A 120,050-nucleotide genomic window follows, 5' to 3' on the forward strand; every position below is an offset into this window, starting at 1 on the left:
TAAGACAATTGATGTATGGATGATTCATAGTAAAGGCTGGGTTCGTGCAGATAACCAACGATTTACGACGTTCGGAATGAGACTAATGTGGGGCGGTAGCGTAGCCTAGTGGTTAGAGAGTTGGACTAGTAACTGAATGGTTGCAAGATCGAATCCCTGAGCTGACAAGGTACAAATCTGTTGTTCTGCCCCTGAACAAGGAACCCACTATTCCTAGGCCGTCATTGAAAATAATAATTTGTTCTTAACTGACTTGCCTAGTTAAATAAAGGAAAAATAAAAATGTGAGGTAAAGAATAATTAATTAGAAAACTAATTGATCAGATATTAAAATATCTGAAGAGTTATATTAAGAAAATTATAACTTTGTAATATGAAGATTTACCTTGGTGCCCCAACTTCCTAGTTATTTACATGATTAGTTTAATCACGTAATAATAATTACAGAGAATTGATTTGATAAAATAACAGTCTTCAATTTAATGATGCCAAAGACACGACACAGCTGTAACGCATATAATTCACTGGCTTGTATGCGAAGCTGTAATTATTTCAAAACATCTCCTGCCATGTCACTGATGCGTCGTGAAACAGTGTTTGATGAAAACATTGACTGTATAGTTTTTTTGGACTTTTCCCCGAGCATTGTCCCAGCCATATCCACGGCAGCAGGAAGAATTAAGTCCTCTACAATAGTATGGGGCTTGCCTGTCCTTGCCACTCGGTAGCTCACCATATAATACGCCTCTAGCCCCTTCTTATTATTGGTATCTGTTGATTTTATACGTCTTACTACTTGAAAGTTGTCTTTATTCCCACTCAAAAAACTCCTGTAGCTTATTTTTTCAAATTGTCATGTATCCTTTCTAAATGTCTGCGCAAGCGTGAAGGTTTCCCACGAGAGAGTAACGGTTAATGTGATTGGATTTTAATTATTTGACTAGGCTACCTGTATTTGACATTGTGTTGTTATTTCGCTAAACACTAGATGGTTTAATTTTATTTTTGGCAGTGAAACGAGGCTACTCAGGTGATAAAAAACCTCACCCAAATGTATAGCCCCAGTGGAAAATATAAATGTACTGTTTGAAAATGTGAAGAAATAAGGAAATGTGATAAGGAAATCAGTCAATTTAAATAAATAAATTAGGCCCTAAACTAGGGATTTCACATGACTCGGCAAGGGCGCAGACACCCACCAGCAAATCAGAATGAGTTTTTCCCACACAAAACGGCTTTATTACAGACAGAAATACTCCTCAGCACCCCCTCAGACAATCCTGCAGGTGTAGAAGCCGGATGTGGAGGTCCTGAGCTGGTGTGGTTACACGTGGTCTGCGGTTGTGAGGCCGGTTGGACGTACTGCCAAATTCTCTAAAACAACGTTGGAGGCGGCTTATGGTAGAGAAAGGAACATTCAATTCTCTGGCAACAGCTCTGGTGGACACACCTGCAGTCAGCATGCCAATTGCACACTCTCTCAAAACTTGAGACATATGTGGTATTGTGTTGTGTGACAAAACATTTGAGTGACCTTTTATTGTGCCCCGCACAAGGTGCACCTGTGTAATGATTTAATCAAGAAGCTGTTTAATCAGCTTCTTGATATGCTACACCTGTCAGGTGGATAGATTATCTGGGCAAAGGAGAAACAGGGATGTAAATAGGGATGTAAAGAAATGTAAAGATGTAAAGAAATTTGTTCACAAAATTTGAGAGAAAGAAAAAAAAAACGTAAGGAATATTTCTGAGATATTTTGTTTTAGCTTATCAAACATGGGACCAACACTTCACATGTGAAGTTCATATTTTTGTTCAGTATAGTTTTAGAGATGTTCAGGACCAGTTTTTTACTGGTCACCCATTCCAAAACTGCCTGCAACTCCTTAAGGGTTTCAGTGACTTCCTTAGCTGAGGTTGCTGACACGTATATGGCAGGTCATTGGTAAAAATAGAAAAGAGTAGAGGGCCTAAAGAGCTGCTCTGTGGTACACCACACCCTACATGTTTGACAGAGAGGCTTCCAATAAAGAAAACCCTCTGAGTTCTAGTAGATAGATAGCTCAGAATCCACAATAGGGCAGAGGTTGAAAAGCAATAAAACATACGTTTTCTCAACAGGTTATGGTCAATAATATCAAAGGCTGCACTGAAATCTAACAGTACAGCTCTCACAATCTTATTATTATCATTCAACTAATCATCAGTAATTTGTGTCAGTGCAGTACATGTTGAGTGCCCTTCTCTATAAGCATGATGAAAGTCTGTTGTCAATTTGTTTACAGAGAAATAGCTAACTTTTTTCAAAACAGTTTGCTAAGCGCTGGCGGCAAGCTGATAGGTCTACTGTTAGAACCAGTAAAGGCCGCTTTACCACTCTTGGGTAGCGGAATGACTTTGGCTTCCCTCCAGGCCTGAGGACAAAGATATAACAGATAGGAGTGTCTATAGAGTCAGCTACCATCCTCAGTAGCTTTCCATCTAAGTTGTCAATGCCAGGAGGTTTGCCATTATGGATCAATAAAAATAATTTGACCTCTCCCACAATAACGTTACAAAATTCAAACTAACAATGCTTTTATTTAATTATTCATAATTTTTTTATGCATGAATACGATCGCTCACTGTTTGTTGTTGACATTTCCTGCCTACGTTTGCCCACTTTGCCAATGAAGTAATCATTAAAATAATTGCCAACATCAAATGGTTTGCTGATGAATAAGCCATCTGATTCAATGGAATCACTGTTCCTAGGCCATCATTGTAAATAAGAATTTGTTTATAACTGACTTGCCTAGTTAAATAAAGGTTAAATAAAAATAAAAGGAAAGATGGAGTTGAATTAGCCACTCCTTTTGCCCCATCTCTTTCAACCATACAGATTTTCAATACCTCATTTGTCCATGGAGTCCTAACCATTCTAACTGTCTGTTTCTTAAGAGGTATATGTTTGTCAATAATTGGAAGAAGCAATTTCATAAATTCATCAAGTGCAGCATCTGGATACTCCTTATTAATCACATCAGACAAATAAATATATTTACCATCATCCACATGAGTCACAGCAAAGTATTTTGTATGATCTCTTATACACCATTTCAGGCACAGCTTTTGGAACTTCGGCTTTCCTGGATATAGCCACAATATTGTGATCACTGCATCCAATGGGTACGGGTACAGCTTTAGAACAAAGCTCTACAGTATTAATAAAAATGTGATCAATACATGTGGATGATCTTGTTCCTGTAGTGTTTGTAAACACCCTGGTAGGTTGATTAATAACCTGAACCAGATTACAGGCACTGGTTACAGTAAGAAGCTTCCTCTTGAGCGGACAGCTTGACGAAAACTAGTCAATATTCCCCCAAAAAAGCAGACCTCTCTGTTTACATTACATACACTATCAAGCATTTCACACACATTATTTAGATACTGACTGATAGCACTTGGTGGCCTATAGCAAGACCACAAATAATAGGCTTTAGATGAGGCAGGTGAACCTGCAACCACAGCACTTCAATAACACTTTACATGAGATCTCTAAGCATCACAGGGATATGGCTCTGAATATACATAGCAACTCCTCCCCCATAAGCATTCCTGTCTCTTCTATAGATGTTATATCCTTGTATTGCTACAGCTGTATCATCAGAGGAGTTATCTAAGCGAGTCTCAGAAATGGCTAATATATTAACGTTATCTGATATTAGCAAGTTATTGATTTCATGAATCTTATTTCCAATATGAGCTATTTTCAGCCTTTTCCTGGGAAGCTTCTCAGAGATAGACATATGGAAAAGAACAAACAAAGCAAGAGAAAAAAACTAAAACATTCAGCGGTCCATTAATCAGCTGGTGTGTGTAACTGTGTGTGCTGCAGGGTTGAAACTACAAACCCATAGGCTTGGCACTCTCATCCCTTCCAGGCTTTTGGGAGGAAGGGTGGACAATGAGCCTGTCATAGCGGATGTAAGCAATGCCTGGGCTGGTGGTGGGTTTTCCAGTCCTCTGGGTGCGCCACCTCAATCTTCCTGTGGTCCATCTTCAGTTCCATCCACAACAATGTTGTCCCTCCTGATAATCTGATTTATCCATCATTGTTATCATGGATTCACATACAGAACTGATGACCTCTCTCAATGACTTACAGTTTGCTGTCATCTTGGCGTTTTCTTGTTTAAACTCATCGAACTGATCCTGGGAGAAGAGCAAACTGTTCTTCAGGTCCTGGACCTCTCTGGTCAGGTTGTCCATTCTTTTATTAGTTGACTTCGGACACAACAGTACTTGGACACAACACTTGAAGCTATTTTCATGTTGTTGTAACAACTGCTTGTAGAACTATTTTTGTTAGTTTAAATGATCATTCACCTGTGAAAGAGAGACAGCACTGTCCTCAATGGTACTCCCACCAGCTTTGGTCTTTGTCATGGTAGCAACGCAGGTTATGCTGTTACTCCTGACAGTTCCAGACAGTTCAGGTCACAGGGAAGATGGAAACAGCAACAAACAGCAGGGATCTAGTCAGTTACAAGCCCGGAACAATCGGCGGTCCCAGCCACAATGACTAACCCCTTCGCGGGCTGCGTTCAAGCCCTCAAGGAAACCCCACTAGCTTGATAGGCAGCTAACAGTGGCAGCTAGGCTAGCTGCTATGCCAAGCAGCTCATCAGACCCCTTGGTTAGCAGGATCCCTGGACCGATAGCAGCGGTCCCAGCAACTGATGCCAACTGCAACGCGGGATCCAAACTCAAAAAGTTAGCGAGCTAGTAAGAGCTGTAGTGTTTTAAACTAACTGTGAATCGACTGATTACTGACAGACAGGTAGGTATAGAAAGAGTTACAGTAATCCAGGCAGGAGGAAATAAAAGCATGGATATGTTTCTCCAGATCAGTGACTGAGATAAGACTAGACTTTGGCTTTATTTCTTAGATTATAAAATCAGGACTGGACAACCATTTCTTGTACATGCAGCTCAAGGTTTAGGTCAGGGTCAAAGACGACAGCAAGGTTTCTGCCTGTAGGCTTTACATTTGTGGACAAATGACCAAGTTTATCTATCATCTGAGTTCACGGTGGTGGTCAAATACAACTACAACAACCTCAGATGTTTTATCATTGAGGTAGAGAAAATTGTCAGACATCCAACATTTGATGTCAGTAAGACATATTTGGAGAGAACGGTTCAGAAATAGGGATCAATGAAAGAAAGCCATGTATTGTAAATACACCCATATTAGTCTCCTTTTCAGCACCAATTGGTAGATTTATTGGTACTCCGATCTTCACATTATTTAGGGTTAGGAAAGTATTTATGAATAATAATGCAAAAACACAGGTTTGGATAAAGATTGGTGAATCAAAAATACAGTGGTTTGATTAATCCAGAAAGTTGCCATATCCATTGGTTCAATCCATGAAATATTGGAAGGCGAGAAAAGCGTACGATATGGGTTGAACACTAGTCCTATAAATCTACACTAATAACAAACAGCTGGCGTGTTTACAGACATATTCAATCTATCCCTATCCAAGTCTGCTGTCCCCACATGCTTCAAGATGACCATTGTTCCTGTACCCAAGAAGGCAAAGGTAACTGAACTAAATTACTATCGCACCGTAGCACTCACTTCTGTCACCATGAAGTGCTTTGAGAGACTAGTCAAGGATCATATCGCCTCCACCTTACCTGTCACCCTAGACCCACATCAATTTGCTTAACGCCCCAATAGGTCGGACATCTGGACAAGAGGAATACCTGCAGTTGAAGTCGGAAGTTTACATACACTTTAGCCAAATACATTTAAACTCAGTTTCTCACAATTCCTGACATTTAATCCTAGTAAAAATTCCCTGTCTTAGGTCAGTTAGAATCACCACCTTATTTTAAGAACGTGAAAAGTCAGAATAATAGTAGAGAAAATGATTTATTTCACCTTTTATTTATTTCATCACATTCCCAGTGGGTTAGAGGTTTACATACATTAAATTAGTATTTGGTACCACTGCCTTTAAATTGTTTAATTTGGGTCAAACGTTTCAGGAAGTCTTCCACAAGCTTCCCACAATAAGTTGGGTGAATTTTGGCCCATTCCTCCTGACAGAGCTGGTGTAACAGAGTCAGGTTTGTAGGCCTCCTTGCTCTTACACGCTTTTTCAGTTCTGCCCACAAATGTTATATAGGATTGAGGTCAGGGCTTTGTGATGGCCACTACAATATCTTGACTTTGTTGTCCTTAAGCCATTTTGCCACAACTTTGGAAGTATGCTTGGGGTCATTGTCTATTTGGAAGACCCATTTGAGACCAAGCTTTAAGCTTTAACTTCCTGACTGATGTCTTGAGATGTTGCTTCAATATATCCACATCATTTTCCTTCCTCATGTGCCATCTATTTTGTGAAGTGCACCGTCCTGCCTGCAGCAAAGCACCCCCACAACATGATGCTGCCACCCCCGTGCTTCACGGTTGGGATGGTGTTCTTCGGCTTGCAAGCGCCCCCCTTTTTCCTCCAAACATAACAATGGCCATTATGGCCAAACAGTTCTATTTTTGTTTCATCAGACCAGAGGACATTTCTCCAAAAAGTACGATCTTTGTCCCCATGTGCAGTTGCAAACCGTAGTCTGGCTTTTTTATGGCAGTTTTGGAGCAGTGGCTTCTTCCTTGCTGGTCGGCCTTTCAGGTTATGTCGATATAGGACTCGTTTTACTGTGGATATAGATACTTTTGTACCTGTTTCCTCCAGCATCTTCACAAGGTCCTTTGCTGTTGTTCTGGGATTGATATGCACTTTTCTCACCAAAGTACATTCATCTCTAGGAGACAGAACGCGTCGCCTTCCTGAGCTGTATGACAGCAGCATGGTCCCATGGTGTTCATACTTGCGTACTATTGTTTGTACAGATGAACGTGGCACCTTCAGGCGTTTGGAAATTGCTCCCAAGGATGAACCAGACTTGTTGAGGTCAACAATTTATTTTCTGAGGTCTTGGCTGATTTCTTTTGATTTTCCCATGATGTCAAGCAAAGAGGCACTGAGTTTGAAGGTAGGCCTTCAAATACATCCACAGGTACACCCCCAATTGACTCAAATTATGTCAATTATCCAATCAGAAGCTTCTAAAGCCATGACATAATTTTCTGGAATTTTCTACGTTGTTTAAAGGCACAGTCAACTTAGTGTATGTAAACTTCTGACCCACTGGAATTGTGATACAGTGAATTATAAGTGAAATAATCTGTCTGTAAACTATTGTTGGACAAATTACTTGTGTCATGCACAAAGTAGATGTCCTAACCGACTTGCCAAAACTATAGTTTAACAAGAAATTTGTGGAGTGGTTGAAAAACGAGTTTATGACTCCAACCTAAGTGAATGTAAAATTACGACTTCAACTGTATGTAAGAATGCAGTTAATTGACTATAGCTCAGTATTCAACACCCTAGTACCCTCCAAGCTCATCATTAAGCTTGAGGCCCTGGGTCTCAACCCCGCCCTGTGCAATTGGGTCCTGGACATCCTGACGGGCGCCCCTAGCTGGTGAAGGTAGGAAACAACATCTCCACTCCGCTGATCCTCAACACTGGGGCCCCACAAGGGTGTGTGTGCTTAGCCCCCTCCTGTTCACCCATGACTGCGTGGCCATGCACGCCGCCAACTCAATCATCAAGTTTGCAGACGACACAACAGTAGTAGGCTTGATTACCAAAAACGACGAACCAGCCTACAGGGATGAAGTGAGGGCACTCGGAGTGTGGTGTTAGGAAAACAATCTCTCACTCAACGTCAACAAAGGAGATGATCGTGGACTTCAGGAAACAGCAGAGGGAGCACCCCCTATCCACATCGAAGGGACAGCAGTGGAGAATGTAGAAGGTTTTAAGTTCCTCTGCGTACACATCACAGACAAACTGAAATGGTCCACCCACACAGACAGTGTGGTGAAGAAGGCGCAACAGCGCCTCTTCAACCTCAGGAGGCTGAAGAAACCCTCACAAACTTTTACAGATGCACAATTGAGAGCATTCTGTCCGGCTGTATCCCCGCCTGGTACAGCAACTGCACCGCCCACAACCGCAAGACCCTCCAGAGGGTGATGCGGTCTGCACAACGCGTCACCGGAGGTAAACTACCTGCCCTCCAGGACACCTACAACACCCAATGTCACAGGAAGGCCAAACAGACCATCAAGGACAACAACCACCCGAGCCACCGCCTGTTCAACCCGCTACCATCCAGAAGGCGAGGTCAGTACAGGTGCATCAAAGCTGGGACCTAGAGACTGAAAAACAGCTTCTACCTCAAGGCCATCAGACTGTTAAACAGCCATCACTAACACAGAGGCTGCTGCCTACATACAGACTTGAAATCATTGGCCACTTTAATAAATGGATCACTAGTCACTTTAATAATGTTTACATATCTTGCATTACTCATCTCATATGTATATACTTTATTTTATACATCTATCGCATCTTGCCTATGCTGCTCTGTCATTGCTCATCCATATATGTATTCTTATTCCATTCCTTTACTTAGATTTGTGTATTAGGTAGTTGTGTGGAATTGTTAGACTACATGTTAGATATTGCTGCACTGTCGGAACTAGAAGCACAAGCATTTCGCTGCACTCGCAATAACATCTGCTAACCATGTGCATGTGACCAATAACATTTGATTTGAACTGTGATGACAACTGTCCAGTCGTCAGTGAACCGTGCACCAGGCTCCAGACTTAACCTGCTATGTATGGTCTGTGTTTCATAATGATTTATATAGGTTACATGTTCCATATTATTGCACAACATGTAATACGTTAGCCTCATATGATCCACTATGGCAAGCGATCCTCAGGAACAACCAGTACGTGACAGACGAAAGAAAGGTAAACTAATAATGGAATGGAATGATGCATAATGTAAAGAAACTAACACTAAAGTGACAGTTATACATGTATGTGGGTATAATAACTGACAGTGGCTATCGATAGTACAGTGTTCATTTTGGAACTTTTTTTATTTTTAAATTTAGTCTAGTCTTAGTTGTTTTGACTAAAATATCATTAAGGCTTAGTCACATTTTTGTCAGTTGAATAATGATTTAGTCTAAACTCAGCAAAAAAAGAAACGTCCTCTCACTGTCAACTGCGTTTATTTTCAGCAAACTTAACATGTACGTATTTGTATGAACATAACAAGATTCAACAACAGACAAAGTGAACAAGTTCCACAGACATGTGACGAACAGAATAGGAATAATGTGTCCCTGAACAAAGGGGGGTCAAAATCACAAGTAACAGTCAGTATCTGGGGTAGCCACCAGCTGCATTAAGTACTGCAGTGCATCTCCTCCTCATGGACTGCACCAGATTTGCCAGTTTTTGCTGTGAGATGTTACCCCACTCTTCCACCAAGGCACTTGCAAGTTCCTGGACATTTCTGTGGGGAATGGCCCTAGCCCTCACCCTCCGATTCAACAGGTCCCAGACGTGCTCAATGGGATTGAGTTCCGGGCTCTTTGCTGTCCATGGCAGAACACTGACATTCCTGTCTTGCAGGAAATCACTCACAGAACGAGCAGTATGGCTGGTGGCATTGTCATGCTGGAGGGTCATGTCAGGATGAGCCTGCAGGAAGGGTACCACATGAGGGAGGAGGATGTCTTCCCTGTAATGCACAGCGTTGAGATTGCCTGCAATGACAAGCTCAGTCCGATGATGCTGTGACACACCGCCCCAGACCATGACAGACCCTCCACCTCCAAATCGATCCCGCTCCAGAGTACAGGCTTCGGTGTAATGCTCATTCCTTCGACAATAAATGTGAATCCGACCATCACCCCTGCTGAGACAAAACTGCGACTCGTCAGTGAAGATAACTTTTTGCCAGTCCTGTCTGGTCCAGCGACAGTGGGTTTGTGCCCATAGGTGACGTTGTTGCCGGTGATGTCTGGTGAGGACCTGCCTTACAACAGGCCTACAAGCCCTCAGTCCAGCCTCTCTCAGCCTATTGCGGACAGTCTGAGCACTGATGGAGGTATTGTGCGTTCCTGGTGTAACTCGGGCTGTTGTTGTTGCCATCCTGTACCTGTCCCACAGGTGTGATGTTCAGATGTACCGATCCTGTGCAGGTGTTGTTACACGTGGGCTGCCACTGCGAGGACGATAAGCTGTCCATCCTGTCTCCCTGTAGCGCGGTCTTAGGCGTCTCAAAGTACGGACATTGCAATGTATTGCCCTGGCCACATCTGCAGTCCTCATGCAGCATGCCTAATGCACGTTCACACAGATGAGCAGGGACCCTGGGCATCTTTCTTTTGTTTTTCAGAGTCAATAGAAAGGCCTCTTTAGCATCCTAAGTTTTCATAACTGTGACCTTAATTGCCTACCATCTGTAAGCTGTTAGTGTCTTAATGAACATGCACCTGTGGAACGGTCGTTAATTGTTTATGGTTCATTGAACAAGCATGGGAAACAGTGTTTAAACCCTTTACAATGAAGATCTGTGAAGTTATTTGGATTTTTTCGAATGATCTTTGAAAGACAGGGTCCTGAAAAAGGGGCATTTCTTTTTTTGCTGAGTTTAGGTATTGTGAAAATGATAAAAACAGTGGGCTATTTTAGTCAACTAAATGCCCTTTAAGTTGTGTCACATCACATTTGTATTGCCTCATTAACCTACAGTGCATTCAGACCCTTTGACTTTTTCCACATTTTGTTATGTTTCAACCTTATTCTAAAATTGATTAAAATTGTTTTTTCTCCCGCAATCTACACACAATATCCCACCATAATGACAAAGCAAAAACAGGTTTTTACAAATTTGAGAAAATGTATAAAAAAATACCTGAAATATCACATTTACACAAGTATTGAGACCCTCTACTCAGTTCTTTGTTGAAGCACCTTTGGCAGTGATTACAGCCTTGAATCTTCTTGGGTATGACAATACAAGCTTGGATGGGTAGTGTTGCTGCACAGCTATTTTCAGGTCTTCCCAGAGATGTTCGATCGGGCTCTGGTTGGGCCACTCAAGGACATTCAGAGACTTGTCCCGAAGCCACTCCTGCATTGTCTTGGCTGTGTGCTTAGGGTCATTGTCCTGTTGGAAGGTGAACCTTCACCCCAGTCTGAGGTCCTGAGCGCTCTGAAGCAGGTTTTCATCAAGGATCTCTCTGTACTTTGCTCCGTTCATCTTTCCCTCAATCCTGACTCGTCTCCCAGCCCCTGCCGCTGAAAAACATCCCCACAGCATGATGCTGCCACCACGCTTCACCGTAGGGATGGTGCCAGGTTTCCTTCAGATGTGACGCTTGGCACGGTGGTGAGTTTAATCTTGGTTTCATCAGACCAGATAATCTTGTTTCTCATTGTCTGAGAGTCCTTTAGGTGTCTTTTACTGAGGAGTTGCTTCTGTCCTGCCACTACCATAAAGGTCTGATTGGTGGAGTTCTGCAGTGATGGTTGTCCTTTTGGAAGGTTCTCCCATCTCCTCAGAGGAACTCTGTCAGAGTGACCATCGGGTTCTTGGTCACCTCCCTGACCAAGACCCTTCTCCCCCGATTGCTCAGTTTGGACAGGTAGCCAGCTCTAGGAAGAGTCTCTGTGGTTCAACACTTCTTCCATTTAAGAATGATGGAGGCCAGTGTGTTCTTGGGGACCATCAATGCTGCAGACATTTTTTGGTAACCTTCCCCAGATCTGTGCCTCGCCATAATCTTGTCTCGGAGCTCTACAGACAATTCCTTTGACCTCATAGCTTGGTTTTTGGTCTGACATGCACTGTCAACTGCGGGATTTTATATAGACAGCGGTGTGCTTTTCCAAATGATGTCCAATCAATTGAATTTACCACAGGTGGACTCTAATCAAGTTGTAGGAATAGCTCACAGATACACCTGAACTCAATTTTGATTCTCATAGCAAAGGGTTTGAATGCTTATGTAACTAAGGAATGTTTTTTAGTTTTAATACATTTGCTAAAATTTCAAAAACCTGTTTTCGCTTTGTCATTATGGGGTATTGTGTATCATTGTTTAAATCGATTTTAGAATAAGGCTGTAATGTAACAAAATGTGGAAAAAGGAAGGGGTCTGAATACTTTCTGAATGCACTGTATATTAAGTAGTTCTAAAATTCCAGAAGCAAAAATGAATGGGGGAAAAAAACTATTGTAACCATTATCGGCTTTTATGGGTATTATGATGCGTCCACGGTAGGTGCTATTTGTGCTGGGAATGATACTGAACCACCCATGCTCACTGAGAAACATCTGCCACAAAGATAGGACCTGAACCAGTTGAGGACCACGCCAGATTCCCACCCACATTTCCAGATGGTCAACAAGGATGTTCTTATCAAGGGTCAAATGCAGCATTGAGATCCAAAATAACTAGATAGAGCATTCAACGGCAGCCAACAGAGAGTCATTACTAGCTAGGTTTCCATCCAACTGCTGACAGCAGATTTAAATGCAAATAGCGTATTGTAAAATATGCATACGAGCATTTTCCCACCAGTGGCGTTTTCACCAAATGGACTTGTTGTAGATAAAAATCAGTGCGTGATGAGGTAGTGCACACAACAATTACTTTTTCGCTCAAGTTTAAAAATGTACCGAATAAAACTGTAAAAGTTAGACGTGTTCACATCGCATTTTCAACTCTACCGATAGTTGTCACAAAAACGGTTAAATAGCAAATGCGCCTACTCCGGTTTTGGGAAGTGAGCTCAAGCCAACAACAGCTCGCAGATAGTGCGGTTACGATGCGCAGACAGGCTAGTCTACATGTGATAATTATAAGAGCGAGAATATTTTTATTTGTCAAACGGCAGTCAAGCATCGACCATCATGTCACCAGAACGACCCTCGATATTAATAGGAAAGGATCATCAAGCTCATCACCGTCGCCATGCACATTCACCACCCTGTGAAATCCATCAATTTATTTCATCTGTAGCCTAATAAACTGCATGGTTTCCCGAGTGATAGAGGGAGGCCCACAAACACACACAATTTCGTCACGTGACTCAAAAAGTTGACTTCGATGTTTATTATAGCAACATTTGCGCATAGACATTCCCACCAACATTTCTCGCATAACTACATTTTACTAACACAAAAAGATCCCACGCCATACGAACAAATTATCTATCGACATTTATAAAATTGTAACGAAACTACTTGTTTCCATCACAGCCGTCGTGATTTTTGTTTATACAGTATGATGACTTAAGGCTACATGCATACAAACTGAGAATGGGAACGTGGTTACTGACTTCCAATAAAGCAGTTTCAGTGCTGTGAAGTGAGCGAAAGCCCGACTTGAATTATTAAGTAGTGCAAACTCAAATTCGTCCCCAATTGCTTGAAAAACGCTGTTTCTAAAATCATGAAAAAATAATAATAATTTAAAAAAAAAGTTAAGAGTAACCCCTCATCTGCAATTGATCTCACATGCAGTTTCTGTTCAATAAAACAAAAACACAGGATTTTCGTTCTTCAGCCATTTGACAGGTATTTCCGTATTTAGGTTCCAAAAAGACAAATGTGTTCCAGTTCAAGAAACCAAACAATATTTTAATTTGTTCATGTCATATTATATAAGTACAAAAAATGAATTAAAAAAAGACAGACATTCAACATAAATTCCCACTGCATTCTGGGACAATACAAAATAAACACTCAGACACAACAAAGGAAAGCATGAACACTCAAAAACATCTAATCACCTTTCTAGTGCCTTTCCTCAGCCAGCCCTTTCCCACTCAGTAACACACACACCTCAAACCTGGGCAGTAAGAAATGTGCAGTGTACACACACACACACCTCAACCCTGGGCAGTAAGAGAAATGTGCAGTGTACACACACACACACACACACACACACACACACACACACACACACACACACCTCAAACCTGGGCAGTAACAAATGTGCAGTGTATACACACACAACACAGAAATCGATATAGACACAAGACCATATCAGGATGAGTCTCGAGCTGTATATACAAACACCCTTTCAAGGGCACAAGAGGTTTTACACATATTTTCCACACTGTCTGCCTGTTCAACCCTATTAAAGCCATGTGATTTTAGGCACACGATGGAACATTAGGAAGATGTGTAGCTGTGGGTTTAGCGTCAGGCATCCTATAGCTGACATAGGAAGATTAACAGCGTTAACCACTCAGCTCTCCACTCAGGCATTTAGAACATATTTCCTTATTAGTCAATGCACATTAGTATACTTTGAGACATCTTACACATCTCCCTTTCAAGGGATAAGGGATAGAAAATGTTTACAGAGTCGGTTGGGTCCCCACTTTTTTCAATGAACGGTCTGTCAGTGTTCATTGTTCTCCATGGTGCAAAAAGCAACTACAGCTTCTATTATGATGTCCATGGGGACGCTAGTGTGGTCTTTAGATTCATTTTAAGGGTTGAAAGCAATAAAATGGTCCACAGTCACAGAGCAAAGCTAAACTTTAAGGCAGAAATGGCACCCTCTGAATTCAAAAGGTAAATGGGTCCAATTACACGCTTTCAAGAAAAATATTCACATCATTGTTGGGGAGTTTTTGTACAAAACAAACACTTATTTACACACGTGTCAGTCAAATTAATTTAATAATATTAACTCAGTCAAATCAATCTAAACCCAAGAAGATGGAATGTAACATTTGAATCCATTTAAGACCATGTTTGAATAGGGAAAGGAATCCACTGAGTTGCATCTGCTTCATAGAAGTCAAAACCGGTGAATTTGTTTGGACCCATTTTTCAAAGTCAAGCAGAACAGCTGAACTGGGAGGAGTTGCTCACACAGCACAAGGAAAGAGTGAAGATGGAAATTACAGGGTGGACACAAATGCCATCAGGGAAGAAAACTCAAAACACCTACACATGTGCCTATGTTACAGAGCTCATCTTGACAAGAGCTGCAGAAAACACTTCTTCATGAAAGAAAGGACCCTGTATGTACGAATAATGTATGTCAGCTTTGATGTGCAATGAAGAGACAAGGTCAAAGAGCACTTGAAGCCCAGACCGTCAATCAAGAATTGTTAATAATCAATTCAGTCAGAATCCACTCAATACTGTGAGCAAGAGTCATGCCTATTTCCCTACTAAGAATTCACTCAATACTAAATCAAAATGTAGCAATCTTTTACACAGGCCAGAGGACGTACCATTGATCCACTCTTCAATGTCTGTCTACACAGCAGCAAAACTGGTTCTTGTTCTGAACAATTTACCGGGGGGGAAAGCAACTCCAATCTAACGGGAGAAGTTGATGAAATACAGTAGTTTACATTGACAAGATTTACACAGAGGGGACTTTGGGCAAATTTTCCTCATGTTTCAGCCCCGCCTTTCCTTCAGTTAACGTAAAGGGTTCCTAACACGTTTTAAGCGATGTTGATACAGGAATTAAGGTTGTAAATGTGTCCACTTCATTTCAAGGCATTTGTTTAGACTGTTAACCAGAATTGAATGTTCATCACAGCACTGTGTGATACCTGCCTGACTGTGCTCCTCCACACAAATACATCAATAGCACCTCATTGAATCAGAAAGGCAGAGAGCTTCTGATGTTCTCTTTCTGTTGTGAAGCAGGTGCCCCGTGCTTCTTTCTAAAAATTCACCTTAGCTCATAATGCCCAGACCAAAGCCCAATCTGAGTATGTAGACATTGCAAACGTTAACCATGACCTCATTAGTTAGATATTATAACTCCATATTTTCGTTCACACCAACAGCCTAAGAAATATATGTCTCTCGCAAATATATTGTTCATCGCCCCATACTCATATTTCATAAAATTTACATTTAAATGAAAAGATTAATGAATGTGACCAAATATATTGTGACACATTTTGCAGTTAGTCGTCATCATCAAGGTGCTTATTTAATGAGTTGTAGCATTCTCGTAGCATTTGGGGTTGTCAGTGACTAGAATGAGAGCATGCAAGTGTCTACACAAATGCTCATGTGCATTAAAGTTATATACACTACGATCCAGTTCCCACACAGCAATTGCCACTGTTTAGACCGGCTGTGGTGTCCAAATTGGAGGGGAATCACCTCTCTCCTGTGGTGAAGCTTAGGTCAGAGATCAACTGGTCCCCTGGGAGGAAAGAAGAACAGAAGCATTTAATCATAGCAATTATTTCCTTCCATGGAACTGGCAAGTTGATTTGAGGCTAAATGTGTGTGGACAATGTGCAGAAATGAAACCCCACACTAGGGTATGCATGTTTTTGTGTGAGAGGGTTACAGCAGGTAACAATATTGACCTGCGCAGGGCAGTGCCGGGGTGTCGTAGCGACAATCTCCAGCCTCCAGGGCCACCACCTCGTCCTCGTTCTCCGTGTCACAGTCGATCTCACTATCACTACTCATACCTGGCAGCAGTACCACCGTCCGCTTCTGGACAACATGACCTGACAGACAGAAAGAGGGACACACATGATAAGGGAAAACAGAATGACAGGGAGAGACAGGCAAACAGAAAAGGGAGAGAACAGCACATAGGTAAACAGAAGGGGGGGAAACAGCAGAAAGATGTAAAGGGAGAAAAAGGTCCAGAAACAGGGTGGGGAGACAGAAAGAACCTTATAGTGGAGTCTCACAGGTAAGGGAAACACCACCAGTGCCAAGTAGACACCCACTCGCTCTCCCTACAGACACGGACTCATCCCAGAGTTCATTAGGAGTAATGCTGCAAGAGAAACACATTTTAAAATACCCTTCTCAAAGAAGCTGGTAACTCTACCTGCAGTATGGTATTAGATTACAGTACATTCTATCCACTTAAGATGAAAAGTGGAGCTCAAGCCTTAGTGCCATCACAATCCACCGTAGAGGAGGGTGGAGCGAGAGGTGGAGTAAGAGAGGGGTGTTAGAGCAGTGAGGGCTCACCTTCGTTGGGGCATGAAGAGGGTTCCTCTGCCAGGGAGAGCAGTGACTGGTGGATCTCAGCCGGCTCGGAGTCCCAGTCCAGAGAGCTGTCCGTCAGCAGGCCGGCCCTGAGGGAGGGGAGAAGGAAGAGAGAGGAGGAGGGTGTCAGTTTACACAATTCCCTTCTCACAAAGCCTCCTGCACGACATCCCCTCAGATAATCCCTGTGGCCACCGCCAAGACCTGTTCACTCTGCTCCAAGAGTGGTCCATCAATTAATAAAAATGGCCATCCACACAAATGATGGACAGGAGGAAAGTAGATTTGTCACTCTTGTTTTAAGCACAAGTGAAATTGTATGATTTGAATAGACATTTTTCTTACGATTTGTATTCGTATCACCATTAGCTGTTAAAGAAGCAGCAGCTTTTCTTCCTGGGGTCCACACAAAACATACAGAACACTGATGGATAGGAACAGCAACAGTTCCACCACTCTAGTAGCTGGTTTATTCCAAAGCTAAACAGTTATTTTAGAGAAAGCTGGCTCTCAGGCCTTCGTGGTCCACTGGGAGGGTCAATTTCAATACCAAATAGGGTGCCACAGAAATACCACAGAGTCTACTTAGCTACAGCAGCACATACTTTTCACTTATCCGGCATTCTCTTAAAACCCAGCCAAGGCTGGCACAGTGAAGTAATAAAGAAACAGTAGCACAAAACAAATATGATGCCAAAAAAACCTCATTGTTAAATTGGAGGCTTTGGCAGGGGCTAAACACTTGATAAAGGAATAACCAAAGCGTTGGTTTAAAACGATCCATTAAAAGATTGTGGAGCAAACAGAAATGTTGCGTGAGGAAGTTTATCTTCTCAACTGTCAAGTACACTTTTCAATTATCAAGCTCCATTCTCCAAGCACCTGGACTGTATGAAAAAATATGACATTTTTAAGTAGGAAAAATAAACAATAGAATTTCAATCCAATCGCTTTGGATCTCCACAAATGCATAGGGGCTAGGGTTGGATTTGGGACAGGGTGTTAGTTTTACCCCATGGGCTTGGTCCTGGGTCGTGTCATGGTGGCGGTGGAGATGCCGCTGAGGACCTCCAGAGCGTACAGGTCGGACCCGTAGAGCTGCTCCTGGTCGTGTTTGGAGCTGCAGGGTTTGTTTTCGGAGCAGGATGACGAGCTGCCCAGATAGGGAGGGGAGCTGTGGGCGCTGCGTGGCTTCAGGGCTCCTACAGTATGACACCGCACAGGGAAACACTGGTTAGTCAGAAGTCATCAGCTGACAATCATTCATTTTGGAACATAGGTGGATCCAGGGTGGTCTAAACGCTGATAACCCCACCTCTACCTGGCTTTACTACTGACCCTCTGATACGTTGGAGGTGCCCCTGGGAAAGAGGCTTTGGTCGCTGGACGACTCTCCACCGCTCTGGCCTCTCAGCTCCTTCTCAACTACGTCTGCAGCCCTCCTTAGGCCCAGCCTGCTCCCATCCTGCTTGGGAGATGAGGCCTTCTTCCCTCCTGCCACACAAACCACAGCTAGATAAATATCTGACTGAGCAGCTGATAGCTCCCCATCTAGTCTACAAAGCGTTTGACAGTAGAACGTGATGTAAAATGCTATCCGATTCCACAGATTGTAGTCTGTGTGTATTATGTAGTGTGTGTGTATTATGTGTGTGTGTGTGTGTGTGTGTGCGTGTGTGTGTGTGTGGGTGTCACAACACTTACCAGAGCGACAGTGTCTGGAGACCCCGGGTCCTTTCCCCATCAGATCTAGCTCTATGGACTTCCTGCTGGGCCCTAGCTCTGAGTGGTAAGAGGGCCCCTGCTCCACCCCTGTGGCCCCGCTGGAGGGCCCTGCCTTGGTCTCTCCCCGTGCCTCCAGCTGACACTTGACATCCGACATCTTACTGCGCACCTCGGCCATCTGTGCCTTGAGCCGAATCAGGACCCCAGAGTCTGGGGCTCCCCGCCGCACTGTCTGAGGCCTGCGCTCACCCCGCTCCTTCCTGGAGTGGACTTGGACTGGAGCGAGAGAGAGAAAAGGGAAGAGTGAAAAAAGGAGATGAAGAGATTAATTGGCTATTAGCGCTTATCCTAATGTTTGCCAGAGAGAGAGTGACTGTGCCCTAGCTTGGCTACCCAGTACAGAGTAGGAGGCTGTGAAAGACAGACCCTACCTTGGCTGTGCAGCAGGGAGGCAGGGGGTCTGGGTTGAAGGCCCCACAGGGACTCCACACTGCTGCGCTCCTTCAGATCCAGTAGCTGGATGAGGATGACAGGGTCGATTTCTAGCAAACTGTTGTTGCTGCCAGTGGAGGAGAGACCTCCACCACGCCTCAGACACCTGGCCCCGGGGTTAGAGCTTCCTGGGAGAGGGGTAGAGTGAGAAAAGGTATGTTCAGAGGTACAATGGTGAGGAAACCGTTGCAAAAGGGAAGGGGAGACCAAATGTGAGCTACACTGGATATGCTTCTATCTATCGACTGTTGGAGGAGCAGCAAGGGGAGTCAACTGACACTTTGAATGAGTTTGGAACAGGGCATATTGAATACTTGTGCAAAAGGAAATCTTTACCTAGGTTTAACACAGAGCGGAGCTCAATGGGGCGGCAGCGTCGCCAAGTGGTTAGAGTGTTGGACTAGTAACCGAAAGGTTGCAAGTTCAAATCGCCGAGCTGACAAGGTACAAATCTGTCGTTCTGCACCTGAACAAGGCAGTTAACCCACTGTTCCTAGTCCGTCATTGAAAATAAGAATTTGTTCTTAACTGACTTGCCTAGTTAAATAAAAGGTCAAATAAAAAATGGCTACTAAACAGCCCATGCTGCATCTCCATTTTACGTTCCAGACAAGATAACTCCTGCACCAAGATTCAGTTCAACTCCCCAGCCATTTCACTGCAGTACTGAATGAGTCAGCCTGAGCACAGCTACGAGAGCAGCATAAAAATCATTAAGGGCTACATACAATGAGCATTTCAAAAGGCGAGAGATTAGATTGGAAAAAAACACTACTCCGTCTGAGGCAGTGAGAGTAATGGATGCGGGGACGATAATCCACTTTGCAGCCAATGTTTAATGAATACATTTGAATTTGAATAGCCTCCCTGGCTAACCCACTATTAGACATTGGGGCATGTAACAATGGATATTTTCCTTTCAGAGGAGAGAGTCCGATATGAAGTAAAAGGGACTACCAACATGTCCAGGTTTAAGGGTGGCCCGCACTGAGTTGCTAAAGTTTAAATCAATTAGCAAAGTACCCAAGAGTAACAGGACAAGACTTAGATCTGCCAAAGAAAGGTGCATCTTAAACACTACGTAAATTAAAGTAAACTGACACATGGATTACATTCCTTCACTTCATGCATGTAAATTTAAGCATTGTTATGCAGCCTTTCACACTCCCCTTTGGCTTAACACACAGTTTAAACATCCCACATCAGCACCCATGACATCCTCTTTAAGCCCCATTACACACACGAGAGATCCGATGATATAGATCAAAAAGAGGAGTGAAAAAAGGCGACGGAAAGCGAGATACAGACAGAAAGTGTGAGAGGGAGAACGAGGCTGAGAGAGAACGGGATGGAGAGAAAACAGGGGAGGGAGATGGAAAAACAGATGAGGGAGTAGAGAGAGAAAGAAAAATGGAGACAAAGGGGAGGAAGAGGTTACCTGCTGCTCCTGCCACGTCAACAGGCAGTTCTCCCTCCTCCATCTCCAGGTTCCTACTGAACTCCACATCATTCTCCCCAGACCTGAGAACCACAGACCATCAACTTCAGGACTGGGAACAACATTGCTACAATGTCACGGTCAAACAAACACTAACACTTTAGCTGACAGCCAACACTAAAGCTGACTGAATGCCGAAACCATGCCAAGATCAGGAAAACAAGTCTACCTATCATTCCAAATAGCCTCGCTGGCATTTCAATTTGGTCAACTGAGTTTATCAATTGGTTTTATTGTCCGATTTATTGTTACAAGACAGCGAGATGTGACCATTTGGGGGACATGGAAATGTCGTTCCCTCCATGGACCTCTTTGGGTATAGAAACTGTGCATGTTCAAATCAACCCCACTTAAGGAAAATTGAGTTCCTTGGCCAATACTAAAGGCTGGGAGACGGCATTATGAGACAACTAATAAATCAGCATCCGCAAGACCTTGGCTGGACCAGCAACTCTTCAATGAGAAAGTGTGTGCATGTCCAGGACTCCCTAAATCACCGAGCAGTGTTCCCTTACCAAAAAGCTTTTTAGGGTGATTAGACAGAAAGTGCTCCGTTGTAACAGACCAGCTAGTAGCTCTACTGATGAAATGGATGGACACTGCAATGTTCTCTCTGGAATGGTACAGCTTAATGATAAGTCGTGCTATTCTTTTAGCAGGGGCCAAACGGCCCCATGGGGATGTGCGTGCCCATTTGAGAGTGTGCAAGTAAGTGACTGACTTGTGTGCCTGTACATTGTGTGTTCGTATACATCAGTTTGTAAGCCTGCCCTGTACGCATGCCTTTAGGTATGCCCCGGGAGAGAATGGGAAACACAGCAGCCCTTGCCATTGTATCAGCCCATAGCACAACATGAGTCAGAGATATCCAGCAGAGCCTTTCTCACTCGCCGCCACTCAGCGTATTTATAGACGTGGGAACGACAGAGCAACGCATCCCAGAGCATCTTGGAGGAGAAAAAGCCCTACCAGCATTACAGCTTTTGCGAGCGCGAGAGAGAAGTGCCTTGTGGGAGGAGAGGGGGATGGCACTTGACTGTAGTTTCCCCCCACAGGGCCTGAGAGGATCCTTGTTAAAAGCAAACATGGAGCACTAACATGGATTTAAGTGTTTCAGGAAAGGCATGGAGATTGGACAATGTGTGTTCTCTATGTAATGTGTGCATGCATGCGCGTACAGGTCTGTATGAAGACATGGGAAGCCCTTCTGTGAGAGTGTTTTTGCATACGGTACGTGTGATAATGTCTATGTAAGTGTGCGCTTGTGTGTGGAAGGAGCTGGTGAGCCTAATGTTGGTGTTTTACACTCAGCCAGCCAGGCAGTATGAGGAGCAATGATGACTCATGGACGGCTCATCTGGAGAGCTCACAATGAGGGGGTGGATGGGGGAGAGAGAACATGCGAGGCTGATGATCCAGCGCTGCACTCCACTCTCAGCCTCTCTGGTCGCAGGGGTTTGAAAACACGTCGATGAGGTACGCATACACTAGCCAAATAAAACACTTTCTAAGTAGCACAACCCGGATGGTGGGGAAGGGCAGAGGGAGTCTAACTTAATTGTGCTGATAGGATGTGGAAAATATCATTTCCTTTCTGCATCCGTCCCCCATAAAACGAGCAAGTTTCGGTGGGTCACTCACATGGTCTCCTCGTCGATGTCGTTCTCCTCGGTGTTGCTGGTTGCCGTGGAGCTGCCAGAGGTGCTGCTGCCATCCAGAGGGTTCACCTCCTCATCCCCCGTCAGACAGTCCACCTCCAAATCCCCGTCAGACAGCTCCTGACCACACCACAACGATGGCGCAACATTTACATAAGAGCCTCTAGTGCTGCTCTGTCAGGTTTTATCATCCGATACACCAATGCTCAATAGTCCATGCTCAAGGTCCCCGTCAGACTGCTCATGATCACACTTCAACATTAATGCAACATTAGCACAACGTTCAGACAACACGCAGCTTGGAGCTCAGCTCCCCTCTACTGTGTCCCATCTCCATCTTAAGACAACTTATAATACTGCACACTGAGGTCAGCGCTTAGGTAAGACTAGAGACATTAAGTGGAAGAAAAGGTGAATGATTTATAAGTGTTTTTATTTTAGTCCAGTAATATATAGACTAATGATGCGGCGTTTTTTAAAATAACATACATTTTCATCTGAAACAAATATTAACCAAAATTAAACATTTTGTGAAGTTCTGTGAAGGGAGTAGTACACAGCGTTGTACGAGATCTTCAATTTCTTGGCAATTTCTCGCATGGAATAGCCTTAATTTCTCAGAACGAGAATAACTGACGAGTTTCAGAAGAAAGTCTTTGTTTTTAGACATTTTGAGCCTGTAATCAAACCCACAAATGCTGATGCTCCAGATACTCAACTAGTCTAAAGGCCAGATTTATTGCATCTTTAATCATAACAGTTTTCAGCTGTGCTAACATAATTGCAAAAGGGTTTTGATCAATTAGCCTTTTAAAATGATAATCTTTAATTAGCGAACACAACGTGCCATTGGAACACAAAAGTGATGGTTGCTGATAATGGGCCTCTGTACGCCTATGTAGGTATTCCATAAAATATCTGCCGTTTCCAGCTACAATAGTAAATTTACAACATTAACAATGTCTACACTGTATTTCTGATCAATTTGATGTTATTTTAAAAATGAAAAATAAAAAATAGAAAAAAAAAAAGTGCTTTTCGTTCAAAAACAAGGACATTTCTAAGTGTCCCCAAACTTTTGAACGGTAGTGTAGGGCGCTGGGCCACCATGAGCCAGAACAGCTTCAATGTGCCTTGGCATAGATTCTATAAGGATCTGGAACTCTATTGGAGAGATACGACGCCATTCCACAATAAATTAATTTGGTGTTTTGTTGATGGTCATAGAAAACGCCGTCTCAGGCGCCTCGCCAGACTCCCATTGGGGCTGGACATGATGGCCAAAATATATCCCGGTATTTTATGTTTTTAATAATGAAAGTGTTAAATATGCTTTATAAGTAGTGCGTAACCCAAGGGTGGCAACACATACAGTTAAAGTCGGAAGTTTACATACACCTTAGCCAAATACATTTAAACTCAGTTTCACAATTCCTGACATTTAATCCTAGTAAAGATTCCCTGTCTTAGGTCAGTTAGGATCACCACTTTTTATTTTAAGAATGTGAAATGTCTGAATAATAGTAGAGAATTATTTATTTCAGCTTTTATTTCTTTCATCACATTCCCAGTGGGTCAGAAGTTTACATACACTCAATTAGACCTTGGTAGCATTGCCTTTCAATTGTTTAACTTGGGTCAAACGTTTCAGGTAGCCTTCAAGCTTCCCACAATAAGTTGGGTGAATTTTGGCACATTCCTCCTGACAGAGCTGGTGTAACAGTCAGGTTTCTAGGCCTCTTTGCTCACACACGATTTTTCAGTTCTGCCCACAAATTTTCTATGGGATTGAGGTCAGGGCTTTGTGATGGCCACTCCAATACCTTGACTTTGCTGTCCTTTAGCCATTTTGCCACAACTTTGGAAGTATGCTTGGGGTCATTGTCCATTTGGAAGACCCATTTGCGACCAAGCTTTAACTTCCTGACTGATGTCTTGAGATGTTGCTTCAATATATCCACATCATTTTCCTTCTTCATGAGGCCATCTATTTTGCTTAGCTCACCAGTCCCGCCTGCAGCAATGCACCCCCACAACATGATGCTGCCACCCCCGTGCTTTATGGTTGGGATGGTGTTCTTCGGCTTGCAAGACTCCCCCTTTTTCCTCCAAACATATTGATGGTCATTATGGCCAAACAGTTCTATTTTTGTTTCATCAGACCAGAGGACATTTCTCCAAAAAGTACGATCTTTGTCCCCATGTGCAGTTGCAAACCGTAGTCTGGCTTTTTTATGGCGGTTTTGGAGCAGTGGCTTCTTCCTTGCTGAGCGGCCTTTCAGGTTATGTCCATATAGGACTCGTTTTACTGTGGATATAGATACTTTTGTACCTGTTTCCTCCAGCATCTTCACAAGGTCCTTTGCTGTTGTTCTGGGATTGATTTGCACTTTTCGCACCAAAGTACGTTCATCTCTAGGACACAGAACATGTCTCCTTCCTGAGCGGTATGACGGCTGCGTGGTCCCATGGTGTTTATACTTGCGTACTATTGTTTGTACATATGAACGTGGTACCGTCAGGCGTTTGGAAATTGCTCCCAAGGATGAACCAGATTTGTGGAAGTCTATAATTTTTTTCTGAGGTCTTAGTTGATTTCTTTTGATTTTCCAATGATGTCAAGCAAAGTTTGAAGGTAGGCCTTGAAATACATCCACAGGTACACCTCCAATTGACTCAAATGATGTCAATTAGCCTATCAAAAGCTTGTCAAGCCATGACATCATTTTCTGGAATTTACCAAACTGTTTAAAGGCACAGTCAACTTAATGTATGTTAACTTCTGACCCATTGGAATTGTGATACGGTGAATTATAAGTGAAATAATATGTCTGTAAACAATTATTATATTCTAAGTGATTTCAATGGGTCTCTCTCTATTCTGATTATTTTATGATGTTCAATTAAACTTCAGCCCCAAAATTTTGTCAACATTTATCAATTTCTGCATTTACTGCACTAATTTGACAATTTCCACACTGCCACGTAGGGTTGCTCAATATGGGCAAACAACCTAGGCCTACTTTTTTACAAAATGTTGCAATTGCGATTTGACTTGCGATTTAGAGCAAAACACTTGGACTCACTGTTGGAATTATGGAAACAGAATGTTTATTCTAATTCTATACTACTGGGCACTTTGAATACAATGTTGTTTGACATGACAATGAATGAAAATGCCAGAAAGGAGTTGTGACAGGGTAGGAACCAAAGTGTTGACAAGTGTTTCCAAGGTGACCCTATTATCTCTTAGCTACTTCATTTAGATAACATATTTATGCTTTGCGCATTCCTCTTTTTTTAGAAGATACTGTTTCAAACAATATTTAAGTCTACAGCCTGATAATACCAGTGATGGTGTATAGCAAATTACATTTGCTCTGGCTTAGTGCATTTATTAGCTAGCTAGCATTAAATCAGTATAATCATATGGTAGTGTGTGCACCATCTTGAACCAAAAACATGAACCAATACAGTGATCCTCTGTGGTCTTCATTAATATGATTATAAAGTGCCAATGTCTGAGTTACTCACATTGGAGTCATCATGTTGAGTCTTCTCTTCCTCCTCCTCTTTGGTCTCAGTGGTCTGGCAGCTGTCCTCAGCCACGGGGCCTTTCCCTGAGTGGGAGTCTCTCTCCGAGGTCGAGGGGCCCAGACGCCGGTTAGGAGGGGACGAGCTGCGAGACTGCTGCCTACAGATCAGCTCAATGGCCAGCCTCTGAAAACGGGTGGACATAATATGCAATGACAAGAAAAACATTTAAGCTAAGATTAATTTGTGATCTAAGCCAGGGTTTCCCAAACTCTGTCCTGGGGTTCCCCCTGGGTGCACGTTTTGTTTTTTGGACCTAGCACTGCAAAGCGGATTCAAATAATCAAAGATGGATGAGTTTGTTATTTGAATCAGTTGTGTAGTGATGGGGAAAAAATCCAAAAAGTGCACCCAGGAACGAGTTTGGTAAACACTAATCTAAGCCCCCACCTCTTTGAGATTGTTGATCTGCTGGATGTAGCTGGACTGGGCTGACTCCAGCTGGCTGATGTACCAGTATTGGTCTCTGCACTTCTGGAAGAAGGTGGGCGAACGCACCTGGTACCTGTTGAGGATAGAGACGGAGTCAACTCAGCAGTCAAACAAGACATCATTGAACCCGGAATCAGAGCTGATAAAGACATGGCATTTAACAAGAGAAATCAAGTCAAGAACTATGTGGGAGGCTGGGCTGAAGCAGAAACTTGGAAATTAACTACAATGACCATAATCCATTGCGTCTGTTCTTTCCAGCACGGACAGAGATGGATACACTTTCACGCCTGCTACGTTAGGTTAGATACACGGACTGCGTGAGAGGAATGTACACAATGACGAGAGAGAGGGATAAGGCACACATTCAACGACAGTTTGTGAATCTGTGTCTTTTCTACCTTGAAGAACTAGTAAAATGATTGTCAGACAGCTCTGCAGCATGTTTAGGCAGGCTAGCCTAGCTAAATATGATGAGTAAAGACAATATGGGGAGCACAGATAACGTTGTCTGATTGACTGCTGCCTGAGAAGAGATGACGACTAAGGAATGAAAAATAGTCATCAAATAAACGTAATATACACAACTGAAATATTTTATTTCATAGTATTTTCCTATTTTCTATTGATGTCTATCCAATGTGGAATTGACAGAGAATGGAATATTTTCAATGTTTTGGCAATTGAATGTTCACAATTTTTGGCTTTGGCATTTCCATTAAAAAGCTCTCAAATAATTTTAATGTCATTATTTTATAATACTTTTAACTCGAAATGGAAAATATTTATAAAAAAGTTTAAAATAATAAAAAAAAAAAATAGTCAAACCGACCTCAAAAAGCACTAGTCGCTCAGCAATACTCACCTGAGGACTAGAGTGTCAGTCTGCATGTTGAGGTAGCCCTCACTGGCCAGCAGGTCCAGTCTGAAGAAGCGGTTGTATCCCCAGCACTCCCCCACCTCAAAGTCTGATGCAAACTCCCTGATGATGTTCTTAGTGGGGTCGCTGGAGGCCTGGTGGACCATCTCCACGCGGTACTCGTACCAACACACACAAACACACACGTTAAAGGTGATTTAACTAAAAGTGAAAACTTGATTGAAAGAGATGACAATAATTTGACAAAAACATACTTCGACGTTTCAGGGAGTCCTGCAGACAGTTCCAAGAAAACTGACAGGTAATTGCCCCGCACCACACCGTTGCCATCCTGAAGGAGAAACGCACATAATGATGAACATGACCAGTTTTTCACAGATCGTCAATACTGAAAACTTAGTTGTGACAGAGGTGACATATCAAATCTAGTAGTTAGAGTAAGATAGGATGAACATAAGAGCTAATTGTCTAGTGTCAATTACTACAAGAGAACAAGGTGTCTGTCTACTCCAATGGAGGCTACAGAGGGGAGGATGACTCATAATAAAGGCTGGAACGGAGCGAATGGAATGGCATCAAACAAATGGAAACGTGTTTGATGTATTTGATACCATTCATTCCGCTCCAGCCGTTACCACGAGCCTGTCCTCCCCAATTAAGGTGCCACCAACCGCCTGTGGTCTACTCACTGGGTAAACCTTGAGTCTCCAGCAAAGGCCAGATATCTGGAGTGGTGGGCTGTAGACTGGATCTGCCCTTTGTCTCAGGGTGCTGCAAGACCAACGGAATACACCGACAGAATAATAAGTCAGATAGGATGAACCCATTCATTAAACAAGCCAATTTCTACTGCGTCTTGGTAAGTGTCACAACGAGAGAGAAATTGCTCATCATCATGGGCCGACATGTCCTTGGTTGCTTTAACGGAGCAAATCCCCCAACCGACTGATGCGAATACATGATCAGTCACACGCTAATTAGCAGCTAGAGCATAAACACTTAATCAGAGGCTTGGACCTGGCAACCCAAGCAACCTTAAATGGGTGACTTAGTATTCTTTTCCAAGACACGGAAGGTAAAATATATTTTGTTTGTTGTTCAAAAAGACTTGATTTCTATTCAAATCAAACTTTGTCACATGCGCCGAATACAACAAGTGTAGACCTTAACGTGAAATGCTTACTTACAAGCCCTTAACAGTGCAGTGCAAGAAGAAAATATTTAACAAATAAACTAAAGTATAAAAAGTAACACAATAACGAGGCTATATACAGGGGGTACCGGTACCAAGTCAGTGTGTGGGGGTACAGGTTAGAGGTAATTTGCACATGTAGGTAGGAGTGAAGTGACTATGCATAGATAATAAACAGTGAGTAGCAGCAGTGTACAAAACAAAATGGAGGAGAGGGGGTGGGCAATATAACAGTCCAGTGGCCATTTGATTAATTGTTCAGGAGTCTTATGGCTTGGGGGTAGAAGCTGTTAAGGAGCCTTTTGGTCCTAGACTTGGAGCTCCGGTACCGCTTGCAGTGCGGTAGCGGAGAAAACAGTCTATGACTGGGGTGACTGGAGTATGACAATTTTATGGGCTTTCCTCTGACACCGCCTATTATATAGGTCCTGGATTCCAGGAAGCTTGGCCACAGTACTGGGCCGTACGCACTACCCTCTGTAGCGCCTTACAGTCAGATGCAGAGCAAGTGCAATACCAGGTGGTGATGCAACCGGGCAGAATGCTTGCGATGGTGCAGCTGTAGTAACTTTGAGGATCTGGGGACCCATGCCAAATCTTTTCAGTCTCCTGAGGGGAAAAAGGTTTTGTCGTGCCCTCTTCAAGACTGTCTTGGTGTGTTTGGACCATGATAGATCGTTGGTTACGTGGGCACCAAGGAACTTGAAACTCTCGACCTGCTCCACTACAGCCCCGTTGATGTTAATGGGGGCCTGTTCGGCACACCTTTTCCTGTAGTCCACGATCAGCTCCTTTGTCTTGCTCACATGGAGGGAAAGGTTTTAGTCCTGCCACCACACTGCCAGTTCTCTGACCTCCTCCCTATAGGCTGTCTCATCGTTGATCAGGCCTACCACTGTTGTGTCGTCAGCAAACTTGATGGTGTTGAAGTCGTGTTTGGCCACGCAGTCGTGGATGAACAGGGAGTACAGGAGGGAACTAAGTACACACCCCTGAGGGGCCCCAGTGTTGAGGATCAGCGTGGCAGACATGTTTCCTACCCTTACCACCTGGCGGCGGGCCATCAGGAAGTCCAGGATCCAGTTGCAGAGGGAGGTGTTTAGTCCCAGGGTCCTTAGCTTAGTGATGAGCTTTGTGGGCACTATGGTGTTGAACGCTGAGCTGTAGTCAATGAACAGCATTCACACATAGGTGTTCCTTTTCTCCAGGTGGGAAAGGGCAGTGTGGAGTGCGATGGAGATTGCATCATCTGTGGTTCTGTTGAGGCGGTATGCAAATTGGAGTGGGTCTAGGGTATCCGGGAGGATGCTGTTGATGTGAGCCATGAACAGCATTTCAAAGCACTTCATGGTTACCGACGTGAGTGCTACAGGGTGGTAATCATTTAGGCAGGTTAACTTCGCTTCCTTGGGCACAGGGACTATGGTGGTCTGCTTGAAACATGTATGCATTACAGACTGGATCAGGGAGAGGTTGAAAATGTCAGTGAAGACACTTGTCAGTTGGTACGCACACGCTTTGAGTACACATCCTGGTAATCCATCTGGCCCCGGGTCTTGCTCACATCAGCTACCGAGAGTGTTATCACAGTCATCCAGAACAGCTGGTGCTCTCGTGCATGCTTCAGTGTTGCTTGCCTCGAAGCGAGCATAAAAAGGCATTTAGCTCGTCTGCTAGACTCGCGTCACTGGGCAGCTCACGGCTGGGTTTCCCTTTGTAGTCCATAATAGTTTTCAAACCCTGCCACATCCAACGAGCGTCAGAGCTGGTGTAGTAGGATTTAATCTTAATCCTGTATTGACGCTTTGCCTGTTTGATTGTTCGTCTGAGGGCATAGGGGGATTTCTTATAGGCATCCGGATTAGTGTCCCGCTCCTTGAAGGCGGCAGCTCTAGCCTTTAGCTTTATGCGGATGTTGCCTGTAACCCATGGCTTCTGGTTGGGATATACGGTCACTGTGGGGACGACATCGCGATGCACTTATTGATGAAGCCGGTGACTGAGGTGGTATATTGCTCAATGGCATTGGATGAATCCCGGAACATATTCCAGTCTGTGCTAGCAAAACAGTCCTGTAGCGTAGCATCCACGTCATCTGACCACTTCCATATTGAGTGAGTCACTGGTACTTCCCGCTTTAGTTTTTGCACATGCTGGTAAAAATTGTCAAATTGATTTAAGTTTGCCTGCATTAAAGTCCCTGGCCACTAGGAGCACCGCTTCTGGGTGAGCATTTTCTTGTTTGCTTATGGCCTGAGAGTTGGTCGAGTGTGCTCTTTGTGCCAGCGTCGGTCTGTGGTGGTAAATAGACGGCTACAAATAATATAGATGAGAACTTTCTTGGTATATAGTGTGGTCTACAGCTTATCATAAGGTACTCTACCTCAGGCGAGCAATACCTCGAGACTTCTTTAAAATTAGACATTGCACACCAGCTGTTACTGGCAAAAAGACCCCGCCCCCCTTGTCTTACCAGACGTAGCTTCTCTGTTCTGCCGGGGGCATTGAAAATCCCTCCAGCTCTATATTATTCGTGTTGTCGTTCAGCCACGACTCGTTGAAACATAAGATATTACAGTTCTTAATATCCCGTTGGTAGGAAAATCGTAAGCCATCAATTTTATTTTCCAATGACTGCATGTTAGCAAGTAGAATTGATGGCAGTGGGAGTTTACCCGCTCGCCTACAGATTCTCAAAAAGGCAACCAATCTGGGTCCTATTTTCCTCTGTCTTTTCTTCACACAAATGACAGGGATTTGGGCCTGCTCCCGGGAGAGCAGTGTATCTTTCTCGTTAAAGGAAAAAGTTTCTTCCAGTTTGTGGTGAGTAATCCCAGTTCTGATGTCAGATGCTATTTATTTTCAGTCATAAGAGACAGTAGCAGCAGCAACATTATGTACAAAATAAGTAAAAAAATAAGTTAAACAAGGCAACAAAAAAATAATACATTTGCACAACTGGTTACGGGCATGTAAAACGTCAGCCATCCTCTTCGGCTTCATTTTAACATCTTAGCATACACAAGCTGAATATCAGAACATTTTCAAGACTAGATGAGGAAGAGCGATGACTATTTTTTTTTACCTGAAGTTTTCCAGAACGAAAGTGCTTGAGTCATAGGCAGGAACCAGCTCACTGTATGTGTGTGTGGGGGGAGATGTTTCGTAATTACAGCTCAATTTCATCAAATATCCATTAAAAGCATAAAAATATCTTGCTGCATTATGAATCATCCAAATGGAAATCTATATCTGAAAATACAAAATTAAACTGAACATCCTTTCTCTGACGACAATTTGAAAACACAGCTACAACAAAGTCTAAAAAGAGGGTGTAGGGCATTTTTGTATTCTCAAGTTCTCTAGTCGCATCATCTGTGGTTAAGTTCAGTACCTAGGGAGTGCAGGTAGAATGCGTTTAGTACAGTAGGATTTAGTATGTTACCTGGTGAAGTCTGGGGGGACTGGGGTGGTAACAAACGACTGCATGGGCTTGCGGTGAACCTGCTGGAACATGAGCAGGATCTCTGGGCTCTTGGAGATCAACTCGCTCTTACTGCAGGAGCGCAGCTGAAGGACAGAACAACACACACAATTCTAGAGCGCCGCAGAGCAACACCTGACCCCCCCCCCACACACCCTTAACGCTTAAAGTCATCTCATTTCACTGGCGGCATGACATATCAAGGTAGAGTTCCACAGGCCATGGAAATTCCAAGGTTGGAATGTATAAGAAAACATCTAGGTGAAGGATGGAAAACAGCTTGATCTTTTTCTTCAATTGACTATGTATGAATAACGCATTACGAACCTAAGAAACATCCTGAAAGATTCACATGGCTGAATTTGGTTGCGTGAATTTGGTCGCAAGCCCCCCATTCTCTCAGGGGGCTTGCGACCTTCATTGAATTTAGGCTCAGTTTTGAAATATAGGAATCTCTGGACTGAAAAAGTCAGGATTATCAAGCCCTTGTCAATCAATGACTCATCTAACACCATAAAAGCTTAGTTTCTCACATGAGTTTCAAATCAGGGCGAACAACCTGGTATCTTGAAGTTTCACATGAGTTCTCTCAGAAAACTAACAGTAAATCTCAATAGTCTGAAAAATGTAATGGAGTTTAAGCTTTTGGGGGTTTTTATACTACTGAAGCTGGCTGGTAAATGCAGCCAGGAGATGGCGAGGTCTCAAAAACGCCTAGCTTTTGCGTCAATATCTAACAGGAAAAGCTAAATTAATTATTCTTACATGTACTAAAATTATACTGAACAAAAATAAACAACTTCAAAAACTTTACTGAGTAACATTTCATAGGGAAATCAGTCAATCGAAATAAATTCATTAGGCGCTGATCTATGGATTTCACATGACTGGGAATAGAGATATGCATCTGTTGGTCACCGATACCTTAAAAAAAGGTAGGGGCGTGGATTAGAAAACCAGTCAGTATCTGGTGTGACCACCATTTGCCTCATGCAGCGCAACACATCTCCTTCACATAGAGTTGATCAGGCTGTTGATTGTGGCCTGTGGAATGTTGTCCCACTCTCCAATGGCTGTGCAAAGTTTCTGGATATTGACGGGAACTGGAACACGCTGTCAATCCAGAGCATCCCAAACATGCTCAATGTGTGACATGTCTGGTGAGTATGCAGGCCATGGAAGAACTGGGACATTTTCAGCTTCCAGGAATTGTGTACAGAGCCTTGCGACATGGGGCCGTGCATGATCATGCTGAAACATGATGGCGGCGGATGAGAGGCACAACAATGGGCCTCAGGATCTTGCCACGGTATCTCTGTGCATTCAAATTGCCACCAATAAAATGTAATTGTGTTCGTTGTTCGTAGCTTATGCCTGCCCATACCATAACCCTACCACCACCAAGGGGCACTCTGTTCACAACGTTGACATCAGCTAACCGCTTGCCCACACAACGCCATACCCTTAGTCTGTGGTTGTGAGGCCGGTTGGAAGTACTGCCAAATTCTCTAAAATGACGTAAGCGGCTTATGGTAGAGAAATTAACATTCAATTATCAGGCAACATCTCTAGTGGACATTCCTGCAGTCAGCATGTCAATTGCACACACTCCTTAAAACTTGACAGCTGTGACATTGTCTTGTGTGACAAAACTGCACATTTTAGAGTGGCCTTTTATTGTCCCCAGGACAATGTGCGCCTGTGTAATGACCATGCTGTTTAATCAACTTCTTGATATGCCACACTTGTCAGGTGGATGGAAATCCATGGCACAGGAGAAACGCTCACTAACAAGGATGTAAACAAACTTGTGCACAAAATGTGAGAGAAATAAGCTTTTGTGAGTATAGAACATTTCTGGGATCTTTTATTTCAGCTCATGAAACATGGAACCAACACTTTACATGTTATGTTTATTTTTGTTCATTGTAGAAAACATTGGATTGGTGTAAACACAGGTTTTCCTCCATCATATCTTTTGCCCCAGTCCCAGCACTATTCCTTTTAAATCCAAGTCTCTAAGATTTACTTTATAATTTAAACCTAAGCATAGCGCTCGAGAACAAGTAATTTAGAAGACCCTCTTAGAGCGAATTATAGGAGCACCCCCCCTTCTTTCATTAACACTAAAATTCAATATTTTCATACAACTTAAACTAAATAAAAACGACAAATCAGGTCTGAAAACTAACAAAATAAACCTAATAGAAATAAAAATGAATCTAAAAACACCAAACTATAATAACCTTGGTGCAGATGCAGAGTAAGAGGATATGAAACGAGAGAAAGCCTCTAGACCATTGGTGGCTCAGTGCCTTTTCTCCCCCAGCTTCCTGCTACCCTGAGTGCTGTGCGGTGCCAGACTGCCACTGGAAACACTTCACACTCTCCTCCTAAACACCTGCCTCCACAAACCACAGGACCACACACCCTCAAGCAGGTACACCATGTCCAATCCACTTGTAGTGCCACCTATGCTGTTATTATTACCTTTTGGTTTACTGGTGTTAAATGTATTAAATGGTACGCTGTATAGTGGTATGGTACAAGTTCACACACCTGATGTTCCACCTCTTGTAGGAGAGACTCCAGTAGCTCCGTCTCCTGGGTGAGGGAGGTCTTCTGACCTGTTGTGAGAGGACATTTTCATGTAAAAATAATATTTCAGTGACATAGAAGGGCATTACAGTGACTAGAGTGAACCCGGAATGGTGTCACCAAATGAGCGTACCCATGAGGGTGAGGAGTTTGTTCTTGAGCTGGTTGTCCAGACGGGCGATCATCATCTCTACTGCATTACGGATCTCTCGCACTCGCTCGTCCTTGGCCCCTCGCACTGCTTCCACATTCCTCTCCTGAGAGAACCAGAAAACCATGTTGAATGAAGGCAGAGATTGGTACAACGGTAACTTCATCTATCATCATAGATGGATAGTGTGTAGAGGATAATTAGCTACAGAGGATAATTAGCTGTAGTGTCCTTGTGCCACCTAGCGGTTAAATTCAGCACTGTGCATTAGTGATACTTCTTTCTCATGTGCACTTCTAACCAAGCTAAAAAAAAAACGATCCCATGATATGTCATAATATACAGACACAGTGCCCCTCACCACTTCCTGCACCAGGCTGATAAGTTCCATGAGGCGTCGGCGGAGCTTGGCCACCTCCTCGTTCACCTTGGTCACGTGCTGCTCGTAGATCTCAGCCAGAGGCTTGAAGGTGTGGCCTCCATGCTTGGGAAAGGGGTAAATGGGGTGATCATAAAAATGGAGGGACGGACTGACAGAGCACTTGTTGTCTTATCCCAAACTGATGTGGGCTTGATTGAGAATACTCCTCTGTGGGTCACTTACCATGCCTCCCCACAGAGCACACTGGTGGCAGATGCACTTCTTACAGGTCCAGCAGAACACACTGAGCTTCTCATGGTGGTTCTCACACCTGTAGACGAACCACACAACTGATAAGACTGACACCCTCTGGAATCTCTTTCCAACACATTTTCTATAATTACCCATGTTTCGATCCACAGTTTCTTTGCAAGTAAAGTCAAACCATATAAAAATGAATAATCATGAAAGCTGTGATGGAAACAGGAAGTGTCTGTAAAATGTTATAAATGCAGACATAACTTGTGAGAAATGGAGATGGAAACTACTTTATGTACAAATATTGATATAATAACCATCATATCAAAGTAAACTTGGGAGTCACGTGATGATATGGTGTGGTCCTCCCACTACGACTCGGAAAACCATGCAGTTTATTAGGCTACAGATTAAATAAGTTATGAACTTCACAGGGTGGTGAAAGTGCACGGTGATGAGCTTGACGCTCCTATCCATTAAATATCGAGGGTTTTATTCTGGTGACATGATGATCGATGCTTGACTGCCGTCTGACAGTTGAAAATGTGATGGAAACTTTGATCTTTAGGTTTTTATTCAAATCATGAAAACGTAAGTGAAAAAGTAAATTTTATATATGTGCACCATGTCATCATGCACTGACTTCTATCCCCAACAAGGGTGGGAAAATGCGCATATTTTCTTTAAGCATATTTTTCCTTATTCGCATGAAAATCTAATGCAATTGGGTGGAAAACAAGCTACTGTCAGCAAAACAACTCCCAAACAACCAGCCATTTATAAACTCAGCCCACATTAGAATGTGCTGGGCATTTCAAATTTCCTAGCTGAAAGGACATCATTTTAGGTTGCTTTTGCCTCATACTGCAGGTACGAGCTACATTTTGTTTAATGGGGGTTCAGGTTGTTTTAGAGGTCTTCAGAAAGGGGTAGAAAGGGCAGAGAGACAGAAGGATAAAAAAAGCAGTGGTAATGATGATGAATGAGGCAGCGGGTCACAGGGGAGCGATGGAGAGGGATGCTGGGGCTCACTTGTCCTTGTCGTTCTCCTCGTGTTTGGAGAGGTTGCAGAGCTGCAGGGTGTCCAGCTGCTGGGTAACTTCCTCAACCCAACGGCAGTTCACCAGCTCCCGCAGCTGCAGTGGTGCCCTGGACACACACACACACACACACACACACACACGATCAGGCTTGACATATAATGCCTGCTAAATGGTGGCTACAGCCTAGGTCAGGGATGTCAAACTCATTCCATGGAGGGCCAAGTGTCTGCAGGTTTTTGGTTTTTCCTTTCAATGAAGACCTAGACAACCAGGTGAGGGGAGTTCTTTACTAATTAGTGACGTTACTTCATTAATCAAGTACAAGGGAGGAGCGAAAACCTGCAAACAGTCTGCCCTCCTGGGAATGAGTTTGACAAGTGGCCTAGGTCTATCCAAAAACATCTAATCAAACAATATAGCCAAAGGAAGTTACATACAGATCTCCAAGTTTAGTATACCTTCAAGAACTTTTCAAGCAAGACTTCTTTAAAAACGTGTTTCTTTTACCAGCATGAATTGATACTGGCACTAGAATTTTTCCGGGGTCGCAACCCCTACTTTGAATACTAGTACAGTAGTAGGAGGAGGGCTTACCGACAGTGTGGGCATTGGGCTCTCTGCTCGGTCAACCAGCGCTGTCAATAGGAGAGGTTACATTACAGCATTGCAGATGAGGTTGTATAGATTTCTACAAGATTCCTAACACCCATGACCACATTCATTTACTATATTTCTAGCCTGACAGTTCAATGTAAACACTAATGAGTATGTTTCTATACTGTGGAATTTTGGATTTCTCTGGTAAACAAGAAGTTTCATAAAGTTTCTGCTTAATTCACCAATGCTGTGAGTTAAGCATGATAGTCCGAACAGAGACTTTTTAAATGTGCACTGTTGTAGATTTCTCCCTCACAAGCCAGCTGTGCAGAGTTACGCTAATGAGCTGGCCTCATTGCCCGTGGCGACATGTCATGAGACTCACCCTTATGCAGCTGAAACAGCAGAGTTTGGAGCAGTGGGGGCAGAGCCGAGCGTCCCGCAGCTTCTCCATACAGATGAAACAACGAAACACCTCCGCAATACTCTACGTGCAGATAGAAGGCTTTTAAATGATCAAAGCAAGACTGGAACCATTAGAAATTGACAGGAATCAGTAGGCTCTTGAAATGTGGTGTACGATACATTCAATTAATACAGGCCTAACTGGAAATGTGATATAGGGTATATATTTTGTAAATTGACTTTCTAAATATACAGAAAATATCAATCTATCAAACAGTGATTAAAAACTACCAGCACAATGAACACAGGGGGGGCTTAGTCATGGACAAGCAAGCAGGAATCAATTCTTATTTGGTACAGTTGAGGCACAAACCAATGTAAATGACTGTCTGGTGGGGTGAGCTATATCACAATCTAATGCAATCGGCATAAGGCCAACGATGGCTGAGAGGAAAAGCTCCAGTCTAGTGATACATCCTGAGCTCAGGAGTGCTTCCATCCATCCGCCTGTCAGCTGAGGACATTTTATAGTTAGAGCAGTGTGTCTAGCTGTTCACACAAGCAAGTCAGAGATGGGTCTTTATCTAAAGCTACAGTGGGGTAACCAGTGACATACATAATGACAAAGTGAAAACAAGTTTTTTGAAATGTTTACAAATGTATTAAAAATAAAAAACAAATACCTTATTCACATACAGTACCAGTCAAAAGTTTGGACACACCTTCTCATTCCAGGGTTTTATATTGTAGAATTATAGTGAAGACATCAAAACTATGAAATACCACATATGGAATCATGTAGTAACCAAAAAAAGTTAAACAAATCCAAATTTATTTGAGATTCTTCAAAGCAACCACCCTTTGTCTTGATGACAGCTTTGCACACTCTTGGCATTCTCTCAACCAGCTAAAATAGTTATATTTGATAAAAGACCAAGTCCATATTATGGCAAGAACAACTCAAATAAGCAAAGAGAAACGACAGTCCATCATTACTTTAAGACATGAAGGTCAATCAAAGTGCAGTCGCAAAAACCATCAAGCGCTATGATGAAACTGGCTCTCATGAGGACCGCCACAGGAAAGGAAGACCCAGAGTAACCTCTGCTGCAGAGGACAAGTTCATTAGAGTTACCAGCCCAAATAAATGCTTCACAGAGTTCAACTAACAGACACATCTCAACATCAACTGTTCAGGAGACTGCATGAAACCAGGCCTTCATGGTAGAATTACTGCAAATTAATCACTACTAAAAGGACACCAATACGAAGAAGAGACTTGCTTGGGCCAAGACACACAAGCAATGGACATCAGACCTGTGGAAATCTGTCCTTTGGTCTGATGAGTCCAAATTTGAGATTTTTGGTTCCAACCGCTGTCTTTGTGAGACGCAGAGAAGGTTAACGGATGATCTCCACATGTGTGGTTCCCACAGTGAAACATGGAGGTGTGATGATGTGGGGTGTTTTGCTGGTGACACAGTCAGTGATTTATTTAGAATTCCAGGCACACTTAACCAGCATGGCAACCACAGCATTCTGCAGCAATACACCATCCCATCTGGTTTGCGCTTAGTAGGAGTATCATTTGCTTTTCAACAGGACAATGACCCAACACACCTCCAGGCTGTGTAAGGACTATTTGACCAAGAAGGAGAGTGATGGAGTGCTGCATCAGATGAGCTGGCCTCCACAATCACCTGACCTCAACACAATTGAGATGGTTTGGGATGAGTTTGACCGCAGAGTGAAGGAAAGCAGCCAACTCCTTCAAGACTGTTGGAAAAGCATCCCTCATGAAGCTGGTTGAGGGAATGCTAAGAGTGCACAAAGCTGTCATCAAGGCAAAGGGTGGCTACTTTGAAGAATCTAAACTCTATTTTGATTTGTTTGACACTTATTTGTTACTATGATTCCATGTGTTATTTCAGTGTTGATGTCTTCACTATTATTCTACACTGTAGAAAATAGTGCAAATAAAGAAAAACCCTTGAATGAGTATGTGTCCAAACTGTTGACAGGTACTGATGTGCAAAATGGACCACACCTCAACACTTTGTTCATCCATCTCAGCCAGTTCAGTTTTCTTCAAGTGGAGGAAATTGGGTGAAATCTCAATGCAATACCTATTGTCATTGTGAGAAAGAAAACAGGGGTGTAATCATTAGTCCAAACAGTTGCACTTCGCAACAAAAACGAGTTTCTATTTGCCAAATTCCGGTTGGCTCCATCCCCGTTTCGTTCTGATTGTTTATGTTTAAGAAATGGTTTGCAACATAATCAACGTAATGAATACGTCGCAGGGTTGCAAAACATTCCCTTTTGCAACGAAAACTAACCCAGCAAACAGGGCGGGAATTAAATTAATCTGTCCAATACAAATATTAGTTTTCGATGTTTCCCCAACTGTTTGGAGTGTAATCGTTACGCCGATTCTGTTGCAAAACATTTTGCATAAACGAAAACGCCAAATCGAAATGCAAACATTCAGGTAGGTCCCTCCCCGTTTCGATTGGTTCTTAAACGGTAGACTTTCTGTAATGAACACACCCCAGTTGTGTCAAACTAATGCAGATAAAGGTCAAGTCATTTCCAGCGCATGAATGAACGAGTTCATGATTACGGTCTTTCAAACGAATATTGGTGTTCAATAACATCAAGCTGAAAAAAAGAGAATGGCTCTGTGACTGGTTAACTAACGTTAAGCAGGTGGTGACTTTGCTAATTAATACTGGTTTCCAAAACTGTTGATTATATCCATCTATACACACACCATTCAAATAATTGTAGTTTGACATGGGGTTGAACAACAAAGCTAGCTAACTAGTAAACATTAAAAAAGATAACAATGCACAACTTCATTGGCTATGAGGGCTGATGGCAAATTCTAAGTCATAGCTAGCGAGTTAGCTAACTGACTATGCTAGTTATCTTACCTTCTCATATGCTTGCTAGATAGCTAACTGGCTTAGCTATTTCTTCTTTCTTCAAAAAGGCATTGATAACCGCGCTGAAGATACACGCCGAAGTTCCACTATTATTTTGGATGGGCGGGATTGGTTAACTAGCATGCTAGTTAGCGTCAGCTAGCCTGATTCCTAACATCCACTGGCTAATAAACGAATTAGCATCGAGCTTACTTGACCTAGCTAGCAGCTAAATTGCCTCAGCTGTAAATATCGAATTCATACAGTAAATGCAGGCTTCATTCAATGATACATTTGAACGCAAGACTAGACATCGTTTTTGCAATCCGTGACTACATTCATTTTTCTTCCATGATGCAGGCTATATCATCTGCTGCAGCTACATATCACCATTGGAGACCGTTCCCCTGTTTATCGCGAGCTCTTCGGATATTGCTTAAACCAATGTAAAAGCGGTGGAAGGTGGGACGTTTGTAAATTATCCAATGGGCAATGGCCCATATAGCTGAGAAGGTAAGGCAACACACCCATTTTCTTATCGTATATTCCGCACACCACTGACTTTGAAAAACTATTTGAGGTTCCAAAAAAAAAAAAAGATCTGTGACAATGGTAACTTCCAGTGATGTAATTACATATGTTATAATAATATCTCCATAAGAAATTGGGGAGACAAACAGTAACACAAAATGTGAAATTGAAAACCTAGCTAGCTAACGTTACATCCTTTTATTATTCTCCCCATGCATTGCAAGTGCAGAATCAAAGTTACTTATCAACTATGCCATGCTTCAAACTGTACTGAAATGTGGACTTTCCACTGAAAATGCCTTATTCTGAAGCATCATTTGGACCCGAGAGAGAATTGACCCACATACTAAGTACAGAACGCCCGGAGAGAGTTGCCTTCTGTGGATGTGGGGCTAAATTAATGAGCAATTTTTTATGTCCCCAGTGAACCTGAGTAAATGTAAGTCTTTCATTCAGGCTAGCCCCATCGAGACACATCCCATTTTCAGCAGGATCCTCTGGTATCAAGCCTGGCTGCTTAGCTAACCACTGTGAACCTTGATGAATATAGGCATCCATAGACACACATAACAAAAATACATCTTCATTTTCATCTATTGTCTCCTTTCCTCCACCTGTTGTGATCTGAAAACATGTGATAGGTAAAAGCAATATGGTGGACGCCTGCAGGTAATCTACATACACACGTGACCCGTCCAATTCTATTAGATCAATGCAGAATAGGACAAGAGACTTGGAGAAAGAGGCACATACGACTACAATATGTATTAATCATGTCCTCTCTACTCACTTTCATATAGAATATATAGAGCTCCAGAGTAGCCACTATTAAATAGTCATTGCTAGAAACAAAGAAGACATCTTAAGTTCTACCTAAGACAACAATTTCATAATGCTAGGTCATCTACAAGACCCTGCTAGGTAAAGTCCCCCCTTATCTCCGCTCACTGGTCACCATAGCAGCACCCACTCGTAGCACGCGCTCCAGCAGGTATATCTCTCTGGTCACCCCCAAAGCCAATTCCTCCTTTGACCATCTCTCCTTCCAGTTCTCTGCCGCCAATGACTGGAACGAACTACAAAAATCTCTGAAACTGGAAACACTTATCTCCCTCACTAGCTTTAAGCACCAGCTGTCAGAGCAGATCACTGCACCTGTACATAGCCCATCTATAATTTAGCCCATACAACTACCTCTTCCCCTACTGTATTTCTCCTTTGCACCCCATTATTTCGATTTCTACTTTCTTCCACTGCAAATTTACCATTCCAGTGTTTTACTTGCTATATTGTATTTACTTTGCCACCATGGCCTTTTTTGCCTTTACCTCCCTTATCGCACCTCATTTGCTCACATTGTATATAGACTTATTTTTCTACTGTATTATTGACTGCATGTTTGTTTTACTCCCATGTGTAACTCTGTGTTGTTGTATGAGTCGAACTGCTTTGCTTTATCTTGGCCAGGTCGCAATTGTAAATGAGAACTTGTTCTCAACTTGCCTACCTGGTTAAATAAAGGTGAAATAAATAAAACAATTTAAGAAATGTCCTGTGAGCTTTTCTACTGTTACAGTACAGCTTTTCTTAGAAATTTGGTGTCAATGAATTTCCAGCACAAATTCAGAGTCTGAATGTAGCTTAAATCCAACATTTTCTGCAGAGGATTCTCAGAATTGGGAAATGGTTCCAAACTAACCCTGACTGCTGTGCAGTGCCCCATCCTATCTGCTTTAGCACAACTCTGGTCAACATTTCCACCACAAGATGTCAGTAGCAAGTCATTTGCAGCAGGCAATGCAGACTACTCTACCTGATTTAGGCTAGATTTAAGTGCATTCACTGTTAACGAGCAACAGTTCCAGTAAATTCAATTTGAACAAACATCACCATTATGGGTGGAAATGGTGTGAGGGAGAAAAAAGTAACAGCTGATGGATTCAAAATCCAGGGGTTTATTCATTGAATGGCAATCAATACACTGGCAATAGACACTGTAAAACAAGGCTATTCTTATAAGTTACATGTCCATAATAAAAAGTGATGTGCCATTCAGTTTAAAAGTTTAAAAGACATAAATATACACATACTTGTTTAGAAATCTCTTAAGAGACCTCTTAGCAGTCAGTCACAGTTGATTACAGTGTTAAAGTAGAGTACCTGTTATGTCTATGTGTAACAGCGGAATGAGTAATAACACTTTACAACCAGGGGCTTATTCAGGTGATTAAAACATTCAATGGATTGCTGATAGAAAACTCATGTAATAGAGTAAACACCATGCGGTAATCAGATCGAACCGTTAAGAAGTGTCCCTCCTGCATTGTTCTGTTTCGCCCTACTGAACATTCCCCAGGTATCATCCATATTTCACGATTACATAATGATATACAACATGCCACCTCCATATATCAGCAGATCACTGGCATTTTGTACATAACACAGTAACCTGCGTCTTGGTCAACTTCAGGTTTCACAGATTGTACCACTATCTGAAGAATAAATGTTAGGATGGTGTTCCCAGATCTGTTGCAAAATGGAAAAGAAGCATATTAACTGAAAGTCCTCTATTAATCCTTTGTTTCACTAGACTGGCATCCTCTTAAATATTTTACAACCGTTTGAATGTGATTATAATGAAATTAAAGGGCCACATATTTTAGCAAGCTTATTGATACGTTCTCACGTTTAGCTTAAGTAGTACCATTGCCTTCTTTTTTTTCTTTTTTTACAGCCAGATAATTTTGCACCATCAAAATCACAAAACAAATTAGAAATATAGCAGGTCGATTCTAGCCCAGCGGAAGATCGTTCTGGCAATTCTCACATAGGAACTTCATTGGGAGAAAGGACGTTTGACAAGCTTTTTACATTTGTATCACTAAACATTTTTTAGAAAATCATGATGAAAGTGGCCATTTTAGGCCCTTTTTATACCTATTCATGCCTCCTGTAAGACCCTATGATCTGTGAACAGTACATGATACAGACAACATCTTGGTGTCATTATACTCCTTATAGTGTGATCCAGTATATGGAGTATATCTAGATTCTGAAATACACATTTTCACATCAATTTATTAAACATGAAAAAATATATCTCAAAACTCCCCTTTTGATTTGTCTTATTTATAAACATATTGTTTGTAACAATACACTCTTCAAACACATCACATTTCCAGTGACTCTCTGCTACTGTTAAAATTATACATTTTATACATAGAAATTGACATTATAGGTCATTAACCAATCACATCCCTCCTTTAGGCTTGCACATTTAGCAAATCACCAAAAGATGGAGTTCCCTTTAAATCCATTTTTCCTCATTCACTATGTTGGTGGTGCTCATAAAATGTATTATTACTTCAGAATTAGCAGAGCGCCCACTCTAGAAATATAATGTACTTGTAGAGTATATTGTTCCAAACAATATGTCTTCAAATGAACACAATCAAAAAGGGTAGTTTTGAGATATTTATAATAGTATTTGTAATGTTGAATAAATTCATGTGAACATTTGTATTTCAGAATCTAGACATACTCCATATGTTAGAGCATGCTATAAGGAGTATAATGACACCAAGATGTTGTCTGTATCATGTACTGTTCACAGATCATAGGGTCTTACAGGAGGCATGTATAGGTATAAAGAGGGCCTAAAATGGCCACTTTCACCATGATAAAAAAATGGTTTGTGATACAGATGTAAAAAGCTTGTTAAACATCCTTCCTATCAATGAAGTTACTATGTGAAAATTGCCAGAACAACCACATTAACAATATTTTCTGCTTCAGCTGACTTGGAATCGCCCAGCAGCAGTGCACCAAGGAAACAATTAAAAAGTATTTGTTCAAGTTACAAATTAATTGAGGAGTGTTATGTGCTCTGCCTCCCATAATACCATAGGTAGTAATCGTTTATCCAACATTAACGTGTTAAAAAGATAACTTCTTACACTGCTCCCCAATAATATTGTTATCCCCAACTAATACATTATGTACCTGGGAGAAGAAATTCCCTTTTAATACATTGTTCATTTAGGAACATACAGGATAATTTCCCTATTGTAGTACACAGCATCAGCGCCATGGTTCAACTATCAAAAAAAAAGAAAGTCTATAACAAGAAGCATGCTTCTGCATTACTATGCCTCATGGGCATCCTACATGAGTAGTAACAGGAGTTTTCCTGGTCAGATCACATCATCAGGAAAAAGGTCCTTTAATACATACAGTAAGGGCTCTTGGCCATACTGACACATAGTTGAGATATAAAATTAACGAGAGAAGTTAAAGTACCTTACCTACCTAATTCATACTTTTCTGATTAAGCGCTCTATATTACCATTACAAATATTAGTTGAGACCACACATTGGGGCATAATCACATAAGAACCAGCTTAAGACCTTTGGTTTTGGATGAAACACATCCCTTTTTCCCCCCATTGCGCACAATTAGCCTACACCCTGGTCCCTTGCTGGAGACTCAAGAAGGCTAGGAGCAAAGCACATGCAGGCAGAGTATACAATTCTGCAGAGTGCATACTGCAAGATGCAGAAGTCAGCGTTTCCCAAATTCATCCGCAGCTGCTATCTAAAAATACATACCCCTTTCCTCGGCATTACAAGCTGGAGAAGTAATCTTACAGTATCAAGATGTGCCATCTGGGTCTGTGCAGCGGGGGTGTAGAGGAGTACAGACTAGGGCCGAATGCCAACTCCGCCATACATAGTGTGAGGCCATCTGATCTGAAGAGGTCTGGTCTAAAAGGAGTGTGTATGCAGGAGCATTGTTTTGGCTTGGCTCCATTTCAGTTCCTAAACTCTTTTCCTCAAACTTAGTCCATCCTTTTGATCTATTAATGCTTAATTTAACCAGGCTGAGATAGTAAGATCTGTGAATGCTATCAGGAAAGGGTCTAGGGGTCATAATGGACCAAAGCCTACTTGGCTTACAGTATGTGAGAATGTTTAAAAGCGTAGCAGTGGAGACAGGAGGGGGCTGTCACTTCCTGAACCTCACCAAAGTGAAGAGCCAATGACGCTTCAAGACATTAGAGAGGCGCAGTCATTTGTTCAAGAAGCCCTTTGTTGCCTCCGATTCTGCAGAGACATTACCCAGCAAACACCTGGGGCGTCAGTGGTGGCGGCAGCCGGTCGTTTTCCACGTTGTCTGAGTCAATGGCGGAGGGGGCGGGCAGGCGGATCTCCAGCGGGTACTTCTCCAGGATCTCCTGCACCTCTCGCTCCACACTCTCCTGCCAGGTGATCAGGTCTCTCTGCAGGCTCTGTACCCCCTCCAGAACCCTGTCTTGTCGGCTCCCCATGCCAGACAGGAGGTCCAGGTTCTGGTAGACTTGAGTCAGGGCGGGACTGGAGGCGGCAGAGCCAGTAGGAGGGTCCACCTGGGGCCAGCCGCCGTCTGCCTCAGGCCTGCGAGGAGAGGTCTGGCCCGACATGTAGCGCTCAAAGTCCTCGGGGTCCAAGTTGAGAGACTGGGCGTCCAGTTTCTCGATGAAGGCAACTGCACAGCACTAAACAGAGAGAGGACACGAGGTGAGCTATGAACAAAAAGTGTGGGTGCTTGGTTCTCATCAACTTGGTGTGGGCATGAGGGAGTGTTGTGCGGTGGCACAGAGACAGGTACCAGGTTAGTGAAGTAGTATCCGTCCTCTCCAGTCATGAGCCTGCTGGGGTTGCAGAAGCGGGTGATGTACTGGATGTTGGACTGCAGGCGTGGAGGGTTGGCCTTCAGCACGATGTAGATCAGGGTGGGCAGGAAGTCGTCGGCCGAGGCTGGCTCGCTCTTTGTGATCTTGATGGCGCTGAAGATGTGCTTGCTGCAGCGCGTGATGCACGCTAGCTTGTCCCGGGGTACCCGCTTGGAGTCCATCTCGATGACATCTGTGACGCGACACACAAATCACAATCCTGTCCACACTAACAAGATTTCATTAACCAAGTTTATGAATGTTTGTACAACCGACTTATAGCAAACTAAAGGCAACACACTGCAGTGTCCTCGAACCACACTACCCATGTTTTGGTTGAGTCCTAATGGTGTCCAGTGTAACACCATCCATAACTCACCTGTTATGGCTTTGACCACGTTGTCTGAAACCTCTGGGATCTCCTCATCCACTGGCACACAAAGCATCTGAATGTCCACCCAGTGTAACGCCCTGTACAACACAGAGCCGTGGGTGAGAGAGACACCTACAGTGACTAACACCCACCGTGCCACCAACACCCACAGAGACAGACACGCAAAAGGGGCATTACCACCCACAGTGATATAGTCACATAATTGCATGCATCTCTCTGTCCACAGTGGCAAATATCCCAACACACAAACACAGATTAAACTGCCTGTCCTCAGACAGGATATGGTAGTCCTTACCGTATCCGGTTCTGAGTGGCCAGGTCTTTCTCCTCATCATCTGTGGTCTCGGGGCAGAAGACACTCTTATACAGGCGTGTCATAATGTACTTCTCCACCTCATCCATCACTCGCTCCACACGCTCTGAAGAGCCTGGAAGGAAAAGACACCCCATGAGGCTTTACTTTAGTCTTCATTACATCTAGCTTACATATAAACATTTTACGGTTGATACTATGGTAAAGTATATTAGCTTTATGCCCATGTAGCACACAGAGTGAGGAACAGATGAGTCATGCAAACATTCTACACATCAAATAATCTATTGTGTCTAAAGGCCTGACATCTCACAAAAACGTTTCCCAAATCAGTCAATGAGGACCAAGATATAGGACTTTAGCCTTTGATATGAGAGAAAGGATTTACGAGTCAACAGGCTTATCAGTCATTCCTTTTGTCCTCACTGGCCTCTTGGTGAAGTGCTTAGACATCACTTGTATTAGTGTCAGAGGCATAGGCAGACATTGCTATGTGGCTGGGCCAACATTTTCTAGCAAAAATACCCAGACATCAGTGGTGTAGTCATGGTGTATGGAGAAGTAGGCATATTCAAATTTTGCCAAGAACTTCCCAAACAGTCTGCCTGGCAAATGAAAAGTGCCCTGTGTGAAAAATTCTATGAGAAACAGATGTAGGCTACTCAGTGACCTAAAAGCATGGCAATGTGAAACACATCAACCATCATATCCAGAATTAAATAATAGGCCTAGCCCTTATGGCTGATATGTTAAGCAAAGGGACCAGATAAGGATGGAGGTTTCTGTGGTGGTGCGTTACATGAGAACGGGATGAGGAGTTCCTACACTTCACAGTAGCTGAAGGCTTGGATACTAGTCGCTGCTGATTAATCTCTGTATTCTGCATTTTGCTAGAGGAGATTTATGTGTTACAAAAAAAGGGTTAGGCTACATTCAATTCCACACACCATGGTTTCCACATACAGTGCATTTGGAAAGTATTCAGACCACTTCCCTTTTTCCGCATTTTGTTACGTTACAGCTTTATTCTAAAATGGATTTAAAAAAAGTTACAATTCCCCATGACAAAAAAACCAGAAATACCTTATTTACATAACTATTCAGACCCTTTGCTATGAGACTCAATTTAGCTCCAGTGCATCCTGTTTCCATTGATCATCCTTGAGATGTTTCTACAACTTGGAGTCCAACTTTGGTAAATTCAATTGATTGGACATGATTTGGAAAGGCACACACCTGTCTATATAAAGTCCCACAGTTGACAGTGCATGTCTGAGCAAAAACCAAGCCATGAGGTTGAAGGAATTGTCCGTAGAGCTCCAAGACAGGATTGTGTCGAGGCACAGATCTGGGGAAGGGTACCAAAACATTTCTACAGCATTAAAAAGGTCCCCAAGAATACAGTGGCCTTCATCATTAAAATGGAAGAAGTTTGGAACCACCAAGACTCTTCCTAGAGCTGGCCACCCAGCCAAACTGAGCAATTGGGGGAGAAGGGCCTTGGTCAGGGAGGTGACAAAGAACCCGGTGGTCACTCTGACAGAGCTCCAGAGTTCCTCTGTGGAGATGGGAGAACCTTCCAGAAGGACAACCATCTCTGCAGCACTCCACGAATCAGGCCTTTATGGTAGAGTGGCCCGACGGAAGCCACTCCTCAGTAAAAAAGGCACAACAGCCCATTTGGAGTTTGACAAAAGGCACCTAAAGGACTCTCAGGCCATTAGAAACAAGATTCTCTGGCCTGATGAAACAAAGATTGAACTCTTTGGCATGAATACCATGCGTCACGTCTAGAGTAAACCTGGCACCATCTCTACGGTGAAGCATGGTGGCAGCATCATGCTGTGGGGAGGTTTTTATGCGGAAAGGACTGGGAAACTAGTCTGGATCGAGGGAAAGATGAACAGAGCAAAGTACAGAGATCCTTGATGAAAGCCTGCTCCAGAGAGCTCAGGACCTCAGACTGGGGCGAAGGTTCACTTTCCAACAGGACAACGACCCTAAGCACACAGTCAAGACAACGCAGGAGTGGCTTCGGGACAAGTCTCCGAATGTCCTTGTGGCCCAGCCAGAGCCCGCACTTGAACCCAATCGAACATCTCTGGAGAGACCTGAAAATAGCTGTGCAATGACGCTCTCCATCCAACCTGACAGCTTGAGAGGATCTGCAGAGAAGAATGGGAGAAACTCCCCAAATACAGGTCTGTCAAGCTTGCAGCGTCATACCTAAGACAACTTGAGGCTGTAATCGCTGCCAAAAGGTACTTCAACAAAGTACTAGGTAAAGGGTCTGAAGACTTATGTAAATGTGATATTTCCGTTTTTATACATTTGCAAAAATGTCAAAAACCTGTTTTTGCTTCGTCATTATGGGGTATTGTGTGAAGATTTAACAATTTCATCCATTTTAGAATAAGCCTGTAACGTAACAAAAACGTGGAAAGAGTCAAGGGGTCTGAATACTTTACGACTTCACTGCATTTCTACCCTAATATTACTATTCCTGTAGAACTTTTCTAGGCTGTATTCTTTGCCACATGATTTCTGTAGGCTTAGGTCTATAGTCCGTAGAGGGAGTGGTGATCGCTACAGGATTGAGTCAGAGCCCTGGCCTAAACCTTATAGCCTGTTCCTTGAAGCTCTTCTATTGAGAAGGAAAATAGAGAGGCTAAACTGTAGAACTCATGAGACACGGGAATAAATGCACAGTTCTCGTTGTGAATGCAAATATCAGGAGTCAAAACAGAGATCGGAGCTGTCCGGTGCTGAAATATTTTATCTGACTTTCACGGGCTCAGCCAGCACCTGCCAAGTCGCATTACCTGTCCGTGGTGCTGAATAAAATAGGCCTATGCCAGGGCTCTTCAACCCTGTTCCTGGAGAGCTACCGTCCTGTAGGTTTTCACTCCAAACCTAATTTACCGCACCTGATTCTAATAATTTTCTGGTCATAAACTGAATCAGGTTTGTTACAACTGGGGTTGGATTGAAAACCTACAGGAGGGTAGCTCTCCAGGAACAGGGTTGGCGAGCCCTGGCCTATGCTATGGTTTCACACTCGCACTTTTCAAACCCATATTATATTTGTGTAGGCAACTTTGTGCATGATTTCTCTATTGTACTACATAATTGATAGCCCGTAAAACTCCACTACTTTGGATACGCATCAGTGGGGATTAAGAAGTGAGTATACGTAATGACCACTGAAAAAAGTGGGTATAACCTCCACTACCAGACATATTTAAGTGAAAATTTGTGCAAACACAACACAGGATGTGACCAAAAAACACACATTTTCCTTGGCAAACAAGCCCGTTATTATTGCCAAGTAGATAGAGCTAGCACCCAACTATACAACACCGCTGACAAAACAGGCTGATTGTCAGAGTCCGACAGTAAACAAATATATTGAAATACACAACATGTCTATTACCTACATATCCCGAGAGAGAGCAAAACGGAGCGAGAAATTCTAAAGCAGCAGACAATTGCAGTGATAAAATGTTAAATTATAGGCCTACTGTCAAAAAAATACAGATATTGGATGAAGTGTTCAGTCCGACCATCCAACCTTATGAAATAATCCAAATATCAGATCAACCACTCCCACTCAAAGGCGCGATCTACAGTACAGGCATAACAGGTGGATTCAGGACCATAGTCAGCACATCAGCCGGACACCAGCTCTGCACTGGATTGGAATTCCAAACCAACGTTGAAATGTGCAGACTGACTCAAATTAGTGTACTTGCATACCGTTTGTATACTTAAGTAAAACATTTGAAAATGTGCATATATTAACATGGGTTTGAATGACAGACAAGAGTGCTTTAGCAGTAGCTAATAGGGATCCTAATAAAATAATTAGAAACTGGGTGGTTCCAGCCCAGAATGCTGGTTGGCTGACAGCCGTGGTATACGAGACCGTATATCATGGGTATGACAAAACATTTGTTTTTACTGCTCTAGTAACCAGTTAATAATAGCAATAAGGCACCTCCGGGGGTTGGTGGTATATGGCCAATATACCACAGCTAATGGCTGTATCCAGGCACTCGTAACTAAGAACAGTCCTTAGCCGTGGTATACTGGCCATATACCACACCCCCTTGGGCATTACTGCTTAAATAACCCAGCACAATAATAGTAACTCTTGAACCATTCAAGCCAGACACCAAACCAACTTTCACGTTCAGGCTATTGTATCCAATCAATCAATTGCTACTTCAAGACAAGCTTGCAAGCCCACACTTCAGAAAATGTACTTTTCTAGTTACAGTAGTAGTTACAGCGGTTCCAAGGCACTGCATCTCAGTGCTAGAAGCGTCACTACAGACCCTGGTTCGATTCCAGGCTGTATCACAACCGGCCGTGATTGGGAGTCCCATAGGGCGGCGCACAATTGGCCCAGCGTCATCTGGGTTAGGGTTTGGCCGGGGTAGGCCGTCATTGTTAATAAGACTTTGTTCTTAACTGACTTGCCTAGTTAAATAAAGGTTAAATCAGTAGATATTTCTACTTGCAAATAAAACCAAAGGCATTTTGTAAGCTGAAAAGACCAACAGAACACTTTATTGTGCACTAGAACACAGTTAGTTGAAACACATTGGGACTCCGTTTAGTCCATTTTTGTGAATCTAACGAATGCATTGTATTTACATTTTTGTGATGCATTTTGTACAGTGCAAGTTGTTGTATCCTTTTTGGCTGGTTGAGTCATCATTCTTAATGTTGTTTGAACCTACCTTTAAAATGAGTCATGAGGCGGTCGGACAAATTCTGGTAGAAGTCTTGGACACACTCAGACAGCTCGTCAGCACTCAAGTCCTGAAAAATCAAACGTCATCCCAGGTATTTGTCAATCAATGTCAATGTCTGGACGATATGAGAGGAACTACATACCATAACAACCAAACAAACAAAATTGCATGTTCCAGACAAGATGTGTGACAGCTTGAAATAACTTTTTAACCTCATCACAACAGCTCTGTTTTTTTCTCTATTTATATAATTTAATTACATTTCTACAAAACATATACTATACAAAAAAAGAGGTTTATTCTGAAGGAAATTATAAAAGACATTGTTCTGTAAAACTATGTACAACACAACTACCGATCGTGAGAGGCTACTACAGCCACAATACATTCTTGTCTAGCCAATAAAAACCAATAACTTTTTGAAACAAGAGAAAACCTTGGAGCGTTTTGCCATATCAAATAGAAATATTTCATTACAAAACATACACAAAAGCTATTCTTTCATTTCTGCTTTTCGGGGCTGACCTTTGTTGAAAGATCAGAAATACCTACACACTATTTTATATGCCCCCATACCCATACAGTTTATTGCAAAGTTTCAGCTGGATCAAGACCTTCTGTTTGAAATGTTGTCATAATTTGCACACAAGCATAAATTGTGCATGTACAGTTGAAGTCGGAAGTTTACATAAACGAGTTTTAATGACTCCCACCTCAGTGTTTCAATCACTCCACAAATGTCTTGTTAACAAACTATAGTTTTGGCAAGTAGGTTAGGACATCTCTGTGCATGACAAGTAATTTTTCCAACAATTGTTTACAGACGGATTATTTAACTTATAATTCACTGTATCACAATTCCAGTGGGTCAGAAGTTTACTTACACTAAGTTGACTGTGCCTTTAAACAGCTTGGAAAATACCAGAAAATGATGTCATGGCTTTAGAAGTTTCTGATAGGCTAACTGACATAATTTGAGTCAATTGGAGGTGTACCTGTGGATGTATTTCAAGGCCTAGCTTCAAACTCAGTGCCTCTTTGCTTGACATCATGGAAAAATCTAAAGAAATCAGCCAAGACCTCAGGAAAAAAAATGGTAGACCTCCACAAGTCTGGTTCATCCTTGGGAGAAATTTCCAAACGCCTGAAGGTACCACATTCATCTGTACAAACAATAGTACGCAAGCATAAACACCATGGGACCACGCAGCCGTCATACCGCTCAAGAAGGAGACGTGTTCTGTCTCCTAGAGATTAACGTACTCTGGTGCAAAAAGTACAAATTAATCCCAGAACAACAGCAAAGGACCTTGTGAAGATGCTGGAGGAAACAGGTACCAAAGTATCTATATCCACAGTAAAACGAGTCCTATATCGTCATAACCTGAAAGGCCGCTCAACAAGGAAGAAGCCACTGCTCCAAAACCGCCATAAAGAAAACAGACTACGGTTTGCAACTGCACATGGGGATAAAGATCATACTTTTTGGAGAAATGTCCTCTGGTCTGATGAAACAAAAATAGAACTGTTTGGCCATAATGACCATCGTTATGTTTGGAGGAAAAGGGGGGAGGTTTGCAAGCCGAAGAACACCATCCCAACCGTGAAGCACGGGGGTGGCAGCATCATGTTGTGGGGGTGCTTTGCTGCAGGAGGGACTGGTGCACTTCACAAAATAGATGGCATCATGAGGTAGGAAAATGACGTGGATATATTGAAGCAACATCTCAAGACATCAGTCAGGAAGTTAAAGCTTGGTCGCAAATGGGTCTTGCAAATGGACAATGACCCCAAGCATACTTCCAAAGTTGTGGCAAAATGGCTTAAGGACAACAAAGTCAAGGTATTGGAGTGGCCATCACAAAGCCCTGACCTCAATCCTATAGAAAATTTGTGGGCAGAACTGAAAAAGCCTGTGCGAGCAAGGAGGCCTACAAACCTGACTCAGTTACACCAGCTCTGTCAGGAGGAATGGGCCAAAATTCACCCAACTTATTGTGGGAAGCTTGTGGAAGGCTACCCGAAACGTTTGACCCAAGTTAAGCAATTTAAAAAGCAATGCTATCAAATACTAATTGAGTGTATGTAAACTTCTGACCCAGAGGGAATGTGATGAAAGAAATAAAAGCTGAAAGAAATAATTCTCTCTACTATTATTCAGACATTTCACATTCTTAAAATAAAAAGTGGTAATCCTAACTGACCTAAGACAAGGAATTGTTACTAGGATTAAATATCAGGAACTGTGAAAAACGGAGTTTAAATCTATTTGGCTAAGGTGTATGTAAACTTCCGACTTCAACTGTATATCTATTCCTTTCAGATATCGTTTTGTACCCTGCACGTTTAAAAATCAATGAATGAGCATTCAGACTCGTTTTCAACTGACCTTTTTGTTGGCCATGATCTCGATGAAGGCTCGGCTCTGCTTGTGGACCTCACGGCCGGGCTTATGTAGGGTCTTCAGGAAGTCCACAAAGTCTCTGGAGACGCGGTCCGTCTCAATGCTTGACTGGCGGCTGATGGAGGGGCTGGGGGTCTTGCCCTCCTGGTTCTCTGATGGGGGGGGAGAGACACCATGACATGTGTTACTCTTAATGTTACGCCATACCTTCCTCTTCATGGTTGCCCTCGCTAACAGACTGAGCCTCAGGTAAAGAAGGTAAACTGTCAGAAGTGTGCATCTTTACATAAGAGCTGAGAAGAGGTCAGGAAAACAGTATTGTGTCACAACTACAAATAAACAGATACTTTAGAACTGCTTTTGCTGATGGTTGTAAGAACACATTGTTGGCAGTTTCAGGGACACAGTCAGTTTTGTCATCTATTCTGTAGAAGTGTATCTACAACTACAGAGAGAATAACAGACACCCACCTCTGAGTCTTGCCACCAGTGCTGCCAGTATAATGACCATACGCAAGAGGAGGACAGTGAGATAATGAACTTTATGAGCAACATGAAAAAGGGACTCTTGTTGAACACACACACACACACACACACACACACACACACACACACACACACACACGTCTGCACACTACACATCAAACAAACTCAAAACCAACCGGAGCAGCGGAGTCAGTTTGATGGACAGGTCTCTCAGCCAATCAGACTGAGCGGGTGCTACTATGGTGAGACTATTGGTACATCTTAATGCTACCTGGTTGGAGGGTAATTATAAGTCGACTACACTAGTTAAGGCCTTATGGTTTCCTAGTTGGTTTTAAATCTACAGGGATTAAAATGGGAGCGCTATCCAATGCAAAACTCCTCTCCAATGGTAGGAATGATTACCTTCGGTGGGAGAGCCCATTTCCCAAGGGGGAGTAAACATTCCTCTCCAGTCCCTGAGGCCTGTCAGCTTCTCCTCTCCCACAGTGGGGGCTGAGAATGAGATGGTAGGGCCAAGTGGGGCCGCAGGGCACGCGAAACAGGGATGAAGGGTACCAGAATGGCATACAAGAGAGAATGGGTACATGGGATTTGAGAGAGGTGGGTGAAGGTGGAATGGGTATGGAGAATAATGGACGACAATAAATTCATGAATTCATGGATCAACAAAACACTAGCGATGACTGAAGTGCGGAATGAGGGGATCAGACAAGAGGGAGGAGAAGGGTTGTTTGGTTTGGGACCATTGTGTTATGATGAGGGTATCAATGAGATAGAAGGGATTGGAAAGGATATGGAAAACGGTTAAAAACATGACCTAACACTAGAGAATGGTGCACAGCAGCTATTACTGCAAAGCAAAAGTGAAATGTGATGAGACAAAGTCACAATCTCGACGAGTGAGGAGTCAATGACAATCAACCATGATCCCCACACTGAGATTAGGCAGAGGGATAAGGCACCTCTTTGAATGAAGAAAAAAATATTGAAGTCTGCAATTGTTCTCAATGCCATTGCAATTGTTCTCAATGCCATTGTATAAATAGGAGCTAGGGGAGTTTGCCGAACAGTGAGGCTAATAGAGGCCATCACTAAATAACCCAGGCTATAATAGGCTGTTATGGGCTTGGTGGGCACAGAAGAACTTCAATCACTAACATGCCCTGCTTTAGAGCCTCCGGGGATCACTTTCAAAGAAGTGAGCTGATGAGACAAGTACTAGGCTGATACGCTGGGATGGAAAGTAAGTGTGTGTGTGTGTGTGTGTCAGAAACTGCACTGGAGAAATGCCATTGAGATAACTCAGGCTTTAATGTATCAAATGGAAAGCAGAACTGTCTTTGTTTTGTAGAGTCAGTCAGGCAGTCAGTACCTTTCTTGGGGGCTGTCCGTGACGAGGGACTAAAAAACTTCTTCACAGTGGTCACCTTGCGCGTCTTCTCATTGGTCTTCTTCTCCTCGAACTTGGAGAAGGGCGCCAGAGAGGCCTGGGGTGGCGCCTGGGGCTGAGACAGGGGCTGAGACTGGGCCCCCTGGATGCTGGCATAGGCAACCTCCTCCTCCCTCTGCAGCCTGAGGTAGACCAGGGGGAGCAACTGGTGATTAGATTAACTTTAAGCTATTATTTTTAACTAACAAGACAAACCGCTGGTGTTTTGTTTTAATTACTGTGTCATAGGTGGCGCGTCCAACAGGCTAGGGAATAGGCACGTCTAATATGCTAAGCTTCCCCTAAAGTAAATTGAATTTGCCAGAATTACAGTACCAGTCAAAAGTTCACACACCTACTCATTCCAGGGTTTCTTTATTTTTACTCTTTTCTACATTGTAGAATAATAGTGAAGACATCAAAACTATGAAATAACACAAATGGAATCATGTAGTAACCAAAAAAAGTGTTATATTTGAGATTCTTCAAAGTAGCCACCCTTTTCCTTGATGACAGCTTTGTACACTCTTGGCATTCTCTCAACCAGCTTCATGAGGTAGTCACCGGGAATTTCAATTAACATGTGTGCCTTGTTAAAAGTTAATTTGTGGAATGTCTTTCCTTTTTAATGTGTTTGAGCCAATCAGTTGTGCTGTGACAAGGTAGGGGTGGTATACAGAAGATGGCCCTATTTGGTAAAAGACCAAGTCCATATTATGACAAGAACTGCTCAAATAAGCAAAGAGAAATAACAGTCCATCACTACTTTAAGACATGAAGGTCTGTCAATCCGGAACATTTCAAGAACTTTGAAAGTTCCTTCAAGTGCAGTCACAAAAACCATCAAGCACTGTTGAAACTGGCTCTCATGAGGACCGCCACAGGAAAGGAAAACCCAGAGTTACTTCTACTGCAGAGGATGAGTTCATTAGAGTTTCCAGCCTCAGAAATTGCAGCCCAAATAAATGCTTCAGGGTGCATGAATCAGGCCTTCATGGTCAAATTGCTGCAAAGAAGCCACTACTAAAAGGACACCAATAATAAGAAGAGACTTGCTTGGGCCAAGATACACGAGCACTTGACATTAGACTGGTGAAAATCTGTCCTTTGGTCTGATGAGTCCAAATTTGAGATTTTTTTTGGTGAACGGATGATCTCCACATGTGTGGTTCCCACTGTGAAGCATGGAGGTGGTGTGATGGTGCTTTGCTGGTGACACTGATTTATTTACAATTCAAAGCACACTTTGAATGCAACCATAGCATTCTCCAGTGATACGCCATCCCATCTGGTTTGCGCTTAGTGTAACTATCATTTGTTTTTCCAACAGGACAATGACCCAACACACCTCCAGGCTGTGTAAGGGCTCTCCAAGAAGGAGAGTGATGGAGTGCTTCATCAGATGACCTGGCCTCCACAAACCTGGCCTCAACCCAATTGAGATGGTTTGGGATGAGTTGGACCGCAGAGTGAAGGAAAAGCAGCCAACACATGCTCAGCATGTGTGGGAACTCCTTAAAGACTATTGGAAAAGCATTCCAGGTGAAGCTGGTTGAGAGAATGCCAAGAGTGTGCAAAGCTGTTATCAAGGCAAAGGGTGGCTACTTTGAAGAATCTCAAATATATTTTGATTTGTTAAACACTTTTTTGGGTACTACATGATTCCATATGTGTTATTTCGTAGTTTTGATGTCTTCACTATTATTCTACAATGTAGAAAATAGTAAAAATAAGAACTCTGGAATGAGTAGGTGTCCAAACTTTTGACTGGTACTGTATATTTTTTTAAACTTCAAAGAAATACTTAACAATATTGACGGTATTTAATAACCATCCCGTGACCATTTCCAAATATCCCGATATATACAGTACACCGCACAAGCCTAATTGGCACTATAGCGGAGAATATCGGCCATATCTCCGGTGTAATGTTTTTTAGGACAATTTCCTCCTCCAAGCTAGATGGATGTCATAGCCTACAATATGCGTCTCCCCTTTTCATAAGCATCGATTAGATGGTTGCATACAAGACAAGGTCGTTTTTATTGATCTCAGTTTGTCAGTGTCAGCAGAGTAGTCTACCCTGTCATTTTTGTGGTATTAAAGATTATGCTATTGTCTCCAGTCATGAAGAGTAAAGTGTCCTAAAACTGCATAAAATGTGTTTATAAAAAGGCAAAACATTTCTCGGATCCTCTTTAAAAATGGCCCTCTAGCTGGGTCTGAGCTCTGGATATGTGCAAAGAAAGGAGAAGAAAAGCATAACGGTATTTTTTGTGAACAGTGAGTCAGTTATATTATTAGCTTAACTAAATGACTATCCAATCTACTCATCACATTAGAAATAGTAGGCTATTTTACATTGGTCTGCAAATGTGATGATACAGTGCCTTCAGAAAGTATTCATACCCCTTGACTTATTCTACATTTTGTTGTGTTACAGCAGGAATTAAAAAATTGTTTAAATGAAATTAAATATTTTTTTTTAAATCGCACCCATCTACACACAATACCCCATAAGAACAACATGAAAACATGTTTTTAGAAGAAGAAAAAATGTAATTGATTGAAAATTAAATACAGAAAGATCATTAACACAAGTATTCACACCCCTAAGTCAATACTTTGTAGAAGCACCTGCCATGTCTCTGATTAAATTTTATGACAGGCTATTTTATCAAATCGATTACCTAACGTTTGATTACGTGATTGAATTAAACCAAGCAACAATTAACTCGTAACTAACCTGGGGTACCATGGAAGAGTGTTTAAAGAGCTGCTGTCTTCCGAATAACCTCTTAAAGATCTTTTATATCAATAGCAGTCAATTATTAATCAGTCTCATCTGAACGTCGTAATATTCTTAGTTGTCCTCACAAACCCTGGCTAACAAGTTGAATCAGCAATACAAAAATGGGCTTAATTATTTATTTACTAAATAATCACACAGAATATACACAGGATGGATCATACATCGATTACTAATCATGTCATAAAAAGTTCCTAGCGGACGAAACCGATATGACGGCTAGTTACACAAAGGAAGGGGGTTGGGTTTGAATCAAAGAGCGGGAAGACTGAGGGACAAAGGAGATTGGGTCTCTATTGCACCTTGAAGAGCTATGCTACCGTAAATACAGAATCTTATGCATTCTAATAACTGCCCATTCAGAAAAGGAAAATGCAAGATAAACTCAGGACCCTGTCTTTCAAAAGATTATCCAAATAACTTCACAGATCTTCATTGTAAAGGGTTTAAACACTGTTTCCCATGCTTGTTCAATGAACCATAAACAATTAATGAACATGCACCTGTGGAACGGTCGTTAAGACACTAGCTTACAGACAATAGGCAGTTAGGGTCACAGTTATGAAAACTTAGGACGCTAAAGAGGCCTTTCTACTGACACTGAAAAATAAAAAATGCCCAGGGTCCCTGCTCCTCTGCGTGAACATGCCTTAGCATGCTGCAAGGAGGCATGAGGGCTGCAGATGTGGCCAGGGCAATAAATTGCAATGTCCGTACTGTGAGACGCCTAAGACAGCGCTACAGGGAGACAGGACGGACAGCTGATCATACTCGCAGTGGCAGACCACGTGTAACAACACCTGCACAGGATCGGTACATCCGAACATCACACCTGCGGGACAGGTACAGGATGGCAACAACAATTGCCCAAGTGTTACACAAACGCAATGATGGAGGGAACACACAATTCTTCCATCAGTGCTCAGACTGTCCACAATAGGCTGAGAGAGGCTGGACTGAGGGCTTGTAGGCCTGTTGTAAGGCAGGTCCTCACCAGACATCACCGGCAACAACATCACCTATGGGCACAAACCCACCGTCACTGGACCAGACAGGACTGGCAAAAAGTGCTTTTCACTGACAAGTCGCGGTTTTGTCTCACCAGGGGTGATGGTCGGATTCACGTTTGTCGTCGAAGGAATGAGCGTTACACCAAGCCTGTACTCTGGAGCGGGATCAATTTGGAGGTCAAGGGTCTCTCATGGTCAGGGGCGGTATGTCACAGCATCATCGGACTGAGCTTGTTGTCATTGCAGGCAATCTCAACGCTGTGCATTACAGGGACGACATCCTTCCTCATGTGGTACCCTTCCTGCAGGCTCATCCTTACATGACCCTCCAGCATGACAATGCCACCAGCCATACTGCTCATTCTGTGCGTGATTTCCTGCAAGACAGGAATGTCAGTGTTCTGTCATGGCCAGCGAAGAGCCTGGACCTCAATCCCATTGAGTACGTCTGGGACCTGTTGGATCGGAGGGTGAGGGCCATTCCCCCCAGAAATGTCTGGGAACTTGCAGGTGCCTTGGTGGAAGAGTGGGGTAACATCTCACAGCAAGAACTGGCACATCTGTGCAAATCTGGTGCGTCCATGAGGAGGAGATGCACTGCAGTACTTAATGCTGCTGATGGCCACACCAGATACTGACTGTTACTTTTGATTTTGACCCCCCCCCCCCTTTGTTCAGGGACACAATATTCAATTTCTGTTAGTCACATGTCTGTAAACTTGTTCAGTTTATGTCTCAGTTGTTAAATCTTATGTTCATACAAATATTTACACATGTTAAGTTTGCTGAAAATAAACGCAGTTGACAGTGAGAGGACGTTTCTTTTTTTGCTGAGTTTATATAATTTACAAACCAGTCTTCCATCTTCGAAGTTGGAAGACTGGTTTGCCCAACAGAGATCGCCCTTGTCCTTTGAAGAATATTTCTGGTCGTAGTGTTGTAGGGGTGATACGTTGTACCCTGTCGTTCTTATTAGGAGACTGTCTGTACTTTCATGTTGAAATTAGCCCTTTTAAAACGTATGGACACCAGTCCTCACATCGTCAGGAACTAAGTTTGACTTCCGTCAACAAGCTTTTGTATTGAGGGAGAGAAGGGCGTGTTTCATAGTTCTCAATCAATGTCTGTTCACTTTGGCATGGCCACTGAGTGAGCATAGTTTACTCATGCAAACAATTCTCTCATTTAGAAGCTAAAATTACATTTAATCTTTTCACAAATAGTTTCATATTTAAACATTTAAATTGCACAACAATTCCATGTGAATCTGATAACTAGAATGTGTAGACTTTCCAAAATACAATTTATGTCATCCTATCATCAGATATGTCCCAGACACCAACTGATCTGACATCATATTCTTTAAGTACCAACAGACACTTTCAACTGGTTGGACTACAGAAATATTGTACCTTTCCCCAACCTTTTGATGTTACCATACTCTCTCTGTGTTAACAAAGGGCTTTCCAAGAGTCCATTCTGTAGAGTGGAGAGAAAAGGTATTTATGGGGGGGGGTCATAAATCTCACCCAACAGGGCAACGTCATGACACACCTTTGGCGGTGATTACAGCTTGGAGTCATCTTGGGTATGTCCGTATCAGCTTTGCACATCTGGATTTGGGATTTTGTCCAATTATTTCATGAAGATTTTTCTCATGCTCGGTTAAATGAGATGGGGAGCGAAGCTGAACAGCAATCTTCAAGTCTTTCCACAGATTTTAAATAGGATTGAAGTCTAGGCTTTGGCTGTGCCACTCAAGGACTTACACATTATTGTTCTGAAGTTATTCCGGTGTCTCTTTGGCTGTATGCTTGGGGTCATTGTCCTGTTGGAATGTAAATCTTCCCCCCAGTCTAAGGTCGTTGCACTCTGAAGCAGGTTCTCATCAAGGATTAGCCTGTATTTTGCCTCATACATTGTTTCCTCTATCCTTACCAGTATCCCGGTTCATGCCTCTGAAAAGCATCCCCATAGCATGATGCTGCCACAACCATGCTTCCGGGTAGGGATGGTGTTAGAAGGGTGATGAGCTGTACCTCCAGACGTAGTGCTTTGCATTCAGGCCAAAGAGTTGTATGTCTCACCAGACCATCAGATCTTTTGCCTTATGATCTCAGTGTCTTTCACAATGCCTTTTTGCAAACACCAGGAGTGCTGTCATGTGCCTTTTTCTCAGCAGTGGCTTCTGTCTGGCCAATCTCCCATAAAGCCCAGATTGGTGACGTGCTGTAGAGGCTGTTGTCCTTCTGGAAGGTTGTCCCATCTCAGCCAAGGAACTCTGTAGTTGTGTCAGAGTGGTCATTGGGTTCTTGGTCATCCCACTGACCAAGGTCCTTCTTGCCCAGTTGGACACCTAGCTCTAGGCAGAGTCTGGGTAGCTCCATATTTCTTCACTTTCCAAATTATGGAGACCACTGTGCTCTTGGAAACTTTCAACACTCCAGAAATTGTTTTAGACCCTTCCCCAGATATATGTCTCATCACAATTCTCTCTCGGACAGTTCCTTGGACCTCACGGTGAGGTTTCTGCTCTGACATGAACTGTCAACTGTGAGACCTTATGACAGGTGTGTTTTTTTTAAATCATGTCCAAACAATTTAATTGGCCACAGGTGGATTCCAATCAAGTTATAGTGAAATCTCAAGAATGATCAAAGAAAATTTGATGCACCTGAGCTCAATTTGGAGTGTCATAGGAAAGGGGTGTAAGTAATATTTTTCTGCATTTAATTTTCAATAAATCTGCTTATATTTCTAAAAACATGGGTTTTCACTGTCATTATGGGGTATTTTGTTCAGATGGGTGCGAAAAAAATCTATTTAATAAAATACTGAATTCAGGCTGTAACACAACAAAATGTGGAATAAATCAAGGGGTATGAAAACTTTGCGAAGGCACTGTAGATGCATGCAATGCTTTATCATAAAGGAGTTTTTTCTCTTCCAATTTCCCCTAACTTGAAACTCAGGCGCCATGTGTCAAGGGAGGGTTGGACAAAGCTAGTCAAATTTGGAAATGTCTTTAATGCCCCAAAACTATTTTAATTATCATATACAGTGGGTATCATAAGTTTTCACCCCCTTGGACTTTTTTCACATTTTGTTACATTACAAAGTGGGATTGAAACATATGTAATTGTGATTTTGTTTGTCAAATACTCTATAATGTCAAAGTGAAAAGATAATTCTACACATTTTTACAAATTAAACAACTAAAATAGTCATTGCATAAATATTCACCCCCTTTGTTTAGGCAAGCCTAAATTAGTTCAGTAGTAAAATAATAACTTACATGGACTCACAATGTATGAAATATTAGGGGTTGACATGAATTTTGAATGACTACCCTTTCCTGTGTCCCCCACACATACAATAGCCGTATGGTCCCTCATTCAAGTGTTGCATTTCTAGCACAGATTTAACTACAACGACCAGGGAGCTTTTCGAAAGTCTCATAAAGAAGGGCAGCGATTGGTAGAAGGGTAACAAGAAATCAGACATTGAATATCTCTTTAAGCAAAGCTTGACATAAATTTTTTTGCCATTTGCTTTTGAACAAGTAGGACAGATTCTTTACTTGTCCAAAAGCTCAAATAAATAAATCGGTAACACCATTTTTACAATGTTGTATGATGGGAGGAACCATTAAATAAAATGCATTAATTATCATCTTTTTTACCGTAGAGAATCAGACAAAAATCTTGGCTAAAACTCTGCCTATTGACTTATTACATATTCAACCCCGTCTCAAAATACAACACTGACCCTTTTAAGGCTCTCCTCGAGGATGGTTGGCCACCATTGTTAGCCTATAAAATATTGCAACATTACAATTACAACCAAATACTTTATATCTTTATAAAATAATTCCCCACAGGGTTCGAAATTAAGGTTGTCCTGTCATTCCTGGGACAATAAAAAAAGTTGTCTACTGAAAGAATACACTTTTTATTCCGCTAGGCACCGATCATTTTTAAGGATAGATTACATTCATCACAGTTAGTGCATCTAGTTCAGAAGCTGGAAATTGTACACTATACGCTATGTGTTGTTGTATGTGTCGAACTGCTTTGCTTTATCTTGGCCAGGTCGCAGTTGTAACTGAGAACTTGTTCTCAACTAGCCAACCTGGTTAAATAAAAATAACTACAGTGCATTTGGAAAGTATTCTGACTAGAGGTCGACCGATTAATCGGAATGGCCGATTAATTAGGGCCGATTTCAAGTTTTTCATAAGAATCAGAATTTTTGGACACCGATTTGGCCGATTTAAAAAATATATATTTTTACACACCTTTATTTAACTAGGCAAGTCAGTTAAGAACACATTCTTATTTTCTATGACGGCCTTGTAACGGTGGGTTAACTGCCTTGTGCAGGGGCAGAACGACAGATTTTTACCTTGTCAGCTCGGGGATTCAATCTTGCAACCTTACGGTTAACTAGTCCAACGCTCTAACCACCTGCTTTACATTGCACTCCACGAGGAGCCTGCCTGTTACGCGAATGCAGTAAGAAGCCAAGGTAAGTTGCTAGCTAGCATTAAACTTATCTTATAAAAACAATCAATCAATCATAAGCACTAGTTACACTAGTAATATCATCAACCATGTGTAGTTATCTAGCCTGTCCTGCATTGCATATAATCGCTTAGGTACACGTTGCTCCAACATGTACCTAACCATAAACATCAATGCCTTTCTTAAAATCAATACACAAGTATATATTTTTAAACCTGCATATTTAGTTAATATTGCCTTCTAACATGAATTTATTTTAACTAGGGAAAATGTGTCACTTCTCTTGCAACAGAGTCAGGGTATATGCAGCAGTTTGGGCCGCCTGGCTCGTTGCGAACTGTGTGAAGACTATTCTTCCTAACAAAGACAGCCGACTTCGCCAAACGGGGGATGATTTAACAAAAGCGCATCGTTACACAATCGTTACACAAATGTACCTAACCATAAACATCAATGCCTTTCTTAAAATCAAAACACAGAAGTATATATTTTTAAACCTGCATATTTAGCTAAAAGAAATCCAGGTTAGCAGGCAATATTAACCAGGTGAAATTGGGTCACTTCTCTTGCATTCATTGCACGCAGAGTCAGGGGATATGCAACAGTTTGGGCCGCCTGGCTCGTTGCGAACTAATTTGCCAGAATTTTACATAATTATGACATAACATTGAAGGTTGTGCAATGTAACAGGAATATTTAGACTTATGGATGCCACCCGTTAGATAAAATACGGAACTGTTCCGTATTTCACTGAAAGAATAAACGTGATAGTTTCCGGATTCGACCATATTAATGACCCAAGTGTCGTATTTCTGTGTGTTATTATGTTATAATTAAGTCTATGATTTGATAGAGCAGTCTGACTGAGCGATGGTAGGCACCAGCAGGCTCGTAAGCATTCATTCAAACAGCACTTTCGTGCGTTTTGCCAGCAGCTCTTCGCAATGCCAGCAGCTCTTCGCTGTTTATGACTTCAAGCCTATCAACTCCTGAGATTAGGCTGGTGTAACCCATGTGAAATGGCTAGCTAGTTAGCGGGGTGCGCGCTAATATCGTTTCAAACGTCACTTGCTCTGCATGGGTAACGCTGCTTCGAGGGTGGCTGTTGTCGATGTGTTCCTGGTTCGAGCCCAGGTAGGAGCGAGGAGAGGGACGGAAGCTATACTGTTACACTGGCAATACTAAAGTGCCTATAAGAACATCCAATAGTCAAAGGTATATGAAATACAAATCGTAGAGAGAAATAGTCCTATAATAACTACAACCTAAAACTTCTTACCTGGGAATATTGAAGACTCATGTTAAAAGGAACCACCAGCTTTCATATGTTCTCATGTTCCGAGCAAGGCACTTAAATGTTAGCTTTCTTACATGGCACATATTGTACTTTTACTTTCTTCTCCAACACTTTGTTTTTGCATTATTTAAACCAAATTGAACATGTTTCATTATTTATTTGAGGCCAAATTGATTTTATTGATGTATTATATTAAGTTAAAATAAGTGTTCATTCAGTATTGTTGTAATTGTCATTACAAAAAAATAAAATATATATATATAAATTAAAAATAAAGGAGAAAAAAAGTAATACAATTATTTAAAAAAATAAAAGAAAAATTGGCTGATTAATCGGCATCGCCTTTGTTTGGTCCTCCAATAAATCGGTATCGGCGTTGAAAAATCATAATCGGCCGACCTCTAATTCTGACCCCTTGACTGTTTACAATTTTGTTACGTTACAGCCTTTTTCTAAAATGGATTAAATACAAATTGTTCTATCTACACACAATACCCTATAATGACAAAGCGAAACAGGTTTTTAGAAACTGTTGCAAATGTATAGAAAATTTAAAACTGAAAAACCTTATTTACATAAGTATTCAGACCCTTTCCTAGGAGACTCAAAACTGAGCTCAGGTGCATCCCATTTATCATCCTTGAGATGTTTCTACAACTTGGTAAATTAAATTCATTGGACATAATTTGGAAAGGCACACACCTGTCTATATAAGGTCCCACAGCTGACAATGCATGTCTAAGCAAAAACCAAGCCATGAGGTCGAAGGAATTGTCCGTAGATCTCTGAGACAGGATTGTGTTGAGGTACAGATCTGGGAAACGGTATCAAAAAATGTCTGCAGCATTGAAGGTCCCCAAGAACACAGTGGCCTTCATCATTAAATGGAAGAAGTTTGGAACCACCAAGACTCTTCCTAGAGCTGGCCGCCCAGCCAAACAGAGCAATTGGGGGAAGAAGGGCCTTGGTCAGGGAGGTGACCAAGAACCCGATGGTCACTCTGACAGAGCTCCAGAGTTACGCTGTGGAGATGGGAGAACCTTCCAGAAGGACAACCATCTCTGCAGAACTCCACCAATCAGGCCTTTATGGTAGAGTGGCCAGATGGAAGCCACTCCTCAGTAAAAGGCACATGACAGCCCGCTTGGAGTTTGCCAAGAGGCACTTAAACAACTCTGACTATGAGAAACAAGATTCTCTGGTCTGATGAAACCAAGATTGAACTCTCTAGCCTGAATGCCAAGTGTCACGTCGGGAAGAAACCTGGCACCATCCCTACGTTGAAGCATGGTGGTGGCAGAATCATGTTATGGGGATGTTTTTCAGCGGCAGGGACTGAGAGACGAGTCAGGATCGAGGGAACGATGAACAGAGCAAAGTACAGAGAGATCCTGGATGAAAACCTGCTCCAGAGCGATCAGGAGCTCCGTTCATCAAATTTCTGCCCTGCTAGAGCTGCCCCGGTCAAATGTAAGTGCTTTTATGGTGAAGTGGAAACATCTAGGAGCAACAACGGCTCAGCCGCGAAGCGGTAAGCCACACAAGCTCACAGAACGGGACTGTCGAGTGCTGAAGCGCGTAAAAATCGCCTGTCCTCAGTTGCAACACTCAGTACCGAGTTCCAAACTGCCTCGGGAAGCAACGTCAGCTTCATGAAATGGGTTTCCATGGCCGAACAGCTAAACACAAGTCTAAGATCACCATGCGCAGTGCCAAGTGTCGGCTAGAGTGGTGTAAAGCTCGCCGCCATTGGACTCTGGAGCGATGACTCTGTGTTTCCAACTTTGTGGCAACAGTTTGGGGAAGGCCCTTTCCTGTTGCAGCATGACAATGCCCCATGCACAAAGCGAGGCCCATACAGAAATTGTTTGTAGAGATCGGTGTGGAAGAACTTGACTGGCCTGCACAGTGCCCTGACCTCAACTCCATCGAACACCTTTGGGATGAACTGCAACGCCAACTGCGAGCCAGGCCTAATCGCCCAACATCAGTGCCCGACCTCACTAATTCTCGTGGCAAGTCTCCGCAGCAATGTTCCAACATCTAGTGGAAAGCGTTCCCAAAAGAGTGGAGGCTGATATAGCAGCAAAGGGGGGACCAACTCCATATTAATGCCCATGATTTTGGAATGAGATGTTTGACGAGCAGGTGCCCACATTCTTTTGGTCATGTAGTGTGCCTAATGATCTTACAAATTTATGCAAATTATCAACAACCAATGCTCCAAATCGTGCCACAAGGTGGAGATTTAATCTCACTCCTTAAAAAAAAAGTGGAATTCTGATCAATTCATGTCTGATTTACATGAATTTATCCTCAACAAAGAGTCTGAAGACAAGTCTCAACTAAAAAAAAAAATAACCAAACTGTTCTCCACTTTATTCTTACTAACTCGTCAACAAGCAGAACAGTTTCTCCGCCGAAGAGAGAATTATTAATCATTAAATCTGACTTTAAATAGACCTAGCTTCCTCTTAGTGAGTAAATTACGGAATAATGATAGTCTTGCTGACATTGTCAGCCTGAATGGAAACAATGTTCTCTTGTATGATTCACCATCAATCTATATTTTAAAAAATGTATATGAAAAATGATACAGTTCTGAAGTACAAAATACCTCAGACAGCAAGAGACCCTTTTTTGAGGGCTTGAATCGACTGCAAAACTCTCCTCTGATGATGCACACTCTTTAGATGCACCTATAAACACTCAATGAATTGCACAATACATTGAAAGACGAACAGAGGTAAATCCCCTGGATGGGATGGCATCCCACCTGAATTTTATTTAACCTTTTGGTCTGAACTTGGTCTGATATTATTAGAGATGTTACGAATATCTATTCAAATGGGCTTTTTCAATAGAGATGTTAATAATGCAATTATCTCTCTGTTACATAAAAAAGGTAAAGAACCAAATCTTTTTTCAAGTCATAAGCCTCTCTCCCTCATTAACAGTGACATGAAAGTGTACGCCAAGGTTCTAGCCAAACGTCTTGAAACCATTTTACCAAAACTAGTTCAACCTGATCAAATGGGTCTCGTCAAACAATCTGAGACGTCTCCTACATATAATACACATTACACCTAATATACCGCCCTCCTGTGCAGTCCTGCCAATTGATGCGGAAAAGGCCTTTGACGATCTCGAATGGTTCTACCTCTGGTATACTGTGTTAGGTTCTAAATATCAGAGTAAGAAATTGACGGACACTATGAAAGCTCCAACCAAGTTTATTCACCCAAAAGGATCGAACAGCTGAACTTAGACAATGACATATTTCCACCAGTGGTAGTACATACACCCCAATATGGGTGACGTCCTCCATCTCTAAAAACATTACATCTCTATTGCTAGGCAGGAAATTATGTGACACGGGCAATAAACTGTTCCTTCTCCCTTAAGGTGACCTGACCTCGACCCCTTTCCTCACTAATCCACCTCTTCATCCTTTTCAGTGCCTGCCACGTGATTATCTTGCCTTCACATCATCCTTCCTTCACTCAGTACAGGGTTGCTGACCCTATCGTCACCAAGCCTGTCTCTCCTTTCTGGGGAGGTTCCCATTGCTTGAAAGGCAGCCACGGTTCATCCTTTATTTAAAGGGGGTGATCAAGCTGATCTAATTGTTATAGGCCTATTTTTATTTTGCCCTGTTCATCAAAAGTGTTGGAAAACTTTTCAATCAACTGACTGGCTTTCTTGATGTCTATAGTATTCTCTCTGGTATGCAATCTGGTTTCAGCTCAGGTTATGGATGTGTCACTGCAACCTTAAAGGTCCTCTATGATGTCACCATTACCCTTGATTCTAAGCAATGTTGTGCTGCTATTTTTATTGACTTGGCCCAAGCTTTTGATATGGTAGACCATTCCATTCTTGTGGGCCAGCTAAGGAGTATTGGTGTCTCTGAGGGGTCTTTGGCCTGGTTTGCTAACTACCTCTCTCAAAGAGTGCAGTGTATCAAGTCAGAAAATCTGCTCTCAGTCACTGCCTGTCACCAAGGGAGCACCCCAAGGGTCAATCCTAGGCACCATGCTCTTCTCAATTTACATCAACAACATAGCTCAGGCAGTAGGAAGCTCTCGCATCCATTTATATGCAGATGATATAGTCTCAGCTGGCCCCTCCCCAGATTTTGTGTAAAATGCTCTACAACAAAGCTTTCCTAGTGTGCAACAAGCTTTCTCTACCCCTAACCTTGTTCTGAACACCTCCAAAACAAAGGTCACGTGGTTTGGTAAGAAGAATGCCCCTCTCCCGACAGGTGTGATTACTACTGAGGGTTTAGAGCTTGAGGTAGTCACCTCATACAAGTACTTGGGAGCATGGCCAGATGGTACACTGTCCTTCTCTCAGCACATATCAAAGCTGCAGGCGAAAGTTAAATCTAGACTGGGTTAACTCTATCGTAATCGCTCCTCTTTCACCCCAGCTGCCAAACTAACCCTGATTCAGATGACCATCCTACCCATGCTAGATTACGGCGACATCATTTATAGGTCGGCAGGTAAGGATGCTGTCGAGCGGCTAGATGTTCTTACCACTCGGCCATCAGATTTGCCACCAGGACACATCACTGCACTCTATACTCCTCTGTAAACTGGTCATCTCGGTATACCTGTCACAAGACCCACTGGTTGATGCTTATTTATAAAACACTCTTAGGCCTCACTCCCCCCTATCTGAGATATCTACTGCAGCCCTCATCCTCCACATACAGTCACAATTCTGTTAAAGGTCCCGAAAGCACACACATCCCTGGGTCGCTCGTCTTTTCAATTCGCTGCAGCTAGCGACTGGAACAAGCTGCAAACACCTCAAACTGGACAGTTTTATCTCAATTTCTTCATTCAAAGACTGAATCATGGTCGCTCTTACTGACAGTTTGGGCAGCTTTGTGTGATGTATTGTTGTCTCTACCTTCGTGCCCTTTGTGCTGATGTCTGTGCCCAATAATGTTTGTACCATGTTTTGTGCAGCTACCATGCTGTGTTGTCATGTGTTGCTGTTGTTGTCGTCTTAGGTCTCTCTTTATGTAGTGTTGTCTCTTGTCATGATGTGTGTGTTCAGTCCTATATTTATTTGTTTTATTTTTAATCCCAGTCCCCGCAGGCCTTTTGTCTTTTGGTAGGCCATCATTGTAAATAAGAATTTGTTCTTAACTGACTTGCCTAGTTAAATCAAGGTTAAATTAAAAAATGAAACATTCCAAGCTTAACTGCATCCACCATATACATTCCTCCTACAGATAACCATTAACTTCTGGTGTAGACTCTAGACTATGGCACTCCTCATGTCTCTAGTATAACTGATGATTAATAACATTTAAAGTTTAGAAATCCGAACCCATCATATGGATTTGGCTAAATGTTTATAACTAGGTTAAAAAATAATTTACAGTACCCCCTATGCGATGGTCTTGATGGGTATCCAATGCTCCTCACAGTACGCCATCTAACAGGGAACTCGTCAAGGCTGTCCAGCCTCCTATTTGCCCTATCATTGGTGCCATTAGTGGAAGAAAAAAAAAAATTTTTCCCGGGGCCTCCCGAGTGGCACAGTGGTCTAAGGCACTGCATCGCAGTGCTAGCTGTGCCACTAGAGATCCTGGTTCGAGTCCAGGGTCTGTCGCAGCCGGCCGCGACACCCATGGGGTGGCGCACAATTGGCCCAGCGTCGTCCGAGTTAGGGAAGGGTTTTGCCGGCAGAGATGTTCTTGTCTTATCGCACACTAGCGGCTCCTGTGGCGGGCCGGGCGGCAATGCACGCTGACACGGTCACAAGGTGCTTCCTCCGACACATTGGTGTGGCTGGCTTCCGGGTTAAGCAGGAATTGTGTCAAGAACCAGTGCGGCTTGGCTGGGTTGAGTTTCGGAGGACGCACGGCTCTCGACCGTCGCCTCTCCCGAGTCTGTACAGGAGTTGCAGCGATGGGACAAGACTAACTACCAATTTGATACCACAAAATTGAAAAAATAAAAACATTTTTCCCTCTAGATAAAAATTGTTTCGAAGAACTACAAACCAGTCACAACTGCAATTACAGCAGACGGTTTAATCTAACCTTCATCAGGTCGAATTTCGATAGTCAGAATGAATGTCTTGCCTAGACTACATTTCTTTGCCACCGCCATTCGGGTACTGGGAAAGATATAAAATTCTATGGAAAGGGAAACATCCTAGAATTAAAATGACTACACTCCAGCAACCCAAAGGTTTTGGGGGTCTAGGTTTACCGGACTTGAAGTTATATGCTTTGTCTCTCGTGCTCCGCCCACTTAAGAAATGGTTTGATCAAGATACAAGGTCTTCCTTGGTTGGAAATAGAGGAAAATATGTCACCATTTACATTGAAAGATGTACTATTCTCTTCTTTATCTCCTAAGTTTTGCCGTAATCAGTTTGGACCAATCATCACACACTCAATACAGACCTGGCAAGAAATTGAAAAACTTGGTAATTGGGAAGTGCAATGGCATACCCAAACACCAATATTTAGAAATAACTCCCTACCTTTGGAAGGGAAAACCTATCATGGTCTGAACAAGGTATTCATAAACTTTCGGACATAATGAATATCCCAAAGTCTTCCCGAAATTTGAAATCATCAACTAATACACTACAAATTAATTGACATAGGAAATGCTGCCAACTTAAACTTGCTCCTATTCCAAATTGTCTGTTGTGTTCTGTAATAAATATTGGAACTTACATACATATGATGTAGGACTACCCCAGTTTGACAGGTCTCTATCGAGCATAGTTGGTGTTTCCATTCCCCATCTCCCCAATATATTATTGGTGAATGACGACTCTTCACTGACTCTCACCGTACCACACAAACGAGTATGGTTGTCTGAACTGACTGCAGCAAAAAGGATGTTAGTGACCAGATGGAAGCCTCCACATAAGCTCAGCATAACTCAATGGCTACAAAACGTCCTTGACGTTCTTTCACAAGAGTTCTCCATTGTGTGAATAGCTCCAAAGAAACATTTGATACATTCAATAGAGCAGTTGAAAAGGTCAATAAGCTTAATGTAATCATATTTGAATATCTGTATCAAATATCGATGTATGCAGGTTGATTCTATTCATGTGTGACTTGGTCCCACAAAATAAAAGATGAGTTACCCATGATGTTGTTTTATACATATAGATGTGTCCACAATATGAGCTCGCGTTGTTACAGCCTGAATTTAAAATGGATTAAATGCAGATTTTTGGTCACTGGCATACACACAATACCCCATAATGTCAAGGTGGAATTATGGTTTTAGAATTGACCTTTGTGTCCTGAATACAAAGCGTTATGTTTGGGGCAAATCCAATACATCATTAAGTCCCACTTCATATTTTCAAGCATGATGGTGGCTCCATCATGTTACGGGTAAGCTTGTCATCGGCAAGGACTAAGGAGTTTTTTTAGGATAAAAATAAACAGAATAGAGCAAAGCACAGGCAAAAACCTAAAGGAAATCCTGTTTTAGTCTGCTTTCCAACCGACACTGGGAGACGCATTCACCTTTCAGCAGGACAATAACCAAAAACTCATGGCCAAATCTACACCATTGTTGCTTACCAAAAAGACGGTGAATGTTCCTGAGTGGCCAAGTTACAGTTGACTTTAATCTGCTTGAAAATCTATGGCAAGACCTGAAAATGGCTGTCTAGCCATGATCCCCAACACCTTGACAGAGGTTGAAGAATTTTGAAAATAAATGGCCAAATATGCACAATTAAGGTGTGCAAACTAAGCTCTTTTTTATATTTATTTATTTAACTAGACAAGTCAGTTAAGAAGAAATTCTTATTTACAATGACGGCCTACCCTGGCCAAACCCGGACGACGCTGGGCCAATTGTGCGCCACCCTATGGGACTCCCAATCACAGCTGGATGTGATGCAGCCTGGATTCGAACCAGGTACTGCAGTGACGCCTTTTGCCACTCGGGAGCACCTTCCGCTCTTAGAAACTTACCTAAAAAGACTCACAGATCTAATCACTGCCAAAGGTGTTTCTAACATGTATTGACTCAGGGGAGTGAATTCTTATTTAATCAAGGTATATTTGAGTTTTACTTTTCATTCATCTTTAAACAAAATTATAACTTTTCTTCCACTTTGACAATAGATTGTGTGTAGATCGTTGACAAAAGAAATGATAAATCAATTGTAATCTCACTTTATAACACAATAAATGTTAAGAAATCCAAGTGGGTGAATACTTATAGGCACATATCCTCTGCTACAGTAGAATGCCATGTGGATAAGACAAACCAGCTTGACTGTTAACTCTGCTGGCCAGTGACCTGGGTTTGAATGTTGACATTCCAACATAGTGAGGCATCACACATGAAACTTTGTGATGTAAAAGTATCTACCCTGCCACTGAGGAAGGAATGCACCCCAGCACTGACAACACGTCGCAATTGATTAGAACATTTCACAAGTGGGCCTACATTTCATCCTACGTCATCCCACCAACTATCTATGGACCCCTCCATCATCACACCCCACCCCCAGTTTGAGGCCCATTGATCCAGGACTAGGAGTATTTCTTCCTTACTTCTCAGCTAGGGCCCAGTCCTCCTGGATCTGCTTCTGCCGGGCCCGCTGGTACTCCTCCCGCCAGCACTTGGAGCACAGGCCCTGCCAGGCTGCGTTGCCATAGTAACCACAGCCCTTGTTGCAGTGCAGCTCTGACTGGTCCACGTGGATCCCGCGGCGCTCCTTCCGCTGACTCATCTAGCTGCCTGGCTGGAGGGAACTTATAAGAGCTGGCTGGTGGGGAAAGATGACATTTTAATTGTTGTTCACACACCAATGAAATTGAGGAAGACATTGAGACCATCTGGGACATTGAGCGAAGCCTATAGTTATCTTTTTTTTTTTTTTTACTCTTACACCTTTACCACCTTCTCTAACTAAGGCTTGCATGGCCAAAGTTTTGACAATCAGTCAATGCAGTTTTGGATTGAGCATTTTCACACACTTATTCAAGTCCATGGGCTTTTCCCCATTTAACTAAATATACCATGACAAGATGAATCACCCCCCCACAAACCCCTGATGTTCCAGAAGGAAGGAGGCACAGACACATCAAGCCCAGAAATACTGAGAACATTCAGACCTAAGAACTGCTCTCCAATCAAACAAGCTCCATTCCTGGATGAAAAAAAAATAATTAAAAAAAATCAACCCCATGCCTTATGGCATTTTGGGGAATATTCAGGAGGTGGGAACTTTCCGTGGGAATATATGCAAATTAATATCAATACCATTTAGAATGGATATGTTTTTTGAATTGGATATATTTGCCATATCATATGGAGACAGAAACATAAACCTTTTACCTTATCATAAGTAGACATAATTGCAAAGTATTAAATCCTTCCAATAGAAATTAAAAAAAACAATTCAGTTACGAATTTAACTTTAATTAAATGAGTTGACTCTTCACATGGGATGATTTCACTGAACAACAAAAGAAAGGGAATACTGAATGATCCATTGCATCTCCCAAAAGTATTTAACATACATCTGTAAAATGATAACCAAAGCTTTAGTTTCTAGACTGTCTTCCTCTCAGGCGTCCAGGTCTTCTCCCTGGACCTCCTCAATGTCCACCTCTTGAACATCAGACTCTGAAGCCTCAGCTTCACTGTCACTTTCCAACCTTGTTGAGGATGGCTCATTGTCAGGCTCAAAAAGCCTCAAATTTGCCCGGATGGCCACCAATTTGTCAACCCTTGTATTGGTCAGCCTGTTGCGTGCTTTGGGGTGTGTGTTCCCAAACAAGGACCAGTTGCGCTCAGAGGTGGCTGATGATGGTGGGATTTGGAGGATGGTGGAGGCAACAGGGGAAAGAGCCTCAGATCCACAAAGTCCTTTCCACCAGGTGGCTGATGAGATGTTGGCACGACTGCCATATTGCATTTCCATTCCAAAGCCCTTGCTTGGAAGTGTACTTCGTCAGACTGCCAAGAACCTTGCCAAGATGGCGAGACACTGTAGTGATGACACCATAAGCCTTGTTGATCTCTGCACCAGACAGGATGCTCTTGCCAGCATACTTGGGGTCCAACATGTACGCTGTAGCGTGTATGGGCTTCAGACAGAAGTCTTCACACTTTTTGATGTATTTCAGAACTGCAGTTTCTTCTGCTTGGAGCAACAGTGAAGTGGGAAGGGCAGTACGGATTTCTTCTCTTACATCTGCAAGCAGAGTCTGAACATCAGACAGGATGGCATTGTCTCCCTCAATTTGTGCAATGGTTACTGCAATAGGTTTCAAAGAGTTACAGGCTGCTTACCACTCTCTCTCAAAATACATCATCCAGGAGGATCCTCTTGATGGGGCTGTCCATATCGGCAGACTGATATGGCCATTTCCTGGAGAGACTCCTTCCCCTCCAGGAGAGTGTCAAACATGATGACAGCACCACCCCAACGGGTGTTGCTGGGCAGCTTCTATGTGGTGCTCTTATTCTTCTCACTTTGCTTGGTGAGGTAGATTGCTGCTGTAACTTGATGACCCTCCACATACATAACCATTTCCTTGGCTCTCTTGTAGAGTGTATACATTGTTTTCAGTGCCATGATGTCCTTGAGGAGCAGATTCAATGCATGAGCAGCCAATGGGTGTGATGTGAGGGTAGGACTCCTCCACTTTAGACCAAGCAGCCTTCATGTTTGCAGCATTGTCTGTCACCAGTGCAAATACCTTCTGTGGTCCAAGGTCATTGATGACTGCCTTCAGCTCATCTGCAATGTAGAGACCGGTGTGTCTGTTGTCCCTTGTGTCTGTGCACCTGTAGAATACTGGTTGAGGGGTGGAGATGTAGTTAATTATTCCTTGCCCACGAGCATTCGACCACCCATCAGAGATGATTGCCATACAGTCTGCTTTCCACATGATTTGCTTGACCTGCACTTGAACTCTGTTGAACTCTGCATCCAGCAAATGAGTAGATAAAGCATGTCTGGTTGGAGGGGTGTATGCTGGGCGAAGAACATTCAGAAATCTCTTCCAATACACATTGCCTGTGAGCATCAGAGGTGAACCAGTTCCATACAAAGCTCGAGCAAGACATTCATCAGCATTTCTCTGACTACGTTCCTCCATTGAGTCAAAAAAACTTCAGATTCCAGGAGGACCATGAGCTGTTGCTATCGATAAAGTGTCTGATTCATAATTTTCACCTCGAATAGAAGTAGAGGGACTTTTGTCAGAGGTTGCTTGTTGTGAGCGTTGAGGGAACTTTATGCACTTGGCCAGATGATTGTGCATTTTTGTTGCATTCTTGACATATGATTTGGCACAGTATTTGCAAATGTACACAGATTTTCCTTCTACATTAGCTGCAGTGAAATGTCTCCACACAGATCGTGCCCGTGGCATTTTCCTGTAAAGATGACAAAAATGAGTAAAAAAAAAATGTTAAATTAATTAAAAATATTTAAAAATAATGGAATAAAAAAAAATACAATTCCATGTACAGATAAATAGTTACGCAGATAGATTAAACAACTCCTTTGTAAGATAAATAATAAATAGGGATGCACGATATATCGGTGAACATATTGGAATCGGACGAAATTAGCTAAAAATGCCATCATCGGTATCGGCCGGACGCCGATGTAAAAACTGCCGTATATACCTATATAACGTAAGCACGTGACACCACGTGATATTTTGCGCTACACGTGCAACACAGCATTCCTAACCTAGCCCACAATGTCTGCTGGGTAGATCGAGCAGTCAACAAGTCGAGCAGTCATTTGAAAGAGTAAGAAAATTTCAGCGAGACAACTCAAAGGCAAAATCCATTAAAGCCAAGATAATGGAATTCATTGTCCTTAACAATCAACCGTTCTCTGTCGTGGGTGATATTGGCTTTCGTCGACTGGTCGAGCACCGGTACGCTCTACCAAGTGCGCTATTTTTCAGATGTTGCCCTACCGGAGTTACACAGTAATAGCGTCACTGCTATTAGCTTCACGACATGCATACTATGGAACGCCATTTGGGTCTTTGCGTGTCAAAAAAGATACAGTAGCACTGTCAAAGCTGTACAAAAAAAAGTCTGCAAACAAGCCAACACCGGGCCACGAATGATGTTTAATAAAGCATTATTTGTTTAACCACAACTTCTGGGGTAGCTAGCTTTAGCTTGGTACCTAGCTAGCACCAATACAACCAGACTGAAAACAATGACCAGTATAAACTGCAATCATTTTTATTATTCTTAGCAATGATTTAGGAATCCTTGTGAGTAAGTATTAGCTAGGTTGCCACTTGTTGTTTGCCTATTGAAATTGAACTTCAGTTCATGAAAATTAATAGCTAGCCAGCTACTTAACCATGTTGCCCAAAGCTAACGTTATAAGCAGCCAGCTAGCTTCATCTGGCTAGTGAGGCTCAAACATACTTTTATTTTGAAGGCTAACCGCAAAGTCCACTATTGTGGCTAGCTTCACATAGATGGGTCCGACCACCGTTAATCAAATAAGAACCGTCTTGTAAATTAGGGCTATTTTAGATTATGACACCTAGCTATATAGTTAGCTAGCTAACTATAGCTACTGAAACATGTGGTTTTGCTATATTTTTGCTGAAGAACATTGTTTGTATCCATGAGCTAGCTAGCTTTTTTTTTAATGACCAGCACTATAGGTGCGCAAGACAACTTCACCAGCATCATAGCATACGTATCGATGAATCGTTGTGACATATGAAATACGAGTGATAGTGTAATCAATGTGTAATAACTACACAATGTATGAAAGTGTTTAATGAATGCGTTAAATTATTATGTGACGTGCAGTCATATCCTGATTGGGCAACAAGCTTATTTAACACGCGTCTTTTTTGACACGCAAAGACCCAAACGGCGTTCCATAGAAATCCTGGTTGAGAATGTAACGACTGAAGAAATGAACAACGAAACAGCAAGTAAGTAACATAAATAGCTTTTGATGATGTTTTACTGGTAATGGGGACATACGTAAATGCCAACTTAATTTTTGGGCCAGTGAGGTGTGTAACCTTTATTTAACTAGGCATGTCAGTTAAGAACAAATTCTTAATTTACAATGATGGCCTACCCCGGCCAAACCCGAACGATGCTGGGCCAATTGTGTGCCGCCCTATGAGACTCCCAATCACGGCCGGATGTGATAGAGCCTGGATACGAACCAGGGACTGTAGTGACGCCTCTTGCACTGAGATGCAGTGCCTCAGACCGCTGCATCTGTGTGTGTGTTAACTATACCAAACTGCTTAAAAAAGAATCAAAAACGCTAAAATTTTAAATATCGCTTATCAGTATCATTGTTTTGGCAAGGAATATATCGGTATCGGCCAAAAATGTCATATCGTTGCATCACTAATGACAAATGTTTTAAAATGAAACGTATGGAAACAGGTGAATTAACACTCAGCAGGCTAAAACCCACATGGTAGCAAAAACTAACTCGCAGAAATTGTTAACAAGTTATAAATGATTTAAACACACTTTGCTGTAGGCTACTATTTACTAGCTAATATAAAATATATTCACCCCACCCAGTATAGTAATCAAAAGTTACCAGAAAGCATGTAGTCCTTGGCTCAGACAGTGTAGTAGTGTGGGCTCAATAGCATCTCATTAGTGTGCAAGATCTTGAGAATCAGCTGTACATGTGATGGAAGAATGCACTGTGCATGCAGAGGGTTGCAATTCCATTGAATTGCGGATAGTTTAACCAAAATATGCCACAAGAGAAAGTTTCCGACCCTTTGCAACCCTACTTATGGAGGAACAAGGTGACTCGTTACAGGGGGGCCATATCCAGTACTGCCCAGTATAATATGCACATACAGCAATAGAGTGACTTGTAGGTAACAGGACCTATCACTACACAGCAGAAAGCAGACAAAGCATAAATATTTCAGTGTGATGCTGCTGACACTGCTGTGTGAGCTCAGAGAACACAATGTGGTCAGGAACAAGGACAGGGACTAGGCTAAAGAGAATGCAGCCTGAAGCTAACAGTTCACGTGACTGTTTCCAACACCCATATACACAGTCGACAACAAGATTCACCGTGTGGTCAACTTTACACACATTATAGTGGAAGGAGACATGGAGGTGCTTCCCCAAGCTCACTGCATTGGGATTCTAAAAGTATGCTAAACTGTGCTGAGAGTAACCTACATCTCTGAAGCCTTAGCAGATTGTTGTAAAAACAGAGGTTAGGGTTGGGCATCAGCTTAGCTCTACCACTGCAAACACATAAGGTTTAGGTGGGGGTTGTTCCACCTCAAAAAGCACAAGAAAGAGGATTGCCAGCCATCATCTCAGATTATAACAGAAACAATTTCTGAACAAACACAAAATTAGCATTCTGAAATTATTTTGTTGAAATAGAATGTGAAAAATTAAGCTAATTGATTGCACCCAAAATTGGCCATTTTCATTTATAATATTCAAATATAATACCCAACATGTGATTTGGACTAACATTTTTCTAACAATGAGTTAGACATGAGGAATCCAAAGAAATTGTCAAAAGCCACCCACGGACCCCCACATCAATCCCACCCCAAATAAGAATATATAGTATCAGTTCTCTGTGTCTGACAAGTAGTATGGAGCTGCGGCTTTGAGTATTGTTTCTTCATCCAATGTAATGTATGCCCAGCGAATTCAGTGATGTTTTGTCCCCCTGTTCCGAGAAACTAAACTCAGCAAAAAATGAAACGTCCTCTCACCGTCAACTGCGTTTATTTTCAGCAAACTTAACATGTGTAAATATTTGTATGAACATAAGATTCAACAACTGAGACATAAACTGAACAAGTTCCACAGACATGTGACTAACAGAAATGGAATAATGTGTCCCTGAACAAAATCAAAAATAACAGTCAGTATCTGGTGTGGCCATCAGCTGCATTAAGTACTGCAGTGCATCTCATGGACTGCACCAGATTTTCCCGTTCTTGCAGTGAGATATTACGCCACTCTTCCACCAAGGCACGTGCAAGTTCCTGGACATTTCTGTGGGGAATGGTCCTAGCCCTCACCCTCCGATCCAACAGGTCCCAGACGTGCTCAATGGGATTGAGATGCGGGCTCTTCGCTGGCCATGACAGAACACTGACATTCCTGTCTTGCAGGAAATCACGCACAGAACGAGCAGCATGGCTGGTGACATTGTCATGCTGGAGGGTCATGTCAGGATGAGAATGCAGGAAGGGTACCACATGAGGGAGGAGGTCTTCCCTGTAACGCACAGCGTTGAGATTGCCTGCAATGACAACAAGCTCAGTACGATGATGCTGTGACACACCACCCCAGACCATGACGGACCCTCAACCTCCAAATCGATCCCACTCCAGAGTACAGGCCTCGGTGTAACGCTCATTCCTTCGACGATTAACGCGAATCCGACCATCACCCCTGGTGAGACAAAACCGCAACTCGTCAGTGAAGAGCACTTTTTGCCAGTCTTGTCTGGTCCAGCAACGGTGGGTTTGTGCCCATAGGTGACGTTGTTGCCGGTGATGTCTGGTGAGGACCTGCCTTACAACAGGCCTACAAGCCCTCAGTCCAGCCTCTCTCAACCTATTGTGGACAGTCTGAGCACTGATGGAGGGATTGTGCATTCCTGGTGTAAGTCGGGCAGTTGTTGTTGCTATCCTGTACCTGTCCCACAGGTGTGATGTTCGGATGTACCGATCCTGTGCAGGTGTTGTTACACGTGGTCTGCCTCTGCGAGGACAATCAGCTGTCTGTCCCGCCTCCCTGTAGCACTGTCTTAGGCGTCTCACAGTACAGACATTGCAATTTATTGCCCTGGCCACATCTGCAGTCCTCATGCCTACTCGCAGCATGCCTAAGCCACGTTCATGCAGATGAGCAGGGACCGTGGGCATCTTTCTTTTGGTGTTTTTCAGAGTCAGTAGAAAGGCCTCTTTAGTGTCTTACATTTTTCATAACTGTGACCTTAATTGCCTACCGTCCGTAAGCTGTTAGTGTCTTAACTTCTTTGGGGTAGGGGGCAGTATTTTCACATCCGGATGAAAAGCTTGCCCAGAGTAAACTGTCTGCTACTCAGGCCCAGAAGCTAGGATATGCATATTATTAGTAGATTTGGATAGAAAACTCTCTGAAGTTTCTAAAACTGTTTGAAGGATGTCTGTGAGTATAACAGAACTCATATGGCAGGCTAAAACTTGAGAAAAATCCAACCAGGAAGTGGGAAATCTGAGGTTTGTAGTTTTTCAAGTGATTGCTTATCAAATATACAGTGTCTGTGGGGTCATATTGCACTTCCTACGGCTTCCACTAGATGTCAACAGTCTTTAGAACGTTGTTTCAGGCTTCTACTGTGAATGGGGAGAGAATAAGAGCTATTTGAACCAGGTGTCTGGAAAACTGCCATGAGCTCAGTCACACACGCAGCCGTGACAGCGAGCTGAGTTCCTTTTCATTTCTAAAGACAAAGGAATTGTCCAGTTGGAATATTATTGAAGATTTATGATAAACATATCCTAAAGATTGATTCTATACATCGTTTGACATGTTTCTACAAACTGTAATGCAACTTTTTTGACTTTTCGTCTGGACTTTGTCTGCATTTGAAATAGTGAACTGAACGCGCAAACAAAAATGAGGTATTTGGACATAAATATGGACTTTATCGAAACAAAACAAACATTTATTGTGGAACTGGGATTCCTGGGAGTGCATTCTGATGAAGATCATCAAAGATAAGTGAATATTTATAATGCTATTTCTGACTTTTGTTGACTCCACAACATGGCGGGTATCTGTATGGCTTGTCAAATCAAAATAAAATAAAATGTATTTGTCACATACGCATGGTTAGCAGGTGTTAATGCAAGTATAGCGAAATGCTTGTGCTTCTAGTTCCGACCATGCAGCAATATCTAACAAGTAATCTACCAATTCCACAACAACTACCTTGTACACACAAGTGTAAAGGAATGAATACGAATATGTACATAAAAATACAAATGACTGATGGCCGAACGGCGTAGGCAAGATGTAATAAATGGTATGGAGTACAGTATATACATATGAGATGAGTATTGTAGGGTATGAAAACATATAAAGCGGCATTGTTTAAGGTGGCTAGTGATACATTACATCAGGATGGCTTAGAGTACAGTATATACATATGAGATGAGTAATGTAGGTTATGAAAACAAAGTGGCATTGTTTAAAGTGGCTAGTGATACATCTAATACATCAAGATGGCAAGATGCAGTAGATGGTATAGCGTACAGTATATACATATGAGATGAATAATGTAGGTTATGTAAACATTATCTAAAATAAATAATATAAAGTGGCAAGTGATAAATTGATTACATCAATTTTCCCATTATTAAAGTGGCTTGACTTGAGTCAGTATGTTGGCAGCAGCCACTCACTGTTAGTGATGGCTGTTTAACAGTCTGATGGCCTTGAGATAGAAGCTGTTTTTCAGTCTCTCGGTTCCAGCTTTGATGCACCTGTACTGACCTCGCCTTCTGGATGTTAGCGGGGTGAACAGGCAGTGGCTCGGTGGTTGCTGTCCTTGATCATCTTTTTGGCCTTCCTGTGACATCGGGTGGTGTAGGTGTCCTGGAGGGCAGGTAGTTTGCACCCGGTGATGCGTTGCGCAGACCTCACTACCCTCTGGAGAGCCTTCCGGTTATGGGCGGAGCAGCTGCCGTACCAGGTGGTGATACAGCCCGACAGGATGCTCTCGATTGTGCATCTGTAAAAGTTTGTGAGTGTTTATGGTGACAAGTCGAATTTCTTCAACCTCCTGAGGTTGAAGAGGCGCTGCTGCGCCTTCTTCACCACGCTGTCTGTGTGGGTGGACCATTTCAGTTTGTCCGTAATGTGTACGCCGAGGAACTTAAAACTCTCCACCCTCTCCACTACTGTCCCGTCAATGTAAATGGGGGGCTGCTCCCTCTGCTGTTTCCTGAAGTCCACGATCATCTCTTTTGTTTTGTTGACATTGAGTGCAAGGTTATTTTCCTGACACCACACTCCGAGGGCCCTCACCTCCTCCCTGTGGGCGTCTCGTCGTTGTTGGTAATCAAGCCTACCACTGTCTGCAAACTTGATGATTGAGTTGGATACGTGCATGGCCACGCAGTCGTGGGTGAACAGTTTTGGTGACTGAGCGCTGTACTCAGATTATTGCAAGGTGTGCTTTCGCCGTAAAGCTTTTTTGAAATCTGACACAGCGGTTGCATTAAGGAGAAGTTTATCTGTAATTCTACGCATAACTTTTTTTATCAATGTTTATGATGAGTATTTCTGTAAATTGATGTGCTCATTCACCGGAAGTTTTGGAGGCAAAACATTTCTGAACATTACACGCCAATGTAAAATTGGGTTTTTTGGATATAAATATTAACTTTATCGAGCAAAACATACATGTATTGTGTAACATGAAGTCCTATGAGTGCCATCTGATGAAGATCATCAAAGGTTAGTGATTAATTTTAGCTGTATTTCTGGTTTTTGTGACGCCTCTCCTTGCTTGGAAAATGGCTGTGTGGTTTTTCTTGTCTAGGTGCTGTCCTAACATAATCTAATGGTATGCTTTCGCCGGAAAGCCTTTTTGAAAATCGGACACTGTGGTTGGATTAACGAGAAGTTTATCTTTAAAATGGAGAATAATACTTGTATGTTTGAGAAATTTGAATTATGAGATTTTTGAATTTGGCGCCCTGCTATTTCACTGGCTGTTGGCGAGTGGCTAGCGTCCCACATACCCCAGAGAGGTTAACGACCATTCCACAGGTGCATGTTCATTAATTGTTTATGGTTCATTGAACAAGCATGGGAAACAGTGTTTAAACCCTTTACAATGAAGATCTGTGAAGTTACTTGGATTTTTACAAATTATCTTTGAAAGACAGGGTCCTGAAAAAGGGACGATTCTTTTTTCCCCTGAGTTTAGTAATTTATGTTCCATCCTAAATCCTGATATTACCAGGTTTGGACCACTAGATGGTGCTGTTCTATGTGTTATTAAGGAACCCAAATTCACAACAAAATACATTACATAGGATGAAGAAACAATACTCTGAGATCAAAATATATTTCAATAAAATAATGTTGCAAGAATGCTAATCGTATCTGTTTCTAACTACAGAATTTATTTTTAGAACAATCTGAGATGTTGGGTGTCATGGATTGCTGAAATGACATGGAACGACCCATGGGGACAATGGCGCCTAGCCTATATTTGAGATGGTTTACTTGCTATTGTTAAATCACCAGAAAGCTTTCCTGGCAGTGACTAAAACTATATGGAGTGACTGTGAATGAAATAATACATCTCACTGCAACACCATCAACATACTTCACCAACCAAATAGAATATCCCTTTAAAAGCTGTGTGTCATGTGCAGTTTGTGTGTAGCCTATCTATAGTGTGCAGATTATGTACATCAGGTTGTGGCTCCTGAATATTGATTTTGTAATTTAACTCCAGTCACTGGAAATTTCCCCAGAAGAAATTGAGATAGGCCAGCTTGTCCTTCAAAACAAAGAAACCATTCACCTGCAGGCTGCAGCTTGAGGACTATGAGTGTGTATGTGCACTCAAAACAAGACTGTCAGTATATAGGTTAAACCCTGGTTGAGTCCCCCTCAAGCAGGAGGTGGATACCTCACCTGTATATGACAGATTGTAGCTACTAGCTAAGCCATCAACATAGCAGGAGCCTGGCTGGTTATTTAGCTGACGTTATCATGTATGACGCCTGCAACAACCAAAAATACACAAGATAAGCCGGAGAGAGGGGAGCGTGTAACGTTACAGGTTACAACAAACATAAATAGGGTTTCGGCAAAAAGCGTTAGATTTTGTCAAACAACGTACCAACAACCCATTGATAACAATAAACAGCTAGCTGGCTAGGCAACTAACCACCGTGCTACTGTAGATATGTATAACTAAAAATATGTTTAACAGACCTAACTACGGTATCGAGGCTTGTTCTATATGTGTTAGCATGCTAACAGTAGAGTAGCTTTATGTCTAGCTAGCTAGTAAGCTAAAGTTAGCAAATGCGTACTTACGTGTTGGCTGTTGCAAACATGCCTTAGATAACTGGTCAAGAACTAACTTTACAAGGCTTACTTTCTCACCTTTTTCAGAGGACGAGACACCTTCTTCAGTAGCCACTGACTGTGCGGCTGGGATCAGCGTCTCGTCAGCAACACTAAAAAAGTACTTCAGGGTCACGGAATTTCGAAAATTCTCAAAATAAAAGTCCTACGTGTAATAGTAGAAAAAGTGTAATTAACCTGTATTTATTCATGATATATTTAAAAATTGTCTAAACATTAACAATGATTCATATTTGTTCATATTTAAGTAACATTAAATGTGAGTTTTAAAACATGTTTCACGGTCAAATAAATGCCCCATGTGCAATACACAAAATACTTATAGATAGAAAACTATTATAGGTGCCAAAGTAAAAGTGGGGTTGGGATTACTCACTAGGGTCTGTAGAATCTATATATGATCATTATTTAATGCCCAGCAACACTTTTTACTCCACCCACTCCATTCAATACACTGTAGGCCTATAGGTGATTAGTTACTTCAAAGACACAATGTAAACAATAATGGACTGGCATACCTGTTAACGACCTACATTAATCTAATGATCAGCCAGTTGCGCTTTTCACACATTTAAATCGTGCCAAAACATGCATTTGGCCTGACAAATAACGTCAAACGACTTAAAATTGAGCCATTTGACACTACGGTACAAATATTGCACTGTAAATGCAAAAACATCGATCGTGTGTCCATAAAACCAGGGTCCAGTCTAATCACTAGAATCCCTAGAAAACATTACAGCCAATCCCCTCTTCAAGCCCCTTTCTACAAGTAGCAGATGAGGTCCACCAAGGCCAGAACAGCAAGACTCGGTAACAGCACCTACGCGTAGGCTGTGAGGTCGGGGAACTCATGTCTAAATCATACTTCTGTACTGTCACTTTAACTCTGCTGACGGACTAATTTAGGACTATATCTAAATGCCAAAACAATGAATTAACTATATTAGCTTTCTATTTAGTTTACTGTATGAAATAAAACGCAATTCCACAGACTTGCACTCTTGTCTTGCCCTAGCAGTGAAAAGCTAACGTTAACTGCTTCAAAGAAACAATGGAAACATTAACTGACTGGCATAGCTACGTGTAAATTACCTACATTATAGTATTGATTATGAGCAGGTTGCAGACATTTAAATCAGCCCAAAGCCCGCATTAGGTGCCAAAACATGCACCAGGTCAAGCGTTTTAGCTAGACAAATATATATCAAAAAAATGTTTTCCGGCAGTATACTAGTAAGATCATAGTGCTATAGGTTAGTATCACCCCAATTATACCTATAGCCGATCAACGATTATCACGGAGGTTAACAGCGCTATTCTTCAACCCACCCTGGTCGCAATTCATCAAAAGGTTTGTATCTTGGACAGGGTTTTGGACTGAAAGCAGCAGAGATGTGGTTTCGTTTTTTTTTTTGGTGATTGTGTGACGTATTATTGCCTCGTAAAATAGCGATGTGATCACCAGGACAAGTTAGACTCTAGTGAGTAGACTGGACCATGGGTTTATGGACACACTATTGTTCGTTATTCCTGTACAGTGGCAGTGCAATGTGTTTGTGCAATACAACACGAATACAGTAAGACTTTCTTAAACATTACATTTCAAAATTGCATCTTTGAACAATAGCACGAGGAAATTAACATGAATCATACAATCAAAATGGTGATTTTTTTTTTTTAAATTGTTATGTTTTTTTACCAGTTGGCTGTGTTCTTTACATTCATTTACTCAATGCACTATTGCACTATTGTAAAGTGGTTGTTCCACTGGATATCATAAGGTGAATGCAACAATTTGTAAGTCGCTCTGGATAAGAGCGTCTGTTAAATGTAAATGTAGATTTTCCTCCAAAAGTTATAATTGTTTTACATAATTGTAACATTATGCTCTATGCAAAGCTGCAAAAAATATAGATGTTTTATCATACACAGAGTTTTAACGCAGACTTTTAAAGGCAAAAATCGAAAACCGGAAGTCTTGTGGCTGCCGGGACAAAATTAAATCAATCACATTTTCAAACGTTATCGGTCACATGTTTCTTAAACAACAGGTGCGGACTAGCAGTAAAATGCTTACTTATGGGCAGTTCCCAACAATGCGAAGAAAAAGAACATAGAGAAAGAACAGAAAAATAAATCACATTATAATAATAATAGATACAAAATGAGTAATGATAACTTGGCTATATAAAAGGGGTACAAGTACTGAGTCGATGTGAAGAGGTAATTGAGGTAGATATGTACATATAACTAGGAACAAAGGGACAGATCGTAAACCGTAGCAGCAGCGAATGTGATGAGTCAAAAAAGTTAGTGCAAAAAGGGTCAATGCAGATAATACGTGTCGCTATTTGGTTAACTATTTAATAGCCTTATGGCTTGGGGGTAGAAGCTGTTCAGGGTCCTGTTGGTTCCAGACTTGGTCCATCGGTACCACTTGCCGTGCCGTAGCAGAGAGAACAGTCTATGACTTGGGTGGCTGGGGTCTTTGACAATTTTATAGGGCCTTCCTCTGACACCCCCTGGTATTTAGGTCCTGGAGGGCAGGGACCTCAGCCCCAGTGATATATTGGGCCATCCGCACTACCAGATGCCAAGCAGTTGGCATTCCAAATAGTCTTGCAGCCAGTCAAGATGCTCTCAAAGCTGCAGCTGTAGAACCTTTTGAGGATCTGAGGGCCCATGCCAAAACTTTTCAACCTCCTGAGGTGGAAGAGGCCTTGTCGTGCCCTCTTCATAACTGTGTTGGGTATGTTTGGACCATGATAGATTCTTAGGGATGTGGACACAGAGGAATTTGAAGCTCTCAACCCGCTCCACTACAGCCCCGTCGATGTTTCCTGTAGTCAAAGATCAGCTCCTTTTTCTTGCTGATGTTGAGGGAGAGGTTGTCCTGACACCACACTGCCAGGTGTCTGACCTCCTCCCTATAGGCTGTCTCATCGTCGTTGTTGGCACACTTAATGTCGTGCTCGGCCACGCAGTCGTGGGTGAACAGGGAGTACAGGAGGGGACTAAGTACGCAGCCGAGGGGCCCCCATGTTGAGGATCAGCATGGTGGATGTGTTCATGTGTTGTTGTCTACCCTCACCACCTGCACAGGAGGAGTTCAGTCCCAGGGTCCTTACCTTAGTGTGAGCTTGGAGGGCACTATGGTGTTGAACGTTGAGCTGTAGTGAATGAACAGCATTCTCATTTGTCCAAGTGGGAAAGGGCAGTGTGGAGTCAGAGATTGTGTCGTCTATGGATCTGTTGGAGCGGTATGCGAATTGGAGTGGGTCCAGGGTGTCTGGGAAGACAGTATTAATGTGAGCCATGACCAGCCTTTCAAAGCATTTAATGATTACAGTGCTACAGGGCGATAGTCATTTAGACAGGTTACCTTGGTGTTTTTTGGCACAGGGACTATGGTGGTCTGCTTGAAACATGTATGTATTACAGACTGGATCAGGGAGAGGTTGAAAATGCCAGCTGGTCAGCCCATGCTCTAAGTACCTGTCCTGGTAATCCGTCTGCGGCCTTGGGAATGTTAATCTGTTTAAAGGTTTTACTCGCATCAGCTACGGAGAGCTTGATCACACAGTCGTCTGGAACAGCTGGTGCTCTCACGCATGGTTCAATGTTGCTTGCCTCGAAGCGAGCATAGAAAGCATTTTGCTTGTCTGGTAGGCTCACGTCACTAGGCAGCTTGTGGCTGGGTTTCCCTTTGTAATCCGTGACAGTTTGCAAGCTCTGCCACATTCTATTATTTATTAATGAAGCCGGTGACTGTGGTAAACTCATCAATGCTATCTGATGAGTTCCGGGAAATACATTTGTCTGTGATAGCGAAACAGTCTTGTAGCTTGGCATTCACTTCATCGGACCACTTCCGCATTGAGCGCGTCACTGGTACTTGCTGTTTGAGTTTTTGCTTGTAAGCAGGAATCAGTAGGATAGAGTTATGGTCAGATTTTCCAAATGGAGGGCGAGGGAGAGCTTTGTATGCGTCTCGGTGTGTGGAGTAAAGCTGATCGGATTTCAGTTTTCCTGCATTATGTGGCTGGGAATTGTCAGGAGGTGGAGAATTGGAATGGTGCCCCTAGCGGTTGGAGTGCAGTAACATTCACGTCATTCATTGTACTGTGTATATTTTTCCCCTGACCCTAAATGCATTCATCCATTCCAATTCCTCAGTCAGCATACCAACAATGTGGAATATTTGGTTATATATGAGAGAGATGCATATTGAAGCTAGATGAACTTTATTATTAGGCGTATGATAAGACACAGATCACTGCCAAGAAGCAGAGGAAGAGATGACATCCTGGCCAAATGTGGTCACAAAAATGTGATAAGTGCCAAGTTGTTGCACTGATGAATGACACAGATGAGCTTGGTTTCAATGACAGATCAGCAACTGATCCCAGGTCTGGGTCTCCATCCACATGTTTTCAGTTTAGGAAACTGGAGCTATTAGGTAGGTTGCTTGGTTCATTTCATGGTAGTACTGCATTCGGCAACTTGAAACATTGGCACATTGTTTGCATAACATTATTAACGACCACAGAGACTGATTGTTTTATACAGTCTAAGACAAACTGTATTTGTACCTTCATATAAAAACAAAAAATATACATGACTTACTATTAGCACAATACATCATAGCATTACAACAAATAATGCAATATGTATGTTAAAGCAATATATTACTCTTGTAAACTTAATAGTAGGGCACTGGTCTAGCTGTGCATTGTTTTTCAACTTTCCCATGACATGAGCAGCCTAGACAACATTGGCCAGCTATGGAATCTGCAAAAGACATTCACCAGCCAGGGGAGAAACTTCAATAAGGTGCCTGGAACGTTCATAAAGTCAAATTTTGCCTTAAATGCTGAAATAAATAAAATGGGATTATTTTAACCCCAAACTATTCCTGCAATTGAATCTTAAAAGATTGAAGCCTCTATCTGTGACAGGCTTCATAAAATCAACAAAATCCAATCAATTGACATCCATCAGTAAGAAAGTGGCAACTCTTAACACTTTTTGTCAATTACTCAACCTAGTCCTAGAATCACATTTAAACAGAGGGAAAAGACGGTCACATTATCTAAGTCAAAACTCAAACTGTGTCAGAGACATCACATCAATAGCACAAAACAAGTACGAATCAAGACTTCATCTTGATCTACCTGACTTACCTTATTGTTTGTTCTGTTTTAAAGCATTAATGAGCCTATACTGGATAACCCCAGCCGTCTGGACATACAGTATTGTGTTGTTGTAATTGTATTACCTTCTGAAAACTATCAAAGTAATGGATTCACATACATGTTTGACAACAGAAATACAGGTGCTGTACAAACAGTAAATTGCACATAATCCCTCTAAAACTAGAACTTGTAGCCTATTCTATGGAAATGTAATAAAAATGGACATATCATTATGACATCTGAAAATCTAATACATATTCACTAAATAACTAAAGAACAACATGGGGAACAAGAACGAAAACAGAACCCATGGGGGATGTGTCAATACTGTCACTGCAGTCAGAAATATTGTGTGGTTTCCTAGTTTAAACTCCATGTAAGTGTAAGTGAAACAGTTGCCCTTAAGAAAAGGCACTTAAGCTGAATTTGTTTAAATCAGTAGAAATATCATGCCATATAAAATTATCTATGAAACTTGTGTGACTAATCTATGTCATGCTGCAAAAGAAGATACAATTTTTGAATAATGGCAAATATCAGATACTTTACATTTATCATAAAAAATCTGCTAAATTGACAATAGCTTTTTAAGTGTAAATTACCTTTAGCAGCAAATGTCAATGTTCCATCTGCTATAGAAACCCCTTCAGAGACATACATTCTGGGGCAGTAGGGTCACCACCAGGAATTTTTCTTACAAAAAGAAGATGCATAATTTAACTGCAAGATAAACATTTCCAGTAAACAAAAAGCTATATCTTGGATCTCTCATGAGGCAACTGAAGTAAAATAACTTTATCCCATGCCCCTTTAACCTATTTGATTTTAAACTCTCTAATTGACTGGGTCTCTCAAACTGGAATAGTAAAAAGAGAATGACTTTCCAAAGCGTTGCTGATCACAGACAGTATAGCAAAGAACATCTACATTTACTCGTCTCTCTAAACTAGAACTTGTAACGGTTTATGGGAGAGTAAGTGACAGAAATACCAGCATCAGTAACAAAAATAGACATTACTCTACATGTAGTTATATACAGTACATGAGAAATATTTCATCAGCTTGCTAAATTGCATCCAGTTAATTTGTGAAGGCTTTCTCGCGCGACCATCAAAGTGGCTACCACAGAAACGCAAAGCATAGAAAACATAATAGCATAAGTAGGAATTAAGCCAAAGGGACAGACAACACTGTAATCACAATATGAGATTAACTTGACCCTTTTCTGAGAAACTTGATGGTCCACAAACTTGGATGAGCACAAAAACTCCCAGAGTTTAACACAATAAAACAGCCAATGAGAGCCTAGGTTAATGCTGTTTATAAAAAAAGAAACAGAAAGAAAAAAAACATTGGCCACAACTATTCAATAAGGAAAAAGAACAACAACTGTCCGACTCGCTCCTTTCTATAAACTCAGCACTTCATAGGTTTCAGTTCTTGAAAAGGGGGAATAACATTGACAACCCTTTTTCTCTCTCAACCTGAGGGACCAGGAAGGAGATCAGTCAGCCTATTACGACTCAAGTCCACCTCACAACAAAAAACACTGCGACAGACAGGAAGGGAGAGACTTCTGTCTTCCCCCTGCTTTACCACCATGTGATCTTGAACTCGTAGATTGGCCTCTTGCAGTAGTAGTGGTTGATGAGGTGTTTGTCGCAGACGCCGATGCATTGCTGGTCGGCAGTGATGCCGCGCTCCGCCAGGTCGCTGACAATGCAGTGGAGCAAGTCGTAAACATCCGCCACCGCCTCCCAGGGCCCGAACGACACGTCCACCTCACAGTGGTGTTCGAACAGTTTGGCCTCGCTCGCCGTGCGCTCGAAGCGCAGTGAGTTGAAGAGTGGCCGCTCGTACGGCGTGATGGGCATCTCCTCCTTGTACACGCAGATCTTCAGCTTGGCGAAGCGCGCCTTCCTCTGCATGGCCCTCAGCTTGGCGATCTCCACGATGCGCTCCAGATTATCTGGAAACAATACAAGGGATAACTTAGTCCATTCCAGTCCAAGCTTTTCCAAAATAGTTAATTGACACATTTCCATTTACTTCACACATTCCTACTTTATTATAGTCAATGCCACTTAAAAGGCCCAATGCAGACGTTTTTATCTCAACATCAAGTAATTTCTAGGTTCCAATCAAAAAGAAACAAAAATAGCTTTTACCCAAAAAACGATTTCTCAAGCAATAATTTTGCTAGGACTGTCTGGGAGTGGTCTGAGTGAGGGACTAATTGGAGTGGCCTAATGGGAGAGATACGTAACCTGAAAACTAGCTGTTATTGGTAGAGGTTTGAACGCTTTTTGTTATTAACTTATAGCGCTTGGTGATGTCATCAGGTAAGCAAAAACCCCACCCATGTAAAACCTGCTGATTAGAAGGTCCTTTGTAAATTGTACACTACATGCCCAAAAGTATGTGTACACCTGCTCGACAAACATCTCATTCCAAAGTCATGGGCATTAACATGGAGTTGGTCCCCCCTTTGCTGCTATAACAGCCTCTACTCTTCTGGGAAGGCTTTCCACTAGATCAGGTATTCCCAAACTGGGGTACGCGCAATGCAGTCAGGGGTACGACAAATAAAAATGAAGTTTTTTTTTCTCGCCTGAGTAGCCTTGTTTCACTGTCAAAAATAAAATGAAACAATCTAGTGTTCAGCGAAATAACAACACAATGTCAAATACAGGTAGCCTAGTCAAATAATTAACATTCAACCACATTACTCTCTCACGGGAAACCTTCACTCTAGCGCAGACATTTAGAAAGGAAACATGACAATTTGAAAAATAAGCCACAGGAGTTTTTTGAGCGAGAACGAAGACGACTTTCAAGTAGTAAGACGTATAAAAGCAACAGACACCATTAATAAGAAGGGGCTAGAAGCGTCTTATATGGTGAGCTACCTAGTGGCTGGGACAGTCAAGCACCATACTGTTGTGGAGGACTTCATTCTTCCTGCTGCCGCGGATATGGCTGGGACAATGCTGGGGGGAAAGGCCAAAAAAAACTATACAGACAATGACTTCATCAAACAACACTTTCACGGCGCATCAGTGACATGGCAGGAGATGTTTTGAAACAATTACTGCTTCGCATACAAGCCAGTGAATTATATGCGTTACAGCTGGATGAGTCAACAGACGTGGCGGGCCTGGCACAGCTCCTGGTATATGTCCGTTACGTTTACGTGGGGTCAATTAAGGAAGACATCCTCTTCTGCAAACCACTGGAAACCAGGACAACATGAGAGGATATTTTTAAAGTACTGGACAGCTTTGTGACATCAAATGGACTTTGGTGGTCAAGATGTGTTGGTATCTGTACTGATGGCACAAAAGCCATGACGGGGAGACATAGTGTAGCGGTAACGCATGTGCAAGCAGTTGCTCTTGACACCACTTGGGTACACTGCAGCATCCACCGAGAGGCTCTTGCTGCCAAGGGAATGCCTGACGGCTTGAAAGACGTTTTGGACACTACAGTGAAAATGGTTAGGCCCCTGAACTCTCATGTATTTTCTGCATTATGCAATGATATGGGCAGCGACCATGTAACGCTTTTACAACATACAGAAGTGCTGGTTATCAAGGGGCAAAGTATTGACACGTTCTTTTGAATTGAGAGACGAGCTTAAAGTTTTCTTCGCTGACCATTTTCACTTGTCTGACTGCTTGCATGATGACGAGTTTCTCACACGACTGGCCTTTCTGGGTGATGTTTTTTCTCGCCTGAATGATCTGAATCTAGACTTACAGGGACTCTGAAACTATATTCAATGTGTGGGACAAAATTAAGGCTATGATTAAGAATTTGGAGCTCTTTTCTGTCTGCATTAACAAGGACAACACACAGGTCTTTCCATCATTGTATGATTTTTTTGGTGTGCAAATGAACTCAAGCTAACGGACAATGTCAAATGTGATATAGCGAAGCACCTGTGTGAGCTGGGTGCGCAATTACACAGGTACTTTACCGAAACGGACGACACAAACAACTGAATTCGTTATCCCTTTCATGCCCTGCCTCCAGTCCACTTACCAATATCTGAACAAGAGAGCCTCATCGAAATTTCAACAAGCGGTTCTGTGAAAATTTAATCAGAAGCCACTGTCAGATTTCTGGATAGGGCTGCGCTCAGAGTTTCTTTCCTTGGCGACTCGCGCTGTTAAGACACTGATGCCCTTTGCAACCACGTACCTATGTGAGAGTGGATTCCCGGCCCTCACTAGCATGAAAACTAAGTACAGGCACAGACTGTGTGGAAAATGATTTAAGACTGAGACTCTCTCCAATACAACCCAACATTGCAGAGTAGAGGTCGACCGATTATGATTTTAACACCGATACCGATTATTGGAGGACCAAAAAAGCCGATACGGATTAAAATCGGCCAATTATTTTTGTATTTTTTTATTTGTAATAATGACAATTACAATACCGAATGAACACTTATTTTAACTTAATATAATACATCAATAAAATCAATTTAGCCTCAAATAAATAATGAAACATGTTCAATTTGGTTTACATAATGCAAAAACAAAGTGTTGGAGAAGAAAGTAAAAGTGCAATATGTGCCATGTAAAAAAGCTAACATTTAAGTTTCTTGCTCAGAACATGAGAACATATGAAAGCTGGTGGTTCCTTTTAACATGAGTCTTCAATATTCCCAGATAAGTTTTAGGTTGTAGTTATTATAGGAATTATAGGACTTTTTCTCTCTATACAATTTGTATTTCATATACCTTTGACTTTTGGATGTTCTTATAGGCACTTTAGTATTGCCAGTGTAACAGTATAGCTTCCGTCCCTCTCCTCGCTCCTACCTGGGCTCGAACCAGGAACACATCGACAACAACCACCCTCGAAGCAGCGTTACCCATGCAGAGCAAGGAGAACAACTACTCCAAGTCTCAGAGCGAGTGACGTTTGAAACGCTATTAGGGCGCACCCCGCTAACTAGCTAGCCATTTCACATCGGTTACACCAGCCAAATCTTGGGAGTTGATAGGCTTGAAGTCATAAACAGCACAATGCTTGAAGCATTGCGAAGAGCTGCTGGCAAACGCATGAAAGTGCTGTTTGAATGAATGCTTACGAGCATGCTGGTGCCTACCATCGCTCAGTCAGACTGCTCTATCAAATCATAGGCTTAATAATAACACAATAACACACAGAAATACGAGCCTTTGGTCATTAAAATGGTAGAATCCGGAAACTATCATTTCGAAAACAAAACGTTTATTCTTTCAGTGAAATACGGAACCGTTCCGTATTTTATCTAACGGATGGTATCCCTAAGTCTAAATATTGCTGTTACATTGTACAACCTTCAATGTTGTCATAATTAATTACGGCCATTGTTAGGAATAAATGGACTTCACACAGTTTGCAATGAGCCAGGTGGCCCAAACTGCTGCATATACCCTGACTGCTTGCACGGAACGCAGGAGAAGTGACACAATTTCCCTAGTTATAAAAAATTCATGTTAGCAGGCAATATTAACTAAATTTGCAGGTTTAAAAATATATACTTGTGTATTGATTTTAAAGAAAGGCATTGATGTTTAGGTACATTGGTGCAACGACAATGCTTTTTTCGCAAATGCGCTTGTTAAATCATCACCCGTTTGTCGAAGCAGGCTGTGATTCAATGAGAAATTAACAGGCACCGCATCGATGACATGCAACGCAGGACACGCTAGATAAACTAGTAATATCATCAACCATGTGTAGTTAACTAGTGATTATGTTAAGATTGATTGTTTTTTATAAGATAAGTTTAATGCTAGCTAGCAACTTACCTTGGCTTCTTGCTGCCCTCGCGTAACAGGTAGTCAGCCTGCCACGTGGAGTGCAATGTAAGGCAGGTGGTTAGAGCGTTGGACTAGTAACCGGAAGGTTGCAAAAACGAATCCCCGAGCTGACAAGGTACAAATCTGTCGTTCTGCCCCTGAACAAGGCAGTTAACCCACGGTTCCTAGGCCGTCATTGAAAATAAGAATGTGTTCTTAACTGACTTGCCTAGTTAAATAAAGGTGTATTAAAAAAAACTAATTTGGCAAATCGGTGTCCAAAAATACCGATTACCGATTGTTATGAAAACGTGAAATCGGCCCTAATTAAATCGGCCATTCCGATTAATCGGTCGATCTCTATTGCAGAGTTATGTGCATCCTTTCAAGCACACCCTTCTCATTAACCTGTGGTGAGTTATTCACCATTTTTGATGAACAAATAAGGTTTTATATGTAAGATGGCTAAATAAAGAGCAAAAATATTGATTATTATTATATTATTTGTGCCCTGGTCCTATAAGAGCTCTTTGTCACTTCCCATGAGCCGGGTTGTGACAAAAACACTCATTGTCATTGTAACGCTGTAGCGTTAAGATTTCCCTTCACTGGAACTAAGGGGCTGAACCCGAACCATGAAAAACATCCCCAGACCATTATTCCTCTTCCACCAAACTTTACAGTTGGCACTATGTATTCGGGCAGGTAGCGGTTCTCCTGGCATCCGCCAAATCCAGATTCGTCCGTTGGACTGCCAGATGGTGAAGCGTGATTCATCACTCTAGAGAACGCATTTCCACTGCTCCAGAGTCCAGGCGGCGAGCTTTACACCAATCCAGCCGACGCTTGGTACGGTGATCTTAGGCTTGTGTGTGGCTGCTCGACCATGGAAACCCATTTCTTGGAACTCCCGACGAACAGTTATTGTGGTTACATTGCTTCCAGAGGCAATTTGGAACTCGGTAGTGAGTTGTGCTCTCGCTCTCTGGCATCATCACGATGGCAGAGAGTGGGCGCCCATAGCCCCATTCATGCAATTAGTCTGGTAGGACGAGGCTCAAAGAGAAAGAGCGATAGATAGGAATTGAAAGAAAGAGAGAGAGAGGCATCAGCGTAGGATTAATCACATGCTAGTCTCTCATCTGCCTGTCTGCCTGCTTCTATCTCTGCCTAACCCAGCCCCTGGTGGGAGACACATTGTCTGTTTCAAAGGCAGTATTTCACAAATTTCCTGTTTGAAAAAGCTAAGATGGGGATGAAAAGATGGATAATAGTTTCTATGAACCACTTGGGTGTAGTGAGTTTTTGGTGCTTCCTATTACACCCATAAAAATGCATTATAACATTTGCTAAGCATTCATAAAAGCATATGAATTCATAACTGCATAGAACATATTCTAGGGTGTCCACCCACTCTGGGCAGAGCGCTTTGGTGATGACATTTCACTTCCTTATGTTATAAAATACATTTTACCAAGACAAATTCATTCTGAATCATTCAGTGGGGTCTTTCTCTAACATACACTACATGGCTAAAAGTATGTGGACACCTGCTCGTTGAACATCTCATTCCAAAATTATGGGCATTAATATGGAGTTGGTCCCCCCTTGGCTGCTATACCAGCCTCCACTCTTCTCGGAAGGCTTTCCACGAGATGTTGGAACATTCAGCCACAAGAGCATTAATGGGTTTGAAGTCAGGGCTCTGTGCAGACCAGTCAAGTTCTTCCACACCAATCTCGACAAACCATTTCTGTATGGACCTTGCTTTGTACATGGGGCAGTGTCATGCTGCAACAGGAAAGGGCCTTCCCCAACCTGTTACCACAAAGTTGGAAGCACAGAATCATCTAGAATGTCATTGTACATTGTAGCGTTAAGATTTCCCTTCACTGGAACTAAGGGGCCGAGCCCGAACCATGAAAAACAGCCATTATTCCTCTTCCACCAAACTTTACAGTTGGCACTATGCATTCGTGCAGGTAGCGTTCTCCTGAGTGGTGCAAACGAGGACAGACGATTTTTATGCGCTTCAGCATTCGGCGGTCCCGTTCTGTGAGCTTGTGTGGCCTATCACTTCGCAGCTGAGCCTTTGTGGCTCCTAGACGTTTCCACTTCACAATGTCAGCACTAAAAGTTGACAGAGGCAGCTCTAGCAGGACAGAAATTTGACGAACTGACTTGTTGGAAAGGTAGCATTCTATGACGATGCCACGTTGAAAGTCACTGGGCTCATCAGTACAGACTAATGTTTGTCTATGGAGATTGCATGGCTGTGTGCTCAATTATATACATCTGTCAGCAACAGGTGTGGCTGAAATAGCTGAATCCACTCATTTGAAGGGGTGTCCACATACTTTTAGCCATGTAGTGCATTTTCAACCAGCAACTATCAGGAAGTAACACTGATCACATTTTTTGACATTTTTAAAGTGTTCGTTTCCTCAGCTGTTGTCCAATATGATACAACACAGGAAAAACGACTTTTGACTGCACTGGGGCTTTACGCATAAGCAACCATATGCAATAGGGTTAGCGGGTGAAAGTAGAGTGCCAGTTACCCTTGTAGTAGGGCAGGAGGTCAAGGAAGGCCTGGCGGACTTTCTCTCCTGTGAGTGGCTGAGTGTCCTCCAAGCTGTCTAACAGTGGACCAATAGCATAGTACAGGGCCTCCCTGTGTACCGCCATCACATGATCCCTCTGAGGTAGCTCGCCCTCGCGCAGGAAGTTCAGGATGTCCCTATACAAGTAACATGCAAACACACACGGTTTTGAGTTGAAATTGCATCCACCATCCTTCATCTGTTCATTCAACCTTGTCTAGACATGGATAGCACACCTTGCCATTTTGTCAGTCAACCTGTTAATGGTGCTTTCATGTCAAAAGTGTTATAGAATAAGGGTCTGGCATGCTCACTCACTATTATTAACATGTAATAAGCATGTTTTGCTGCAGGCTATTTGAAGAGTGCTCACCTGAAATATGCCCCATCCCGGTCAATGAAGAAGCGACCTTCAGCATCACGTGGGATGTGATGGCGTCCACTGAACATGGCGGCGAGCATGGTGTCTTCATAACGCCGTAATGTGGACAGACGGGTGGTGAAGTAGGTGCCACCCACATTGAGAGAAATTACCTCAGGAAACTACGAGTGATTGGAAAAAATCAGGACAGTGCATTATCCATTTTGTAAGGTCTGTGCATAAAATACAGTAAATTTTATTTTGGTTTAAAAACAAAAGGTGGATACCATAATTTTTTTTTTTTTATTACTTTTATATATCAGACCAATTTTACTAAACATTTTACAATGTGACAAGTGCAAATACAGAACTCATCAACAATAAATAACTACTGTCATTGTCTTTTGTTTTCTTCGATCACCTCTAATCTTGGGGCTCCAGATGCGCAAACCAGATGGGATGGCATATCGCTGCAGAATGCTGTGGTCACCATGGTGGTTAAGTGTGCCTTGAATCCTAAATAAATCACTGACTGTCACCAGCAAAGCACCCCCACACAATCACACATCCTGCTCCATTCTTCACGGTGGGAACCACACATGCGAAGAACATCCGTTCACCTACTCTGCGTCTCACAAAGATACAGCGGTTGGAACCAAAAATCTCAAATTTGGACTCATCAGACCAAAAGGACAGATTTCCACTGGTCTAATGTCCATTGCTCGTGTTTCTTTACCCAAGGAAGTCTCTTCTTATTATTGGTGTCCTTTAGTGGTGGTTTCTTTGCAGCATTTCGACCATGAAGGCCTGATTCACACAGTCTCCTCTGAACAGTTGATGTTGAGATGTGTCTGTTACTTGAACTCTGTGAAGCATTTATTTGGGCTGCAATTTCTGAGGCTGGCAAATCTAATGAACGTATCCGCTGCAGCAGAGGTAACTCTGGGTCTTCCTTTCCTGTGACAGTCCTCATGAGAACCAGTTTCATCATAGCGCTTGATGGTTTTTGCGACTGCACTTGAAGAAACTTTCAAAGTTCTTGAAATGTTCCGGATTGACTGACCTTCATGTCTTAAAGTAATGATGGACTGTCATTTCTCTTTGCTCATTTGAGCTGTTATTGCCATAATATGGACTTGGTCTTTTACCAAATAGGGCTATCTTCTGCATACAACCCCTACCTTGTCACAACTAATTGTCTCAAATGCATTAAGAAGCAAAGAGATTCCACAAATTAACTTTTAAGAAGGCACACCTGTTAATTGAAATGCATTCCAGGTGACTACCTTATGAAGCTGGTTGAGGGAATGCCAAGAGTGTGCAAAGCTGTCATCAAGGCAAAGGATGGCTACTTTGAAGAAACTCAAATGTAAAATATATTTGTATTTGTTTATTATTTTTATTTAACTAGGCAAGTCAGTTAAGAACAAATTCTTATTTACAATGACGTCTTACCCCGGCCAAACCCTCCCTTAACCCGGACGACGCTGGGCCAATTGTGCGCCGCCCTATGGGACTCCAGATCACGGCCAGTTGTGATACAGCCCGGGATCGAACCCGGGTCTGTAGGGATGCCTCTAGCACTGCCTTAGACCACTGTTTAAAACTATTTGGTTACTACATGATTCCATGTGTTAATTCATAGTTTTGATGTCTTCACTATTAGTCTACAATGTAGAATATAGTAAAAATACAATAGTAAAAATAAAGAAATACCCTTCAATGAGTAGGTGTGTCCAAACAAATAAAACCCACAACTGTTGTTTACTTGATAGCTATTTGTGTAGGTAGCTATCTCAAATAAATGTGTTATTAACAAGATAAAAATGTATTAAAAGACTTAAAAGCAATACAAATAAAGTTATCCAGTAGGCATCTACATATCGTAATTTCCGGACTATAAGCCGCAACTTTTTTCCCACGCTTTGAACATCGCGGCTTAAACAATGACGCGGATAATATCTGGATTTTTCCGGCTTTCAATTTTTTTTCTACAAAAAAACACATTCTGTGACGTGCTCAGTTTTTTGGCGGCATGAGGCTTTCATTAGACCAATGAAATTGCCGAACGGGTTAAGGTCAAACATCTTTTTTGTTTACTGTTTAGATTAAATCGAGCGCTCTCAAACTTCCCATCATTCTGATTACGGTAGTCATTTTGTCACCCTGATTCCTGGGGGCACAACAAAATATTTGCAGCCACTCGACAACAGTGTAAATCGTGCATTTAAGGTAGCGCTCCGTGTTCAGCGGGAGGCTTGGATGACAAGTGGGGAGAAATCCTTCACTAAAACGGGCCGCATGCGAAAAGCAACTTATGGTCAAGTCTGCCAGTGGGTCCTGACAGCGTGGAGCATTGTCAAAAACTCCACCATCATCAACGGGTTTCGAAAGGCTAGACTGCTGCGTGTTGAAGAGGGCTCAGCGGGGGATTTGCCTCCGGGTGAAAGTGACGAGAGCGACAATGAAAACGATCCAATATCGGATGAAGCAATTCTGAGGCTATTCAACTCCGACACCGAAGGAGATGGTTTCAGTGCACAGGAGGAGGAAGATGGTGACCAATGACTTTCTTGGTAGGCTACTGTTTACTGCTAATTTTTAATTTTTTGTTACAAGCCGTGTTTCGTTAAAGCCTATTTATTTTTGTTACAAGCCGTGTTTCGTTAAAGCCTGTGTAAAATGAATTTGTTTCAATGTACCGGTAGGCACCTGCGGCTTATAGACATGTGCGGCTTATTTATGTTAAAAATATATTTATTTTTTTTATTCAGTGGGTGCGGCTTATATTCAGGTGCGCTTAATAGTCCGGAAATTACGGTATATATTTAAGCAATAAGGCACAAGCGAGGGGGTGTGGTATATGGCCAATATACCACGGCTAAGGGAGGTTCTTATGCACGACGCATCGTGGAGTGCCTGGACACAGCCCTTCGCCATGGTATCAGCAATAAGAGGATGGGATTACTGCTAAGGATATCATAATCATAAGGCAGATATTGACCGGACATATTGGGCCCATCATCAAAAGTGACAGTCATTAGACATGACACTGTAGGCAAGGGTTTCCCTTTACACGATTAAAGATCAATCCCAGTAAGGGGCTGTCACAGAAAATAAGAGCCAATTGGGCTATCTCTCTGTGTGGGTGGTGAACCAATCATGGTAAAGACCACACCGGAAGAAAAATACATGGGCAGCGTTCAGTACGTTTTTACGTTCTGGAACGTTCAACTGAACGGAAACAGTGCTGTACTGAAGACCAGTTGAAAAACAGGGCAGGGTTGTGGAACGCTGTCAGCATGGCCACTGGCCTTTACATAAGTAACTCATTGCTTCAAGCCACACCTCACCACACATCAAACGGTAGCAAACGTATCTCAAAGTCTGTTCAAGAACGTACAATAATGTTTTGGGGAAACGTGTCGTTCAGTACAAACCGTTCCGCAACGTAGCAAGCGTTCAAACGAACTGGACGTACTTACGTTGCCTGTGGAGACGGATCCATATAATTTACAGTTTCTTTCTGATCTATCTAAAAACAATGCTGAATTGTACAGAAAAGGTGCAAAGATAATGAGATTCTCAGAGATAGCGACGTTTATATAGCCATTGAACTCACATCCTAATTAAGCAGCTTTAGTCACAAAGGTCCCTGGATAAACAACAACAAACGCCCATCTCCTCACCTCTGGAGATGGCGATGCGTTTAACGTGGTGCTGAGAGACTTGCCCAGATTTAGGTTCGGTGCGGGAGTGGATGGCTTTCGGAAATCACCCTTCACAGAGCCTGCACTAGACATTGCATCGCCTGGTTTATCAGCCTCACTAGCGGCCGAAATAAACACCATTACTCTCGACTGAGGGAGTGCTCGCCTCTCCTGAGCAGTGGCGGTTCTAGACCATTTCAACTGGGGGGGCCAAGCTGGGGCCAGTTACATTAGACGTTATTGTTATCATATCGTTTTGCACGTGGTACGATATTGTTGTGTTCCGCCTAAAGCTGTCCCTCTAGAAAATGTGTGGGTTAAATTAGTGTTCCTCGTTGCCACTGTCTAATAAGGGATGTAAAAAAAGAACTATAGCAAAAATTAGTTATGTAAAAATGATTTCATACTCCACATTTAGGGGGGCCTAAAGGGGGTCCAAAATTGTTGTCACAGGGGCACTGCCCCCCGCCCCGCTAGTGCTCCTGAGCGAACCCTCTTAACCGTGAAGGAGCCACGGGTAAAGGGCTGGACATGTTGAAAGAGACCGGCAGTCGTTCTCCATTGGAAGCCTCGTCAGATCCATACTGCTGCATGCACACACACAAGGTCTGTGGGTGGCCAGTGCATCCGGTGAACTCAAATCAATCACCAAGGTTAAAGCACAATCCACGTTTGATTGTAAGGGATGGCAGGACAACGCTGTAATCAACCTAGGGGTGGTACGTGTCAGCTGATAGGGACATGTACAGTATGATATGAGATAATAGTCCCCTTTACCTACTTTGCGTGTACTTCCATTAACGCCCTCTGTCTGACATATTGCAATAAGGCAGCTTGGAGTAGAAATGTCTCCAGGGAGAAACACACGTTACGCACGACGAGAACCTCAAACTGTTACGCCAACTGAGCGTGTTCTGTACAATAGCCTATGGGTTGCTTAGCCTACGTTTAATTCGTAGTTTATATCCTTTCAAGTATTCCGATTATGCGTATGTTACACTGAAAATGAGACTAACCAATGAAAACCGTGATTTTATACCGACAAAAAAACAACACTCCTTTCAAGAAGATTGTAAATGCATAATAAACTCAATAATACATTTGCGGGCTCCAGATAGCACGACAAAGTTCTGCTATAATGTAACCCAAATTAAGCGTGATAATATCAGAGATGCTCTATATCTCTCAAACTCAACTGTGGACCTCGAAGCCAGTTCCACTGCATTTTTCATCGTTCCCCTCTAATCAGGAACTGATTTAGACCTGGGACATCAGCTGTGTGCAATTATTTATCAGGTAGAACAGAATGCCAGCAGGCTGCAGACCTCGTAGGGTTATGCCGCGTTCAAAACCTTCTGGGAAAATACGGAAAACTTGGAAAATACGAGGTCAAATTATGACTTCAGTGATCTTCAGGTCGCAACACTAGAAAGAGGCCCAAGTTCCCGAGTTGGAATTCCGATTTGGATGACCATTCAAATAATTTTTTACAAGTCGGAGCTTGTTTTTCTCCAGAGTTCCCTGTTTTGAACCCACTGAAGTTGGAGATTTCCGAGTTCCCAGTTGTTTTGAACACGGCAATAAGAGTTGAGTACCCCTCAAAAGACAGACCCCTTGCAAACACTGCTGCACGAGAGCGATGCGCGCAAAGTGCCAAAACAAAGGGGAGTTCTTATAGAACGCCAGAATAAAAAAGCCTATTTACATGTTGCTTATGAGTGAATTTAACACTAATTTTGGATTATAATTTAATTGTAAGGCTCTTATGAATATCCTGCTTAATATAATGTGTGTCATCATCGCAAATGAACTGCATTATATTTAAACAAAACACTTCAACCAGTAAAATGGCTCTTTGGCTAGCTTGTGCTACAAGCACCAGCCTATATTAATGAGCGTTAGCGTTCTAGCTTACTGCTGCATCCAAAATAGTGTAGCGATCCTCCCAGACAGCTGTGTGTTATGCTATTAGTTGGTTGTGTTGTACTTACCAGTACCCAGTGTTCGCGGGGCCCGACATGCCAATCAACCTGCTATCTGCCAATCACGGGAATGCTCTGATGCCGGGCGTCCTGGTGGAGTGGCGGGGGGGCGATTGCAAGTTAAGACCATGTTTACCCATTGTTCTCTCTCTTACGTCTTGCCTTCACAAGAGAAGGTCGCGGTTGTTTCATTTATTTGGCGTTGGCTACGGCCAAACAGTAGCCTGTGTTTGGTGTTGGATTAATAAACCGTACATTCGTAAACTCAACCCTGTCTGGACAATTGCCCCTTTATGATCTAGCCAGGTCATTACATTAGTTATTTTTCAAAGGTCAAAAACAAATATAATCTTAGCAACTGTTCAAGCAACAATCAAAATATCACTAAGCGCATGAGAACCCAAAAATATTTTCTTTAGAAGTCACGTAGGCTATGTTGAATGGGTGCAGATGGTGATGGCTTTCTTACTGCTGCCAAGAGTCACGCATCTGTGCTTGATGCCAGTGTCTCATGAACTGGAAAAGGGTCTAATGAGGAGATGGTCTTGTATGGAGCGAGACAGCTGCCAAAAGGTTGAATGTACGTATCGTTAGGATCGTAAAAAATCTAACTAAATTATGATCGTAAGAAAAGCCATGCGTGAAACATGAAATATAAACGTTAGATTTGATATGTAAACGTACAAACCCTATGTTCCGACTATGAATGAACATTTACACGTTCAATTCTTACATCTCCCTTTACTCGGTTACAGATATTTTTATAGGCACACACATTTGTCAGTAATGTGGCATCTGCAAAGGACATTAATCGACCGTAGCTAGTCAAAGTTAGCTAGTCATTCAAGCAACTCTAGGCCAGACAGAGTTGCTTTGCAGCTTCCGGTTTCATTTCCAAAATAAAAGTCTTGAGTTTGTTTTATAACTGCATGTAATAATGACGTTATACCAGTAGATGGCGTAGTATAGGCATGGTCTGTATGCAGGCCATTTGCATTGCCCAACCCCATCACGCAGAGGCTTTTCCATATCAATAAATGAGACAAAACAAAATATTGATGAAGTCGAGGCTATAACCTGTCCTGAGCGAAATAGTTTTGACCATGTGGGACCCCTATAGCCTATTCTTATTGGCAGATCTGTTTTCCTTATCAGCCACTGCATGTGCTTTTTAAACTATTTTGTTCAACATTTATTTAGAGGCTGTATTTAGAGGCCTGTGAGCTAGGGTCTCTTTTTAAGGGGAGCCCTATAATAAGAACTGATAAAACAGAGTTTTAAATTATTCCGCAAGACACCAGTACCAAAAATGATAGCCTAAATTGCAATGCCTACAAGTTGAAGGCCTATTTTCTATTTGGATAGGCCTAAAAACTTAAATAATTACTGAATTATTAAAGTGATAGGCTAAAGAACTTTGGAGAATTTAGATCATTTTGAATACATACATGGATTTTAATAATAAAATGGATAAGACTGTTCCATTCTTTTTTATTTAGTTCCTATTGCAACTCAGACAAATGACAATGGATGACTGAAGGATGAATTAAATATTGGAATGACGAGTTGCACGCATCATGCATGCTCTTTATTTGGCTAGTAGGCAAATAGGCCTACATTAGGGTATAATGACTCTATAGCTGCATGCCTCCAGAAGGGTATCTCCTGAGGCTTAGGGGTGCTTTTCCAAAGTGCATGGTGCTGTGGTGCTGCATGGAGATCACAAGCTCTTCAACTGGGCAGCAGTGTTGCGATGGAGGGAATAGCCTATACAGAGATTTCCTAAAACCACTGCAACCACTGTAAAATGTGGGAATAAGTTTATGCCAGATTTAGCCTACGTTTAACCTCTCCCTTGTTCATTCCAAAGTCCATATGTTCATGACCCGATTCATATAAATAATGTCAAATTATTCTAAATTCATATTAATCCCTCCTACAGAATATACGTCGGCAGGATTTTGAGTCATTAAATATAAAAATGTTCAATAAAAAAGTGACAAAGACTCCAGTAGTCATACATAATTCCTAGATTAACCAAACATCTATTATTCTGTGTTTAATTATCCCTGGTAGATACTCCTGGTTATGATTACAGACAGAGCCCAGAGAATGGGATGGTGCAATATTGAATTAGTCATATTTTGATATGGTGCATGCATGGGGATGTCCACTCACCCAGAGATATGCACATGCTTGCAACATAATATTTGTTCAAACCTAAAATGTTAGTCCGTAATCGTAAACTGGTGTTTGTATGTTCACCGATGAAATTTCAAGTGTTACGTTTCATGTTTCACACATGGCTTTCATTATGATCCTAACAATTTACATATGGATTTTTCTTACGATCCTAACGATATGTACGTTCAACCTTTTGGCAGGTATCTCGCTCCATAGTCTTGTCTCCGAGCTCGCCAGTTTATAGTCCTAAACCCGGAAATTATTTACCTCTGGTTCGTTCGGCCATTCCTATGGGCCAAATTAATGGGGAAAGAATAGTGTTATGGAATAAACGCTTGAAAATAAGGTCTGAGGTTAACACAGGCTAATGAGATCTTATACGTTTTGTTATATGAGATCATATCAGTCAGTTAACATGACCTTTATGAATTAAGCCTTTTTTTATTATATAAATGCTTAAAAATTCACAAAATGTGACGTTAGCTGACGAAGATTATCTCATAGAACAAAACGTATAAGATCTCCTAAGCCTGTGTCTACCACAGACCTTATTTTCTGCGTATATCCCAAAACCCTACAAAAGCTCCATTCATTTTCAATAGATTTTGCCCAACAAGCCATGGCGGAGATCGACTCCGTTAATGCTTAGAAAAAGACGCCATTACTATTGCTCGCTGCCAGCCGTTGGCCTAATGCGTACTTTCGGTTTCACATTCACCAGGCTTTTGCGCAAGTGCATGTGAGGAAAATCAGGAAGTATGTATGTCAAGTCTACTACTAGGGTGCGGTTCCGGTGGTTAGAAAAGTCTGTTTATTTTCTCAACTCAAATTAAAGTTAGGATAAACTGATCGTAGATCTGCAATAAACCCACTGTTTGCAACGAACAATAAGGTTGGAACTACAAAGATTTTAGCAGGATAAACAAATGTGAAGATCATCAAGAAAGTTACATCATACTTTTCTTCCACCCTTGGCAGCGATGGCAGGTAAAATACTGTGCAAGAGTGTAGCCTATAAGTGTCACATTGCATATTCATAAATGTTAAGTGTGATCTATTAATAGTGAAAAACAGTCAGACATGCCAGTAGACAGTATTGTGTCTGTCAAAACCTTTTATCTGTCAAAACCTTGACAGACATTGTCATGAGCAAGTCTGTTATTCCTCCTAACTCATTTCAAGAAGGCCCCCCTACTACAACGTATAAAGACTATATGCGTTTACATATATTTATTTACCAGTTGAAAGTAGAGCTCGCCCGATTATGATTTTTCAACGCCGATACTGATACCGATTATTGGAGGACCAAAAACCGGTACCGATTAATCGGCCAATTTTTTTCCCCCCCTCCATTTATTTGTAATAATGACAATTACAACAATACTGAATGAACACTTATTTTAACTTAATATAATACATCAATAAAATAAATTTAGCCTCAAATAAATAATGAAACATGTTCAATTTGGTTTAAATAATGCAAAAACAAAGTGTTGGAGAAGAAAGTAAAAGTGCAATATGTGCCATGTAAGAAAGCTAACATTTAAGTGCCTTGCTCAGAACATGAGAACATATGAAAGCTGGTGGTTCCTTTTAACATGAGTCTTCAATATTCCCAGGTAAGAAGTTTTAGGTTGTAGTTATTATAGGAATTATAGGACTATTTCTCTCTATACGATTTGTATTTCATATACCTTTGACTATTGGATGTTCTTATAGGCACTTTAGTATTGCCAGTGTAACAGTATAGCTTCCGACCCTCTCCTCGCTCCTACCTGGGCTCGAACCAGGAACACATCGACAACAGCCACCCTCGAAGCAGTGTTACCCATGCAGAGCAAGGGGAACAACTACTCCAAGTCTCAGAGCGAGTGACGTTTGAAATGCTATTACCGCGCACCCCGCTAACTAGCTAGCCATTTCACATCGGTTACACCAGCCTAATCTTGAGAGTTGATAGGCTTGAAGTCATAAACAGCGCAATGCTTGAAGCATTGCGAAGAGCTGCTGGCAAAACGCACGAAAGTGCTGTTTGAATGAATGCTTACGAGCCTGCTGGTGCCTACCATCGCTCAGTCAGACTGCTCTATCAAATCATAGACTTAATTATAATATAATAAACACACAGAAATACAAGCCTTAGGTCATTAATATGGTCGAATTCGGAAACTATCATTTCGAAAAAACAAAACGTTTTTTTCTTTCAGTGAAATACAGAACCGTTACGTATTTTATCTAACGGGTGGCATCCCTAAGTCTAAATATTCCTGTTACATTGTACAACCTTCACTGTTATGTCATAATTACGTAGAATTCAGGCAAATTAGTTCGCAACGAGCCAGGCGGCCCAAACTGTTGCATATACCCTGACTCTGCGTGCAATGAACGCAAGAGAAGTGACACAATTTCACCTGGTTAATATTGCCTGCTAACCTGGATTTCTTTTAGCTAAATATGCAGGTTTAAAAATATATACTTGTGTATTGATTTTAAGAAAGACATTGATGTTTATGGTTAGGTACACGTTGGAGCAATGACAGTCCGCATCGATTATATGCAACGCAGGCCAGGCTAGATAAACTAGTAATATCATCAACCATGTGTAGTTAACTAGTGATTATGATTGATTGTTTTTTATAAGGTAAGTTTAATGCTAGCTAGCAACTTACCTTGGCTTCTTACTGCATTCGCGTAACAGGCAGGCTCCTCATGGAGTGCAATGTAAAGCAGGTGGTTAGAGCGTTGGACTAGTTAACCGTAAGGTTGCAAGATTGAATCCCCAAGCTGACAAGGTAAAAATCTGTCGTTCTGCCCCTGAACAAGGCAGTTAACCCACCGTTCCTAGGCCGTCATTGAAAATAAGAATGTGTTCTTAACTGACTTGCCTAGTTAAATAAAGGTGTAAAAAAAAAATATATATATATATATATATAAAAATAAATAAAACGGCAAATCGGTGTCCAAAAATACCGATTACCGATTGTTATGAAAACTTGAAATCGGCCCTAATTAATCGGCCATTCCGATTAATCGGTCGACCTCTAGTTGAAAGGTATGGGAAGTAATAATAAGTGAAATGGTAATAACACAAAAACAGCCTATTAATTAATTGTTTCTTTGGTATTAATTAAAATAAGCACCACTATGCACATTAACAATTTATATAATCAAAAGTACCCATTGATATAATTTCCTTGTTAATACCAAGTAAATGCATTGTAAACCGGTCTACCCTACAGTAAAGTACTATAGGCCTACCAACATTTCCAAAATTGTAATGTCAACAGCTCAGCAGCTGCGTGAATTGAGGACCAAATTCATTGAAAAGGTGTCAAAGACCATTCTGCACCAACTGATCGATGACCTCTTAGAAGACATGGTGCTGAACGATGGAGAGATGGAGGAGATAAAGGACAACAACATGCCGAGGGCGGATAAGGCTCGCCAACTTATTGATAGTGTGCGCAGGAAAGGCAACACAGCCAGTGAGAGGTTTCTCATACGACTCCAGGAAAGAGACAAAAATGTCTACAGTGAGCTTGACCCCCAGGTGTAGCCAAGATGGATGAGAGAAAAAGGTTAGTCTGACATTTGACCCCTCACCAGGGGAGAAACCAGATAAACGTTGGCTACAATATACTTATTGACTTATTTTTATTTCCACAGTGTCTGACTCTTGACCCTCTCCTGAAAGACCTGGAGGTGCCACCCAGAGAGGCTCTTACTTACTACATGCCTTATGACCAAGGCTTCATAATTAAATGTCTTAATGTACGGTATTTTTAAACAAATGAAATATCTATATTTTTCACAAGAATGCTTAATATAGAATAAATATATATACAAACTAAATATATATATTTTTACAATGTTTTTCTACAGAATTTTTAAAATCTAATAAATACTTTTATTTCCTGTTAAATTTTTTATCATTCTTGCCTTATAACCTAACATCAAATATTAGATGAATCGGCTAGGTGAGCCCCAAACATAACTGATTACAGCGACAGATCTGCTCCTTGGATCTTTGAGTGCTGCTCATGGGAAAGCCACACTAACAAAGCACTTCCCTTACATGCTTCTTGCAGTGGAAAAACATAATACATACCTTATACCTCAGATTCTCCTGGCTAGTGGATTTGATTGAATAGCATCATCAGTGTGTGCAGTGAAGTGGGTTGACGCTGACCCCCTCAAAGACCGGCTGGGTACAGTATAGCGACTCTGTACCGGCTGATTTACCACCAAGGCCTTCTGTGTATTTGTTGACCTAATTATTCAGTGCAGACAACATCCCTCTAGAGGAAATGTTCCCCTGTGTTCCTAGCCAGATGGAATGTCCTGTAATCTCTTTAAAAACAGTAAGCGTATCAAACAATGAATTAACTAGTAAATAGCAAAAAAAATGATACAATAGGTGATCTAATACAGTGAGGGAAAAAGTATTTGATCCCCTGCTGATTTTGTACGTTTGCCTACTGACAAAGAAATGATCAGTCTATAATTTTAATGGTAGGTTTATTTGAACAGTGAGAGACAGAATAACAACAAAAAAATCCAGAAAAACGCATGTCAAAAATGTTATAAAATGATTTGCATTTTAATGAGGGAAATAAGTATTTGACCCTCTCTCAATCAGAAAGATTTCTGGCTCCCAGGTGTCTTTTATACAGGTAACGAGCTGAGATTAGGAGCACACTCTTAAAGGGAGTGCTCCTAATCTCAGCTTGTTACCTGTATAAAAGATACCTGTCCACAGAAGCAATCAATCAATCAGATTCCAAACTCTCCACCATGGCCAAGACCAAAGAGCTCTCCAAGGATGTCAGGGACAAGATTGTAGACCTACACAAGGCTGGAATGGGCTACAAGACCATCGCCAAGCAGCTTGGTAATGGTGACAACATTTGGTGTGATTATTCGCAAATGGTAGAAACACAAAAGAACTGTCAATCTCCCTTGGCCTGGGGCTCCATGCAAGATCTCACCTTGTGGAGTTGCAATGATCATGAGAATGGTGAGGAATCAGCCCAGAACTACACGGGAGGTATCTTGTCAATGATCTCAAGGCAGCTGGGACCATAGTCACCAAGAAAACAATTGGTAACACACTACGCCATGAAGGATTGAAATCCTGCAGCGCCCGCAAGGTCCCCCTGCTCAAGAAAGCACATATACATGCCCGTTGAAGTTTGCCAATGAACATCTGAATGATTCAGAGGACAACTGGGTGAAAGTGTTGTGGTCAGATGAGACCAAAATGGAGCTCTTTGGCATCAACTCAACTCGCCGTGTTTGGAGGAGGAGGAATGCTGCCTATGACCCCAAGAACACCATCTCCACCATCAAACATGGAGGTGGAAACATTACGCTTTGGGGGTGTTTTTCTGCTAAGGGGACAGGACAACTTCACTGCATCAAAGGGACGATGGACGGGGCCATGTACCGTCAAATCTTGGGTGAGAACCTCCTTCCCTCAGCCAGGGCATTGAAAATGGGTCGTGGATGGGTATTCCAGCATGACAATGACCCAAAACACACGGCCAAGGCAACAAAGGAGTGGCTCAAGAAGAAGCACATTAAGGTCCTGGAGTGGCCTAGCCAGTCTCCAGACCTTAATCCCATAGAAAATCTGTAGAGGGAGCTGAAGGTTCGAGTTGCCAAACGTCAGCCTCGAAACCTTAATGACTTGGAGAAGATCTGCAAAGAGGAGTGGGACAAAATCCCTTCTGAGATGTGTGCAAACCTGGTGGCCAACTACAAGAAACATCTGACCTCTGTGATTGCCAACAAGGGTTTTGCCACCAAGTACTAAGTTATTTTTTGCAGAGGGGTCAAATACTTATTTCCCTCATTAAAATGCAAATCATTTTATAACATTTTTGACATGCGTTTTCTGGATTTTTTGTTGTTGTTATTCTGTCTCTCACTGTTCAAATAAACCTACCATTAAAATTATAGACTGATCATTTCTTTGTCAGTGGGCAAACGTACAAAATCAGGAGGGGATCAAATATTTTTCCCCTCACTGTATGTGTATTTTCACTTAGCATTGCACAGTAACTGCAGATCTAACATTTAACAGTTGAATTGATCTGACAGTGCTCTATTCCAATGAATAGTTAGTTCCCAACAGTTCAATAAAAATCAGTTACTGCACTATCAAAGTATCAATTGTTGATTTAGCAAAGTATTAATTGTTTATTTGCAAAGTATTGGTTATTTACTTTGCAAAAGTAACTTTGTGACAAAATAACCAAGTAATAGTTTGCGAGTGCAGTATCTTCTTTTCTTGGAACTGTTCACCAGTTTTTTCTACGCACCTACAAAGTAATCCCTTGATATGTAAGTACATGTTACCTTTGTTCCAAATTGGATGATTATGCAATGCATGTGGCATAACTGCACTGTAAAATATGACCAACACAAATGATTTATTTGTATTGTTCACCAATTATTATTTAGCTTTATGCATTAACATGTTTCATGTGAATTTAATTGAACTTGTTTTGAATCATCTTCATCGCAAATGTGATTACCTGTTCAATTTGAAGGGGAACCCTTTTATCATTGAATCAGATAATAAAATCCCCCGTGTTCCACATAATATACTAACAGTGTACATTCATAGTGATTAATGTGAACATCATAGTGTCAGTTCACAGCTGCAAGTATTGACTCAGCAGGCCGTAGTGACAAATGTTCACTCCCAAAGTTGATACCATAGAAATAGTATCCCTCTATGGTTGACACACAGTGGCTTGAACACTGCTCTTCATTTCCTTATCCAATTAAAACACCATTTAAATTGCACCACTTGTGAGCATCAACAGACAAGGGATTTTAAGGCAAGTCATTACTCAGTCAGCCTATTATCTTCACTAGCATATAAATGAAGGCAATCTTCTTGTCTAGGCCTACTACTATCATTAGCCTACTCTGCGCCCTAAAGGCCACATTTACTAAGTGATTATTTCAGTTGAGGATAACAGACCAAAGACAAAGCTAAAGCATGTCTTCATTTACAAGACTTAAAAATCTATTATGGATTTTCTACTTTATATGTGTTATACCCTTTGATGCAAACCCTGCACCTAGTGCAAATACTTCATAGCCTACATCTGGCCATACGTCTGTAGTCTGTGACAACTACAGCATCCCCATAATCTTTTCAGTGTATTTTTCTTCTCCCAACCATGTACCAGGGTACCACCTCCCTTATGAGTGCAGTGGCAGTGCTATATACAGTGCATTCAGAACATATTCAGACACCTTCACTTTTTGTTACGTTACAGCCTTATTCTAAAATGGATTGAATAGTTTTTTCCCCCTCATCAATCTACACAAAATATCCCATAATGACAAAGCAAAAACAGGTGGAGACATTTTTGTAAATTTATAAGATAAAAATCGAAATGTCACATTTACATACATTTGAAGTCGGAAGTTTACATACACCTTAGCCAAATGCATTTAAACTCAGTTTTTCACAATTCTTGACATTTAATCCTAGTAAAAATTCCCTGTGTTATGATCACGACTTTATTTTAAGAATGTGAAATGTCAGAATAATAGTAGAGAAGGATTTTTCTCAGCTTTTACTTCTTTCATCACATTCCAAGTGGGTCAGAAGTTTACATACACTCAATTAGTATTTGGTAGCATTGCCTTTCAATTGTTTAACTTGGGTCAAACGTTTCGGGTAGCCTTCCACAAGCTTCCCACAATAAGTTGGGTGAATTTTGGCCCATTCCTCCTGACAGAGCTGGTGTAACTGAGTCAGGTTTGTAGGCCTCCTTGCTCGCATACGCTTTTTCAGTTCTGCCCACACATTTTCTATGGGATTGAGGTCAGGGCTTTGTGATGGCTACTCTAATACCTTGACTTTGTTGTCCTTAAGCCATTTTGCCACAACTTTGGAAGTATGCTTGGGGTCATTGTCCATTTGGAAGACCCATTTGCAACCAAGCTTTAACTTCCTGACTGATGTCTTGAGATGGTGCTTCAATATATCCACATTAATGTCCTTCCTCATGATGCCATCCATCTATTTTGTGAAGTGCACCACTTCCCCCTGCAGCAAAGCACCCCCACAACATGATGCTGCCACCCCCGTGCTTCACGGTTGGGATGGTGTTCTTCAGCTTGCAAGCCTCCCCCTTTTTCCTCCAAACATAATGATGGTCATTATGGCCAAACAGTTCTATTTTTGTTTCATCAGACCAGAGGACATTTCTCCAAAAAGTACGATCTTTGTCCCCATGTGCAGTTGTAAACTGTAGTCTGGCTTTTTTGGAGTAGTGGCTTCTTCCTTGCTGAGCGGCCTTTCAGGTTATGTCGATATAGGACTCGTTTTACTGTGGATATTGATACTTTGTACCTATTTCCTCCAGCATCTTCACAAGGTCCTTTGCTGTTGTTCTGGGATTGATTTGCACTTTTCGCACCAAAGTACGTTCATCTCTACGAGACAGAACGCGTCTCCTTCCTGAGCGGTATGACGGCTGCGTGGTCCCATGGTGTTTATACTTGCGTACTATTGTTCTTCTTCTGAGGTCTTGGCTGATTTCTTTTGATTTTCCCATGATGTCAAGCAACGAGGCACTGAGTTTGAAGGTAGGCCTTGAAATACATCTACAGGTACACCTCCAATTGACTCAAATTATGTAAATTATGTCAATTGGTTTCAACTCTCTAGAGACAGAAGGAGCGGTAGAGATACTCTCAAAGATCGGCTATGAAAAAGCCAACTGACACTTACTCTTGTGTTACTGACTTGTTGCGCCCTCGACAACTACTATGATTATTATTATTTGACAATGCTGGTCATTTATGAACATTTGAACATCTAGGCCATGTGCTGTTATAATCTCCACCCGGCACAGCCAGAAGAGGACTGGCCACCCCTCATAGCCTGGTTCCTCTCTAGGTTTCTTCCTAGGTTTTGGCCTTTCCAGGGAGTTTTTCCTAGCCACCGTGCTTCTACACCTGCATTGCTTGCTGTTTGGGGTTTTAGGCTGGGTTTCTGTACAGCACTTTGTGATATCAGCTGATGTAAGAAGGGCTATATAAATAAATTTGATTTGAATTAGCCTATCAGAAGCTTCTAAAGCCATGACATCATTTTCTGGAATTTTCCAAGCTGTTTAAAGGCACAGTCAACTTAGTGTATGTAAACTTCTGACCCACTGGAATTGTGAGACAGTGAATTATTAGTGAAATAATCTGTCTGTAAACAATTGTTGGAAAAATGACTTTGTGTCATGCACAAAGTAGATGTCCTAACCGACTTGCCAAAACTGTAGTTTGTTAACAAGAAATTTGTGGAGTGGTTGAAAAACAAGTTTTAATGACTCCAACCTAAGTGTATGTAAACTTACGACTTCAACTGTAAGTATTCAGATCTTTTACTCTGTACTTTATTGAAGCAGCTTTGGAAGCGATTACAGCCTCAAGTCTTCTTAGGCACACCTGTATTTGGGAAGTTTCTCCCATTCTTCTCTGCAGATCCTCTCAAGCTCTGTCAGGTTGGATGGGGAGCGTCGTTGCACAGCTATTTTCAGACCTCTCCAGAGATGTTTGTTCAGGTTCAAGTCCAGGCTCTGGCTGGACCACTCAAGGACATTCAGAGACTTGTCCCAAATCAAATCAAATTTTATTAGTCACATGCGCCGAATAACCAACAACGCAGTCAAAAAAATACAGATAAGAATATGAGAAAAGTAACAAGTAATTAAAGAGCAACAGTGAAATAACAATAGCGAGACTATATACAGGAGGGTACCGATACAGAGTCAATGTGCGGGGACACTGGCTATTTAAGGTGGTATGTACATGTAGGTAGAGTTATTAAAGTGACTATGCATAGATGACAACAGAGTAGTAGAAGTGGTGTAAAGAGGGGGTGGGGGGGGGGGGGGCACTGCAAATAGTCTGGGTAGCCATTTGACTAGATGTTCAGGAGTGTTATTGGCTGGGGGTAGAAGCTGTTTAGAACCCTCTAGGACCTAGACTTGGCGCTCCGGTACCGTTTGCCATGCGGTAGCAGAGAGAACAGTCTATGACTAGGGTGGCTGGAGTCTGGCTAGAGACAATTTTTAGGGCCTTCCTCTGACACCGCTGGTATAGAGGTCCTGGATGGCAGGAAGCTTACCCTCTGTAGTGCCTTGCGGTTGGAGGCCAAGCAGTTGCCAAACCAGTCATGATGCTCTCGATGGTGCATCTGTAGAACCTTTTGAGGATCTGAGGACCCTGGCCAAATCTTTTCAGTCTCCTGAGGGGGAATAGGTTTTGTCATGCCCTCCTTCACGACTGTCTTGGTGTGCTTGGACCATGTTAGTTTGTTGGTGATGTGGACACCAAGGAACTTGAAGTTCTCAACCTGCTCCACTGCAGTCCCATCGATGAGAATGGGGGCGTGCTCGGTCCTCTTTTTCCTGTAGTCCACAATCACCTCCTTTGTCTTGATCACGTTGAGGGAGAGGTTGTTGTCCTGGCACCACACGGCCAGGTCTCTGACCTACTCCCTATTGGCTGTCATGTTGTTGATCAGGCCTACCACTGTGGTGTCATCTGCAAATTTAATGATGGTGTTGGAATGCTGAGCTATAGTCAATGAATAGCATTCTAACATAGGTGTTCCTTTTGTCCAGGGGGGAAAGGGCAGTGTGGAGTGCAATACAGATTGCATCATTTTTGGATCTTTTGGGGCGGTATGCAAATTGGAGTGGGTCTAGGATTTCTGGGATGATGGTGTTGATGTGAGCCATGACCAGCCTTTCAAGGCACTTCATGGCTACAGACGTGAGTGCTACGGGTTGGTAGTCGTTTAGGCAGGTTACCTTAGTGTTCTTGTTCCTGTGACCTTGTGAATATTGACCTGTTTAAAGGTCTTACTCACATTGACTGCGGAGAGCATGATCACACAGTCTTCAGGAACAGCTGGTGCTCTCATGCATGCTTCAGTGTTATTTGCCTCGAAGCGAGCGTAGAAGTAGTTTAGCTCATCTGGTAGGTTTGTGTCACTGGGCAGCTCTCGGCTGTGCTTCCCCTTGTTGTCTGTAATGGTTTGCAAGCCCTGCCACATCCGACGAGCGTCAGAGCCAGTGTAGTACGATTCGATCTTAATCCTGTATTGACGCTTTGCCTGTTCGATAGTTCGTCGGAGGGCATAGCGGGATTTCTTATAAGCTTCCGGGTTTGAGTCCTGCTCCTTGAAAGCGGCAGCTCTAGCCTTTAGCTCCATGGCTTCTGGTTGGGGTAGGTACTAGAGGTCGACCGATTAATTGGGGCCGATTTAAAGTTTTCATAACAATTGGTAATCGTCATCAACTTTTTTATTGATCTAGTCACGGGTGCTTCCTGCTTTAATTCGAACTTGTAAGCAGGAATCAGGAGGATAGAATTAGTCTCCCAGTCCCTGCCGCTGAAAAACATCCCCACAGCACGATACAGCCACCACCATGCTTCACCGTAGGGATGGTGCCAGGTTTCCTCCAGACGTGACGCTTGGCATTCAGGCCAAAGTGTTCAATCTTGGTTTCAACAGACCAGAGAATCTTGTTTCCCATGGTCTGAGAGTCATTTAAGTGCCTTGTGGCAAACTCCAAGTAGGCTGTCATGCCTTTTATTGAGGAGTAGCTTCCATCTGGCCACACTACCATAAAGGCCTGATTTGTGGAGTGATGCAGAGATGGTTGTCCTTCTGGAAGGTTCTCCCATCTCCACAAAGGAACTCTGGAGCTCTGTCAGAGTGACCATCGGGTTCTTGGTCACCTCACTGACCAAGGCCCTAATCCATCGACTGCTCAGTTTGGCCGGGCGGCCAGCTCTAGGAAGAGTCTTGGTGGTTCCAAACTTCTTCCATTTAAGAATGATGGAGGCCACTGTGTTCTTGGGGACCTTCAATGGTGCAGACATTTTTTGGTACCCTTCCCCAGATCTGTGCCTCGACACAATCCTGTCTCGGAGCTCTACGGACAATTCCTTTGACCTCATGGCTCGACATGCACTCATTTTGCTCTGACATGCACTGTCAACTGTGGGACCTTAGATGGACAGGTGTGTGCATTTCCAAATCATGTACAAATCAATTTAACCTACCACAGGTGGACTCCAATCAAGTTGTAGAAACATCTC

The 120,050-nt window shown here is 42.2% G+C and overlaps 3 protein-coding genes across 12 annotated transcripts; all 3 read right to left on the minus strand.

The window, feature by feature from the left end:
* Nucleotides 1–13,562: 13,562 nt before the first annotated feature.
* LOC106567666 (E3 ubiquitin-protein ligase TRIM37) lies at nucleotides 13,563–40,676 on the minus strand. Of its 3 annotated transcripts, none has more exons than XR_006758623.1 (26): nucleotides 40,254–40,676; nucleotides 39,365–39,443; nucleotides 37,298–37,399; nucleotides 36,910–36,950; nucleotides 36,305–36,421; nucleotides 35,258–35,345; nucleotides 35,015–35,137; nucleotides 34,636–34,759; nucleotides 34,464–34,531; nucleotides 31,866–31,990; nucleotides 31,506–31,556; nucleotides 27,918–27,999; nucleotides 27,483–27,559; nucleotides 27,214–27,393; nucleotides 26,307–26,421; nucleotides 25,857–26,042; nucleotides 22,306–22,442; nucleotides 20,605–20,687; nucleotides 19,106–19,294; nucleotides 18,654–18,950; nucleotides 18,288–18,443; nucleotides 17,962–18,151; nucleotides 16,932–17,038; nucleotides 16,307–16,453; nucleotides 13,870–16,137; nucleotides 13,563–13,833 (listed from the first exon to the last, which is right to left on the minus strand). XR_006758623.1 is itself a non-coding variant. In XM_014137216.2 (25 exons), the coding sequence occupies exons 1-25, from the start codon at nucleotides 40,259–40,261 to the stop codon at nucleotides 16,091–16,093; spliced, it is 2,919 nt and encodes a 972-aa protein (XP_013992691.1). In that variant the 5' UTR covers nucleotides 40,262–40,676; the 3' UTR covers nucleotides 13,563–16,090. The 3 variants fall into 3 exon arrangements, 1 of the variants encoding a protein (XP_013992691.1); XR_006758624.1 differs by adding an exon at nucleotides 16,643–16,731 and having other exon boundaries at nucleotides 13,563–16,137; XM_014137216.2 differs by having other exon boundaries at nucleotides 13,563–16,137.
* Nucleotides 40,677–42,710: 2,034 nt separating this feature from the next.
* Nucleotides 42,711–87,370, minus strand: LOC106567664 (rab5 GDP/GTP exchange factor). 7 transcript variants are annotated; one of them, XM_045693535.1, is made up of 10 exons: nucleotides 87,352–87,370; nucleotides 86,092–86,165; nucleotides 74,487–74,701; nucleotides 56,219–56,418; nucleotides 54,343–54,509; nucleotides 51,939–52,020; nucleotides 47,176–47,308; nucleotides 46,866–46,957; nucleotides 46,423–46,679; nucleotides 42,711–46,309 (listed from the first exon to the last, which is right to left on the minus strand). In XM_045693535.1, the coding sequence occupies exons 3-10, from the start codon at nucleotides 74,663–74,665 to the stop codon at nucleotides 45,890–45,892; spliced, it is 1,530 nt and encodes a 509-aa protein (XP_045549491.1). In that variant the 5' UTR covers nucleotides 74,666–74,701; nucleotides 86,092–86,165; nucleotides 87,352–87,370; the 3' UTR covers nucleotides 42,711–45,889. The 7 variants fall into 7 exon arrangements, with proteins under 7 accessions (XP_045549491.1, XP_045549492.1, XP_045549493.1 ...); XM_045693536.1 differs by lacking the exon at nucleotides 87,352–87,370 and adding an exon at nucleotides 85,615–85,703 and having other exon boundaries at nucleotides 86,092–86,145; XM_045693537.1 differs by lacking the exon at nucleotides 87,352–87,370 and having other exon boundaries at nucleotides 74,487–74,697; nucleotides 86,092–86,155.
* A 2,933-nt stretch (nucleotides 87,371–90,303) lies between these two features.
* Nucleotides 90,304–104,071, minus strand: LOC106567663 (BTB/POZ domain-containing protein KCTD7). 2 transcript variants are annotated; one of them, XM_014137212.2, is made up of 4 exons: nucleotides 103,726–104,071; nucleotides 100,049–100,218; nucleotides 99,634–99,812; nucleotides 90,304–93,240 (listed from the first exon to the last, which is right to left on the minus strand). In XM_014137212.2, the coding sequence occupies exons 1-4, from the start codon at nucleotides 103,885–103,887 to the stop codon at nucleotides 92,864–92,866; spliced, it is 888 nt and encodes a 295-aa protein (XP_013992687.2). In that variant the 5' UTR covers nucleotides 103,888–104,071; the 3' UTR covers nucleotides 90,304–92,863. The 2 variants fall into 2 exon arrangements, with proteins under 2 accessions (XP_013992687.2, XP_013992688.2); XM_014137213.2 differs by lacking the exon at nucleotides 103,726–104,071 and adding an exon at nucleotides 100,458–100,593.
* Between the last annotated feature and the right edge of the window lie 15,979 nt (nucleotides 104,072–120,050).

Source organism: Salmo salar, chromosome ssa13 (genome assembly GCF_905237065.1).
Source record: "Salmo salar chromosome ssa13, Ssal_v3.1, whole genome shotgun sequence".
NCBI classification, from domain to species: Eukaryota; Metazoa; Chordata; class Actinopteri; order Salmoniformes; family Salmonidae; genus Salmo; species Salmo salar.

What these genes read in the sequence shown, in the direction of transcription:
- LOC106567663 (XM_014137212.2), bottom strand. Translation starts at nt 103,887, where the DNA reads ATGGTGTTTATTTCGGCCGCTAGTGAGGCTGATAAACCAGGCGATGCA. An exon ending in CGGGATGGGGCATATTTCAG is followed by an intron (nt 99,813 to 100,048) that starts GTGAGCACTCTT and finishes TTACTTGTATAG; the next exon opens with GGACATCCTGAACTTCCTGC. An exon ending in CCTCCTGCCCTACTACAAGG is followed by an intron (nt 93,241 to 99,633) that starts GTAACTGGCACT and finishes TATTGTTTCCAG; the next exon opens with ATAATCTGGAGCGCATCGTG.
- LOC106567666 (XM_014137216.2), bottom strand. An exon ending in GTCCCCCCAGACTTCACCAG is followed by an intron (nt 31,557 to 31,865) that starts GTAACATACTAA and finishes ACACACATACAG; the next exon opens with TGAGCTGGTTCCTGCCTATG. An exon ending in TTCGTTCTGGAAAACTTCAG is followed by an intron (nt 28,000 to 31,505) that starts GTAAAAAAAAAT and finishes TTGGTCTTGCAG; the next exon opens with CACCCTGAGACAAAGGGCAG.
- LOC106567664 (XM_045693535.1), bottom strand. Translation starts at nt 74,665, where the DNA reads ATGAGTCAGCGGAAGGAGCGCCGCGGGATCCACGTGGACCAGTCAGAG. An exon ending in GACTGGGCCCTAGCTGAGAA is followed by an intron (nt 56,419 to 74,486) that starts GTAAGGAAGAAA and finishes GGTCTACCTCAG; the next exon opens with GCTGCAGAGGGAGGAGGAGG. An exon ending in ACGGACAGCCCCCAAGAAAG is followed by an intron (nt 54,510 to 56,218) that starts GTACTGACTGCC and finishes CCCCCCCATCAG; the next exon opens with AGAACCAGGAGGGCAAGACC.